This window comes from Cygnus atratus, chromosome 8 (genome assembly GCF_013377495.2).
Source record: "Cygnus atratus isolate AKBS03 ecotype Queensland, Australia chromosome 8, CAtr_DNAZoo_HiC_assembly, whole genome shotgun sequence".
NCBI classification, from domain to species: Eukaryota; Metazoa; Chordata; class Aves; order Anseriformes; family Anatidae; genus Cygnus; species Cygnus atratus.
The window spans coordinates 27,531,783-27,673,017 of NC_066369.1; the positions used below are offsets into that span (position 1 = coordinate 27,531,783).

Consider the following 141,235-nt stretch of genomic DNA (forward strand, 5'->3'; position numbering starts at 1 on the left):
ATGGGCAAACGCGGTGTAGATGCTGAGGCAAGCACTGCTCGCCTGTGGGGTGCGGGTATTTCTCTCTTAGCAGGATGGCTTTAAATAAAGGCTGTGCCAGCCCATCCCGATGGATGGGTCTCGGCTGCTCCTTGCCCTGCTTTTAGCTCCGTGCTGGCAGCACAGGGTCTGCTTTGGGTCTGTCAGCAGCAGGTGTGCGGGGTGGTGGGAGCAGCTAGGGGGAAACCAGAGCATTGCTGGACCCTCGGGAGGGACAGAACCAGCTTTCCTGAGGCAGAGAAACGAGCAGGCTTCACCTTTTGCAGCTGCTTTGCAATGGTTATCAGTCCTGAGATAACACTGTTAGGATCTGCAAAGCTCCTCACAAGGCAAGACAATATTCACGTGAGAGCTGCCCTTCCTCTGGCTTACGGCAGAGCTTAAAGAAAAAACACAAACAACCGAATAAGCAAGTCAATAGCAAGATAGGAAACAGCTAATTCTTTGGCTGGATACTTTGGGTAAGCATCAGACTGCTGCACAGATTGCTGTGAAGGCTCCAGCACATGTGATGACAGCTAATTACGTCTCTTAAACACACACACAGACCTCCCATGTGCACATCAGCTGTGCAGCCGAGCATCCTCTTAGCACAGACAAGCAACAGCCCTGATGGCTGAGCTGGGACTGCAAGCACAGGCTGGTTTAGAGCAGGAGGGGAACTGCATGAGCCTACCAGCAGGAATAAGCCATTTTGTACAGAGAAAACGCATCCAAGACAGTTTCTTGACTCTCGAGCAGGCGCAAGCAGGGCCCCTGTGTGCACAGCCCCTCTGGAACTTGGCTGAGTCAGGTGCAATTTGCTGGAATTTCCCTGGTGTCAGTAAGAGCCCCCCAGCTTCCCCCCACTCCCCTGTCCAGCACAGCAGATGGTGATTTGCCAGGAAAAGAGCCAAAGCTTGCACCCCTCTGAATCACAACAGCTTTTGCTGAGTTGATAACTTTACCTCAACAAGTAAGGCCATTGCTGTGACCTTACGCTGCTTGTGCGCCTGCGTGTAACTGCAGTATAAGGCAGGTCTTGAGGGCAATGGTAGACCACACTGATGGGACAGGCCCTACACTGCACCACAGGGTTACTATGCATGCTGCGCTCGTGCAGAGGCTTTCAGCAGCTGGTTTGTCTCCCACGAAGATGGCAGACAGAGCTGATCCTGCCTCAAATGGGGGGAAGGGTTAGACGATCTCCTCAATTCTGGGAGCACAAGGAGAGCAGCGGCTCTACCCTGAAGTCCTACATGGCAGTGGCCCTGTTGTTGCTTGTGATCTCTAGATGCAGCAGATCCAGAAGCTGCAGCATGGGGCATGGCAATTCTCTCCAAAGATCTCCCTGTCCAGGGCTGGATGGCAAAGTCACGTAAGGGTTCATGGGGAGATGACAGCAGGGTCACAGGGATGGGTGCATGCTCAGCATTTAGCACCATCAAACGCTTGCAGGAACAAGGCTGGGAAGGATCTCTCTGTGCAAACACATAAATTAATTTACACATAAAATTATGTGCAAATTAAACTCCACATTCACAGAACTTGGGTGTCTCCAAAGAGAACAGACAAGCCAGGGAAAGGCGCTTTCCTTTCTCACCCTCTGAAAACACTTCATTTAAAGAATTCAGTACCTGAAAAGGGTGAAGGAAAGGCTTCCTGACTCCCCCTGTTGCAGCCTCTGCTGGGGCTTGCGTGGGCTGTAGCCAGAGGGAGGAACGTTGTTCGAACAAAAGCAAAGCCCATGAAACCACAGGGACAGCCCACAGGGGAATATGGCCTGACCCAACTCAACCCGTCTCCTAGCACTGCTGCAAGACGCCACGGGTGGCTCTGATGTGAACTGGATATGGCTCTGCTCACCCAGACCCATCGCTGACAGCCTGCAGCTCCTTAAAAAGGAACTGTTCAGGCCTACTCAGTGCAGCAAAAATGACATATTAGGAGACAGGGATTTTAAAGGACTTGCACTTTACTCAGTAACTCAATGACACCTTCCTTGGTGAGGTACAAAACCTCGCCAGAGTTTTGATCCCAAACCTCAAAGACTGGGGGGTCCTCACAAACCCTCTTCCCAGCTATGACCACATAGGGATACCCCAGCTTTTTGGCATCTTTCAGCCTTTTGCCGATTGTCATCTGTGTCCTGTCATCCAGCACCACATCACCCGCGAGGTGTGGATGGGCCTCAACAAAGTCGTCATAGATGTGCTCCAGCAGCGCAGCTCCCAGCTCCTCCTTGCTGCCTTTCTTGGGGGGAATGAAGCACACCTGGTAGGGCGCGATGAGGCTCGGCCAACGGATGCTGTCCTCCGTTGACAGCACCTCTATGGACGCTGCCAGGATGCGAGTGACACCCAGCCCGTAACAACCCATTTCTGCCAGGTGGGGCTTGCTGTCGGGGGAGTAGTAGATGGCATTGTAGACAGCGGAGTACTTGGTACCCAGATAAAACGTGTGCCCCACTTCGATCCCTCTAGTCTGGGTGAGTTTTTCTCCACACGTGGGGCATGTAGTTTGCTCCCCGTTGAGCATCTCCACGTTGGCCGCAAAGTGTCCGTCGGGGCACAGCACCAGCCTGTCCTCGCCGATGTCTGCCGGCAGCTGGAACTCGTGGGACGTGGTGCCCCCGATGTTGCCCGTGGCCGCCCGCACCTGAACGCAGCGGAGCCCCAGGCGCTCGAAGAGGCCGCGGTAGGCGCCGCACACCAGCTCGTAGGTCTGCCGAGCCGCCTCCTCGGAGGCGTCAAAAGTGTACATGTCCTTCATGTAGAACTCCCGGCTGCGCAGCAAGCCGAAGCGGGGCTTGGGCTCATCCCGAAACTTCCTCGTCACCTGGTAGAGGCGCAGCGGCAGCTGCTTGTAGGACAGGTTGCTCTGAGCGGCCACCAGCTCCGTGACCGCCTCTTCGTGTGTAGGACCCAGGCAATAGTCCTTGCCGTGCCGGTCAGCCAGGCGGAACAGCTCCGGCCCCATATTCTCCCAGCGCCCGCTGGCACGCCACAGCTCTGCCGAGCTCAGGCTGGGCATGTTCACCTTCTGCCCGCCGACGGCCTCCATCTCCCCGTCGATGAGGCGGACGAGCTTCTCCATGGCGCGGACGGCGGGCGGCAGGTAGCAGTAGCAGCCGGTGCTGCCGGGGTGGATGAGCCCCCCCTGCACCATCAGCCTGTGGCTGCGGCTCCCCGCCTCCCACCCCGCCTCGCCTCCCTCGCCCTGCAGGTTTAGGGGCTGGAAGAGCTGAGAGAGCAGCAGCCGCCGCCGCCGCCTCGCTCCGTGCGGGGCCCCGGAGGCTTGCAGCAGCGGGCCGGCCGCCGCTCGCCACCCGCGGAGCCCTCCCGACATGGCGGCGGCCGGCCCCGAGGGGAGCGGCGCGGGCAGGGGCTGGGGGCGCAGCCCACAAAATGGCGGCGGCGGGCGGAAGCGGGAATGGCCGCCGGGGGGAGGCTCCGTCATGGCGGCGGCGGGGAGGGACGGGAAGGGAAAGGGATGGAGGGCGCCGTCTGCCGTGCGGAGGCCGCGAGGCGCTGAGGGGAGGCCGTGGTGGCTGAGGGAACAGAGGCGGCATCCCGAGGGGTGCGAGGTGCCGCGGTTTGGCCCCGCGGGCAAACCTCGAGGCCCCTCGGAGGCTGTTTTGTGCTGGCAGGCAGCGAGCCCTGACCCGTCTCAGCGCACTCCAGGCACTGTGGATATGCCTTCACAAGGCACATTTCGCGCCTGGCTGTAGTGTGGTGACAGAGACATTAAAACACCACACCTCAGGCCAGCTCCTGGCCCAGGGCAGCGCCCCGTGACGGGAGTGTGATGGCTGACACCCACGGTTAGCAGCGCTAGGGAAGCTGTGCAGGCCCCAGGGACATCATCCTGTTGGCCTTGGGTGTAATTTTGGTTCCTGGCGATCCCTGAAAGCAGCTGGTCCAGAGGGATGTTGTGCTGTCATGTGCCTGCAATGTCCTCTGTGCTCATCTGCTCCCCTTCCCCGCTGAGGGCCAGGGACGAGGGGAGAGCATCCTCAGAGGTTGGGCTGCTTGGCCATCCATGGGAGTGTGCCTGAATAAAAGATGGGAGAACAAAAGCCTGTGTCCTGTGTCATTCCAGATTCCTCAAGTCAAACTGAACGGGTGGACATCCCCCCGTGCCCAGTGACCGCCTCCTTGCTGCACTTCTCAGCCTCCTGCCTGGAGCTGGAGCTCAGTGGAAATTAAAAATCTCTGAAGAGCAGTTGTAAGCACATATAAAAGTACTCCACTAGGGGAGGAGATTTCACTTCACTGACCCTCATTTTACGAGGAATTGAATTATCATTTTAAAATATAAGGAAGTAAGAGTGAACCCTTATTTTATTCAGAAAAGGGATTTGAGGAAATCTTTATGATTATTTTATAACAGGGAATAAACACTGAGGTGCACTCCCATTTATAAAGGTGTGGAAATGGGAAAATCAAGGGATTAAAGGGGCTATTTTTAATGCTCCTGAGTGATTTAGGAGCACTGAAGCCACTAAATACTTGAGACGGCCCTGCAAGAGGACTCAGCATCCTGTAAAGCACTGCCCAGAGGGACAGGTCTCTCAGCAGCTCAGTACCCAAGCCAGGATCTGGCTGTGGTTTCCTGGCTCCCAAATAATGACTTCACTCCCAAACTGCCTCCACTGGTTTTGCTAGGTAATTACTTCTTCCTACGTGTTTCTCACCGCAATTAAGCGAGCAATGGAAACGCTGTTGGGAAGACATGCAGCAGTTGAGCTGCAGGTCCTGCAGGATGCTTGGTACCACGGTGGATATCCCCATGGCCATCTCCTGCTTGCTCAGCAAGTGGAAGGTTTTCACCAGGCGGTTCAGGGCCAGAGAGTTGTCCTTCACTGTTTCTATCGCTTGTTCCAGCCGCAGAAGTGAAACACTTTTCCTCCTTCCGTCAGTGACTTACTGCCTGCTGTGCTGATCAAAGAGACAAAACCATCTTGGATTGATTTGCTGGGGCGGTGTTTTAACTGTGAGGGTTTGAGGCTATAAAGGAGACATGGTCTGCAGGGAAAGCTGATATCTCTTATTAAACCAGCAGGCAGCACTGGATGAGGAGCTAAGCCTGGGGCTTTGTGCCTGAAAGCCTGTCTGTGCTCTATTTTTTCCTGCTGTGCTGGGTGGGGGGCAAATAAAGGTGTCAGCCCTGGCCCAGCCACACTGGCTACAGGACCTTGCCAAAGCAGGGCAGGAGGTTGGTATTGGAGAAGCCAGAGTCCTGGATCCTTACTGGGTGGTGGAAAATATTTCTTTCCTTGCCAGGAGGGCAGGTGAGAGGTGAAGTCATTCAGCAGCCAAACCTCTCTCCGTTCTGTGGAGGATTTGCAGTTTGAGCCTGGGGTTCAGCATCCTGGCTGACCCTGGGCATGGTCTTACACAGTTTGGAGGGTCCGCGAGCCCAAAGTGCTGCCTCACATACCTCATCAGCTAAATTTCCTGAGAGCTTCCATTCCCTCCAGTGATGTTACTGTAATCGCACAGCTCTAGGATGATGTTTTTATGCGCAGTAAGGCAGTAATCTCAGGGCTTGTCCTAGAGCCAGCCCTCGGGAAGTTCCTGGGGGATATAACAGCACCACACATCCCCTGCCCCCTGGCAGCTACCCAAGGTGCAGGCTCTGCTGAGCAACCCCTGGGAGCTTTCAGACAGCTCCTCCTGAGCAGATGACACTTTGAAAATAAACCACACTGGTACAAACACAGTAATTAATCAAACAGAAGAATGCATATCATAATCCGGGGCTCAGGGCTGCCTACGATTTAGGTGCATACAGCATCTGCCAGTGTTGGGTGCCCTACATCATGGGTCACACCTTTGTAGGGAGCAGGGATGGGTTTTACACAGATGGTACCCCACTAGGGGACACCGGGTGGTGACACCATCCCCTGCATCCTCGCGGCACTTGGGCTGAACCCGTTTGTGTGACACAGGGGAATGCAGGTGCTGGGACAGCAATACTGGGTCCCTGGTGGGAGCCAGGCGTGGGCTGTGCACTTCTGCAGCCAAACTGCCCTCAGGCGCCCGCTCAGAGCCATCCCAGAGGGCTCAAGGGACCTGCTACGGGCAGGGTGGCGAGGCTCCGGGCTGCCAGGCTGGAGCCCCCGTTCCAGCCAGGATCCTCAGCTTGGCCCCACAGAACGTGGGTACCATGGCGAGGGCTGCCACGGCGTGGGCTGCCGCCACAGAGCCACCTGCGTGAGACATGGGCAGCCAGGTGAGGCCGTGTGTACATGGGGGCAGAGCCAGAATTACCAGTGCAGCTCCCAAATCAGCTGTGACCGTTTTGCACACAACAGCTGGGGACACCTAGCTCGGGATTGGGAGCACGCTGGGGTGTTGGCGTGGATGCAAGCTGCTCACACCCCGGGCTCGGGAGCATGCAGCTCAGCAGAGCAGCTGCTCCTGTGGTCTGCGGGCAGTGAGGACCCAAAGCAAAGCCCAGCTTTCCCTCAGAGCTGCCTTCCAGGCCACATGCAGGCTGTGTCTGTGAAGTCCAGCCACCCAAGAGCAAACCCCTGTCTTGGTGCCTTACATCGCGATGAGCGACAGAGCCGGGACGAGCAGCGGGACGTGAGGCAGCGGTGTATGCACAGCAGTGCTCCGGCTCTGCCTTGCAGGGGAGAGCGCCAGCCTCCGGCTGGGCCGGAGCAGAGACAGGCTCACGGCAGATCCAGCTGCCCCATTTCCACTTCAAGGTGATGAAGAAGAAACGCAAACGCCAGGTAAGAGCTGGGGTCGATCCACCCTCCATGCACATTTCCTGGGGGCCAAGTGACACAGGCAGCGCTGCCAGCAGCGCCCGGCTCATCCTCACGCTCTCCTCTCTCCTCCAGGAGGAGAGGCTGGGCCCGGGGACGTACAACATCAGGGGCTTCCTGCAGGAGACGCGGCCCTCCAGCCTCCGGGGCATCTGCGACACACGGGAGCTGAGGTTCAGGGGTGACCGGCGGGTACGTCTCAGCCTGACTCGGGAGCTGCTGGCATCACTGTGGGCATCGTTCCCTCTTCTAGGGCTGGTCGGGGGCTGCCCACACCGTCCCGTCTCTCCCCCAGGACTGCTTCCCCGGCCCCGGCACCTATGGCCCCCGGGGGAACCCCTACACCCTGCTGGAGGAGAGGGACAAGCGCTCCGCCAGCACGCGAGGGCTGATGGACAGCAGGACGGAGAAGTGTGCCCTACCATCAGCCATGGCACGTCCTGCCCCTCGCCCCGGGGACACATCCATGGGGTGGCCCTGTCCCCCTGCTGAGCACGGCCCCATTGCCTTCTCCCCTGTGCCTGCAGGGCAGCGGCCTGGGGCCCGGCACCTACTCCCTGCCCAGCAGCATCGAGGAGGGGCTGCGGCGGGCAGGCGGCTGCATCCCCTGCCAGGTCTCGGGGGACAAGGCGAAGCCCAGCGGTGGCCGGCGGCACGACTGGGAGGTGCGTAGCCCTGGGACCACGCGCCTGGATGGGGTTTCTCAGCAAGCTGTGGCACTGCCCCCACAAAACGGGGCAGAGTATGGTGGAGAGCTGCTTTATGCCAGACCCCGTTTGAGTTTTGCTCTTTGGCTTCCTTGGGATCTGAGCGGCCGGGTGAAACAGGCTGAGCACAGGGGAGCAGGATTGTGCCCACGAGCAGTGGCAAGGCTCAGCTCTTGAGAGACGGATGGGGTGGCTGCAGGGACCACCAGCAGCCGAGCCCCTCACGCCGCTCCCTTGCCCCAGCAGAGGAAAGGCGCCGAGCTGAGCACTGGCACTGCCAAGGGTTTCCTGGATGAGCTGATGTCGAAGGAAAACAAGAAGAAAGGATGCTTCAGCACCCTGCCGAGGAACCCGGGCTGCCCCTCGGAGAGGATCTTCTGGGCCACGCTCAGCCAGTGCCCGAGGGATGCGGTCAGTGGGAGCGGGGTGTCCCCACCCCGTCCCCGTGGGACCTGCCTGTCCTGCTGGAGCCACCGAGCCCACCTGGGGGTGCCGGGACCCTGGGGCAGCCGTGCAGCTTTCCGCACGCAGGCTGAAGTGTAAGAGGTTTCCTTTCACACAGTATGCGGTGGGGCCCGGCTCGTACGATCCCAAGCCCGTTGAGGGATCAGCAGACTTCAACCAGCCCCCGTTCTGGTCATCTGCCAAGAGGTTTGACAGAAAGTCCGACCGCCTCTTCAATGGGAATGAGGTGAGTGAGCAGGGAACAAGGTGAGCGAGCAGGGAACACAGCAGGACAGGGACACGGGAGGTGTCAGGCTGGAAGCTCCCTCCATCGCCGTCCCTGATCCCTTGAGGGCACGCCGTGAGGGTGAGAGGACAGGCCTCACCAGCTGGAGGTCAGGTGTGTCTCTGAAGGAAGGGCAGGCTGACCTCAGCAGGAACATTTTTCTCCCCCCTGACTATCAAGGAAACCTGGGTGACGTGGCCAGATGCCCGTCCTCCACACGGGAGGCGAGCCCCTCTCCGGGTGCCATTCTTGCCCAGCACGTGTTGCTAAAGAATGAATGGTGAATAAAAGCACGTGGCCCAAAATCCTGCCAGGTCAACAGAAACTTGTGCTCCTGCACCAGCTGTGGGCACCCTTGGCAGAGGTTGTGCTGCCCTCGGGCAGTGCAGCCCGGCTGACAGCAGGGCAGGAGCCCAGCAGCAACCACGGCCCCCCCTGCCCATCCTCAGGCCTCTGCCCTTCCCTGTGGACGCTCAGACGCCCCCTTCCCATTAGGTTTGCTCTGCATCATTTGCAGGCAAGGGAAGTGTTTCATGGATGAAAGCAGCTGGATTGCCTGCTGCTCTGAGTCCTTTTAGGTGCCAAGAGCTCCTTGTATCCTCCCAGAAAGTCATATTCTGCTGCTTAAAAGCCAGCTTTCCCTCTAGCAGCATCAGCAGCACGTTGAAGAGCCAATGCAGCTACGAGCCCTTCCCTTAGTACCTGTTCCCAGAGCTGTATTCAGCTGTGCAGCTTCCCCACGGAGAGCCAGAACAAAGCCTGAAGGGCTCAAAGCAGGCAAGGAAAGCTTTGGTTTCAAACAGCCCACCTTGGCTAGGGACGAGGAGCAGACTTCCACACGGCTCTCTCTCTCCTTTGTGCAGCTGCGTGGGGAGCAGGCAACTTGCAAGAGGTCAAGACATCTTCGTAATTGCTGGGGAACCTGGCAGATTACTTTTCAGTGGCAAGGCTGCGATAAAGCAGCCTGTGGCTATCGCTAGCAGTAGGCAACCGGTGAGCACGCTTGAGCCAGCCGAGCTAAACAGGCCCAGCTACTCTGAGGGTCAGTGAGACGAGAGGAACTGCTTGTGAAGGGGCCTGGCTGGGCTAACACCAATCAGCATGTCTCCTCCTCCCTCCCCTGCAATATAGACCTTCTTGGTTAAGATATTCCACATATTGTTGGATTTTTGCAATTGAAGGCCTAGCTACAGAAAGCCACTGCCTGGTTTTGCCCTTGCAACGATGGGAAACCACGGGTGACCTTCTGCTTCCAGAATCCTGTAGGCGTTGGCCGCTACGATGTCACCAAGTGTGAAAACTACCCTCAGAAGCTCAGGTACCAGTCCCTGTACCTGCACAACGCTCAGCGGTACCTGAGCAACCTGAAGCAGGACGCCTACCTGCTGTAAGTCTGACGTACGATGGGGAATGTAGGTGGTTTCACACTGGCCTGCAGGAAAACCATTTGGCTAGAGCAGCTGCTGAGGCCAAGGACACGTTGCTGATGCTTTACAACCGATGTGAGAGGCTAAATAGCAGAAGGGACGGCTGTGGAGTTAAAGGGCTGCCGTGAGACTAAGGAACACTTGCTGGCCCCACTGCAGGTTTGCTCTGTGAATGAGCACGTTAATGTCTGTGAAAAAGCGAGGAGACCTCAGAGCTTCCCTGCCGTGCAAGGGCAGCGGGAGGTTAGAGAAGTACTGGCTACCCAGGCACTTCCAGGATACTACAGTGGTTGTTCTTCCACCTCGTGGAATGCAACTTGTGTGCCATGGAGGTACGGATAAAGTTTCCCTCTCAGTTAGAGGAGGCAGCCTGGGAAGGAACAGGACAGGGGATGGGTGACCAGGCTTCCTCGATCCATTCCCAGCACCGGTTGATCAATGGCCTTGAACAAAAATCGCGTTCTAAGCCTGTGCCTTGGTTTACCCATTTGAAGAAGGAAGATAACAAGGCTCAGCTCCATCACAAAGGGCTTTGAAATCGCCAGGGTGAGAAGCCCGTGAAGCAGTTAGGAACTGTGCTAATGAGGGACCTCAGGACAGCCCTCCGCTTTCACCTGTGCTTGTGGCCAAGATTAGCAAACTGCTGCGGTGGCACTACGGGCTGCAGCTCTGCAAAGGCTGTCTTGATCTCCAGAGAGTAGTTAGAAACGTGCCTTAACTGAATATAACTTGACAGCTTTCAGTGGGGCAGCTCCGTTAGCTATCCTGTGATGAAGGAGGCACAATGAAATCGAGCTTTCAGTATCGCCCAGCTTTGTTAAGTGTGCAGTTCCATTAGGAATAAAAAAAATGAAGAATCTGAACAGTGAGCAGGATGTTCAAATGCACCGAATTGCTCAATGATCAAACAGCCCTAGCTCCAAAATCACTTTTCAAGCTACAGCTGTACCTTCAAGGGAATAGGCAGGCTTTTACGAGCTCTGTTCACCTCCACGCTCATTAAGACTAATGAGATTAATCCGGCCAATAATTTGAGTCCACTGAATCACATCCTCTTTTCACAGTGAGCGGCTCAGGCCTGTTGCGAAAAACAATTGGAGAGATCTGATTTCTGCTCCACGCTGCCCAGACATTTGTGAAGAAATCACTCCTGCTTTCCACATGTAAGGTGGTGCTGGGAAGCTCGGATCGGTAAATAAATCACAGACACGCCAGTAAATGGGACGGTGTAGATGAGAATACTCGCAACAGGAGGTATGAAACAACTCAAGTCTAGTGCTGCGGTAATAAAACACTCTTTAGACAATCATCACTCTAACTCGTCTGTTGAGTAATTATTATTATTATTTTTAATTTTCAACTTGACACAGTTGAGAAGAGGATGTCAGGTAGTGTAAGTCAATGAAAGGAAGGTTTGCTAGCACACACAGGTCGTTCAATATGTAGCATTTCCTTCCCCCTCAGGCTGCACTGCTCAAAGAAGTGGTACCTACGTGTTATGTCCATGCAGCAGTTATCACAGCACGCAGATGAACACCCCAAGGTCTACTGCTGCAACTCAGAGGAGAACTGGGTCTGAGATAACAACGCCACGGCAGCTGGGAGGGGTCAAGCTTTCTCCTACTGTTTGCATACCTGTCCCGTGCTACCTCTGAAGTAGTTAGGTGCGAGCAGCTTCACTACAAGATGTAACACACAGCTCCACTTCAATTAACAACTCAACTGCTTATAAGAAGCTGGAGGGCATTAGGGGGAATTCGGTGTAATCACTCCAACTTTTGTAGGGTATTAAGACCTGGAGGCAATGAACAAAGTGAAATGAACAGAAAGTTGTGTCGGTTGTAACAAAGGACGGCCATAAAGGTATACCATGAGTACGCTGGTTCACTTAGAGTTAACCTTTACGAAGTCTCATACCAGTGTTTAGACCGGACTGGAATAACTAAATTTAGGTGCAATTACATGTTAGTTGTGGCTGATTAAGTATGCTAATTGCAGATTAATTACCCTTTGGTGGGAGAGAGAATTGCACACAGGTAAAACTATAGTAATTTAAAGAAATAGTGATTATTGTAAGAGAAAGGCAAGCAAAGGAAAAAGGAGGCCTCTGAAGGGAAATGCCTGAGCAGTGATGTGGGTGAGTACAGGCTACACAAATCCTGCTGGGGTAGAAAAACAGAGGATTGCGAAACACAGCGTAAGTCAGGGCTAAACATTTATTTGGTTAAAGGAACATGGGACTTTAGCACCTAGATTGACGTTTCAGGGGACTTTAGGCATTTGGCAGCCTGGATTTTCAGGAGAAAGCACAGGAACTTCTGCCTGGAAGGAGCACAGGAAGAAGATGTGAAAGCTGTGAGCAAGGTGTACCAGCAGAGGAATAGCTCCATCCACGCTTACAGAGTTGCTGTAAAGGCGTTTTTCAAAGAAACAGAAGATGTGGATATAAGCTCCTCAGGCTGAAGAGGGCACTGTGTCTTCATCCTCACCTCTGCGGCTGGTCCTTCAAACCAGGGATCAGTTTTAACAGTGAGAAGAATGAGATAGGTGCTACAGCTAAATCCAAAATGTAGTTTTGTTCTCCTGTGCCACGAAGTCACAGGCAAAGGGTGAGGCAAGGGGGAAAAAAACACTCAGCATCATGAGGATCTTAGAAACATTTAAAGTTAATGTGACATAATCAAAGGGTTAAGGCTCAGCTATAAGGCGTTGTCTTGGGGCAGAGATAAGGGGTCTTCAACGACATTCCTCCAAAGCTGTTTGCAGCGTTAGGCTGCTCACCTAACAGCCTCACAACACCTCTGCTTTCTGACCAAGACAGCAGCTTTTCTCTGTAATTGCTGAGCACTTGTAACAATACAATAAGCAAAAGAAAGAATAAACAAAGCTGTTAAAAAGTTATAATCCATTAGAAGACACCACTTTGGACAGTACACGGGCTACATTTTTATTTTAAACAGTTTTTACAGCCAAAAATCAAGACCAGCAGCAATTATGCATGTGCGGGACTGGTACGGTTGCAGTACCGAATCACACCATACCAAGTTTGCCAATAAATAAAGGAATGAAAAAACAAGTACAGTGCATACCTAAAGGTGATCAGTACATAAGTGAGAGAAACACAGCTTAAGTAAAAGTATTTGCATATTCTCTAGCTGCTTTAACGTTGCCCTTTAAAAACTAACCAAACCAACTCTTGCTCTGCACAGATCATCTCACAAGCACTGGGCTAAATCATAGCTTTGCACAGGAACAAAGAAGTTGCTCTTGTGCCATTCCCTCGCAGGGATGGGAAGAGAAGATCACAAGTCTGAGGATCAGCGTTTGCCTTCCCAGGTACCCCGAAGCCTGGAGCGGTGTAGCGGACACTCCTGGATCACTGACACAGCTCTGCCTCCTGCCTGGCCAGCTCCGTGGTGTGGGCAGCACCGCAGGCACTGCGCTGGCTGTGTCTCCCCTTGGCAGGCCGCTCCTGCTACCAGCCCCCCGGCAGGGCTTTCAGGGGTACCTTATTCGCACGGAATTTGCCCGGCATGCATCACTGAGTAACAGGCCGAGCTTAATCTCGTTACTGCTTTATCATTGGTTTCATCTGGACCATAAACATCCATCTATCAATAAATAAAATCATTGGTTTAGCACTCAAATAAGAATTACAAAGTTTCCCACTGCAAACCATTTAAAGAGGTCTTCACGTTACCCTCTGTGCCACCCTCAAAAAAAAATTACTCCCTCAAGCTCAGCAGGGTTTAGGATAACAGATTTACGTACTGCTTGGACAAGACACGGGCTTGGTTTGGCACCACGTTTCCAGCTATGGAGTCAAAGCACTTCCACGCCCCTGCACCTGACTGCACGAAGTGCACATCTATGCTGTTTTCACCAGCATGCATCAAAAGGGGAAATCCAACAGTGCTTACTATTGATTTCCTCCCCAGGTGACGGAAACACTCGTTTTACAAAGCCTATCAATCTAATCTAGCTAAAATTCAAAGCAAAAACATTCTTCGAGTCAGAACCAATGCCTGTGTATACCGAGCTTCCACAGCAAGATTTCTTCTTACCCACAGCCACTTGCTCTAACAAACCTTGTAAAAATAAAGCCTTAAATTGTGAGGACACACTTCCTTTTCCTGCTGGACAGGACAGAATGGTCTCAAATGACCCATGTCCTCCTCCAACTGAGTATTTATAAGGCACTAAAATTAAGCAAAAGCAAAAAAAAACCATACAAAACCAAACCAAAAAACAACCAACAAAAGGCAAAACCAAAAAAATCCAAATAAACTGACCCACAACAAGTAAAAAACTGAAATTAATACTTTCCTATATGAAATAGCAGCATTTTTTTCAGCTGTACAAAGCCAGAACAATGACAGTTTGAGGCAAAAAACCAATATACTATTAACCATTAAAGAAGGAACCCTATATCCACCTACATTTTATAATCAAAATCAGCACAAATCTGACAGGCACAAGTAAAAAGCATTTGCTTCACACCTCAGTGCTCAGTTTTGGAACCGAACCAACTGTTGGGGAGTTTAACTGAGACTGCAGCACGGGATAACCCAAGCAACCCAGTACCACGCAGCATCATGCGGCGCTGCACAGCCAGGTCGCGGTACTGTTACTAAGCTGTCCTACAGGTTACTGACTGGGGGCAAATGTTTCCAACGTCATGATTAATTTGACAATTAATTCAGCTTTGGCACCTATTTCTGTCACCTCCTTACCATTTTCAAAAGTAATTTTAAAAATAGCTGTGGTGTATAGCTGGTGTTGCTTCGGTGTCATCTTTTCCAGTTATTTTTCTCGTGTTTGGAACTGGGTGAATTCACCCATGTTACTAAATTAGATCCAAGATACAAAGGCTAGCACTTCAGATCTCTTAAAAACGATCACTTCGAGTTTGGAAAAATGGTTTTAAAGCATCCTAAGAAATACTAAATGTAAGTTTATAAAGCATGAATTCATATCTTTAAACGTCAACAAGAATTAGCTTATTTGGAGGCAATAAAGCTTTTCTTTAAAAAGGACATACTGACTAGCTAGCTATAGGTAAATTCATCTTTCCCTGATTGCTTAATTAGGTCATTCAGGCTCAGTGCCTGGCAGCTTTGCAGATTTTGTCATACACTTCTGGAAAGGCATCCTTGCAATTCATTTGCTCCCTCAGCTTGTGGTATAACGAGCCATCAAACATATCCCAGAACTCCTCACGGGTCATATAGCAATCTGCATACAGCATCTGGAAACTGAAATGAAAAAAAAAAGGAAGAAGGAGACAGATTCAGTATTAATTGTGCCGCAGGGTTTGAAACAGAATCAAAAAGAAAACAGGGCAAGCTATGAAGAGCAAACATTCAAAAAAAAAAAAAAAGGCTTTTTAAAACCAAGCAAATCTAATTGCTCACATGGATTGTGCTGGGACACTCAGCCAATTATATTTTGCAGATTTAATGTTATCATGATTTCTCTTCCAAGAGTAAATAACATTTGATGGCGTAAACAGCAGAATACTGATACAGTCATTTTGGTAAAGATGGGAAAAGAAAGCAACTGAAATTACTGCTGCTTTTAATATTTTGGTTCAGAAAATGTCTTCAGCCATCAGTGTACCGCCACTTTTATTAGTTTTGCTACTAAAAAGAGAAAAGGAGAGGAACTAAAAAATGTATATAAAACAGTGGTTCATGTTTAGACCTCCTAACTATCTGCAGCCAAATCTTCCAAAAACATGTATTCTCACAGCTTGTGCTCACAGAAACACAAGTCTGGAGAGAACTTCAGAAGTTGCCCCAAACCAGGAGTCTGGCCCCCATGACCAAAAACCACACATGACCTAAATGATCCCTAACAAATACTTTTCTGTCTGCTTTGGAAAGCCTGCATTCCTTTTTCTTCTGTTGAAAGCTTTTCAATTTCAATTTCAGCTTCAAAAAAAAGACGTTTTCTTTTTCCTGCATGCTTTCTTATGATCCATGGAGATACAGTCATGGCATCTCATACCAGCCAGCATTACAAAACGCATTCAAGACAGTGGTGTGTCCTTTTTGTTTTTAAGATTTCTTTGAACTCAACACCGAGACTAAAACTGTGAAGGAAGAAGCCTGCCAAATTAGACTAGGGCAAGACTATAAGTTTATAGGGTAGATGAGGCACGGTGTAACAGAAGTCCATTTACAAAAACAAACGGAATCATTATTTAGCTGTGGACTCTTTCTTACTCACTCACTCTTCTCTCCAAAATGCAGCTAGCATCAGAGTACAGCAGTAAAATACAGGTACATAAAAGCTCTGTTGTGGTTATAAACTGTGAGATCAAGCTTTTATACATTGTTTATTTTCCAGTGACAGGTACAGAAGACACTAATCTCGGTTAGTAAAGAGAATTGAATTAAAAGCTTAATTTCAAGTTAATTAAAAAAGCTTAAAATTAACTTTTGGTTGCTTTGTTCTCTGGCAGATGACTTATTATAGGTAAAAGTTATTTACATTCTCCAAATCACCTAGAAGCAGACTCGCCACTGTTACTCAGACACATGGGACAGAATCACTGTTAGACTGAGAAATAGGTCAAAACAGAAATGGAGTTAACTTATCCTGATGGCGTAAAAATATGACGTAGTTGGTTTTTTGTTCCTGAGAAACAAGTAACTGCTTCTCTGCTGACACTACTACAGCAAATTAGGCTGGCACGAGTCACTGACAGATGGTGGGTGCATATCTCACTGTGGTCCTGTGTAACGAGGAGTGGGGCAGGGAAAAGGAGGCTCTGAGAGTGCCACTTGTGAGAGGAAGGGCTCCCACCGCCGCCTAGGGATCAGGGTGAACAGTCAAGGCTCAGCTCCCTGCACGAGGACGCACCAGCCAAGGACAGGGCAGAGCTGCCACACGCGCTGCCAGGACCGCAGGGAGCAGGACAGTCCCAAGGGCAGGCCGGGAAGCTGTCCAAGCTTTAACAGCCTGCGGGATTCCTGAAGGGCCTGTGGCCAGCTGCGGTCAGAACAGCACTTGTGCTGCCCCTGCTCTGAGCCAGCCTCCAAACCAGTCAGCCTCAGTGTGCAAGCTCAGCGGCTGCCTTCCCAAGGACGGGGCTAGCTAGCCTTGCTGAGTGGTCGCCAACCCACGCTAACACCCGTTCAGCACGGCAACTGGTTTACAACTGGTTTACATACCCGTCAGTGCAGACCTGCTGAGGTCTTTCTGCTTGCATGGACATATTTTGTTGCAGCACATTTTACTCCCAAGTAGCCCAGAGCTGCAAGGATGCACGGGTGACACGTTTGGAAGCTATCTAGCTCCCAAACACACTGCCAAGAACTTCAGCCAGCGAGCCCGTTTATTAGCTTGGTTTTGCAATCAAATCACTGAAGTCGCAATTGTATTTAAAAATTGTAACATCAAACCTAGTAATTAAAGTTAGCTTTTCATTATTGTGGTTGTTTAATTATTGCGATATCAAAGTGCTGTACTGTGAAATAAATGCGATTAAACTCCACAGCTGTAAGTTATACGGCACTATTACCACGCTAACGAGTGGGAACCTTACCCATGCACGCTTCTTACAAACTTTTCCATTTGCCTCATTGAAGCCCTGGCTTCAAATTGTTTCCTTTTGGGCTCTCCATAAGCTCCGATATCCACGTAGAGCTCTGTTTCGTTCCCTTTTGGGTGGACCATACCAGGATTATTGGGCAATATGAAAGGGCATAACCAAAGAGGGTATACCTGCAGAGGTAAGAAAACATCCCGTCACTTAGCTTAAATGGCTGTTTTGTTGAAAATATCTCTTAATTAAGGTGACAAAATGAAGAAAGAATTAAGAGGACATTGTCCCAGTTTGGGATCAGATCTTACACAGCTCTTCCTTTCCCGTTCTCTAGCTGTGGTTTTTAGATCCACTTTCTAATGACTGTAACACAAACTAATTAAGATGCTCAGAATATCTGCAGTGTGCTCCAGGAATTACATCCGCCCCCTCGCCCCCCCAAATCCTCAAAGACCAGAATGTACCTTTAAAATAGAAATGACCCCCCCACCCCGATCCCAAAGCAAAAGCTGAATACATTCTGAATAAAAAGGGAACAAAGTGTTTTCTTTATCAGGTCAGTCAATTGAAATAGCCAAACTTGTACTTCTTATACGAACTAAAATAAATCCAGAAATAAAAACAAGAAAGGGAAAATAATTTCCACAATACGATTTTAGCATGACTGCCAGTGATTTACGTGAAAAAAAAAATCAATTCAAGTCTTACTAAGTGATGAAATCTTTTAGAAGTGCTGGCCTTCTACTAGAATTTGAATGTCATGTTTATATTCTTCAGAAAGCTATGTTCACTCCTTCTGCAGCCTTGTGTCATGGACTTGGAAAGAACAGTACCACCCTGATAAGATAACGACCTTTCCCACAAGCAGACTATTACGCTTTAAAACCAATAGTCACAGTCCTTGTGATGCGCAATTTGAAATTCACTGCAGTTTAAAAATGGGTGTTCTTACATTAAGGTCAACGTGGAAGGTTTGGATAGATTTTTCAAGGCTCTTCATCGGGACCAGCATGTCTTGTACAACGTGATGCTGCTCGTACAGCTTTCGGATCGCTTCTCCTTGGGTGAGTTTTAACAAAGAGATTTTTGGAGGAACCATCCAGCCAAACAGGTAGCGGAAAACGGGGTTATTGCCAAAAGGAATGATATCCTTTAAAGAGGAAAGAAGAAAAGTTTGACTTAGGAACGTGTAAGTGAAGCAAAAGACAATGCCTAAGAATCCTCAGAGCAATACTAAATGAGATTTTCAATAAATTTAACTGCTGATACTTTTGCTGAGCTATTATAATACAAACAGGAAATAAGAGAGGTCTGGACTGAATTTAGCTATACAGCCCATTCCTAAGCCTCTTCTGCTTATGATGAGTGATTTTCAGAGCCATACGAATCCCACTACACAGTCAGCCCCAAATACTTTCAGAAAATGAAGTTCCAAGAGAAGTAGGCTATTATCTTAAAAACGGGTGGAAGGAGCTCATAAGAAGCTAAACTTGCAAAACTCCTGTAAGAGCTGACACGTGCAAGATCAGGTCTTAAAAGAATGTTACAGCTGTAAAATGTGAAGTACTTTCTGCAGAGCAAACTCCTGCTTAACTTCTCCAGCAGCTGAAAGGATTTGGTATCTCACTCCGAAGATTCAAAATGTAGCAATAGTAATCTTCCAGCATGCCAAATAAAAGTTTTGCATAACTGCACATCACTACAAATGCGTTCATGTAATTAAAATTAATGATGCAACTAAATAATGAGCATTATGAGTTTAGGCAGAGCACATTTTCAGCCACAATTGACACATTCATGGTTTTTCCACCGTTTGTCTTTGGAAATCACTTAGTAGGTGTAAAATCTTAATGCTTAAGTATGTATTTACATTTTAAATTCAGAAGAGCACTAAAACCGAAATTAGGAAGTTATGATACAATGCCTTAAATATAAAGTAGTGACTTTGGATTTGTGTTGCCCAAATACAGGACTTTACATTTGCCACAGACTTCATTGGTTTTTTTTTCTGCCATTCAAGACAGAAGTGTTGCCAAGGGGAAGAAGGCACATTGTACCTACACGGGGAAAGAGCGGAGTAGCTTTCCATAGATGTTATTTTAATTTTGGAAGTGGTCTTACCTGGAGTTCCCAGAAGATGCTACGTGTATGTCTATGGTAATAATGTCTTGAGGGAATGTATTCAGTTCCAGTCCTGTCAGCTTTCAAATACTTCTCCACATGCTTGAAGAACCATGGCTTGTAGTAGTTGCCAATTCTGTTTATCTACGAGGAAACATACACTCATTAGCAAATCCCAACATAGAAAGACAATGACACCTTACCAGACAACATTAAGTACGTTCCCGAAATTCCTTTACCATGAAGGATCAATGTTATATCTTCTGTGACAGTTCAGATGAGATTGTCTCAAGAAATCTAGAAAACCTTCATTTCTCCTTCTTCCAGCCACATGCATGGCTCCCTCTTACCATTCTTCTCACGATGGAGAATTTAAACAAGGCTTGCATGTTATGAGACGGTAATAAGAGACCATGAATGTGACAGAACCAGATTCCTAAGACACTGACCTCTCAACCCATCATTAACCCAAAGCCCCATTATGGCAGAGGAGAAACATCCAGGTTGAGTGATGCAGTGAGCAGACGGCACGTCCATTCTATAAACATGCCCGATCTGTCTTACTAGTAGTATTAACTGCATTAAGAGCATGCTGGGGAAAGAGTTACTCTGAATTACTGCAGGTTGAAACAGAGTGTATGTAAAAAGATACTTCTCTTCCTCCCTGGGTACTGCAAAGCAAAGGCAGATTAAATTATTTGCAGTAATAAAGGAAATCAATGGGTCGCTTCCCATCAATTGAAGAGATTTGGAGTACAGACTCCGTTGTAATAACAAAGAGCTGCAATTTAAAACATCCTGGCGGACAGATCTAAGTTTTCATCCCATATTAAGAGATTGTTCTAATCTTATAATGATTCTAGTTTTATAATGTCATATGGTAGCATAGCTCCAATTAAACCTTGGGGGCATTGTTTTCATTGTGAGTAACTTCCCTTTAGTTACCTTGCTTTGTTCAGCTTCATCAGTCAGGACTCCTGTCATGATGACTGCTTCGTCCAAGGAATATACAAGTCCTTCCACAAAATTATTCTCCTTTTTCTTAGACTCTTCGGTAAACTTTTCACAAATATTCTGCAGTCCTCTTACAGGCTTATAATGGATTTTGACGTATTTCTTGGCAGGAATCATTTTTATTTCTGCTGCAACCAGGAAACCCAGAGTACCACAAGACCAAGGCACTGCATAAAATAGGTCTGAATTTTCAGTCTGCAAAAAGTATGTCATACTAAATCATATATCCATACTGACAACGGTCAATGACATTGTAAATGATAGCAAAATAACATTTTGTCTTACTGGTGAACATCTCACAAGGCTTCCATCAGCAAGAACAAGTTCATAGGCCACACAGGTATGTTGAAAAAGTCCATAGATATGGGATGAAGACTCAATGCCGGTTCCCATGATCAAACCACCTTGTTGAGAGAGCACATAACAAACCAAATGAAACACACTTCAAAATGAACATGATTTACGAGAACAAAGCTTTGCTTTTAAGCTCTGGGTGTGGCTTTTAAGATTATTTGGAAAAAGGAAAAAATAAGTGCTTGTAACACAAATGCCTTAACAGAACACAGAGTTCAACAGAGTATTTCAGGAAACTTTTAAATAATGCAAGGTATTACTGCATAAAAGCAAATGAAAATGCAGCAAAATCAATCAGTTTCTTGTCAACACAACAACCCTTACCTACTGTAAGGTCATCGAGCTCTGGCACCACAGGAATAGTCCAGCCCATAGGATTCAGGTACGCAGTCAACTGGCCCATGGTGACCAAAGGTTCCACACGAACAACCTAAAAAGCCAAAAAAAACAATCCTCCCATCAGGCATAATCTAAGTGTTTGGCATTAATGATGACAAACCACAGCTAACTGGATTGTATACCCATCTGTTATCAGAATTCAGAGACTTACTTCCCCAAGAGCGCTACTAAAAATAGTTGAAACTGTTTAGTGATTCCTCCTCTGCCTCAACATCTTGTTGCTCAGTCCCCAAGCCCATAAATCAATCTGGGCTTTCAGACTTCAGCACATAAAACTAAGCAATGCCATATGCTTTTTTTTTGGACAGAGTGATCCAAGCGCACGTTGTAAAACCCGAATATTGGTGGGTCTACAAAACCTACCGCCACAAAAATCCTTTGTTCTTTATGGGATCCTGCTCTTGAGCTACAAACACAGTAGAAAACGCTGTAGGCTTCAGTTTTATGGAACCGTCGCGAGGAACGTTACCTGTCTTTCGCTGTCCACTTCCAGGACATCCATGAGGTTGATCATGATGTTCTTGTGGACCTTCTTATACTTCCCCACACGGAGCGACACGGTCAGCCAGCCGGGCCGGCCGGTGCACATGTACCTCTTGCTGCCTTCATTTTTCCACTCCCGAACCTGCAAGAAGCAACAACGCAGCAACGCTTTGAGAACTCAAACACCTCCAACAGCGTATTTTTCCTTCGGCGTGAAAAAATGTTTATAAATATTGCCATTCCCCAACGGGCGGGTGACCGACCCCGGCTGCCTCAAAGCGGTGAGGTCCCCCTGCAACCCTAGAAACTCATAAGCGAAATACCACCGGAGGGGGGCAGTTATGAAGGGGGAGCGTTTCTAAAGCCCTACAGCTTTGGGGTTTTCTCCCGGGGCCCCAAAATCGAGCCATAAACCCATTTAAGCTCCCCCCCAGGGCCCCCGGCACGGGGCGCACAGCCCGTTTCACGCCCCCCCCCCAAAGCCCCGCGGGTGCCGTGCCGGCCCTGTCAGCCCCGGGGCGCTGAGGGGCCCGGTGCCGCCCCCCGGCCCCACCTGCCCCTGGATGTGCCGGACCCGCTGGGCGTGCAGCCGCGGGGCGCTGTGCAGGCGCCGCACGGCCCAGGCGCGCAGCTGGTAGTACACGTCGAAGAGGATGGAGAGCGGCAGGAGGAAGAGGCAGACGAAGACCCAGCGGTGGTGCACCAGCACGGCCTCCAGCCCGCGGTGCCGCACCCACAGCAGCAGCAGCAGCAGCCCGGCGCACAGCGACCACAGCGCCGACATGGCGGCCGCCCGACCCCCGCCTCGCCACCGGCCGCGATCGCGAATCGCGCCCCCGGCCTCTCCGGTTCCCCGCTCCCCGGCGCTAGGACCCGGCGCCGGAGCCGCCCCCGCGCGCCGCGCGCGCCCCGCGCCGCCATTGGCCGCCGCCCTGAGGCGAGGGGAGGGGAGCGGCCAATGAGGGCGCTGCGGGGAGATCGGACCAGGCGCGGGAGGCGGTGATTGGCTGGGAGGGGGCGGGCCCCGCTCGGCACTCGGCGAGGCGGGACCGGGAACACCCCGGGGGGGGGGGGAGGGGAAGCGGGGAGGGGCGGGGCTGGGGGCGGGGTCTGGGCGAGGGGGCGGGGCTGGGGAGGGGGCCGGGGGGGCACACCCAGGGGAGGGGGCACAAGGGGGGGGGGGGCACTCCTTGGGGGGGGGGCACCGTGGGGGGGCAGGGATGGGGAGGGGGCGAGGTGGGGGCACCCCCAGGGGACGGGGATGGGGAGAGGGCCCCAAGTGGGGGCACCCTTGGGAGACCAGGAATGGGGAGGGGGCAAGGTGGGGGCGCCCTCAGGTGCCACCCTGTGCCACACACCTCAGGTACCACCCGAGGCAGGGGCACCCCCAGGGGGGCGAGGCTGGGGTGGGGGCTCCAGGTGGGGGCACCCATGGGGAGATGGGGATGGGGACGGGGCCTGAGGTCCTGGGACCCCCCCTGGGTCAGGGGCTGGTGCCATCGGGGGACAAGAGCCCAGGCCCATCAGGTTGCAAACAGCCCAGGTCCACCAGGTGACAGACGAGAGCCCAGGCCCATCAGCCTCCGTGCCAGGGAGCAGCCCCAGCGCCACAGGGACAACCCCGTCACAACGCTGCGGGGTCCAGAGCCCAGCCAAGGAGGTGCCCCGTGGCCCCCCCGCCACAGAAACACAGCACTGAGGTGTTGCATGAGGATGCCACCAGGGCTGAGAACGTTGTCACCCCACGACATGGCGTGCTGGCGTGTCGGGTGGTGCCTCTTCCCCTCTGACAGCAGGATCAGCGCATTTGGCTGCCGCAGGAGGTACCGAGGAGCACCAGACAGGGAGGGGTTGGTGCATCATGGTTCAAAGCCCCGCTGCAGCAGGCAGTCACACCTTGTCGTCTCCTTCGGAAAACTTGGAGCCGCTGTTCTCAGCCTTGCTTGTTCTTCTGTCCCCCTGATTTTATCAAAAAAAACTGATCTGCAACTTCACTGCTCCGACGTTTGGAAATGGCGTCCCGATTTCCAGCCTAACCTCATTCACAGACAAATTGCATTTATTGCATTTGTGGCCAGGCTGTACATTGGTGCTTTTCCTTCTTGTGTCTGAATTGATGTTATCTGCTTTTGTTTACCGATTTGCCTGCTGGCTGGAATTATGCATGACAAAGAAGTTTCCCGTGCTCTAGGAGAGGTTATTTTAACCTCTCTGAAGGAGCTAAATAATTGTGCTTGATCTGAGAGTGATCAAGTGCAGGGCTTATTGGGTAACAACATCATTTATTCATAAGGAGATATTTATACCTTTGGTGTAAATACTACTTTGAAATTGTTTTTTTATGAAGATCCATTAAAAGCGTTTATAACGTTTTCCATGCTCTGCTCTTGTTTTTGTAAGGCCCTAGGCAGCGGGAAGGGAGCAGGTGAGCTTAAAGACTGCAGTGCGAAAACATGCTTTGAAATAGAGAAATGAATCATTGTTAAGATCACAGTGAAATTGCCTGTGTACATACCGATGCCAAGCACAGAAGATACAGGAATCGGGAGGGGATGAGGGAAGGGGAGGGAGATTTTTTTAAGGCTGGTATTTTTCAGTTTTAGTTATTTTAGGCGTGAGCAAAACATCATCCAACAACCGATGCAGGCTTAGCAAAACATCATCTACAAATATGGTCTGAAAAGCTGAGATTCCCCTGGTATCTTCTGTAAGACTAAAACCCCAATTCTCTTCAATTACCATTTTATGTGTGCTTAAGCTGTTGCTGCTTCTTAAAAAAGCAGTCCTCTTCCCTTCCTCCCCGCCCTCCCTCGCCTGCCATCCCTTCCGCCCACTCATGCTGTTCTGGGCATGCTGTGCAGTACAAATGCTTCTGCTGTCACTCTGTACAACGGGTTGGAGAACCGATCCGACTGAAGAATTAAACTGGTTTTTAAATTAATCTTTTCCTGCCCGGATCAGCTCTCTGATGGAGTTCAGCCTGCGTACACACTTGTGAGGCTGGAGCGCAGGGAGCAGAGCAGGGGCTTCTCACTGCCTGCGTGGGGTCACCCACATCCTTGGTGAGAGCTCATCACAGATCGCTCTGGCAGGACTTTGTTCACTACAAAAGCAGGTCTTAGCAATAACTATGCAAAGGCTTTTGGACAAAGAATTAAAAGATGCAGCTATTTTTCGAAGGAGACAGCTAAAGGGACATGATAATAGTGTACAGAGCATTGGAGCTGCAGAAAAAAGTAGGCTGATAACTTCTGTCTCTAAGAAAAGTATCAAGAGGCATTCAGTGGTAGCAGAGAAAGGCATTGAAAACAGTGAGAAAGCCCTTTTTTCATGCGATCTCACTTAGCCCTGGTACTGGCTGCCACGGAGCTGCTGTTGGGTGGCACCAGGACATCGAAAGGATGGGCATTTTAATAGCAATTACCATGAAAACCGAACGAGAATTTTGGAAAGGCTGCAAGCCTTCTTAATTCAATAAGTAAACTAGCCCATGGGTACTAGGGGCTAGGAGTACATTTCCCTAATCACCTACCACCACATTTCATGCATGTTTGTTTGTTTGGCACGGGGTTGGTACAGTCAGAAATGGGACGTGGTTTCAGAGGGTTCGACCACTGCGGCGCTCAAACTGGTATGTGAGAAGCTCCCTCTACTGAGAAAACCAAAGTATTTTCAGTCGCCTTGAATAAAAAGTCTGTCGGAGGCCGTAGCTGCAGTGGGGCTTTCTGTGTGACACCAGCAGGCTGACACGTGCTGTTTGGGCTATGGGCTGAATGAATCCTGAGCAGCTTTCTTTCATCCTGCAAATGAAGAAAAATGTAAAATTTCAGCCTCAGGGCTTTAAGGAAAAAAATACAGGGGAAAATTATCAGCTGTTTTATAGACTGACGATATCAGAACAAATGCCAGAATATTCCAGAGGGATGACTCGCAGTGCTGCATGACTTCTGAAAGAACAAAATCACTTTATGGCACTTTTTTAAAGCAAAATTCAAAGCCAGCCTGGTCTGGGGAGTGCTGTGTGCGGGGAATGTGTCTTTCTCAGGGCTGTCCGGGCAGGGAGGCGTGAACCCCACCTTACACCTGACAGCCACATGCAGGGCTGGGGGCACTTTCTAGGGCAAAGAGCACTAAACCCTTTAGACAGAGTAGGTGTAAATGGAAAACAGCCGGTGTGAGGGGCCAGCCTGTCTAAAGAGCAGGGACTTAGGAACTGGAGTGGCTCCGTGTGAACCTCCTACACCTGGATGCACATTTGGGAGGCCCAGTAGGGCACAGGAGATTTCAAAATATAAGGAGACATAAGGACCCATTTTCTATTGATGTTTGATTCATCAAACCTACATGCTGCACCTTAGAAAACCTTCTCTTTAGAGAATCTATGTGAAGAATGTGGTTTATCTTACGTTTCACTCATACTTCAGGTGAGGGAGAAGAGATGCCCGATGACTTGAGGAGGAGGAGGACAGCAACTGTGGTGGCTGTTGGAAAGCCCATCAAAAAGGGACAATGGGATTGTAGTTGCTTTAAAAACTGCTGAGTACATCTCAGGGAAAGTGAAATCTCATGTGAAGGCTTAGACAAGGACCTTTGGGGTGATTAGGCTATTTGAGGTGTCAGTGGGTTGAATGTAACATGGAAGATCTTGTCTGACACCTGTGATGGCAATGGAAGAATTGGGATAGGGTCTTCAGGTGGCTGTAGCCCGGCCTGCTCTGTACACCTAGACCTCAGGTTGACGTTGCTCCTTCTTCTTTGTGTTCCCCTTGTCCTGTGAGGGCTGCACTCACCCTGTTTGCACCGGGAAGGGCTTCACCAAAAGAAGGAATATCGCTGGTGCTGCAAGGCAGGACAAGGAACCAGAGATGCCCGGGCTGTACCATGTGTGCTTATGTATTGGCTGTGCTCCTCCAGCAACGAGTTACCGGGGATGGCTGGTGGGATCCCGGCAGTCGTCCTGGGAGGAATCAGACGTAGGATGAGAAGTCTGGGACATAAGCAATGGGGCCCAGCCTTTGGTGGCCGTGCACTGTGGTAGGAAACAAGGTCAGCTACTGGCCAGCGCGTTCACGGAGCTGCTGAAAAAATGTGCCACAGAACTTGCGAGAGCTCTTTTGTATTGTCTCTGACATGCATTAAATCCGGCTTCATAACTGCCTGTGAAAAGATACTCTGCCTGGGATTTATAAAAAGAATCACTTAGCAAAACACAGAGCTGGGCTGGGAAAGGAATTCAGCCCTGCCTTCATTGTCACTGGGGCCGGTGTCCTCAGCCACAAAACCGAAACAGCTGTGACAAGGTGGCTGCGTGGTGGTGGTGGTTGGTGAAGGAGCTGGGGATCCGGCTCTGGAATTGCAAGCTGGGGTGGGCCACCACGCTCCTTGGGTGTGAGTGGTGGAGGAGAGGTAACTCTCAGGCAGTGCTGGTGAACCTCGAGCTGGCTTTGTGGCCCACTGGGCACGCGGGTGCCTGAGGGTGAGCAGGGGCAGCGGCTGGAGAAGCTCATGATATAGCGGACACGTGTGCCCATGGCCTCCAAGATGCCCAAGGTGAACTTTCTGTGAAGGCAGTTGTGGACCACAGCTGGTGGGCAGCAGGTTTGGGGGAGCCTCTTCCACCGCTGGCCTCCAGCCTCCTCCTGCCTGCAGGGGCAAGCGCTGTGGGAACACACAGAAAGCATTCAGGGCTAATGTGATGACAAAGGCTTCCAGAGGAAAACACTGCAAGATATTTTACTGCTAAGGCCAAATTTTTCTCCTGTTCTCAGCTCCTAGCACGTGTGTTTAGCCTCCTAGTGCTGGATGTACTTGTGGGCCCTTTTCCTCCAAATAAAGCTACGACTTTTGCTGCCTTGGCTGTTGCTGTTCTCCCCGTCCGGTGCTGTCACTCAGTCACCTGTCTGCTTTCATTTATTTCAACATTTTAAACATTTTATGGGCCCACTCCCAGATGATGTAAAGTGCTAAAACTCCAGGCCACGCTCCAAAAACATCAAACTGCAACTCAGTGTAGGATCTAGACCTTTGGGTTTACTTACCTAGGCGAAAGAAAAATGGAAATGTTTTATGGAAAGCAAAAAATGGAAAAGAAAGCTGAAACCAACAGTTGAAAATGTTGGCTATATAAGGATTGCATAACTATTATAGTTACCTCGCATATCCTTCTTATAAGTGAAGCCATCACAGCCAGATAAGTTAATAATTAAGGGTGACAAAAATATACCATTGTTCCAATGATAAGGAACTGTATCAGTCTTATCAAGGATAAATGGAGGCATATTTAGTACGGTTCAGCGTTGTGCTGATGGACCACAAATGCCCTTTTTTCACTAGAGAGCTCAGGATAGAACCAGGCCAGAAGCTGATTACTGGTATCTGTTAAGTCATTTCACTTCCCTCTCAGTTGCTCATCTTCTTTCGATTGCAGATGTGCTTTTGTCACAGCCCACGTTGTGAAGCAGCTCCCAGGGCTGTGAAGCTGAGCAGGAGGAAGCAGGAGGCTTTGGGAAGAGGGTTATGCCCCTTTCTATCAAGTGATGGGACACTCTCCTGTGTGCACATCATCTCACAGAGATCCAGAACTCAGACTGAAGACTGGATAAACAGGCCAGTCCTCACCCTTGCAAATAAATGATTGGCAAAGGTCTGTGCGTGGGAAGGTGATGAGAGTGTGGCTGATCGGTCTCTTAATACAAGAGCTTCCTGTAAAATTCTTGGTTATAGCACTACCTGCTAAAGCAAGACAGCAATTCCAGTACCTCCCAACATGATCCAAAACAATATTTTCATACCTTTATCAAGTGCACAAATGTGATGGCCACAAAATAGTGCCTTTTCTATACCCACACTCAAATTTTGTGACTCTCAAAACAGCTCTGAGGATGGGTGAGCACATGGATCCTGTCTCCAGCCCGTGTTAAAGCCTGGGCTCACTTCTCAAGTCTTGCGTACTGAGCTGCAGACTCACACAGCCGTTTTCTGTCTCTTTCTGCCCTCTCCATCCACAGCGAGGCCCATTTATTTTTACAAAACACTTAAGAAAAGCCAATCAGCCTCTAATACCAACCAAGAGCCTGTAGTAAGCTCTGAACTTCATTGTATTCAGGTGTCCGACCGCATCCACATGAATGCTGATGGCAGGGCTGGCTCGAGGCATGTTGTGCTGGGGGTGGCACAGTGAATCACCGGAGGAGGAGAGCCTTCTGTCCAGAGAGAGCTGACAGTTTCCTGGCACAGCGGTATTTACACCTCCGGGGAAGTGAAACTACACCACGCTACACAACAAGATGAACAGCCAGACTAGCTCCTAGCTAAGGAAAGGACAGGGTATGTTTTGGGGAGGGATGTTAACTCTCAGAGTCCTGGAAGGCTTCATATGGAGATGGAGCAGGGAAGCCCCTGAGCTCCATCAGGAATGGCACATCTCCGGCTCAGGGATGCCACTTTCTGGTGGGACTTTCCCTCGCTCAGTCTGGCTCTGACGCATTTAATGCCATTATGGAGAAGTTTCAGCTCTTTATTTCCCAAGCTATCGTTTTTGCAGGATTTAAAACTTGTTTGCAGTTACCTAGAAATACGGTTATGAAGATGTAAATGCTCCAGGTAAAAAGCGAGGCAAGGTGTGCAGGGCGAAATTACAGCTTTTAGTAGGCCAAGAGACAAGGCTGCGGGCAGGCTTTGAAGGCAGCAGACAAGCTCCTGGTCACAGCAGTACAGCTGGAGCAGCTTCACTGCTGCTGGATGGAAGAGGGTGATCTTTGCTGTTTGCAACAGAGACCACGCAATGTGAAGAAAAGAGAGCCAAATGAAGCATCGACTGCCTACACTTGTGGAAGAAACAGCACCTTTCCCAAAGGTCTCGCCCCCTGTAGCCTGCAAACTACCAGGTGCTGACCAAAAAACTCCGACCTGCAGAAGGGCTTCCCTGTCTGAAAGTGTGTTTGTTTTTTTTTCCAGCCATATATTCCTCACACCGATAAAAGGTGCTCCCTCTCCTTTCAGCCATACTTTGCTTATCTCCTCAGGCCACCACGGCTAAAACACAAGTTTTTCAGCATTCACTGGTGGTGTGATATCCCTCTGCAACCACACAGCTCATCACACCAGAGCCAGCAGTGCTTATAGGCAGCCCGACACGAGGCCAGAAGGTGAGGTAGTGCAGGAGACACTGGGCAAGGAAAGCAGCTGTGGAGCATCTGGGACTGGTTTTACTGGGTGCTGAGGTCTTCACACACTGTGGCAACCAGAAGAGCTAGATGGCTGCTTTATAGATTTTCTAAAAATTGTAATTAATGCTGCTTTTAAGCTTCTCTTTTGCATTTCTGTGCTAAAAAAAAAGAAAAGAAAAGAAAAGAAAAGAAAAGAAAAGAAAAGAAAAGAAAAGAAAAGAAAAGAAAAGAAAAAAGAAAAAAGCCTATTACTGGCTCCCTGGAGTCTGCTGTAATGGTTGAGTGCTGGGAGACATTCAGACCTCACGGGGCTCTTGGGAATGTCCGTGTAGCTGGAGCTCATCCCTTGTGTAGTGCTGCATTTGCTGGAGCTCCGCTGAAAGCAAAGTTAGCCAGTTTTGTCTTTGGTTGTATGTGTTTGCTGCTATGTTGAACATTAGGATTTTAATCAAGGAAGCAGAGAAGCTTCAGCCTCATTTATTCACCATGTGACACAAAGCTAACAGTTGCCATGATTTAGCAGCCAGCGCAGACCTTTGATGCCTTCTCTGCTCAGGTGGCATAGCTGTGCTCACGGCCAGCCTCGGGCATGGCTGTGGGGTTTCCAGTGCTGCAAATTAGTGTTTTTTTTCACCACGAGCCCAATATCAGCTGATACTCCATCAGAGCTGCAACATCTGCAGCATGTAAAACACTCTGGGTGGTGGGGCGCATGTGTGTTAGCCCAACTGCTGTGCCTCTTCCCAGAAAAAGGAGCTCAGACCTGAAATGTGCAGAGTGTGTGGGGCCTCCCTATGGGAAAAACTTCCAGCAGCTGAAGAAAAGCTTTGCCTGACTAAGAATTGAGCAGGGACATGATTCCTCTCTTCCCTACCCCTTCTTAAGGCAAATTTAAAATCCTTTCTAGGTTTGTAGATTTTTCCACCATTTCTTGGTGGAAAGAAATGCTCCTAGGAAGCTCTTACCGTCTTACCATGTTTGCAAAATGGAAATTTCCCTTACAGGAATCCCACAGCTTTGACATGCCCGCTTACCTACCACAGCACCAGCAGAGGGCTGCACACAGGCCTGGTGCTGCTGTGCTAATTCAAGTCCTGAATGAAGAGCGGAAGGAATTTCAGGCCATTGCTCATCCATAAATCCTTCTGTGGATGAAATTATCAGTACTTCTCCTTTTCTAGGACTTCCCACCACAGCCATGTTCCTCAGTGTGGTGCAGCTTTACAAACCTCTGGTTAGGACCACTGCAGTCCTGTTAGTGCATTACAGGCTTCAAAACAGACAGGTTTTGGGGCCAGAGTCTTGCTAGATGATGGGCATTGCTAGTGCAGAAACCACTTCAGAAACTGAACTTTAACAAGTGATGGAGCTGAAAATATCATAGGATGTTTATACACGTCTTGTTCTTCTATTGTAATTCAAATCCAGTAAAAGCCATTGGAACTGAAAAATAAGATGTGTTATGTAAAAAATGGGCTTTTGGAGTGAGTAAAGTCCCAAGGAAAAAAAAAAAAAAAAAGCTCTCCACAGAAAGAATACTTGTTGGTGAAACTGGAAATGCCCACAACAATCAAACACCATTTTGTAGCTGTAGGATTGATCCCCTTTCACAGCCAAATGCTAGGCTTTTCCTACTGGAGAGCGAGGGTGCATGGTCCCAAACCCTCTGGTTTCCAATACAGCAGAACCACCAAAGTGAGAGCTTGCAAGTTCAACCCCAAATAAACCTAAGGTCACAGGTGAAAATTTCATGATTTGAAGAAGTAGGACAAATATTTTCCGTGCTAAGATTTACTTACTGGATTAAGTGGGAGTGCCTGAGCCAGTATATCAACAAACACATCTAATGAGGCATTTTAAGAAGATGCAAATTAAGGCAGAGATAAACAGCAGGAGGCTTCTCCTTTGCTGTACGCGTGCTGGGTGTAGGAACGCCTTTCCTTCTGCGCACTGTAGGGTGCAGCGGCTCGACAGGCTGCACCCCGCTCTGCTGGGCCACCTATGGGCACCTCACGCGTCCCCTGAGGCCTCGCCAGCGGCTTTTAGTGGCCCCTCTACGGGAAGGCAGTGTCCTGTTGAGCAATTCTTGCATGTAGAGAGCCCAGACCTCCCTCCCTGTACAGGCACTGGGCGTGTGGGTGCATGGCACGGGTGCCATATCGCTGGTGGAGGCCTGCGGCCTGGCCCGCGCTGTGGACACTCCTGGCCTGGTACAAGGGCCTGGCAGCCTCACCCCAGCCCACAGGGCTGACAATTGAAATGTATTGAAAATTCTGGCTTATTTAGCCTGACTGTACAGCAAAATACACTGTTTTACATTCGATTTGCTGCAGCAGCAAAATGCGGTGAATAGAGAATCAAGCAGCAGCACTTTCCCCAAGCAGCGGGAGGGAGAGCTGCACTGCTGAAGTAGCACGAGGATCGGGCTCAGCAGCCTTACCTGGGGGAGGCAATTACGGGAACAATCTCGCTTTCTCTGTTCCTCTTTGTTCCTGTTCTTGCAGGGGCTGAAGCTGTCTTTTATATCTTCTTGTTTCCTCCACCGTGTTCTCACCGTGCGCGGGATGTTTTGCATATATTGCCCAGAGATTCTGCCTTTATCACGGAGAATCCCTTTGTGCCCTTACCCCAGCTGTGCTGCAGCACCTCATGCACCAGCAGGAAGGAGAGGAAAGATGTCAAGGGGCCAAGGCCATCCAAGAGTTGCCAGCTCTCTGCCACTTGTGTCACTGGCACACTCAGCACTTACAGCCTCTAACCTCTTGCAAAGTGTGTGCTTTGGGTTTGTGTTTGCCTGTAGGGCAGCTCTCAGGGAACGAGGGAAGATCCCAGCTGGTTGGGGGGCTGGAGGAGCAGTGTTTTGGCATGGAGGGGCCTCTCTTACCATGTCTCCCTGCAGTCCCGTGCATGCAGAGCCCTGCGCAACAGCTGCCTGGGAGTGCTTCAGAAACCTGTTAACCAAATCTCAGTTAAAAATACTACCGAGCAGGTGACAAGCAGAAGAACATGTGTCATTGTCCTTTGATAGGGGAGCTGGTGATTCACAGTGCCCGCGTTGCTCACCGACAGCAGGCGCTGATACAGGTGCCTGCGGCAGAGGAATCCAGGTGTCCTCTGAGGCTGAGCTATGTCCTGTCAGGGAGTGAGGACCACAGTGTGTGGAGAAGGACTGGGGTCTGCTACTGGGGGGACTGGGCCTCGGGGTTCGAGGCTCTTGCTGCATCCCAGCCTGGGGGGTGAGGCTGTGTTGGGGCACGGCTTTGGGGCCCACCTAGTCCCTCTGTTTCTCTGGCACCACTTGGACAACTCCTCTGTGTCTGCAAGCAAATAGGTTCATGTACCCACACGTGTTCAGCCAGCCAGAGTGGCTACCAAAAGATGTGAATTACGTGATGGGGCTTTGCAACAGCCCCTACAGCCCGTGCAGATAAACCCAGAGCTGCTTTTGAACCAGCAAGATGAGGAGCTGCAGGCAGTGCAGGAACAGCAGCCCGGTGCAGATGTATCCATAGAAATGTCTTCATCTGCCAGTGAGGTGCAGCTGTAGCTCGAGAGCAGCACAATGGATCTGTGAGGGCGCACGGCAATAGCACGGAGCGGCGTGACAGCTGTTAATGAAATCTACCTCCACCTGGGTGATTAGGAAGCGTGCACAAACCCAGCTGCCAGTCATACAGCTCATCCTGAACCTTAGATCAGAGCACACTTGGCTTGTTTAAAATCCAGATATACCCATGATTGCTGCAGGGCAAAAAGATCCAGCTGGAACAGGGGAGAGGGGAAGTATTGGCATCTGACAGGGAGATGAGAACTGAAGAGGTCACAAAGTGGTGGGGATCTCCCTGTGCCACAACGTGGGTGTCCCACTGTACTGGTTTCAGCTGGGACAAAGTTGATTTTCTTCATAGGTACTGGTATGTGCTGTGTTTTGGATATAGGAGAAAAGTAATACTGATAAGTATTATTATATAAGTAATATATAATACTCCTCTCTGCAGCCTGATGCTGTCTTTCCAGGTTCCCCGACTCCTGCGCCCCAGGGACCACTGGGTTCTGTGTGCTCACTGCGCTGTCTCTTAGACGCACATGTAGCACTGTGCAAACCCACCCAAAACCCACAGAGGAGAGCACACTCACAGCCCCAGCCTTACTGGCCCTCAACTCCTGGCACCCCCCAGCAGACCATGACATTGGCCCCCCAGGTGTCTGCCATAAAAACCACAATACTCTGCATTTGAACAGATGTTTCCTTTTTTTTCCCTTTCTTTTTTTCCTTTTCCTTTTTTCATTTACCTTTTTTTCTCTTTTCCTTTTCCTTTTCCTTTTTTCCTTTTTTCTTTTTTCTTTCCCTTTTTCTTTTTTCTCCCTTTTCCCTTTTTATCTTTTGCTTTTCCTTCTTTTTTTTTTCTTTTTTCTTTTTTCTTTTTTTTCCTTTTTCTTTTTTTTTTCTTTTTTCCTTCCTTTTCCTTTTACTTTTTTCCTTTTTTTCTTTTCATTTGTTCCTCTTTCTTTTTTCTTTGCTTTTGCTTTTCCTTTTTTTCCTTTTTTTCCTTTTCCTTTGTTCCTCTTTCTTTTGTGCTTTTGCTTTTCCTTTTTTCCTTCTTTTTCTTTTCCTTTTTTCATCTTTCATTTTTTTTGCTTTTGCTTTTGTTTCCTTTGTTTTTTCTTTTCCTTTTCCTTTTTTTTTGCTTTTGCTTTTCCTTTTTTCTTTTTCTTCTACTTTTTCCCTCTTTTTTGCTTTTCCTTTCCCTTTTCCTCTTTTTCTTTTCTTTCCTTTTATTTATTTTTATTTGTTTTTACTTTTTCGGGGGGGGGTGCCTTTCCTTTTTTCCTTCTTTCCTTTTTCTTTCCTTTTTTTCCCCTTTTCCCTTCCTTTTCCCCTTTTTCCTTTCCCTTTCCCTCTTTCCCTTTCTTTCCCACGCGTTCCTCCTCTCCTAACCCGGCAGCGGAGCAGCCCCGGGGGGGTCCCGGCAGCGCCCCGCCCGCCGCCCCCCGCCCCGCCCGGCCGCCGCCCCGCCCGCCCTGGGGCCGTGCTCCGCGGGAGCCGCCGGGCGGCCGGAGCGGGGCTGGCGGCGGCGGGGTGAGTACGGGGGGACCGGGGGGGCAGGCGGGGGGCGGCAGCGGGGTGCCCGCAGTCCCCGTGCTGCGGGGCGGGGTGGCCTCGGGAAGCCGGGAGATGGAGGCGTGCGGTGCTCCGGGGGGCTGCGGGTAGGGACAGGGCGTCCCGTCCCGTCCCGTCCCATCCCGTCCCGTCCCATCCCCATCCCCATCCCCATCCCCATCCCCATCCCCATCCCCATCCCATCCCAACCCATCCCATCCCCATCCCCAACCCATCCCATCCCCATCCCCAACCCATCCCATCCCCATCCCCATCCCATCCCCATCCCATCCCCATCCCATCCCATCCCCATCCCATCCTCATCCTCAGCCCCATCCCCATCCCCATCCCATCCCCATCCCCATCCCCATCCCCATCCCCACCCCATCCCACCTGCACTGCCTGTGGGATAACATCAGGGCCGTGCAGATGCTCTTAAAAACTTATTTAGCACAACGTTTTGGGGCATTCCAACCCCTAACTAATGCCAGCGGCAGCACAGCAAAGTCCGAGAGAGGCAGAAAGAAGTCTTAATTACACGCCCGTGCCTCGGTGTGTCTCCGTGGTGTTCCTCCTGGCACGTCCGCGTGTGGCTGCAGGTCTGCAGGTGTAAAGGTGGCTGGGAGCGCCGTGGAGGTGGATTTCTGCCTGCGGGCGCTGGGAGAGATTCAAAACTCTTCTCATTTCTTGTGTCTCCGGAGAAGAGTGTTTTTCTGAGTAATGCTTAGTAGCCCCTATGAATCACCGTCTGCATAACTTTATATGGGGGCTGCTATTCTCAGCATCTCCCTGGAACTATGCAAACTATTAACCTTCCTATCTGCCTGGAAGCTAAATGTGCAGACCTTTTTTTCCCAGGAAAGCCTGCTGCGGAGCGGGTCAAGGAGATGGGGCAGAGCAAAACGCAGCTTGGCAGGTGGGGATGTGGGCTTGGAAGGAGACACTCGCTGTTTTCGGAGGGGCAGCCCCCCCTGGAAGCCTGGGCAGGAGATGTGCAGCAGGAGACCCGATGTGCCGGGTGCTGCCTCCTGCCCCGGCGCACCCCTCGCACCCACCCACGCTCCTCTGGCCTCTTCCTGCAGAAGAAAAAACCTCACGCCTTCGAAGGGCTTTGGAAGATGCCCGGGAGAGCCGTGCCAGCCCCACAGGGGCCAGGAAGGGTTTTGGCAAGGGGACATTGGCGATGGCAGCACGGAGGAGCCACCCCTGCACGGGCACTGCGGGAGCACGTGCCGGGTGGGCTGGGGGAGCTCTCAGCGCTGCTCCCCGTGCTGCGCTGCTTGTGTCAGGAGAGAAGGGTTTATTCTCCAGCTGTCACTCTGCCATCTTCCAGAGGCTCTCCCTCCGCCTTCCTCTGCCTCCCCCTCGCTCCCAGATGTGTGCAGTGCGGGGGCCAGAAAATTCCCCGCACCCGGGTGGGGAGCTGCAGCATTCCCCAAAGCTCCCCACACTGACCCCAAGCACGGGGAGGGTGCTGACTGCAGGAGCATTTCAGCACTTGGTGATGCTCCAGTCCAGGCTTCTGGCTCGGAGGGACCTGTAATTTCCACGCAGTTGGATCAGGAGCTTCACTGGGGGGGTTCTGGGGCTTTTTATTCTTATTTTTTTCCAAATGACATTGGGTGAAAAATTTCCAGGAAAATGCAGTGTTCTCAAAGGCACTCACAGGTCAGGAGCGTCCTTGTGCCCCCAGTCCTGTGCAGTCCTGCGAATTTCCAAGCTCCCCCTTCTCCTTGGATTTCTTCATTAGAGGTAGATCGGATCAGACGGGGTTTCTTTCACTACCAAGTAATTCAGCTTTCCATGGAGCGAGCCCATCTGATAAACGGGGTCAGCCAGAGCTTCGTTTTCTCAGTGCTTTGTGGCCTCGGCCCCGCTGCCTGGCATAGCAGAAGCACCCACGTCAGCGGCAGGTCGTGCCCTCTGCGAGGGCTGAGCTCGTGTCCAGCAGATTCCTGGCTTTTAACGCAGATGGGGACTGATTCCTGCTCCCATCCCTGCCCCGTGCTGGGCGGCAGAGGGGAGCAGCTCCTGGGGGCTCCCACGGGACAGCTCCTTGGGGTCCCCGCTCACGTGGTGCCTCGGGACCAGACCTCCGTGAGCTCGCCTGGTTTGCCAGGGCTCTTTGGCTTCCAGGGGTGTCCCTTGGCCACCTTCCCTGAGGACCCTGAGGATGCAGGAGGCAGCACAGCCCCTGGTCTCCGGGACTGGGGGCTTTTGAGCAGCGATGCCGGGTACCTCCTGGCACCGCAGGGCTGGTTTGTGTCCAGCCTGAGATGAGAAAACATGCGCTGATAATTCTGGAGTGGTGACATCTGAAATTTACGTCCCTCCCCTAACCCCTCTCGTAAGCCTTGCTTTGATCAGAGACCCAGCTGGCGTTTTTCCGAGTCTGTGAGGAAGGCTGGAAGAAAACCCAAAGACAAGAGCTATGCACGTCCCTGGGGCTGCCTCCTGAGCTCCCCCGGCTGGGATTTTCGTCTGCCGGGATGGGAGCGCTGGGTCATTCCTTAAAAACATTTTTATGGGGAAGGTTTTTTGGTCCAAGGGGGCGGCTGTCTTCGCTCTGCACGAGGGCTTCCCATCGGGGACGGTGGAAAAGCTCCTTCTGGTGGTCGGTGGTGAGCAGCTGAGGAGGACGCACCGCCTTGCCCCTCTCCAACCCTTCCCTGTGTTGCAGGACGCGGCGTCTCATGCGCTGCCTCGCTCTTCTCCCCTCCCTGCCTTGCTGAAACCCGAAGGATGGCAGCCGCCTCGCTGCGCTACGGCGTGACCATCACCGGGGCCGTGCTGCTGGTGACGGGGACGCTGTGCTTCGCCTGGTGGAGTGACGGCGAGGTGGGCTCCTCGGCCGGGGCTCGCCTCCTGCCTCCCCGCGAGGCCCAGGCGGTGCCCAGCTCCTCCAACGCGCTGCTGCGCTCCGTCAGCTTCTTCTGCTGTGGCATCGGCGGCATCCTCCTCCTCTTCGGGCTGCTCTGGTCCGTCAAGGCCAACGCCAGGGTGGTGTCCCGGCGCTACCAGTACCACTTCCCCCGGGACCTGCAGTACTTCACCGCGGAGCCCCTGGAGAAGTGGCACTGCAGGTGGGTGCCGCGGGTCCCCCCGTGGCTGTGGGATAAATCAGAAAAAAAAAAAAAGACTAAAAGAAACTAAAAACATAAAGCCACAAATGTTCTGTCGGGGCGGGAGGCAGCATTCCTGCTTCTCCGGGGCTTTTGGTGTCCATCTGACCCCAGGGGTGAGATGGGGAGCTGCTCTGGGTGCTCCGTCAGGCTTCGCACCAGTTTGTTCCCAGTTTGATTCCTGTGCTGGTGGGGTGGCATCGCCCTGGCACTGCTGGTGCTGTGAGAGCTGGAGCCAGCAGAAAACACTGCAGTGAATGCCTTGGCATCCTGCACGGGGAGAATCAGCCCCCTCCAAACTGCCGGTGCTGCGCAGGGCAAAGGTTGAGCGGAGGTTTTCCCTGTACACACGCCGTGTTTGCTCAGCACAGAGCGGCTGGAAGCGGCAGCAGCGGGGCTGGTGCGCGGAGGGCTCGGGAGGGCACGGGGTGGGGTGGGACTGCACCGAACCAGCACGCCTGGCCCTCGCCCCGCCGCTCGTGGCAACGTGCTGCCCGGCTCCCGGCAGCCTCTGTGCTTTTTGGGGGTGGTTTTGGGGCTGCAGGTGGGGTTAGGCAGGTGGTGGGGATGCTCTTCTGCCCGTGGGTGTGGAATGGGGGCTGAAAGCCAGCCCCTCCGCTGCCTCACAGCCAGCCTCACGTGTAGTCATAGCCCTTGTGCCAGAGGTGGCAGCTTGCCTGGCTGCCTTTCCTCTTCTTGGGTGAGAGCTCAGTGGGAACGGGGTGACACTGCCTCGTTGCAAGGTCTCATCGATGGCTCCTCCTGCGTGGCTCCCACTGCGTGGCTCCCTGCCCTCCTGGTGCCAGGCAGCACCTGGCACGGTCTCCGCTTGTCTCCAAGCGTGCAGAACCTGCCCGTGTGCCACCACCAGCACACACATCCCCATGCTCAGGGCTTGTCTGTCAGGGCAGGAGGATGCTCCAGGTGACGGGGAGCTGGGATGCTCCAGCTGGTGGGCACTGGGATGCTCCAGTTGGCGGGATGCACTGCCGGGTGTCTTCTCCTTCCCTCCCAGCTCCTGGGACTCCAGCGCCATCCCCACCTACGAAGAAGCCCTGACCTGCAGACCTGCCCACGGCGCCCCAGCCTTGGTGCAGCCGGCGGCGAGGAAGGAGGAGCGGACGCCGCCGCTGTACCACTACCTGCAGGAGGACGAGCGCTGGCAGGGCGGCCGCCGCCGCAGCTCCTCCGACAGCGCCCTGTTCCGCCCCAGCCCCTCCTGGCTGGAGGCCCAGCGCCCCGGGGAGCCGCGGGCAACGCCACCACCCAGCTACGAGAACATCAGCGGCCGCGGCGTCTGAGAGGGCGGCGGCGCGGGGCCGGACTCTGGGTGGAGGCGCGGGGGCTGTCCTGATTTCCGAGCGATCGGCCTGGGGCTGCGGGTTCTGCGGGTGATGCGTTTGGGTAGCGGCATGCTGGGAAGCCTTTGTATTTTTAATAAAACCCCTGGGGAGCTCTTATCGGTTTTTGGCGGCGCGTGTTTGTGACACCAAAGGGCGATGGTGGCTCCAAGCCTGTGCCAGTCGCTGTGCCACGCGTCGCTTGGGCACCCACCAGCACCGATCCACTCTGGGGGCTGCCCTCTCAAAGCAAGAGCTGTGCAATAAAAACTGCAGCAAAGAACAAGGGGGCTGCCTGGAGAAAATGCAGCCAGCAGCTGGGACCGAAGGCAGGCCAGGACCCGAGGTCTGGGCTGTTCCAGGGAGACCAGGGGCAGAGAGATGTGGAGCGTGCAGTGCCTGCTGCCTCCCCTCTGCTTCTTTCCCCTCCTCGTTTTGCTTTGCATGTCCCCATCAGCCAGCCACGTCCCCGTGGGGCGATGCTGCTGGGGAAGAAGCACACATCCCGTGCCCACGCTGCCCTGCTCCGAGCCCCCTCAGCCTTCTCAGTGCCCTTCCACCCATATCTCTGTCTCTTCCACCTCGCTTTCCCTGCGCATTGACATCCCATGCCTCGCTTCATCCTGCTTAGAGATGCTCAGTGGCTCGTGCGTGCGCTCAGGGCATCCGTGTGCATTTGCTCTTTCAGCCAGCGCCCTATAAAAAAAGACATCCAGGGCTGCTCAGCCCCCCTGCCCTCAACGAGCAGCTTTGCATCTGTGCCCAGCACCAATATCTGCACACACACACACACATATAATGTAATACAGCCCTTTGAGGCTGAGGACACCCCAGTGCTGAGTCCGCAGGGGCTGAGCCCGTTGAGCAGCCCCGTTGTTTACCCTGGGCTGTGCAAGTGCTCACGGTGGTTGAGCCCCCACGCTGCCAGCAGCGCCGGGTCCCCTCCCCATGGCCCCAGGGAAGGTTAGCCGGGCACGTGCCGGGCAGCGTCGCTGGAGTGTGACCGGCGGGCCGGTGTTTGCATTCATCACAAACCCATTAAAAACTGGCTGGCTCAGCCCTGGGCAGGACCAGCCCCAAGTGCGGCGGCTCCTCAGCCCCTGGCAGCCTCTGGAGGAGGAAGAAACCACTCCTCGCCCTGCCCCAGAGCCGTGCTCAGCGCGGCCGGGGGGAACAAGGGCTTCCCGGCCCCCCGCCCCACCGCCGCCCATGGCCGAGGAGAAGACGTTTCGCTACGGGTTCATCATGCTGGGCTTCTTCCTGGTGATGACGGGCATGTTCATCATGAGCGTGGAGAAGCCCCAGATCTACATCACCTTCTGCGCCGTGGGCGTGCTGCTCGTCGCCGTGGGCATCACCTGGAGCATGTGCCAGTGCTACCCGAGGGTAGGGCGCGAGGGCCGGGGAGGCTGCGGGCTGCTAGGTGCTGAGCTTGGCCGCAGGGAGGGGAAAAGCTCAGGGGGCTCTGGGTGCTTTGGGGAAGCTTTTCAGAAGCCCCAGCACTTGGGGTGGGGGGCATTGGGGTTTGGTAGCCTGGGAAAAGCTGCCCCCCCCGACCTACGGAGTCTCCTTGGCAGAGGGCACGGCCAGCACGGCGGGGCAGCCACGCGTCCCTCCCCGGGGACACAGGCCTGGCACAAAAGGCTTTTTTTCCAAGCGCTGTTGCTGCTCTGGGAGGTGCAGAGCTGTTCTACATCAGGGCTGCAGTGAGGGGCTGGGGGGCTCCCAGGACCCCAGCGGGGATCCCTGGCACCAGGGTGCTGCTGGCCCCATCCCCGCAGAGCCCCCGCGCCCCGCGCAGCCCCCCGGGCTCTGTCTCTCTCCCCCCCCCAGGTAACGTTCGTCCCCGTGCACCCCGAGGCCGAGTGGTTCCTGGCTGACAAACCCACTCTGCTGCCGCAGAGGGACAGCCCGGGGAAGCTCTGGTACGTCCCGGCGTTGCTTTTGGTGAGGGTTTCCAGCTGTGCTCAGGGCTGTCTGCCTGCCACCGGTGGCAAAGGCAGGGGCTGAGCATACCGACACAGGGGACAAGCACATGTTTTGGGGCACAAACCAAAAAACCAGCAGGGGAAGTGGTGAGGGGGGGGCAGGGCCCCCACTTAATGCCGGGCAGGACCTTCCCATGGCCACTGGTGCAACGCTTCCAGCTGGATCCCCACGGGCATCCCGCCCCGGGGATGCTCTAGCCGGGTGTTGGCCACAGCACTGGGGGCAGACCCATCGTGCCGCAGCTCCGTGGGGCCGGATCCTGCCCTACACCCTCTCCTCCTTCACCCCCAGCCCGCAGGCTCCCTACAGCAGTGCCTACGAGAAGAGCCTGCCCTCCTACGAGCAGGTCCAGAGGCAGGCGTTGGAGCAGCCCCGGCCCCGCAGCTGCTCCCAGCCGGCCGTGCAAGCAAAAGCAGAGGTGCACCGGGAGCTGGGGGGCGGCCAGGATCCCCCCCAGGAGCCACAACCTTGTCTGGAGACCAGCAGCTGGTACGTGACGGTGGCGGGCTTGGGGTGGGATGCGCGGTGCCCACACGCACCAGTAAAACCAGTGTGGGGGGGTGAAGACGTGCTGGGAGGGGGGACCTCAACGCCAAATTATTCACCACGGTGAAATCAGGAGGAAAAGGGGCTGGCTGAGTGATGCTGAGACCAACACCGTGGGGCCCGCCTGGGGTGGGGGAACCCAAAAATTAGCGTAACCCCCCCCCACCAGCCTTCAGCCTGCTCTGTCCCCACAGCCCCCCCCGGCCACCCCCGGGGACTGCGCCGCTGGCGTCCCTCCTGGAGGACATGGACACAGCGTCGCTGGAGGGCTCTGTGCCCGGCAGCCCCGTGCCGCGGGGCCGGACCCCTGGCTCCCCCCGAAAATCCACCGGGCAGGAGGACGACCTCTACTACGGGCTGAGGGAAGGGCCGGACGCTCTGCCTGAGGACGGCGATCGCCTTTTTGAGCCCGAGAACTGATGTCCTGGTGGGGGGGGACGGCCGCTTGGCATGGATCCATTGCGTGGAGGGAACGCAGCGCTGAGGAGAGGGGCTGGGGCTGACCCCAAAAATGCAGCTCCAGTGGTGTGGGGGAGCCCCAGCACCCACCCAGCTGCTCGGGGGGGGCTGCGGGGTGGGCGCGGGGAGGTGTGAATGCCAGCCTGGGCAGGATCTGGGCTGAGGAACATGCTTAGGAAGGGGAAAGGAACCTGGCTTCGCTGCTTGAAGCAGGCGCAGCGGTTAGGTGGGCAGCGGCGCATTCACCCCAGGTGGGCTTTGCGAGGCAGGGATGTCAGCAGAGCCTTTTCCCCACTTACCAAACCCTCCCCCCAAAATTAAAGCCAGATTCTGAGACTCCGACAGCCGGCAGCGTTCCTGTTTGTGCCCTGGAAATGCTCTCCTGGTCGTGTGGGAGCCAGAGGAGGGCAATGGGGCATCCCCGTCCCTCCTGCACGGGGCCAGCAGGAGGGCTGGCAGACCCCAAACCCCACCCTGGTGTGTTGCTGCCCTTTGCCACTCTGACGCCAGGCAGCAGCAAGGTGAAAAAGGGCAGGCATGTGTGGGGTGGGAGTGGAGAAGCTGCTGTTTGCTAAATATTGCCAGCAGGAGTGTGAGCAGCCCTCCAAGAGGACGTGTTTGTTGCCCAGGTGTTTATACATGATCCGCTCCTGCCCGTCCCTCCTGGCTCTGTGGGGTGGCTCACATTCAGTTTAGGGCTCTTCCCCATCTCATGTCGCAGGGCTCACCACCGCCTTCACCTTTGAAAACTTCACCTTTGAAAGCCCCTGCCCCAAAGCGGGGGGGGGGCGGATCTGGGTCCCTGCACCCACCAGCAAAGAACCCCGCGAGGGAACACTGTGGGTGGCTGGAGCCGAAGGCTGCACCCTCAGAGCCTGGCTGCGGTTAAACATTGCGAGACGCGGGACATTCCTGCATAGCATTATGAGCTCCGGGACCTGCACGGTTGCGGCTGGGGAGCCCGGCATGGTGGGGACGTGGGGAGGGCACAGAGGGCACAGAGGGGACGGGGACACCCCAGCTTGGTGGCAGCACTGCTCAGCGGGGTTTGCTCCCTGAGCCCCGCACCGACTGTGGCCGCATGGCACATGCCTCAGTTTCCCCATACGCATCCCCTGCCTGCACGCGGACTGCACTGCACGCAGTTAACCCAGTCCGTCGCAGCACAGACGTCTTTCCCCTATGACACAGACCTTTTTATCCCCTGGTGCTGTGGCTGTGCACCTTGTGGCAGGCTCAGTCCTACACCACACAGCACCAGTGGTGTAGTGGTATCATGCAAGATTCCCATTCTTGCGACCCGGGTTCGATTCCCGGCTGGTGCACGGGATTCCTGCAGCTCCTCCGAGCCTGTCCACGGGGAGAGGGGCTCCGGGCTGCTTTTTGCATCCTGGGAACCAAGATCAGACCCCTGCAACTTTTTTTTTTTTTTTTTTGGCTTTTTCTAAGTGATTTATTTTTTTTTAAACAAAAACCCATCTTTCAGAAACTGATGACGCAGAGGTGGGGAAGGGCTGTGCTGAAGGACACACACTGCACACACACATATATCAATATTACACACATGCATATACATTACATATATCACACACTTATATATTACATACACACATAAATATATATATATATATATATGCGTGCTGCTGTGACAGCTCTATAAAAAATGCCTAAACAGGATTAGCAGCTTTCTCAGAAATCCACCTCCGACCTCCGCCAGCGAGAGGCACATAAAAGCTGCCAGCCCCTTCCCCGCACAGCCCTCCAGCCTCAGCGCTCGGCTTGCTGCAGCGGGGGGATCTGGGGGGGGGGGGGGGGGGGGGGGGGGGGATGGGATTTCTCTGCTAAAAAGGGCTGAGCCTGACGGATTTACCGGCTCAGCGCCTCTCCCCAGCGCCGCCGTGTCGCTGCCCTCCGCGGGCTGTGGCCCCGTTACTGGTTAACTCGCCCCGGTGGCCCGATGGGGCTGGCGGTGGCGTGATCCTCACCGCGCCCGCCCCGTCGCACCGGCAGCGACCGCGCACCCAGCGGGAGGCACCGGCTCCGAGGGGCTTCGGGCTGCCCAGTGCTGAGGTTCCCGGCTGGGTCGGAGCCATCGGGGCCGTCGAGGCCATGGTGCTGGTGCTGCCGCTGGTGCTGCTGCTGCTGGCGGCGAAGGCGGTGGCGGTGGAGGAGCTGGCGGAGGAGCTGGTGCTGGCCCTCGGGGCCGCCGATGAGGTGGTGGCGGCCGTCGGGGCTGCCCCGTCGGGGCACGCTGCCTTCCATCGTGCTGCCAAGGTGAGGAGCGGGGTGGTCGGGGTGGTGGTCGTGTGCGTCCTCTGTCCCCTTCACCCTCCCGACGCCGAGTGCTCGTGTCCCCGCAGGCATCGTGGAGGCTACCCGGGCGCTACGTGGTGGTGCTGCGGGAGGGCAGCGGCGAGGCCGAGGTGCGGGGCACGGCGCGGAGGCTGCAGGCCCGGGCGGCACGGCACGGCTACCTCACCGAGCTGCTGCATGTCTTCCACCTCCTGCCCGCCTTCCTGGTGAAGATGAGCAGCGACGTCCTGGACATGGTACGCAGCAGCACCCATCTGCTGGGTGTGTGGGTGCTGGGGTGATGGGCACCCACCTCCACCCCCAGCCCTGGAGCTTTTCTGAAAGGACCCGGCTTTGCCCGGGCTTTTGCCACCTTCATGAAGCCTTCAAGGCGTAAGCTGGGTGGTGAGGGAGGGTCCTGTGCCTCCCTGCAGGCCCTGAAGCTTCCACACGTGGAGTACGTGGAGGAGGACGCGTACGTCTTTGCGCAGAGCATCCCCTGGAACCTGGGCAGGATCGTGCCACCGCAGCCCAGCTCGGGTGCCTACAGCCCTCCCAGTAAGTGTTGGGGCACGGGCAGGGCCGTGGGGCTCTGGGGAAGGATTCTGAGCTGTCTGCTCCCATCCCGATTTTGGGAGCATCCCAGAAGGCCCGGGCTGACCGTGCTGGTTGTTGCCTTTTCCCCCGACCCCATCCGTGGCAGATAAAGGTGACCAGGTGGAGATTTACCTGCTGGACACCAGCGTGCAGAGCACCCACCGGGAGATCGAGGGCAGGGTGCTTGTGACCGACTTTGAGAACGTCCCCGAGGAAGATGGCACCCGCTTCCACAGGCAGGTGAGCCTGCGGGTGCTGCGTGCTGCAGCCTTGTGAGGTCCCCGGGCACCCACTGGGCTGGGGCACTGCAGTGTCAAGCTGTCATTGCCATGGGGAAAAAGCAAAGCACAAGGGGAGGGCTGGGGAGGGCACTGGGGTGTTACAAACCCGCTCTGAGGCTATGGGTTGGAGCGTAAAAACCTTGCCTGCACCAGGCCAGCAAGTGTGACAGCCATGGGACCCACACGGCTGGGGTGCTGAGCGGGCGCGACGCCGGCGTGGCCACAGGTGCCAACATCCGCAGCCTGCGCGTGCTGAACTGCCAGGGGAAGGGCACCGTCAGCGGGACCCTCATCGGTGAGTGCCCCGGATGGGACAGGACAGCGCTACCTGAAGGCCTGTCCTGTCATTGTTCCATCCCTCATCCCGTCCCCCAGGCCTGGAGTTCATCAAGACGACGCTGGAGGCTCAGCCCTACGCGCCGCTGGTGGTGCTGCTGCCCTTCGCCGGTGCCTACAGCCGCGCGCTGAACGCCGGCTGCCGCCGGCTGGTGCAGATGGGGGTGGTGATGGTTGCGGCCGCCGGTAACTACAAGGATGATGCCTGCCTTTACTCGCCAGCGTCTGAGCCAGAGGTAGGGGCTGGGTGGGTTCCCCGAGGCGTGGGGACACGTGGGGATGTGCTGCCAGCCTGCATCCCCCTCTGTCACCCCCTCCGGCAGGTCATCGCGGTCGGGGCGACCAACAGCGAGGACCAGCCCGCCTCCATCGGCACCCTGGGCACCAACTTCGGCCGCTGCGTGGACCTGTTCGCCCCAGGGGACGACATCATCAGTGCCTCCAGCGACTGCAGCACGTGCTTCACGGCGCAGAGCGGCACGTCGCAGGCGGCCGCACATGTGGCAGGCGAGTGGGGCGCTGGGGGGGTGGGCCAGTTGGGTTGGGGGCATTTATTTGCCAGCCAAGGTTTTGGCATATTTGGCTCGTTTGGGTGCTGGGGCCCACATGGACCTCTGATGCCCCATATGTGCAGATGGTGGGCTGCAGCAAGTTCTTCTCGCATATCACCTCCTGTGGTCCTGTAGTCCCCTCTCTGGGTCCCAGCTGGGCGCCCATCAAGTCCCTGGGGGCCCCAGCCCTGACCCCTGTTGGTCAGCAGCGCCGTGCTGATGCCCACGCTCCTACCACCCCGGCATGCCAGCATCTCTCTGCAGTCACACTGCATGTCCCCCCGGTTCTCACCGCGGCCCCTCGGCTCCCTGCAGGCATCGCAGCCATGCTGCTCAGCGCCGAGCCCAGCCTGAGCCTCGCCGAGCTCCGGCAGCGCCTCCTGCACTTCGCCACCAAGAACGCCATCAACGCGGCGTGGTTCCCCGAGGAGCAGCGGCTCCAGACACCCAACAGCGTGGCGGGGCTCCCCAGCCGGCTGGGTGCAGGTAAAGACCCCGAGGTGTCCCAGGGCCTGAGCATGGCTCCAGGTGCCACTAAGGGCTGACACCGCCTGCCCTGTTGCAGATGAGCAGCTGTACTGCCGCTCAGTGTGGTCGGCACGCTCGGGGCTCACCCGGCACGCCACGGCCGTGGCTCGCTGTGCCGGTGACGAGGAGATGCTCAGCTGCTCCAGCTTCTCCCACAGTGGCCGGCGGCTTGGCGAGCATATGGAGGTGAGGTGTGGTGCGTGGCACCCCAAAAACGCTGCCCGTGGGGGGCACCCCGGTGATGCTATGTGCTCTCTCGGCCGCAGGACAAGGAGGGGAGGAAGCAGTGCGTGGCCCACAATGCTTTCTGGGGCCAAGGCGTCTATGCCATCGCCAGGTGCTGCACGTGGCCCAAGGCTGAGTGCCGGATCAACGCCAGCTCGCAGGCGGCCGAGGGGGCTGGCTGCTCCCCGCAGGACCACGTGTTGACTGGTAAGGCCTGAAAACACGGCTCACAGACCCTTGGGGCTGTGGGCATGGGTCTCAGCAGGGACATCCCCTCTGACATCCCCTCTGCCCTTGGCAGGCTGCAGCTTCCACTCCCCCTCTGCCACCCTGGGTGATGGCAGCAGACCCGTGCCGGGGCCAGGGACTGGGCCTGGCCGCTGTGCCGGGGGAACGGAGGTGATGGCACACGCGTCCTGCTGCCCTGCTGCCGTGCTGGAGTGCCGGGTGAAGGAGCACACGCCTCAGGGCTCTGCCGAGAAGGTAGGGAGGGCGTCACGCCGGCCACCTCACCCCGAGCCCCAGAGACCATTGGGGACGGGCAGACACCCCCACTTTGGTGACCCGTGGAGGGTGACATCCTTCCCCGGCTAGGTGACGGTGTCCTGTGACGACGGCTGGACGCTGACGGGCTGCAACGCCTACTCCCAGGGCCCCGGCACCTTGGGGTCCTACGCTGTGGACGACACCTGCGTGGCAGTGAGTGCCGCCGGCAGCTGGGCAGCCGCGGCCGTCGCCATTTGCTGCCGGAGCCGGCAGTAGGGACAGGCCGAGCTGCCACCAGGGCGGCTGTGCCATGCTGCGAGACGTGGCTGCTCACGGGTGCCAGCCTGTCACTTGTTTGGTGACAGGACGGGCTCCTGCTAGTGCAGGGCATGGAGGAAGGAAACACCACAGGAGCACAACTGTGTGGCGGTGGAGGCCCAGCCAAGCCTCCCGGTACAAGCCATGGGGCAGCTCTCCAAGCAGCCACCATGCATCCAAAGCCCTGCCGCCCTTTCCCTGCCGCATTTCTACACATTCCTATACCTATACCGACTGTATAAGCTGTCTTGAGGCTATTTGTGTTGTCACACAGCGTATGACAAAATCCCCACCTTTATATATATATATAAAAAAGTGAGGATTGCTCCTTTCTCTCCTGGCTGGTTGCTCCTTAGGCTTCAGCTAACACAGCTTTGCACCCTGTGAATCATCATCCAGCCATTTAGGGTGGTTTTAAAATTGTGTACTCAGGTATTTGGGAGACCTCTTTACTTTTTAGCCAAGTGTAAGGGTTCTAGTTTAAAAAGTCTGTTTAATTAGATTTTAATCTGCATTGCTACAGAATCAGCTACTGCTTTGTTAGTGTGGCTTTTTGTTGATGTTGAAGTCAGAGTTGATGACCTGCTGGTGCTATGTGTTGCTTTAGTGGTTTCCCTTTCAGGGCTTCCTAAGTCATACAGAACTGGCTGCAAATTTTTTTTTTTTAAAGAAAAATGAAAGAAGAAAATCCTTCACAGTACTTCAGTTTTTACCTTTGTACCTTATATATTTATTCAGAGTTTTATAAATAAACATTTATAAAGTGTCTTCTAAAAATAAAACTCAGAGACCAGTGCTTAGTAGATACAGTCCATGGTCTGCCTTCACGTACATCCCCACGGGGCAGCGGGACACGGGGCTGCTCACCTGGACGGGGGAGCTGGCACCCATCCCGTGGGACATGGGTGCCTGGACACCTGCATTGCTCCCCCAGACAAGCTCTGCTTTGTTAGTGAGACAGCATCTGGGGCTTGATCATCCCCGGACATCCACTAAAGGATGGCCAGCATCCTCCGAGGCCAGTGCAGACAGCGCGGGCACTCTCGCCTTGCCCCTGGCTAGCCCGAGCTGCAGCAACCAGGGGCCGGTTGGTGTTGCCCTGTGCAGATGCAGGAACTGCACAAGTTTGTTTTCAAAACAGGGGTGGAACAAGAGGCTCCAGTTATGGAAATAAAGTGTCGCCCAGCTTCGGGGAATGTGTCCTTGAGCTTTCTTTCTGCTGCCGGTATAAACACTGGGCCTCCCTGGGTGAGGCCTGAAGCCCCGGTGGGAAGGTGAAGGGTAGCTGCTTGGAAAGGGACAGCAGTGGGCAGAAGTGCCAGGAGCCACCAAAGCAGCGTCACGCTGTTTGGGGTGATTAGCAGCCTCCTGTTACCTCAATACCTAATTTGTGTGGTGTTACCTGAGGAAAGATGAAAAAATAGAGCTCGCCAGCACAAGCCTGAGGTTAACCTGTCAAGCTTTGGGTGTGTTTTCCCCCGTTAAGAGGTCCCTTACAGAGAGGAGCCGTTACTCCAGCTTTAATTGGCCATAGCAGGCAGAGGCCCGGCAGGAAGCACCACTTTGAAAGGCTTGAACACCTTCTAACTCTTTACCTGAAGATGGCAAAGATACCTCATGTAAACATGCAATTACATAACACGTGTATATAATTACAACCCGTAATTTTATCAGCTTTAACCTCACTTTCACGCAGGGGGACAAAATGAGAGGGCTGTTAGCCTAAGAGGAGCTCTGACAGAGCCAACACTGCTCGGATGAGAGGTACGAGCTACTTAAAAACACACACAGCTTCTTCACCACTGCTGGCTTCCCCAGGAGGGCAGGTCCTGCTCCCCACAGGGGTGAGGATGCTCACACAGCTGTACGCCAGATGCAGCTTTCACGGCTCAGGTCAAGTCTGCTCACGTAAACCCAGTGAAGAGAAGCAATATTGAACAAGACTAGCTCTTGCTTAGGACCCCGTGTGACCCCGTGTGTGGATAAGCAGAAAGATTGTTCTTATTTGTTCTGGAGATCAAGCATTAAAAAAGCAAAGTAAAGCTGAAGGATCCTGAGCTCCTGCGGTGGGATAACCAGGCAGCCTTTCCCCTTCACTGCCCACACAAGGCCAGAGGCCTGAAAATGCTTTTTATGGAGGGGAAAGCAATGGACCACAAAGGAAGGTGCTAGGCCATAGCCTGTGGCCATGACTTACCCCCAAAATTTGTGCTGCCTGCTGTCCTGATGCTCTCCCAGCGACAGCTCTCAGGTCCTGGCCTACCTCTCATGACCAGCACAAAACATTCATGTACTGGGGTTGGAGGACCTTGTGCGGGCTGTGCCTCCCAGTGCCCCTTCCTCAGCCCCCATAACAGCCCGTGCTGTGGTTAGCAGCTGGTAGCATGCAAAGGCCACCTTCTGCTCCAGGACAGAGCTCTCTGTTAAAACATACCAGCACTTTTCTCCATCTCCTGTCATGCACGAGAAAGCAACATCAATCCCCAGCAAGCTGTGGGCAGTCCTGCCAGCAGGAGCAGGAGCACATGTTGCTTGCAAGCCCCAGCCCCTGCTCCCAGGACAGGCACTGCCAGGGAAGATTACAAGCTGGGTGATGCTTCAAATGCAAGCCCTTGTGCTTAGACTGGAGGACAAAGCTGCCAGGAGGGCACAGCTGGGGCTGCAGCCTCTAGTTCTGCTCACAAAGGGAGGGAGAAAGGTGACCAAGGGATACCAGCACAGCAGCTCTGCCAACAGACAAGGTAGTACTAGTGCGAGCCCAGCTCTCCTGCTAATCTTGCTATCTGACACACAAAAGCCAGTATAATCCCTGACTGCAAGCGCAGCCAGGGTAAATCTTTCTGCTAAGAATGTCAGGAGAAGAAATCACACATGGTACAAATCTGACGGCGCATCAGAACATGCCGTAGCATAAGGGTGTGCAGCAGCGCAGCACTGGAGACCACGCAGCTGTTTTGCTTTCCTCTGGGCAGGCGCCGAAACAGTAAGCAGGGTAACCCCTCAGAGCTCCTTATCAGGAGGAGCAGCTTCAGAAGTTCCGAGATAAGAGGATCAACAAGACAGTGGTGTAGTGTACGTGCGGTCTAAAGATTACACTAGTTTTCTGTGAAAGGAATAACTTTATTCCATTGACCAGGAATCCCAAGACTGTTCATCAAGACTGCCTAATTTTTCCAGTGCCAAATGTCTATGTATTAATCAGACAGTATCTCCCCGACTGCTCACAGGCAGGCTGCGGCTGCTCCTCACTGAACATTGTGTAAGCTGTATAAAAACATTTTCATCCAAAAAGATTGGCAGTAAAAATTACAACATAGAAATGCATCACAATTTACACAAAAACTAGTTTCGTTGAACTCTATTTTCCAAAAAATAATCTTCAGCAGGTTCAAATGACAGCAGCTGGAAACCAAAAGAATTGACCAAGTATCATCTTATTGCAAATTATAACCATCGACTTTGTACAAGCATGAGCAGAACCATGAAAAAGTTTGTATTGGTTTCAAGTATACAGTGGTGATGAGCCATCCTGATGTTGTTCTCCTAGCAATGCTTCTCTGGGCCTGCAGTAATCGAGGATGTCGTTTCCATAGGAAATAACAGGAACCTGAAGTGACAAGTGGTGCCAACCCATAGGAACGGTACCAGCTTCTTCCATCACCATCACCGCTGTGTACTGACTACTCGTGATGTTTTATGACCCATTACAAAGTATTAGGGGTGGGGGAAGGAAGAAGGGGTATCTGTAAGAAATGATTCATTCAAAATTAATTTAAAACATCACATTTAAAATGTCCCAGCACATTATCAGAAACATTTATAAAATGCTAACTCTGCCATGTGTCTATGAAGACATTGTTTGGAAAAGAAAGCGAGAGATTCACTACAATGCCACCCTTGCTTCTTTGCAATTTATGACAACAGTTCTCTTAACCCGCAATAAGTTATAAAGCTGTACAGCTGAAATCATATCAGATGTTTACTTCCAACAGTGAAATGACTGGTTAATTTCAATATTAGTGCACAACAGTGAAAAGCTGGCTGCTGCCTCTTGGTTCAGCAGCAGCATGTAGAAAGAAAAAAGGCACTTTTTGGCTGGTTGTGCCTTTAACTTGGCAAATTTGTCTATTCTGGAGGTACCCAGGCACTCCTTAAGATGCCCCCCATTTCTGTGCATGTTTGTTTACATAATTTTTAAAGTAAGGCAGAATCTATAAATAAAGGCAAAAAGCAGTGCAGAAAATGTGACAAACGTAAAATGTACAAAATATGAAGTTAGTTGGCACAAAAGAAGCTAGCATCCAGAACCAGAAGTCACTGAACTAAATTTGACATGGAAAACAAAGCTGTGCTCAAGTTATCCCAACTGGTTTCCAGTTGTTTACGAGCAAATCAAAAGAGCCGTGATATTTTAAATGTTGCCTGGTCAAGTGAAAATACAAACAAAGCCAAATCATTCTTTCCCCGTGTTAAAATTGCTATAAAATCTGCACAACAGTGTCCCCACCTCACGCAAGGAATTATCATATACAACCAATACCAACTTTCTCAGTAATTTCAAAGCATAAGCAAGTGATTGCAGATCACATGATTGAGACTACATTTGATTCAATGTGTCTCCAAAAGGTAAAAAATGTAATGAGTAAAACTGCAACAGAATTCCATTTTAAAGTGCTTTTCTTTTAAAACTACTCATTAACTTTTTTTTGTTAAATCCACCAATATCCTTTAATAAACACTTGCATACCTAGAGAACAAAGCTTTTCTGTTATTGCCCTTCCCATTTGTCTGTGGTTTTAGGAAAGGTACCAAAGAGACAACCCATTCCAGAGCTCATTGACCAAACCTTTCTGTAAGGAGTCACTCTCCTCGCAGAGCAATCTTACTGATCCTTCTAATAAAGAGCTTTATAAATGAGCAAGGAGACATATTAAATACAGAAGTCCTTATGTAAACCGATTCTTTAACTAATATTTTACAATGAAATGTAAGTCATCACACATCTTTACAGAAATTTGAATATTCCTATTCAACATTATCAGAAAGATTAAAAATTTGCCCTCCATACATAAGGGCAGTCTGGTTTTCCTCTGTATAAAAACCAAAAGATTTTTTTTTTGCAGCATCACAGAAAAGCAACAGTTTTACATTCACTCATTTAATGTTCACATAAAAATTCAACCACTAGCGTTTGTGTATTTGATAAAATCTTCTTGACAAACTGTTTTCGGTGTCTGGACTGTCATAAGCTACTGCAGATGAAGATGCAGTTTTCTAGAGCGTTTATCAATCTGAAGCCTTCGTGGCTAAAAATGCTTTTAGCTTTCAGGGAAACAGCCTCCTCCTCCAGCGTTGCCACCGATCCTGTAAAGCCATTTCTCTTCCAGACTTTTCTAATGGCTTAAGCAATGGGACTCCAGTTTCAATAGGTACCAGGCATTAAATGTTTGAGTTGATCTGCTCTTGTGTTCATTGGTATCCTTTACGGGTCAACATCATCAAGGTCACTTTTAGACTCACCAATCATCATAGGAGACTCTGAGCCCTTCCAATACAAAGAAGGGGTGGGGGAGAAAGATACAGTACATTATTTTTTGTACGGCACACAATTATTGTGTCTACATTCAGCGATGGTCTTGACCCAAACCCCAGGCACAAGTTGTCTAACAGAAGGCACCAGAAGATAAACATGCCCTTATTTTATAGTTACCTGCTGTAGATGTCTGTCTCCGTTCTCGTTAGCTGGACTACTTTCTGACCCGTTACTGCTTCCAGACTGATCCTTCTCATTCAGCAAGGCTGTGGCATAGGCCAGCGTGTCCTGATTTGGAAACAGTTCAGCATTCAGTGTCAGAAGCCCTGCTGATACCTTTATTTCACAATCACTTTTTTTTCCAAGCTTATTCTAAAACAATATAGCTGCTGTAGTGAGATAACTGATTCACCACAGGTAATTGTATGGTATTGACTAATAGCCTTTAAAGGTTAGTTTTTACAGAGAAAAACACAGGATCTAGGCTTATCAGGGAAGAATGGCCTTAAGTGCACTGGAATATAGTAAAGTTGCCACAAACAAAGCCACTAACTGAAAAGTGAGAGAAGAAAATACCCACAAGTTTAACACCATCTCCCAGGACTGACACACTTACCTGTGCTGAAATAGTGCGCTGGAAGGTTTTTGCAGTTGATGTTTCATTGGATACGTTACTCTGTGGAGCCCAGTAATGTTCAGACATCTGCATAAAAAGCCAAGAAAGCCACAAAAACGTAGCATGAGTTTTACATGTGTAAAACCTCATCCACTTTTGCTGGTAGGCAAACTACAAGTCTTGAACAAGCCTCCTGAATCATTTGGCAAACAGTTAGAGATCTGGGGCATTGACAGGCAGGCACTTCGGGATGTAGTTTCAGAAACTACTGCCCTTCAGCTGAAACCTAGTAACCAGCTCCCTTTTTGGCACCTGTACACGTGTGCAAGTTACTGGATGCCAGCTGAAGAGTGGTAGATTCAATTTTTCAACAAGGGTTTATATGAGCTAGTACAAAGTAAAAACAGGTACAGCAGGGCTATCCACACCTGTCAGCTTACTGTATTTCAAGAGAATAGCAACAAGTGCCAGCTGCACTGCAAGAATCCCAATAATGCTGCTTCCAGTATTCAATACAGTGCTAGTTTATGCATCTGGTATCTTATTGCCTGGCAGCAGCTGTCAGGACAGAAAGACAGCCTAGATCTGAGATTTCTCAGACTAGCATAGAGAGAACAAGCATGGCCCTGCTTGTCAGCAGACCTGGGCCGCTTTTGCTGAACTTTAGGTTTTATAAGTGTTCTTGGATATTTATTAAGGGATGTATTGGCCAGCCTAAGTTAAGTTTAGAGGGAAGAACCAAAAAATGTATGTGGGAAGAAAAAGCTGTGTCAACAGCTGTGTTTTGTGCAAAGCTGTGAAGATTCCATAAGAAATTCACCTTGCAAGGTGTTCCCTTGCATCAACACATAAGCAAAAAGAAGTGTAACCTTCTAACATGAATACAGTGACACTGAAAGTTTCCCATATGCAAAGGAAAGGTAATCATAACTATTCACATTTGGTTATATTTACTGAAACACTTGGTGGCTTAAAGTTCTTGAATGCACCAGATTAAACTTCATTCAAACTGTCCTTGTTAAAAATAAAGTAGCTTGTATTTTTGTCTTAAGCCTCCTCTCAAAGAGCAGTAGAGAGAATGGAGGTTTCATAATTCTCATTGTGACTAAGGTGTCAGTTTTTCTGTGAAGTTACAGACAAACTACCTTTTTCTGTAGCCACTGCACAGCCCAGCTCCAGTGGTGGGAATTCTCCTTGAAATAATCTTTTGCGGTAGGGCACCTAGGACGTTGAAATTATATTCATTATTACTGGACAAAGTATTCTGGCAAAGTTAAAAAAAGAATAATCTAAAGGCTTCGCTTTCTTTATGCTGCTGTCTTCTGCATGCACTGTTATCATTGCAAATGCTGACTTAAACTAAATAGCTCTGTTATTAACCAGACTAGCAAGAACAATAATGTTTAGTAAAGTTTACTCAAAGTAGTCTACTATACAGATACACTTATTGCAGAACTATGCTTTAGCAGGACATGTGCCAAGTTCCAACCAAACAGAATTTAACAGTCACAGTATTTCAAAAAAGCTGGGACAGTTTTCTTATATTTATCTTGGTCTTAGTACTAGGCATCTACTCCATGGAACGTAGCTGACCACTGCCTTTAAAAACAGCAATTATTGGTTTTATATAAGAAATCCATTTCAGATACTACTTGGTACAGATTTCACACTGAGGCACACAATATCAAGACCTCTGAGCACCACTTTCATCACAACAACAGAAGCTAAAGCTGATCAAAAGTGGAAAAAGCAGCAGCCTAAATAGTAACAAAGGGCTCTAAGGTAGGGATAGAAGTTAAACTCTGAAAACCTTAGTACTCACTTCTGAGCCAAAGTAACGAGGAACTTGACACACTGGTAACACCGACTGCTGTCCACATGGTTGCTGTGGTGCATCAAGGCTGTAAGGAAAAACAAGTGGATTAAAAAAAAAATCAGATTTCTGTGTACCAACCAGGCTGAAAACATAATGAAGATGAAGCTAACGTTTTAGCTTAGGTGGGGAAAGTTATTTCTACAGATGTTAGCATGAGTATGTGTTAAACACACTACTGTATTGCTGGCAGTTTTGACTATTTCCGGAACTCTATTGGATTAAAAATAGATCAAAGTGAAAACGCAGTAATTCTTTCAAACATGGTACCTGAATTTTAAATAACCCTCTCCTAATGCAGTTTTCCTCTCCTATAATCCATTCTATGTTAGATAATTGCTATGGTTACATGTATCTGAAGTTGAAAAAAACAAAAACCGTTCAAAACCACTATAAACAGATCAGACCACCAGCTTCTCCTAGATCAAAACTTGCTAAGCTAGAAGAATGTTTGGAGCTTCTTCACACAAACAAGCATAGCAAAATTCAGTCATAAGACTCTTCTATGGGAGATCCAGGCAAAACAACAATGTTCCTAGTCAGGAATTTTTCTATACAATGAATTCCCATGTAACAAAATTCTTTGGCTGAGAAGCAAATTTCCATGGAGCTGCCACAACCAGATTTCCCACTCAGAACTCAGAAGTTGCTCTGTCCATTTCACTCCACATCAAGGGATACTGCAGTGAAACCTCTAAAGAAGGCAAACAATTGCCAGGGACCTGCAAATTGCTATGTTTTACCCTCAAAGCACAGCGGATAATTAACATCTCAGTACTGGCATACTGCAAGTTAAGCACAAACACCCGCGAGGGCCACAGAAAACTATTTGCTGGTTTCTTTCCTTGGAGTAAGACCAGTCAATGTGACTGATAGATCTTGGGCCACGTGCAGTGAAACTGGAAGCTGTTCAGTGCTGTTGCTAGGAGACAGCAAGGTAAAACTACAACATTCACTCCCAAAACTCACAGCAGTTCTTGTAAAATATGTATGATTTAATACCAAAACACAATAAGCCTTCAACATAATCTAATTGAATAATTGCATCTCTCCTCTGTAGAGGAAGAACAAAAGGTCACATATTGCCCAAATTACAGAATAGGATCAGTTCAAATGGGACCACTTAGAAAAAAAAAAGATAACCACTTAATCCCTGACACTACTTCATGTTACCTTCTCTTCTATCAGTCATACATGGAAATGAGTAAACAGAAGAGCACTGAGGCATAAGAGAAAAAAGCTAGGTATCGTTTCTCACTAAACCAGAATCCAAAATAAATTCAGGTAAAAGCCACAGTCTGAAGCAGCTCCTCATCCAGACAGCTATGAAAGAGATACCCAAGCTGCACTCGTTGATTACATGTGCTCTTTGAGCTCTATATGGCTAATCTACATTTGTTACACACAAAGCCTCTTCTGATTCACATGAAATAAGCTCTCATCATTCTGGGCCTTCTTTTATCAATTTTAAATGCTTTGGTAACTTTGCTTCAGTAAGGTCAAATGGAGATGCAACGCTTTTAATGAGAAGTAACAAATCAGTATGAATTATCAACATACAGGTCAGTAGGAGAGACAGTAACATTCACACACTGGCTTACTTGCCTATTAATCCATTTTCCGTTTCAAAAGCAAATTTGATGCGTTCTACTTGTAAGGGGTCTTCAATAACCTGGCATGAAAGAGAAAGGTCAATAGAAGTTATGCTTGATACCTGAGAATCTATACTATGAAATGCTTTTAATCACCTCAACATGAAAAACAGGAGACTTACGAAGTTTCATATAACACCAGATTATCAAGAGAGCAATTTAAAAAGTAATAAAAACCTCAAACTGAAGGATCAAAGATACCTGGATGTTAAAATTACCAATGCAGTCCTGTTTTTTTTCCATCATACAGCGATAAAAATTTGCTCCTGTACTTAAGTGTACAAGTCTTTACCATTCACCTACCAGTATCTCATGGAGTAACTGGAATATATTTTTCAATTCATGAGGTGGAGCAGTTTCCAGCTGAGTCTGCAAGTAAGAAATATAGAATTACTTAGATAGTAAAACGTGTGGATGACAGAATTACCAGACTTTCTGAAAATTAGTTACTTTAAACAGCAGAAGTTAAACAACCACAAAAAAACACCTCAAATCCAGTGATTTGTACTGTTCTTCTGCAGACCCTAGCACCATTTTAACACCTAAGACACAGTATGACGAAAGCCTAGAAGAAACAATCTTGATCATCTCTACCTTGATGAAGTGTAGCACAGTAAAGGAGAAGTGCTCATTACAAAAGCAGCAGTACACCACCATCTCAATGACAACTGACAGGGATCCAGTTAGCTCTCGTAACGCATACATCACCTAACAAAAAGATAAACAATTTCAGACACAGCCATATAATTATTTTCAAGAGATGGATCATGTTTATAATAGAATGTTAGGTTTTTCCAGAAATGGTTGCTTTTTCTTTTCTTCCCAGCACCTGCATGGCCCAGTGAGCTGAACCTCTTCATGCACAGCACTCCACTCAGCTCCTGCTGCCCGCCTCTAAGGGTCTGAGTCAAGCATGACCCATTAAGTCACAGCGATCCAAGTTAGCACCTCCAACTAACATATGGTAACTGACTGCATGGACACTTGTAAAATACGTTCTTTGCTAACTTTGTAAACACTCATACTAGACCTTAAAGCTTAGGGATTTACTAGAGTAAGGTGTCAAGAAGAAACAAACCAAAGGTGCTTTCTTCTTTAGGCTCAAAATAAAACCCACATACTCCCAGCTGGCTGCTTTTTAACATTTAGTGCTTTTCACATAAAGATACTTCAAAGAACTAATGGCAGACAAGCCTTTAGGTTCAAGCAGGGTAGAATTTAGAACAGATACCTCCATTAAGTAAGGTTTTCCTTCAGACAGGAATAACAAGGCTTCCACTTCTCCATGGAGCGTCAAAAGTGGACCTGAAGTAGTTATGCTTAGAGGTGGACGCTGCTTAAAGAGACCAGGAGCTGTAACAGCAAATAGAAAAACAATCCAGCAATAAATCAGACTGTTCTATACACCTTGAAGACACTGCTGCTCATCTGGCATCCTGTTATGTCTAATGACGGTCACCTCAACTAGCCTGTATGGTACCACTCCAAATAAATTTTTTTTTTTTTTTACACTAACGTGCCATTTACATTATTGACAACACTGGGAGATGAACCACTAAAAAAGCAAACCAGGATGTTCATATTTACTATCAGGACTTTGAGTCTTAATTTCACTCCCACTGTTGCACATTCCAAACATTTATTATTCTTCTGTTACTTTACAGTTTTTGACTGCCCCCAACTCCAGAAACTTTAAACCTTTGAAAAAAACATCAAATGATTCTTTCAAAAAGAAAACTTCAAATGCTTCCTTCAGAGCACTGAAGATCTGAACTCATTTCTTTATTATGAGTATTTAGATATCTGTCTCTTGTAAAAAATATCCAGGAGAGCATTCTATTGCTTATTATTCAGTAGCTTGGTCCAAATATTCCCCTTAAGACTAGCAAAAGACATAACAAATGCAGGCAAAGTACAGCCTGGCAGGCTGCAAGTCTTTCCCAGACAAGTTGATTCATCCACATGAAGACAGACCTTTTAGGCAAATGCGGCTGTGTGTGTTGGAGGGAAGGGCATAATAATGTTCATCTCAAGATTTTTTTTCCCCACCCAATGCCTGTAAATGCTGTTTGCTACAGCCTCTCAGTACTTGTACAGAAAAATAAAGAGTAATCAAAGGTACCTGCAAACCAGTGCCTTAAATCTGAAGTGATTTTATTTCTCCTCGCTGATGCCTAAGTTACTCCCATTTAAAGTAACCAAAATGAAATGTCACAGAAGGCAAAAATCCAATTCTTACCAACATTTCTTTGTGAGGAGACGTCAGAGTGCAAAACAAGTAGTGCCACAGTATTGTGAAGATATCCAAACTCACGTGCTTGTGCTGAACTCCATCTGCGGTTCTGTTTGAGCCAAAGGAGAGATTTAATTAAGTTTCAATTAATTGATTTAGTCAACTCCTGTTAAGTCAAAAGAAAGCAACGTCCTTAACAGCCCACCTCTATGTTTCAAGACTTTGAATGCATTGAAAATTTTATCATCCCAAGAATGACACTCACTTCTGTCCATACAGACATTTCTCCACATTAACTACTATGTTTTCTATGTTAAACTACTATGCACACACGCAATCTTTAAGACCTGCATGAAGTTTGCAGAATAATCCATGGAAGAGTCTATTTTATCACATGAAAAGTATTTGCCCATAATGCAAGCATCTTAAACCCTGAATGACTACATAAGCTTTACCTGATTACTCTGACGATTAGGACCAAGGAGAAAGTTGATCATGTGCCTCAAAGCAGAGTGTCTGAGAAGAAGACTGCTAGCCCTTATGCCCTGCTGTTTAGACAATAATAAAAAGTTACATTCCTATCCAGGCGAAGAACTAGTGCTGTAAGGCACAAAAGAAAAACAGTGCTAAACACTGCACCTTCCCTTAAAAAGGTGTCTCGTTATATACAGCACATTAGATAAACTAGACCAGAACTGCCACATGCAAAATAACTGTCATATAAAAGAAAAAAGAATAGGGGGATAGAGAGAACTCATACTGGGGTAAACAGCACAGTTCAGTCGTTCATTCTGCTTCCTATACGACAAAAACTATCCCAGACCATTAATATGTTTTAGAGGAGACAAAGACCAAACAACCAAAAAATCACCAAGAAACAACACCCCAACATTCAGAATCCGGACATCTTCAATAAGCATACACTGCTTGTATATTTTTGGATGATTTTATCCTAAATCAGTGCTCAAAGCCACTTATTAAAAAGAAAAAAGCAACCCTGAAACAAAAATCAAATACTCTTCTAGAGGAATTCCACTGTGCTGTTGAAACCTTCTACTAAGATGGATGACTAGCTGTTTTACTACAGTTCGTTAAAATTAAAGTAACATGAAAAAATATAAATGGTTGCTTACCTTCTGCACAAAATTGTTGAATAGCAAAAAGTACTGAGCACAGTTTTTGCAGTTTTCAGGAACATCTTTATCCAGTAGAGCAAGTAGCACCTCCAGTAACTGATGTAGACTTTTTAACTGTGAAAACAATTAACTTGAATTTAAATGTTTGTCTCCTGCTTAAAATACAAGAATTCCTACGTTTTAAATTTTGGGTTTGATTAACAAAACCGTATGTATCATCAAATATGCTTGCTGTGATTAATATTAATAGTTAACATAGGACTGCAACCTTACCATTTTTAACTCTGAGTTAATGTACATACATTAAACAGGAAAGTAAGGAAAGCATTAGCATGCAGGTTAACTTGCTTAAAGAAGCGGGACTCAGTGGTTACGTAAGTGTGCAATATTCTTAAAGCGATTCAAATTACTCATCAGTCAAGTGGTAACTGATGTTTAAATGTTCCTGTCATTATAGTAATATAAAATAAACCGGATTAGAAGTAAATCATAACTCAGTATCTCAGGCTAACATAGCACCACATTCACATATGCAGAAAGCAATTTTAGTGTTTACTTTACATCAAAGCACATGAAAGGCATTAGGATATTATTACATCTTAGTTAACAGATAGCAACTAACAGCCAAGAGGAAGTAACCAAAAGCTCTCAAGCTATACTGTAAGTGTTCATCTCCCTACTATCCTACTCAACTTGGAGGACTTTATAGCAATCTTTCCTTAAAGCTCTAAATAAGAAAAACTTTATCACAGCCTATACAACAGCGGTGCCTAAAATCTGATGCAAGAAAATTACTTCAGACTAAACAAGACTTGGACACTCAAAAGTCCCCACTGAGAGCTCAGTCAGTAATGTTTTCTGTCGTCTACTATATTTCTTTGCATTCTTCATACAAATGGTCAGGTCTCCCAAGGGCAACAGATGAATCTCAAGCTTTTTTTTTTTTTTTTTTTTAACAAGTGACCCCTTTTCACATGTTTCCTGCTGGGTTTTCCTACAATGCTAAAATGAGCCAAATAGAACAATGCTACACTTCCCAAACTTACTTGCCAAGATTTTCTAATAGAAAATTAAACCTTTGAATAATAACCATAGTTCTAATCTCTCCTTGGAACAAGGTGCCCAGTTACTACTGCTATGGGCTTCTGACTGAGTGAGGAAGGAGAAGTTAAAAATTAAAGCTGATTTCTAGGATCTCTGAGTTACAGAAAAAGAATAAATTTCATGAAAACAGTTTCCAAACTTTCAAACAGAATGTGAAGTCGGTTTATAAAACAAGCTGAAGTGAGGCAGAATTGTTTACACCTTCAGACTTAAATTCTAAGAATTACAGCAGCATATTACCTTACAGGGTAGGGACAAACAAGAATTAACTTATTCAAGAAAGAGCTACAAGCCTGTCAAGTGTGTGAGCCTTCCACCTTGTCATTTACAAAGTCATATAGCATTGCCTTCAAGTGGAAGCAAGAGCTGAGGTAGAGACAATCAACAGCATCACTGGTGGGGAGGTGTCACTAACCTTCTCTTGATAAAGCAAGGCACTGTCGAGAGTTTTTTCGAGAACAGTGGCTACAGCAACTCGCACCTCTCTCACACTGCATTCCAGGAGGAAAGTTCTGGAAAATAAAAGGTGAAGATGCAAAGGGAACTGAAATCAACGTGTACATACAATTGCTATGGTTAAGCATGGTATTTATCATTTAAAAAGGATAACAGTTCAAATACTCCTGGATCATACTTCTGTGGATAAGCTTTAACTTATTTTCCTACACTCCCGTTTGTCACAACTAAAACCTATAATACTACTATATAATTACTTTCAAAGAACAAAAAATCTAAAACCAAGAGGTACCATATCTAAGAGGTACCATATGATCCTGTCTTTCAGTGAAACTTCAGAGATACTTTTCTTTAGATTGACACATCCCTCTCTTTTATCAGTTTTCCAAGAGTTTGACATAGGAGTTTTGAAAACACCTATTAGCTGGTCTTGATGGTGAGAAAAACGTTGTAGTTTGTGATATGTCAGATATGTATTTAACTTATCTTACCCCAATTCACCACATTCTCCTCTCCCTCTATTTGCAGGAGTGACTAGACACACACACTCCACGGCACTCCTCTGAATTAAACACCTGCATCCTTCACATGCACTGCACCATTTTATTAGATTTTCAGAATCACTGAAAAAGCTGGACAGAGGAAAATACTAGACATAAAAACCTAAGCGATAATTTAGAGTGCCTGTTTAAAGAATGCACACAGTCAACTCCTTGGCAATGCACCAGTGTAGGCCAGATCATGTTATTATGAAGCTTCATCCATAAGCAAGACACAAAACACCACACAAGTCTGAATTACCAGTACTTACTTTACAAGCTCCCGTCCCTCTGTCCCAACGAAATATTCAACTAACCACTGACATGCATCAATGCTTTTGGAGAGCAGTGCATCTATGGTTGCAATCCACTCTTCCGTATCAGCCCTTTAAAAAAAAAAGGGGGGGGAACAAAACCAGGGGTAGTAATGAAAATCACCTCCAAAACCTAAGCAATGTTTCATATTATGTATTCCCTTTTGGTAAACCAGAAGAGGCTTTCCCACAGTCAGCTCTTACCTGAGTTTCTTCTTGGTTCGGAGATAGGTTTGGAAGAGGAATTGGACTGCCAGCTGTAAGCTCACCTTTGCCATGCATGGATAATAAGGATGTTTTACCTTAGTCTGAAAGAAACATTAAATTTACTCCAGAGCATAACAATGCCTGCAGCACTTATGCCGTCTCCTATATATATATGAACATGTTCTATTCAAGTAATTGGCTTCATTTGGAAAACAAAGCAAACCATATTCTTCTGTGCTAAAACCAGTCTCCAGTGCTGACTATGCTAATCTGACAAATATGCTAAAACAGGAACAAACTTACTGTAAGGCCCACTAAGTCTGTAGATTTCATAAATTTAATAAATGACGGTTTGTTTATTAATCAGTAACTATATTCAGAAAAACTTTAGTAGACTGTGTTGAAACAAGTGAAGGTCTATCAACTTCGAGGTGACTAACACTGGTTTTTGGATATTCGATACAGAGGGGAATTTCTGTCCCTCTAGAGCTTAGTTTGCATCAATTTAAAAAAGTATTATTTCATAAATTTTACTATGCATTTACACAATGGCATTTTCCCACTTCTGTAACAACAGGCTGGAGTCAGCTTTGAGACAGATGCTATCAAAGTGAAGAATTATAGGTGTCAAGGAATTTCTCATCTGGAAAAGCAAAGTCACATAAAATATTTCTCTTGTTTTCTTCTTGTCATGGCTCTTCTGTGGCCCTGTCTACCCAATATTTTCCCAAGTACTCCAAGATTAAAATCTAGTTACTTACAGCATTCAGTGAAGCTAATGATAGAACAAAACTGAAGTAGTCACTACTGTATACATCTCTATTCTTCATAAATTTCAGGTTTTCGTCTCTCACCATCTGTAGAATTTTTTTTTTGAAGTAAAAGAATGCAAAAAAACCAAATTAAAACAATGCCAAAGAACATTTCTCTAATGCTTCATCTTACCCATAAGATATGTGTGGTGTTTAAAAACCAGTATCAGACCTATTCTGTTAATACTACTGTTCTGTTATCACTGCTTCGGTGGAGGGCAAAACCACATGGGAAGCTTAGATTCATATAAACCAGTGATTTTCTTCAAAGGACATTGCAAAACACAGGATAACTGACAGACTTAATCACTGGACCAGGAAAAGGAAGAAGCTGCTGCTAAATTCCATTTTTTGCTTGCTTTTAACAAAATACCCCCCAAAAAATCCTTCAAATCTGAAAGCCTTGCTTAGCAAATTTACACGTACCATGGTATGCCAGTGATGTACTAACATGCCAAGACCCCCATCAAACAAGATCAACAAAAATCAAACAAGATTTTGCTGAAAGACTCTCAATAAATTTGAGCCAAGTTATGTTTATTGTAGTAACACAACCCCAGATACCGGAATGCCTAAAGTGAGTACCAGTGCCCTGGTACAGGTGGAGGGCCGTATATAGCCGGCACAGTTTACTCGGTGTAACATTGGCATTCCTGCACCCAGATCAGCAGGGTGGTCTGTGCTCAGAAGGCCAAATACATGCAAGATTGCACCCCCACCACACCTGCAGGCCTGCAGACACAGACCTTCCTCCTCTCACTGCTCTGTTAGTGCCATCACACCTCCGTTATCAGCTCTGACTTATAGTGCTGTCTTCAATATCTTTGTTCTCCCATTGGAGAACACAGAGAGGATTACGTAAGCTAACAGACAGAATTAGCTGGCTGTGGTTTCTCTTAGTTTTCCTCCCTTTTACATTGCTGTGAAACTTGAGAACTAGAGGATAACTAATTTGTGAATTCTCCATTCTTCTTCAAACATACTTTAAATGAAGCATCTTCTCTGCTCTCATCTCTCCCTGTCTGCATGCTAACTGCTGCTGCATCTCATGTTTGACTACTTTGGCCTGCAGTTTTTTCAAAGCAAGGAATGATTGGTCAATATTGTGAAAAGGGACAGCAAAATGTACAGCAACGTATCACTGAACAGCTTGTTAAGAATTTCATATTAGAATCTAGAGTTACTTTCTAGCTTTGTTTTCAATAACTGAATTACTTCAAGGCCACCTTCAAAATTGTCATCTTCTTCCTATGAGCTTAAATTTTGTATGAATAGCATTTATTTGCAACTTGCAGAGTTCTCTACCTGATATATCCGTACAGGCATTTTCTCTACAAAAAGCCCCTTTTTTTCTCCTTTCCGAACCAGCTTGGTTAAGATGGATAGGCGATCACTGTTGGGCCTGTGAGGTCGAGGTGATGACTGGGGTGAAATTTCTGGTGAAGATGGAGCAGATCTAAAATATATAGAAGCTCAAGGTCAATAATGAAATTCTATGACAAATCTGCAGTTCAAGTTTTAAAATAACAATAGAGCCAGTATCATCTTAAAGCAAATTCAGATGACAGTCTAAGTAATTTATGAGGCTGTCAGTCAGCCTGAATTTCTTATTCCAATGGTGACAGGAGTATGGAAGAGGAACTTATAAAACCAATAAAAGAATATTCAATTAAGCAGCTTAAAGAAAACCAGAAGGATTGGTACATTCCTGTGTTGAACAAGAATTATTCAATTCCTTAGCTCTAGAGATAGGGTCTAGACATCAATATAGGATAAGTCTTTACAGACACAAGAGAAACTTACAAGGAGAGGTCCTCAGCTTCCTGACGCACAACACTCACTCGACTTTTCTTTGGTAAGACTGGAGAGTTCTGATCAGACACTCTCTGGTAAAACAGCATATAGGCATTCCAGTACCGCCGACGTACATCAGGGTAAGGATTAGCTGATGAGAGAAAAGGCATTCAACAGAAGCCTTTGAAGGTTTAGCACCCTCTTCACTCCTACAGGGGAATGAAACTGGGTGTGCAAGCAATACAGACTGTGCCGTACGAAGTTATTTCTCAGATCAAAGCATCAGTCTATGTTAGTGAATAATAAACAGTGCACACACAAAGAGCATATGTATTTTAAAAAGATAACTATTAGAATTACAAAGTAAGTGAATAATGGTGGAAATACGTTTGGAATTAATTCCTTAAAGCACTGCAAAGTTCAACTATACAATCCCACACCATGTTCTACACGCATTTTGACTAGCCTAAAATAAGGCCTGTTTTGTGTTTTCTTTAAACCATTTTTAATAACATGCCATTTACTTCTGAATCTCCTCTGCTATTCAGTTCACAAAGAGCTGAACAACAGTGAATATGGTTCAATATTTTAGGCCATAGCAGAACATATTAGGACATAACAACTGATGTCCTTCAGTAAATCAGAAAAAAAGTTTGGGAAGGATTATTAGATCATGTCACTCTAAGTAGATATAATCAACTTAGCTCTATTGAGAACTAATATGAAACAAAGCTACTGTAAATTCATCTTCACTTCTGCTTACATTGATCATAGACTTTAGGTCTGTACTCTCCACCAAAACATTCATATTCCAAGGTTTCATCAGTTAACTCAAATTCTTCAACAACGGTGTCATTGAATTTATACCACTTTCCTTTTCCACATCCTCTGTAATAAAAAAAGAACAGAAACAGAACGGAAGCAATATTATTTGATTGTCTAGCAAAAAAACAAACCACCCCAAATACCCTAGCAATGAGAACCTTGAACTCACATTTGTTTTGAAATAGAAATAGAAAGCTTAACTCAATGACAAAATTGAATTCCAAAAACCAATTGATTAAAAAACAACAGAAGCACATCACCCACAAGTAAGTGTCACAGGAAGTCCTCATTGCAATACAAGGCACATAACAATTCCTGATATTTTGATAATGTGGACAACTCTGCTAGGTGTTAAGAAAGACCAGTGCTTCCAAAAGAGCTCTGAATGGCTCACTATAGCTTCCCAAAACAAGTAGTCTTTAGACTGCTCTCAAAGCCATTATGCGAGTCTTCTTGGACATTACCTCCTATCCTTTATAAAAGAGTAGTAATGCCCTGCATGTGCCTGGCCACTGTGAACAATCACACCAACAAGCTCATAGTTTTCTGTAGGTGCAACTTTCTTCCTTGGGGAGCCTCCGCTTCCTTGATCCGCATTTCTACCATTGTCCCCCACTTCCGAAGACGAATCCTGACGAGCCATCCCTGACACAGTGTAAGGCTCCATGTTCAGCATCCAGGGAAACTGTGAAGAGATATTTTAGATTAAACAGAGATTTTGACATGCACTTGCTTAATGTAATTTTTTTTTTAAGAGTTGTATTAATACTCCCATATTGGAAGTGCTAAGGGAAAGCATGGTAGTACAACTTTTAATCCTTATGACACAGAAGTTAAGATGTCTTTGCAGAGGCTTTTGCTTTCTGAAAGTACTCTGAGAACGCTGCAGGCAAAGTTTGTAGAAGTACTTATTTTCTGTACCGTGATCATATTGTAAGCGTTCTACATATTCAAGAGTCCAGCATTGAAATGTGGAGGAAAGAAGGGAATATGAATAGGAAGGGTGAGTGCACCCCACTCCACTGAGTGGAAGGGATGGTGGGAATGGGGAGCATAACCAATAGTTTTCTTACCCTTATTTGTTCATCATATTTAATAGAACGACCGCTCTCCCAGTCAAAGCCAAATCTCATCAGGTGAATCACCAAAAGGCTCGGTAAGACCTTAATGCATGTGCGCTTCACTGTAGTTCTCTTAAAGAGACAAAAGAATATCACCTCTACCTATACAGCTCAAGCAAGCTCTAACATTTTTCTATAGAAGCCTGATTCCAACCATCTTGAACTGATGCACAATACAGCTACTGAAGGTAGGATGACCATAGGATGACTTAACACCTACAGACAGGGTACTGTGGCAGTTATGTTTGTGCAGTGGTCTGGTACATTACAAAACATTGTACTATCCTGCCATCCCTCTAAATGTTTAGTCCACAGTATGAGTTACAAGAAACGAAGAAAGCTATTTACATGGAATTTGGATTTAACTTTTTAATTAAAAAGAGTAAGTTGTATTTAAATACGGCTTCATGTGACCATGCAATGCTTAAGAAAACATCAAGCTACAGCTGAATACTGTTACATACATTAAAAACAATACCTTTTCTTTGCATTTTTCACAGTAGTATGCATTACTTCCTTCCAAAACTTCTCCTCTAACAAATTGATCCAACGATATTTCTAAACTTTGACATGAAGTCACACCTAAGTTGAGAGCCATGAAGGCTTCCTCACGCTCATACCTAAAGTAAAGAAGAAAAATGGTAAAGACATTGACAGAGAAGAGCCTATGTGAAGCGCATTAACAAGACATGCGTAGGAAATACTGTGTTTGCCCAGTAGCTATCAACAGCAATGATGCTTACAGTCAAAGGCATATTACTTTTTGTGCTATTTTGACCTACATACTGTAATAGTTATGGCAGCACACAACACGTTACCTAATGCACTAAAATTAACATTACCTGTGAGGACAGTCCTTGCAGATCTTCTGATCAGAAAAGATACCTTGAAAAGTATTCTTAAATATTTGGTCTCTTCCTATTTTCTGTTGAAGATAAAAATTAGACATCAGTTATATATATCTATTCAGAATAAAAGACCAAGTATACAGCATGAAATCTAAGCCTCTGAATATTACTTAGATCACAAAATAGTCAAGTGGTTCTCTGCCTTCTTTTCCAAAGAAAAAAAGAATGACTGACAGAAATGAATAGACTTGACTACCAAGAGAAACATGTAAACAAGGAAAGAAACCTGAGGTTTTTACCTTGAGGTACTCATCCATTTGATCTATAAGACTGGTAAAGAACTCGTAAGCATCCTGTTGCTCTCGAACATAAAGTTCCTTATTCCACATCTTGAAGATCTATATCAAGTATAAAGAGGTAGCAGTTCCATATAAATATTAAAAAAAACTTCACCGATAAGCGTTATTTCTACATATTGACTTTTTGAGGTAGAACTTTATCCCTAGAAATTCTGCAATGAGAAAAGGGTAAAAAAAAGTTTAAGTAGGAAAGTATATATTCTAAACAAAAATAATACCTTCCAGAAGTTCTCAGGTACATAATACTGTAGCTTGCTTTCCATCAAGTGACCAAAAAGAGACTGAACTTGATAGAACACATTGTCATCTGGATTGTCTGTATCATCATCAATGGAAAGCAGGGCCTGGGAAGAAACAAATAACTTTACTAACTTTGCCAAGAACTAATACTTCTAATATTCTACTCCTGCTCGTACTAATATTCTACTAATAATACCAATACTAGGTTTTCATGACACAGCATGACAAGTTAAAAGTGATCATTTGTGTGAGTGTATATGTGCTATGTATATGCACTATATATATTTATACATAGACACTATGTATATACACACTTTTTTCTTTAAGGAAAAACAAGAATTCATGTTACAAATAGGGTGAAATGAACTTGCAGCTCAGTTGACGGTTAATTTTGAAAAAAGGACTTTACAGGACACTGAACCAATTACCTCTGGGAGACCAGGTTGCATATATAGCTGCTGGAAGACGGCATTCATGTAACAAGTAGCACCACCATTCTTTAGTCCCACAAATCCTGAAATGGAGCGACTATCCACTGGGGGAAGATACTAGAATGAGAAACATTTTTTGTCTTAGTTATAGGACACGTGAGACTCCAACATTATCTCTTTTATAATCACCTTTATAAAATACTGTTGTGCTATTTTATGGAAAACCAGGAAAATTCTGAAATATCACAAGAGCTGTATTTGCTCATTTATACAGTTAATATTCAGCATAAAACTGAAAAAGCAGCCTAAAACATATCTAAGTGAAATTGGTGATAGTTAGGCAACACTTCTTTCTTATACAGATAATTGACAAAGACTCACAAGAGTATTTGCTTCTCAGAAAGATCAACTGGGTCTTCATTTACTCGTCTGCTTTTTTGTAATTTTAAATTGAAGACCACGTTCAGTAGATCATACAGTACTAATGCTATCACGCTAATGCAAATTAAAAAAAGGCTTCTTGCTTACGTCAAACTCCTTGGTAAGTGCAGGGTCACACTGGTGATGCATAGAAAGCAGCTCTTTTGTAATAAGCTGAAGATTGGAAGGTGAGCTATCAGCCAGCATTACCAACACTTCATAGGCAGCTAATCGGCTATCTGCTGTACTGCACCTAAAAAGCAAACCACAGTTGAGATCTATTTTTAAAGATTACTCAATTATTTCTAATTCTAGAAAGCCATATTACTCAGAACAAGTGACAATTGTTCAAAAGGACTAGTTTAAATGCTAAAAAAAACTCCTGAGAGACTGCAGAGTGTTTTTTTTCCTTCTTCTTTCTTGGGGAGGCAGAGGGGAAGGAAAGCAATCAGAGGATGAGCAGCCCCAGAAACACTCCTTTAAATAAGCCTTTCTTACTGACATGAAGATGTCTGTGCTTAACATGCAGTAGCAAGGAAGCAAGGTGCCCAAAAAAGAAGACAGTTTGTTCCACCTCTGAGGACTAACAATCAGATTCTCTCTATTACTGTAACACTGGTGGAGACAAAATGACTCACGTACACTGAGATGAGCTTTGGAAGAGCTAGACCAGACAGCTTCCTTGCTTGGAAGTGGCGACCTTAGACCTACAGTGTGCCAAGCCAGTAGAAAACACTTTTACTTAACTCTTCAATGGATCAAGCACACTAGCCCTTTCTTCTGAAGGCCAAAGAAAAGGCTTTATTTAAGCAAACAAGAGAATGCTTGAGATGAACAGCAATGGAACAATACATTAAGGTATAGTTAATAAAATGTAGTTATAGTTAATAAAAATGCCAGTTACTTACAAGAAACTTTAAAAACCTATTAAAGATACCAAGAACATGCAACTTACAAAAAACACTATTTGGACACTTATGTAGGAAATGTATAAATTGGGAAGGTATGCTCTGGAGAAAGCTCCGACATTGGTATGAACTCCGTGTATCTATAGCCCCAGTGTGACATTTACATTCATGAGTACTTGGACAAAACCCATGGCAAACAAAAAAAGCAATTTTTACTTTGGATGAAAGTCTTGTTGACTGATTGCAGCACTGCCTGCCGGGGAATGGCTGTTCAGAATAATCCTGGACGCTCTGAAGAGGAAGTCATCCAACAACGGCTTAATCAAAGATGAACCTGTAACACAGTAATCCACATCTACTGTTGAACACATTACATACTGAACTGCCAATGCTATTCCTTTCAGCTCTGTCACTTCTAATGATATATTATTATATCTTCTACTTATATCTTCAACACATTTCCTACGTAATTTTTAACACTGTGCAGAATTCATGCTGGTCTAGCCACTTTAGAATGAAAAAGGAATACTTACCAACCATTTCCTTCTCTGCTCCACAAAGTGAAAGGAGAGTCTTGATGAGCCTTAAGTGTCCTGCTAACAAGATGTTATCAGCTTCACTGGTCTCACACTCAGCTGTGCGATTGGGTTCAAAGTTGTCTAGCCAGGTGATCTCATCTTCTAACATGGCAGCTGGGCTTATCTTTAGCTGCTCCATTTCTGATGCTACAAGATAAAAAGGGACACCCCCACAAAAAAAATCAGCAGTTCTATGTATGTATAAGTGTAGAATTTAAATACAAAGGTCTCAAACAAGAGTAGACAGCTTTTGAACTGGACTTCTACTCATGTGCTATTATGTTACTGACTAGGAAAAAAATCAATGAGAGAATTTCCCAGGAAAGGGAATAGATTCTTGGAAAGGTTTCTTGAATTAGGTCAAACTGAATTCTGAGAGGGTACAGGCAGTGTGGAGCGGTAACATGTTTATATATATATTCTCCTTATGGGGAAGGTGCTGCAGAGATTTACTCTGCAAGCTGAGTATACAGGTAGGTATTTCATAGCTCCTCATGGGGGAAACTGACAAATATACTACTTAACTTAAGGCTCTTGATTATCTTACTATAATTTTTCATCTCTGAACTTCCATCTGAAAGCCTAACAGATGGTCTAATTTCCCCTCACAATATGTAAAAAGTGCACCTTCTGCAAAGGAACTCATTTCACTTTCCAAGAGGAGTAATTGCCTTGCAGTTACCGAACACCGAGAATGGCCCACGTCAGGCATTAACAACACAGAATGGCCAGCACACTGGCGAGTCACAACGAAGTTAATCCTCAAAGTCTACATTCTGCATCTTGTCAACAGAAGGAAGACATGTCTAGAAGTTGCAATCTGAATAGCATGTTTGTCTGGGCAGTAACCTAAATGTACTTACATGTCAGGTCATCCAATAACTGACATCTCAGGTCAAAGTATTCTGTACACTGGGACAAAAGTCTAGAAAAGATACAAATAAAAGAATATTTTAGAAAAAAGTTTCTAATTTTAGTTTAAGCAGTTACCTTTAAGGCCCACATGCTCTGTCCATCTAATCCAAGCATTGTAGCTGTCTCAGTAGTGCTTCTTTATGCATGTGCTGCAGCTTTAAAACAATTGCTTCTGATGTATTTATTTTTGGAGTAACATTTAACATTGCTTTCTTTCTTCCCTCACCTCATAACAGTTAGATATCAAATGGTAACACCAACATATTTTAGCTTCACAGTTACTCCTCTACTCAGATTCTTCTAGAAATTCTTCTAGACAGGTATATTCAGTAGTCTTTGGCCAGTCAGGGACATGTCAACAGGACTTGAGTCTTTGCAGGTGTAATGGTTAACAAACAAGAAAACAGGTGAGGTTGGTTGTTCAGACATTATTGAAAAAGCTGGGCCCTTCTGCATCAATTTCTGTTCTGGATCTATACAACGCTATCAAAAAAACTCCACGTTACTGTCATACATCCCATCACCTCTTCACCTCATTCAGGACTCTGGCCTCATTTTGACTACCACAAGAAAATCCTAGAAAGAGAATGCCTATTTAGCAACTACAGCCTCCGGGAAGTTAAAGAGAAACAAACTGTATGAGTTCACAGAGGAAGAGCTGTACATTAAAATTCCAGCTTTACTTCCCTCCAATTTACATACTTCCTGAACTTTCTGGGGTATGACAGGCATGTCTACTTTTCAGAGAATTGCAAAAACAAAGTCCTATTCACTTACACCTCAGAGCTTCCAAAGCACTACTGATTTAAAAAAGCAATAGGTTTCCTTCCTCAGTAAACACACATCTGCCTTACCTCTGGTTAATTCCTCTCATGATGCTGGTTGGTGACCAAAGAGGCAGCTGGGCACTGAGAATCACACTCAGGAGAAACTGGTTTGGCTTCTGTACATCTGGGTGAGTTGACGTGTCAGTCTGACTAAGGGTGTACAACTGGTCACAGGCAACACGACGAATCTGAAAAAGTATCATTGTCAAGCACTAGACCTTACTCAAAGGCTGCCAAAAATACACTTGTTTGGTTAGAAATCTGACAAAACCCAGACACCAAAAATCTTGTGGAAACTAGAGCATGAGCTCCACACCCACCAACCAGGGCTTCTCTATTTATAGGGATGCAGCAAACCACTTTCATCCCTCTGCTAACAGCTCTGATGCTTTATTAAACACAGACTATCAATTCAGATAAAGGGTGAAAAGATGCAACAACTTCATACAAAATAGGTGGGATGCAATGAAATGAAATAAGTGTGGCTTGAAAAAAATCTCTGAATTTTTGAATATCCAGAATAATCTCAAATCAGAAAAAATAAATTTTAATAGGGTTCTGACATTTGGAAGATTTTTTCAAAAAAGTCCAGAAGAGTCCATTAGATCTTACCCAAATCTTTTGAGACAATATTCCCTCGCGACTTCCCCTTGTTGAGAAGGTGAAGGTACTAGTATTATAGCATCTGTCTTACCAAAATGAAAGTTTTTTCAGACTATTCAAATCACAGCTGTGTGCCTCATTGATTATACAAGCCTAAAGACTGCAATACTTCAGCATTTGTTATCAATACAACACTAAGTACTGGAATCGCTAGTCATCACACGAAGTAAAATTATGCAAACAATATTGGAATACTTGTAATGAACAATTTTATCTTCAGACCACATGAAATGGACAAAGTGTACACATTTCACTGAAACATTTAAGAAGTTTTCAGACAAAGACCCTTACCTCAGCACTTGGTGATCCAAGCAGTATGTCAATGATAAAATCAGCTACACAAGGCAAATTGTAAAAAGATCCTAGAACAGAAGAATACGAGGTTATCTTTTCTAGAATAATCATTTAAAATCACTCAGTCTTACATTAAAATACCATATAGCACTTATACGGAATACCCTCCTATCAATACCAAAAAGCAGGAACGGGTATTTGCATGTTTCTCTATCTCCTGCTGTCAGAGATGGGCACTACCTCATAACAGCATTTTCCTTCTCCTTCCACCACCGTTTACATTTCTTGTACACAAAGGTTCAAGTACTAAACATTAGCTGTGCAAACAGCAGCATGTGCAGAATTATGTCCTTCAGAGCCAGTACAAATATTTATATACGGGCCGTAAGTTAGTTTTCCCACTGCATTTCACTAAGGCACAGCACCACATGCCTTGTTTCATGCCACCTACTGTTCAGTCCTGGGTATAAAAAAATTGCATTTTTTAAATGAAATTGTGTTTCTCACTTGAGCTGAGAAGGTAACTTATAAATTTAGGAGTTTCTATGTTTGTTTTTTAAACCATCTTCAAAAGCCTTTTCCCCCCCCCTACTTATACTCCAAATACCAAGCAATCCAATTCTATTTCATACCTAGCTGTTGACTGCGTAGCTGAAGGCAGGTTACTAACAGAGACAGGGCTTCTCCAGCAATCAAAGCATCTTTGGTAGATACAGACTGCTGTCTCACACAGATACCAGCATGCAGGGCTGTTGGCTCGCCTTCACTTCCTGAACTGCAATTACTTCCTGTATTAAGAAACGAACAAGTGCTATAATCCATTACATTTTTCAGTTATCTTCAGCCTCTGGTCAGTTACCTGCAACTTAAGTCTTCTCTAAAACAGACATGAGCATACAACATTTTTCTCAGATTTACGTAATTCAGCTTCACACTTCACAGGTGTTAAATTAAGAATAAGCCAAGTACTTTCATCCCTAAAGATGGCTTCCAAATGCTTTCTTCAATAAAGATGTTTCAATAAAGATGTTTTAAAAGATGTTAGGCACAGTAACCTACCTGAGCTGCTAAGTCTGTTTCGAATCCCTGCAGGAAATAAAGTGTTACTTTCTTTTATTGGCTGACTACTTCCTACGAGGTCCAGTCGTCCTGCAGCAGCTGCCCACGAAAGTCGCATGAAGCAAGCCACTGTGGAAGTGAAATCATTCACATCCATAGTCTGAAGGAACAAGAAACAGTGTTAATTCTGTGATGGTCGACAGCCTTTGTTAATCATAGGGATAAGAGGAATGTATCTTCTGGATCATGTCAAATTCACATTTGGATTTGTTCTTCTCTCTTCTCTAACCAGGCTTAAGGATGCCTTAAGTTAGATGTTAAAATCCAGATAAAGGTAGGGAAGACAGACTGATAACATGGATTTTCAGAGGCTTTTAAGTAGAGCCCAGGCAAGAACTAGTATAGAAGGTGGACTTTTGACTGAAAATCCAGGAGTTATACAGCTGCCACCAGAGATCACACTGCTACATTACCATAAATTATCAAACGCTTCCTTACTTGTATGGCAACTCTTGCTGCTGGTATGATTTCTTCTACCCTAATGGAGGATCTATCAGACACAGAGAGCTGTCGGTAGGATGACTTCTCAGGTGTTCCACAAATGGACATCTGCCTACTTCCTTGCCGGCTGACATTACGGAAGGGACGTGAGGACAATGCTTCTACCCCATCTTTAATGAAATCCTCATCCAGTAAGGTAGGCATTGTCTGGCCAACAAGCAAGAACCTACATTCACAGAGCAGAAATGTCAAGCTTATTTTTGAATGTTCACAGCAAGTGAATAACTGATACTTTGAGTTCTATTTCAAACTTAAATATTACAAGGGACACTCCAAAAGCCAAGAAAGTAGCACTCAATCTGATGAGAAGCAATTACTTACCTTGCAAGTTGCAGGCAGATGGAATAGACTCCCTGTCTGGTTTCATAGTCTACTTCTGATGGGATGGAATCTCTCTGCATCACATTCACCACCAAACTTAAAAACAAATCAATAATACAGGCTCTGTTTCAAAGTATTTTACTTAGGAAAGAGGTGCAATTAATTTATCTCCATCCTTCCCTCCTCTTACTCACTCAATTGAATGCCAATTAAAACTGCCAAACTGGCAGCTTTGGAGACTAACATCCCTATTTTCCCCTCCTGCATTTACAGATTGGAGATTTCTGTTCCTGCTAGTAAATGCTTCAGGATCTATGGGGTACAGAAATTTAAGAGCAACACATACTTGACAATTTTGACACAATTATAAGCAGTGTTGCCAGGTCTTCCAAATGCCTGTACCTTACCTGAAGGGTCTGGATTTTGGAGATGGTCAAATTTAATTTGGTTCCCAATACACAATCTACGCTTTTGACTGCTAAAAACTGTCTGCTGGTGTATATGCAGGACATAGTATGTGTAATGTAGCCACTTACAAATTTGAACTGAAATAACGGATATTTCAATAGTTAACATGTAACTACCTCTGTGTAAGCTACACTTCATAGGCTTATCTGTGCTTATCTTCATTTTGGTGTTAACATGATATACCCAGTTACATTACTATGGTAGCTATGGTATCTTTCCAGACACTCGCAAATGAAAGGACAGCTTTGGATGGACTTTTCCTCTAAAAAAAAGCAGCTCAAAACCATAGAAGTGTGCTACAGCATGGAAAGCAGAACCACAGAGAACAGCTAACTAAATGAAGTGTTACAAATAGAGTCAAGATTTTGAAATCTAACCTCAAACCTCCTGCTCTGAGGAAATTTTCACAGAAAGACTTGGCACAGTTTCTTGCCATTTCGTCATCTGCAGTTGGCATCAGCTTGGAGCTCAGTACCTAAAATAAAGTATCCACACATAAATCTTAGTATTCCTTTACTGCTGAAGGTCAAAACTATAGCAGAAAAAATCCACTACTAATGGAATTAACAATACAGCTCTATGAAGCTCTAGTTTGTAAAGAAATCATACTAAAAATATCCAGGACAGCAAAGACTACTACAGATATTTATCCTGTATCAAAGGGCATTTTTATCTTCACTGCTGTTTATTTACTAAGAGGATAAAGTACATACTCTAGCCTGTGAAATGTGTCTTCAGGCTCAGAAGGAACTCCTTAAGAGCACAAATCCTTCTCCTTTCTAGACTTTCAGTTGACAGCAGGCCATAAGTAAGCCATTTCTAGGGTATTTTATTAACTCATGTCTTCTGAAACACAATTGTATTATTATTTACTTTTTTTTTTTTTAGAGATTGTCCAGATAATTCTACAGCCCTTGTAAACTTCACGTCTGCATCATCCCTCTTGTTTTAAGTCAGCACTGAACTTCACAGAATCCACTTACACTCGGAAATATGGACGTAGAATTCTGCAGTCTCTGTTGGTACGTTTATAATCAATTTCACTTTTTTTAAAACCAAAATAAATAGAAAAAAATAGAGGAGTTATTTGGTTTCTTGAAAAGTCCCTTCAGCATGTACAGCCAAAAATGCTGCATATGGAAAAACAAAATATACCATTTCCATGCTCACATAACAGAAGCATGGCTTACAGAGTTCCAGGTATGAAATCTTATTACAACACTGCATGATATAACATTGAACCTCTGAAACAGATAATTTTCATCTTTCACATGCTCTAAAGTTTGCTGTGCACATTCTTCAGAAAGCAGTTACCCCAATGTTCCAGACTGGTTTCCTAGTGTTTGAACAGGTTACCAACTGGGGGAATAAAACACCATGACATCTTTTTCTGACAATACGCATCTTCCAACTGGCTTGACTGGATTTGAAGAGCAAGTCCACTCAAAATCTACGCATCTAATCCAATTTACTACTACTTATTCCTTGCCAGAAAAAACAAACAATTTATTGCTTGCTTTCATTATTTTCTCTGGCATAGAAGTAGATAGCCATCTTGTCACGCTGTAAGATAACCTGCCAGTTCAAGAAAATATCCTTGCTGTGATAAGTTAAGCCATTTGCTTTCAGTTGTAGAACTTAACACATTTTAGACACAAATATATTTCATTCCAGCTTGACAGAAAAAGGAGGAACCCTACCACTGCAATGGGATGTCAGAGCGTAGGATGATCAAGAGTGAATGTTAAGACTGCAGAAGTCCAAAGGAAGGTAACTATAACAAAATTCCTACAGCAATCTTGGCACACGCTGAGAAGGACAGAACAGTACTTTGTCCACTGTTTTTGAAGCTGCTAGCAATGGTCCTGCAACTTCACATTGTTCAGACTGCATTTGTAACGTGTCCTTATTAACAGTGGGATCTGTGAGCAGAACTAGACACTGCCCAGTTTCCTAGAGTGTGCAGATTAATGTGACGTAAGAACACCACCAACTGAACCCTCTCATTCTCTTTAAAATCCATGCACTGAGCACTTGGAAAGAACCTTTTTACAGTGTCCAACCCAGTCTTTCAGACTTCTGGATAAAGAACTTACGGAGGAGAATACTTAGGGTTAAAAAAATTGTATGCATTCCACTCACTTTGCATGCACAGTTAAAACAGGCCAGAAGCTCCTGGGTAAAAGCCCTGCGCATTTGGATAGTGAAAATTCTTCACAGCTGAATGCTTCAAGAAATATTCCTCCTTAGCCTCTACAGACAGAATATGGTAGACTTATGTAGAAGGAAAATTAGCATTCTTTTTGCCAGCTCCCTCTGAATCTCTAGTATTATTCTCCCTTAAAATAATCAACCTTTCAAAAGGATTTGAGTAGAAACAATTAAACTAGACAACTACTCCCTTTCATTTTTAAAAGGACCAACATTTTTATATGACAAAAAATTCATTAAGTATCTAGAGATTCAGGCAGGAATTGTACCTAAACGGTAAGGATTTCAACATTTCTCTGCTTCTCTCCACATAAATTAAAATACTCCTTCCACCTTACAATCAGAAGAGAGGCATGGCTTCACAGTAAAGTCTCCAAAATGGAGCTTTTTTACCCCTTCTGTTATGGGGAATTTATTGTATACAGAAAAACAGGCTACAACTCGACATGTGCATTTTCCATAACGTCATGGTGAACTTGAGGCCTCCTGCCCAAGAAAGTTTGATCTACTTAAACCTTAGCACTCAGAAACAAGTATGAAAGAAGAAAATTTGTTTTCTTACCTCTAAATTGTAGAGTACTCTAAAGGTGGACATGCCTGGAGCAAAAGATCTGAAAAGACTTTCTAGTATTGAACTAGCACTGGGCTGATGTTGGTGTTTTGAAGACAAGGAGGGGGATTTTGAAGACTGAGAACTTGATTCTGAGAGCAGTGTTTTCTAGGAGGAATAAGTCACAAAAAAAATATTTTTAGACTACTGCAGTTTGTTATAATTGGCAGCGTTATATTATCTCATATAATCCCTATAACAACCCTTTCATCTCCACATGCTCAGAAACATGTCATTAATCCTTAAGATGAGCATTGTTTTGCAGTAGCTTCAAACCCAAAGATTGTCATTTTACATATAACTTAAGAAATTTGCTAGTAAAACCCTTTTTGTTAAGCTCACCAGCATTTGGTATTGTTTAATCCATACCTTCCTTCCCAGGGAATCAAGCTGATCAAGTGCCTCTTGAATAGCTGGGTCAGTAGGAATTAAAAGCAGAAGTTTTCTCACTCGCAGCGTTATTCTGAAAAATTATCAGAAATTACTTAGGCAAAAGAGGGCTCAGCCACCCTGTGGCCAGGTGAATACTTACACACTATAAAATAAGCAACTATTTGAGCTTTGCAACGTGAGCATTTCTTCAATATTTGATAACCACTCTGCTTGCTTACCTTGGCTCCTCTAGATTGGCAAGCTGGTAAAGCATATCAAACACATTACACACGAGAGCCATGACTACTCCAGGGAGGGATTTCTCCTGAGAATTAAGCAAAAATACAAAGGTGTTATTTTTGTCCTCCCCACTCTGTTGTAAGTAATTTAATAGAGCTCTTCATTGAAGCAACTGACCCAGACGTCAACCTGGCTCTGTGAAATCCATCTACCTTCCAGACTGAGACTATCTGAATTTTGCTATTACCCCATTTCCCCTTTAATAAGCAAATTTCGACATCAACTATTATTTAACGTCCACATACAAAGCAGACTAGGAGTGCTCTGAATATGCTAGTTGATACTTTCTAGTTTATTTTCATACTGCAGCTTTATTAATGGTGAAGGTCTGGAAATCTCTGCTCCAGTCAAGTATCTAACCTCAAAATTAAGTCAAGAGTCGCTTGTTCCAGGATTTAACAAAAAAGACTCTGTAGAGATTAGTGTAGCCTGCTTGGTACCTAAGTGATGAAATAGTTTTTAAAAGTCAAATCCAAATGTGTAAGACAATTGTGCATTTAAAAGCTTTGTTTCAATTGCTGTTGGAAAGGAAACCTAGGCTAAGGACTGGATACTGAAGCTGATGTAAAAAGCTTCTGTTCCAACTTCCTGTATCTGTTCCACCACCCAAGCTGTGTACTGCCCTACTACCCCCTTGCTACCTCATCCCCTTCAAATCCAAGGGCAGTTTTCAGACTACTACACTGTACCTGTTCCATTGCATAGGATGAACTAAATACACCACTGCTGTTGCTGGAAGTGGTTGAGGAATCTGCTGAGCTCCCTGACGGCGTCCCGCTTCCTGATGTTTTTACTGTAAGGACTTGTTCATCAGAGAAGCCCAATTGGTGGAGTAGTTTCTGATCTTTATTTACTGTTAGCTGCAAGAAAATATCTATCATTTAGTTCTGAAAGATTCGATTTTTATACATAGTGAGAATTCTAGTTAACGTACCAGGCTGTCATTGGCAAATATCTGTATATTATCCACAGGAGAATTCAACATCTTTGCTATCTTCCACCTGACGCTCCCTACAGTTTCATTGCTATGAGCCTGTAAAATTAAATGGCATTTATTTAGTATGCCTACTCAAGAACTCAATCCTGAAAGCAAAAAAGAAACCTTTCAAATAAGTTCTCCTGCTTCCCTGCATAGGATGGTAAAGGTATTAAGGCATAAAAGAGACTACTGGGGTAGGACAGTACTAGAAATGCTCTATCATTAACAGCAAGGAAACAACTTTTCCTCCTTACAGCGACGACCAAAACCATTTATGCTACAGACACTTCCACTACTGTAAGCTTATACACACATTTAGCATTTTTAGATAGATTTTGCAAGCTGAGTCCTTAAAAACAGCTGCCTCTATTAAGACCAAGTAGCTACAAGATCAACATGGCATGAAACACACAACCTGTACATACATACCTCTATGGTGAAGGTATCTTTGGTAGATTCATATGTAACATTAAGAGTTAAAATATGTCCATGAAAAGAGGCACCATGAGGTAGAATAGTTCGGGGAACAGAGTAAAGGTCCTGCCGGAAGAGAAGGACAATGGTAAATACCATCCTCGAGAACAAAGACATTTTTATGATGACATGTAACAAATTTACTACAGTTACATAGGTTTAAATTACTTTCACTGTTTTTAATAATATTGGAAGTTGCATTCTTGCCTAGGAAGAAATTTTTATCTTACCTCTATTGTTATCACATAACGCTCTGCCAATAGCAGCAGTCTCTCAATTATTACAAGTTTAGTTGACCTAGGGATAAACATCCAAAATAAGTTACTTGTCTCGGAGACTAATTTTCAATGCCCACGTATAGCAATCATGAATTAACTGGTTTCAAATGCAGCTCCTTAACATTAGGAATAAATCAGTTGTAACAAACTAGGAAAATAGGTCAAAAATCTTGCATTACGCTGCTTGAGACATACTGAACTTGAGAAGAAGCTTCATGTTTCCAGAGATCACCTCTGTGCTCATATATTTAAGCTATAGACATTTAAGCAAGCATAAATTAAGGGGAAGGATGAAAAAACCTCCTTTTCTCTCCCAAATAAAAAAACACATTGCCCCAGAAACAAGACCAGTAGGACGGCAATTTTGAGAACTTCAGCACTCAGGCTTTCAGTCTTTTTATTTGTATGTTATTTTTTAAATACTATTTTTTTAAAACAGGTTTTGTTAAAATCTTTTTGAACTCCAATTACATTGTGACAGAATACACAACTACCAGTAATGAGAAATGAACGCTGAACAAAATATTGCTGGCCAACAATAACTCAGCAATTTTGATTATCACTCAAAATCAGTCAGGAAGTTGCTGGGAGCAAACATATGGCCATATTTGCCTTTTTGAAAACAAGCTTACCTGTAAGGAGATTGAACTGATGTTGCTACTGTAGGCATAGCAGTTGCTGTAAGCATTTTTGTAGCTCTTGTAACGGCGTGTGTTAATGTTGGACCACCGAGTGCTGAACTGGCAGCCTAGAATACAAAGTGAAATATAAGTGGTTGTTTAAATGGACCATTAGTATGTGCCAGAGAGCTACAAGGACAAGAAATACCTGTGGAATTATTTTTTTCTTTAAGTAGAATTACCATAGTCAATTATTCTAATCCTAAGATCAAAAAATGGAAGAGGACATAGGTACAAGAACAATTGAAATTTGTCTTTTACCTCCAATCGTGTGTAGCAATCAGCAATGAATTTCTTGTGCAGTGAGACTGAATCCTGCAGATACAACAGGCAAATGATTTACAACTTAATACAAAAACATAGGAATTACTTATAAACTGAAAGAACCCAACAAACTATACATTTTAACATGCAGAGTGTCAAATTGCTCTGAATGTCAAAGCATTTTCATATACAAATATGCTTACCTTTTTCAATCTAGGAGTTAGGTTAATATAGCTGTAATTTATTATCAATTGAATAGCTTCATTTGCTATTTCTTCATCAGGTGATTCCATTGCAATCTTCCAAATGAAATCCATTCCTATTAATTCCAGTTTTTCTACACTCTATGCAAAAAAGAACAACAGTAAAACATGACTGATTTCTTAAGTAAAAGTGAGTTCAAACAGGGGAATGAAATAATTTTTCATCTGCTGGGAAAGTACCTTTCGATTAAATCTTAACAATTTTCTTTCCCAACATGTTGCCAAGTTTTGCCACATTGCAAAGTGACATCAATAGCTGCAACCTTACATATTTATACTAGAAACAAAACATTTGTTTACAGGTGAAGTTCCAAAGAGCACTTCCAGTCAAGCCATGTGAAGAATTTTACAGTACAAAACCACTGAGAAATGTAATTGGGAATGGAATTTGTTTCATAGAGGTCAATGTGGTAACTAACCACATAATAAAACATCATAAAACCTACTAAAATACTTGGCAAAAAAAATCTGCATTTGAAGTAAATTAACTCTGTGATAGAGATCTAGAATGCCTACGGAAAACTACTTAACATAAAACCATTAGTTTAACAAAGCCAGTCAAGGATCACAAAGTTAAAAAAGAGCTGTAGGCTAGAACTTGACTATGATAAGCCTAAGTCCCTTGTAAAGAATTAAAAAAAAACATTTTCCTGCCAAGGAGAAGCAAGAGAAATTCACACTAAAATTCATGATTGTTACTAGACCTGTGCAGAATTTTAGAAGCTACATACCAGCTTCTTGTTATCAATGGCTGAATTTCTCATATAGTTATTTCAGTGTTTTAGCTTCAGAATTTAACAACATTAATGCTAGAAGGACAATCTGAATACTAACACAAACACGACCATATCAAACTGCTGATACAGAAGCCTTGTCTAACCTCCTCCCTTCGTCAAGATGCCACAAGTAGTACACAAGAATGAACTTGACAGAACACTCACCAGCTGAGTCCCTTGCCTCTTTAGTCGATGGTCACACAGATTCACATTTTCAAAGAAAGTCTTAAATAAACTAAAACCTGAAAGTGAAAAGTGATGCAAGCTTTTTATTCAGGTCAGGACAAGTTTCTATCCTTTTTTAAAAGGGATATCAAATGCAAGAGATGACCTTTTTTTCTGTAACTATTAAAACTCAGAATGATAGAAAAAGACCCCTTTATTTATAGAGGCGCTTGATATTTAATTTGAAGACTTAGAAAGCAAAGTGCTGGGATTTATTTAAAAAACAGTTCCGTTGACCAACATAGTTTTCATACCATTCATAGTAATTTCATACGACTCCAGTTTAAGAATTTTCTCTTTGAAGAGCTGTTGCTGTACATCACTCTCTAGATCATGTTGTCCTTTGGTAAACCACTCAAAGCACATCTGTGAACGAAAAGCAGATATATTTTTACCCCATTGTCATTGCAAGTATTTTAGATTGTCATTGCTGTATAAAACTACGTCAGATATTATAGTAACTTATCACACAAAAGTTTGATCTGCAGCAAGAAGTTCAAAATCTCACAGTAACTTTATTATACCAGAAGTACTGCAGCATTGGGGTACTTAATCTTCACAGTCATCTCGGACCCAAATATCACTGAACATCTCTTTTATGACTCTGCAAGCTTTCAGGCAGTAATTTTCTAGCTAGCATCCATAAACCTGCAACTAATCTCACCAGCATTTCTCTTCCAGTCAAGTTTAATGTTCAAAGAGCATCCTAGTCACAAGCAAACATGTAACATAACAGTGGTTTCATTAGCTTATACAGCAAGCATGTAATGCCTTATTACTTAACATTTACTACTTAAGTTCCATGTATCTCCACAAATAAAGGTTCATGAATAGCATATGTAAGATTCACTCTGCAACCACAGACAACAACTTTTTGAGTATTTCTTACCTCTCGATCTAACTCACAAACATCCTGGCCAGTTACAAGGCATTCCCAGATCTCCCTGGCACGATTCCAGCCCAAATAAAGAGTGGCTTCTTGCAGAAAAAATGCCAAAAATTTTAGATGCGCTTCCAAATACTGAAAAAGGAAACAAACGCAGTTTTAAGATTTTTCTTCCCATAACAAGAACTCTGAACATTCTTTTTAGTTTTGACAAACTTAGTGATTGAATACGAGTACACTTTGCAAAGCCCGAGGACTAGAAACTCTCTGAAATGAGCTTTGTTTCTATTTCACACAGTTGTTAAAATTACTGCTTTTTAATTATCTTTCTAAAAAGGCTTCAAACTGAAGCTTGCATAGAAGCTAAAAGCTGCACAAGCTTGGAGACAGGAGCTCCTGGAATAAGGAGATCATATTCTCAACACATTAGAGACTCTGCAAAGAAACTTGTAGAGTGTGATGTTCCATCACCCTTGCTACATAATATAACAAGGCTGTAATAATTCCCAACAGATGAGTGTCAGAATTATGAATAAAAACTAGTGCAATTATTCTCCAGACAGAACATATTCCAGTGAATTCCCAAAATGAAAAATCAACTAATTTTATGAGACTTGGTCAGTGATACACTACATCATGTTTTCTGTCCCCTAAGGTAGTAAGAAATGCAGGGTTCAATACCTCCCGGTATGTGTATCGGCCATCCACCAATGTTCCTCCAACAAGCCCTCCAGGACCTGCCACAGACGCAGCCAAACGGTGGCATGATATTAAGCTTCCTGTCACCAGCTTCACTATTTCAAAATTCTTCTTTAGATCTTGAATAATGCTCTTTGGAAAAAAAACAAAGATCAGTAAAAGAGGTTTTTAAAGAAAATATATAAACAGACACATGCATTCAGCAGTCTGGTCTTTTACAGAGAAGTGTTTTTTATGGAAAGGATAATGATCCCCTCTCACTAAAGTCAGCTGTACCCATTCCAAATATCCAAAGCCCTCTGGCAATACCATTTTCAGCATGTGCTGAAATATGCGTGCTGCAGATTGCAAACAAAGTCCCACACCTCCACTTAGCCACAGAATAGCACATGAGTTGCTGGTATTTCAGTCTGTTCTCCAACTGTCAGTGTCAATACAATTACAAATTAGCTGCTCTAAACATTAGCCATGGTAACTTCTTAACAGAGACATACTTGTTAATTATTTTACAAAAAGCTGAGAATAAAATAAACTAGTCCTGACACAGCCAACAGATTTTATTTATACACATACGCGCACACACACAAATGGACAGCACACAACACAGCCTCTCTACTTGTACATTTACTTTATGCTACATCTCTAAGCTGTACTTATCAGTGTTTTTTTTTCTCCTCTTTTCTAAACTCTAGAGAAGCAGAGCCATACAGACATAACAAGGGTGTCAAAACAATCTCAGCACATATTCTTACCTTGTCTTGTTTTTGGTAAGTTTGCTTAATAAATGAACGCGTGATTTCATGAAGCTGACGTAATGCTGGCACCACCCACACAAACTGAGGATTGTTGTGCTGGGATGACTAGTAGTAAGAAAGGTAAAAAAGAATTATGCATGTGTACATGCTCAGCAATGTATTAACTCTCCTCTTAGACTCCTAAAGAGTAATGATTTCCATTAATACCCCTGTTTCAAAACAACGGTTACAAGCTCAGAAGGGTTCAGTGACTTGTTCCTGGTTCCCTTCCAAACACCGAAGGCACCCCTTTATCTTCAAGATGTCCTTTGAAACATTTTGCTATGATTATTAAGCCCAAAGTACCACCTCCTTGCTAGAGAACATGCAAATTTAGTACACAAAAACTCAGTTGCACCAGAGGGATAATAACCACCACCTTCCTCAATTACAGGAGACAAAGCAGGCCAGTTAGGGCTTTAAAGGGCAAATACAGTCAAATGAGGTTACTTATTGTTAAGGTGAGAATAACAGAAGAAAGAAATCTGAAGTACTACTGAGGGTTAAAAGATAAGAAATTTCTGATTTGGTGCTGCAAGGAGCCCTCTGATAGGAAGCAAAGGCTATTTAAGCTGCATTTTGAAAGAGATCCTACAAAGGATCCTACCTCATTGTTAGAACTGCTCATCACTTTTCTGGGAGGCTTCATGTTCTGTAAAGTTTGATCACACAAACCAGTACTGAAGTGTTTCATTCAGATAAGTGATGTCTGGTTTAAATATCGACAACAACCAATACCACCTGCTCACTTAGAGACATTAAAGTAACCTGCCCTTAATAGCGCTCTACTGAAGACTCCCTCATGTAGCTGAGAATGCTGTCTTAATATTACATTCCCTCCCAATTTGTCTCCATCTTCCCCTAACACAGGGAAATAAGCAAATGATGTATTGTATTTTTAAAAGTGTATTGTATGTTTGCCCCATTTTTTTCCAGCCTATAGTTACAGCTTTCCGTTAGCGTTCCCCACTGCAGCACCTTTGTTAAGGCCCTCGGCAGAATGCAATTAAAAAGAATGCAAGAACAGGAAAGCATAAGATCAGAGAAGACTGCAATTTTGCAGACATTAAGAACCCAGACTTCGAAATCTGTATTCACAAACACAGGCAAAAAAGAAAAGTGATCAATATCAAGAAACAACATACTATGCTTCCTAAAGAACTAACATCCTCTACAGATGCTGCATGACAGACAAAACCTAATTTACCATGAAAGAAGTATATGAAAAAAGTATAAACCTTTAGTATTATGGGCATATTTCCAGTTTAAAAAAAACAAAATATATAACAGAAGATAGAATTCTTGCAAATCTCAGAAAATTGCCTGCTATATGAACAGTGAAGGATAGAGTAGGTACAGTCTATTAAGCCATACATGTGTCTGCTGCTGCCAGACCCATCTCAGCACAGGCATGCCCAAGAATGGCTTCTTCCATGTTTGATGAAAAGCTATTTTTAAAATTGAAATACAAAATTCCTATGATTTAAATATTGATTTGTATTTTGAGACTTAGGGGACGTGCCAGAAACACATGCTTAACTCAAAGAAAACTAATTCAAGCTTTCACATGAACGAGACAGTTAAAATACTGACATACCTTTTTAGTGGTTCCATTTGCAAATTCTAACCTTGGGCCCATCCTGGTAGTTTCCCATAAACTGATCATTCCTTGTGCTGAAAATTTGTTTAAAACAAAGGCAAGAGACTTACTACAAGTCTCAGGGTCAAACTGGCTCACACAAAGCCTACCCCTCTCATGGACTCCCCAAGGTAAGAACTTACAGATGGGACACAATTTGCACATCCTGAAAGAAGAGGGCAACATCAAGGCTAAATAATGTTTCATTTTGGAAGAGACAAAATAATAAACCAACCCTTTTAATATCCTCTATGCATTTAATGATGTAACTTCTTTTGATCGCCTCTTTCACTGCATAGGCATCACTGAGGATAGTCAGGTGTTCCTCCAAGGCCTGCTGTATAAGACTACATGGTAATGTTGGAAGATGAGCCAGCTCCCAAAGGACCTCCAGAACCTACAGGAACAAATCCAGAATCGATCAGGACCTGGAAAGCGCAAAGACTACAAACCCTATGTTTAATAAAGGAAAAAAAAAAAGAAAAGTCACATCCACGTGCCTTTCCAGTGGTTGTCTCCACCCGCGCTTCTCGACCAATGCGCCCTATCAGGCTCAAGAGCTTCTGTCGCACTCTATCACTCTCCGTTTCCCAGCTCTGCACAGCAAAGAGATAATGTTTACTATTACAGCAGCAAAAACTGTCAGTCTGTTAAGTCTCAAGTGGATGCAAAAATATAGTTTACAATTGTTTTGTGTTTTGATTGTCCTGCAGTAAAACAAGTATGTTTCTACCACGTGTATTTCCTCATTTTTGTTACTGGCAATTACAGTACTATTTTGCCCTATTGTTTTTTCAAATACAAGCTGTAAGAGATCAGATATAATAAAATCTCATTTTTTTTTTTTTTTTTAAGTGTTTTTGCACTGAATATATAACATAATTGAAATCTAAGTCAATTAGTAATATAATAGTAACCATGTTTTTGGGTTAAAAAAATCAGTATTATAAGTGTTGTTCTACAGCCAACTTTTTTTTTTTTAAATATACACAAATATTTTACGTTACATTTATATCTAAGATATAAATGTATGCAAGGCACTTGCCTTTTGGTAGGCTGGATGTAGAAGCATTTTTAAGTACTTCTACTAAGGAACGTAAATTTATGTTAGAACTTACCTTTTGAATTAGAACAAATAAATGATTAAGCTGGTCAGAGCTAAACTTCACAGCAGCTGCAGCAATAATGGTATGTATGTTTTCAATCACAGTGGAGGATTGTCCTGACTGGAAAGAAGAAGGAAAACACAAGAAGGTAGGCTTTAATCCCAAGTGAGGTAGTGAAAAGTCTTCAATGTAAGCATTATTCTACTATTTCTATTAATGAGAAAGGATAACAGCTTTGCATGTGTTAGAAACAAGCCAGGAATAACTGACTCTGCTCCTTGTTCCGATGGCACAGAGGTCATTCATCAGAAGCAACTCAAAAGCAGGAAAGAACAATGGTCCAAACTGGTCCACCATGGCCCCGCAGCAGGAGCAAAAAAATAGCTTCCTTGCAAAAAGGGAGGAAGGTCAAGCCTGTAAGACTTAGAGTAGACAGCCCAAGGCTTGAAAACATTAAGTCTTGTTTCACTGATTCTTTAATATACAGATTTATACTAACGTTCAAGCACGTTGACCACCTCTTATGTCTCCCATGGAAGGAGCCAAGCAAATATAAAGCACAAAGACAAATGAACAGCTAACATTCCACCAGCTAAAGAACTTGGTAATAAAACGTACTTATTTTTCCAAGGCAGCCTAAAAGCATTGGCCTAATCTTGATTGCTTACCTGTATTCTCCAAATTTTAGTAAGCTCATCTAAAGATAATTTACTGCCCAGCAGTTCAATAATTCCCTTTATACGGTCACAGTATTGCGCTTGGTCTATATTACCTATGAAATAAAGAATGGCAATTGAATTATTTTAAATCATTAGACACATTAAATGCATTAGAATAAACACATTACATTAAAGGGGACAAGAATAAAGTTATCTTTATTCTAAAATTCTCAATCTACCGCTACAGAAAAATCCAGTCTAAAGAAGGAAAAAGAACAAGCTTCCTTCTATTCTTGTTTTACTTCATACATCTGATAGCAATCTACTCCTACATGGCCTTACTGTTCGGAAAAAAACTTTTCTCGCTCTTCTACAGGTTTAAAAATATAGGTAAGCTGAGAGTAAAAACCTCAGGTACAACAGAAGACGTTTGCACAAATGTCAAAGAGAAATCTAGATGATAGTAGCAGAAATCTGCTGGGTTTCCTCACCCTGTTTTGACAGTGACAAAATCCTTGAACTCCTTTGATAGTAATGCTTCACTAAAATGTATTAAAAAGGACGGACCAAATTTTTAAGTTTAAGACATTCAAAGCACATGCCAAAGATCTCTGTGAAAGCACTTACCTTCTAGAGCAATCGACAGGACAGAATTTTCTACTAGCCAGTTTAGTAAGCGGTCTGTATCTATTGCATTCTTCACCGACTTGGACACAGTGCTGTCTTCTATTAATTTGGTTACCTAGAAATTGCAAAATGTGAGATTCTAATGATGTACATGCATCATAAGTGCTTATAATGAAATCTATTCAAAAAGCTTTCTATGAAGCTTAAGTGTGAATCCTGAAATATTTTGAGAACAGTAGAATTTTTCTTTCAATTATTTTTTAAGTAAACTGTTTAAAGGTAAATTCCTAACCCACCTCCTAGGAATCGGTCTGATGCAGCAGATTCTTGTTCCCAATCTGACACAGAAAAGCTTGCCTGTGCTGCATATTGCTACAGATATACCAGAAGTGGGTTATCTCAGGCTTCTGCCTATGATACTCAAATTAGTGTCCTATTTTTAATCAAACACAGAACCAATACAGGCTCATCGCTCTAGGGAAAAGGTGGAAAAAGTACATTTATGCTAGAGCCTTCAAAAGCTGTGCTTTTATAACTTCACCAAGGATACACAGTGCTTAAGATTAAGAACCACAGAGCAGTGAGGCTTAGTATCTCAATTTTCCCTTAAGTAGAGATGCAAAAAGCCCAGAAGAGGGAATCTAAAACACCTTAGAATGTCTGCATACTAAAAAAGGTCTTTTTTGAGACACTGAAGTAGAACAATTTCTGGAAGGAAGAAGTGAATGAACAACTCTATACTTAAACCACAGGTTCCAGGAAAAATAAGATGTTTTCTCCTACTTTTATCTAGGAGCCTAGCAGAAAGAGCCCTGCTCCATAAACTCCAGCTCCTAGACACTACTACAATGCCCATACACAACCATAATAAAAAATACAACTACATAGTATAATGATCTGATACATCTGGCCTGAGAACAGCAATCTAGGATTAAGTTGCCTCTCCCTGCCCTTTTTTCCTCCCTTTTCCTCACAATGGGAAAAAGAGAAAAGCAATACCTCAGAATTATGAGCATGATCTCAGAGTACTGAAGGAATTGTATACACTGTTGCTTATAAACGAATTTTAAATTGTCATTCTTAGAAAAGGTTCAAATTATGTGTAGTTTTCTAACTAGGAGACCACAGTCCTTTCAGTAGCTACTAATATTACCAGCAATTCCTGTCACATGAATTTGTTTTGGTATTTATGAGCTTTTGCTAAGGCAACATAATTTGTAAAATGTTGCACCCTCTTTTTAAGGTTGTGGCTTCAGCAACTTACTAACAACCCATCCCACCCACGCACATGCATGTGTGCACACAAACACACCCACATGTAGCAAACCTACTTCTTTGAGGGAATTCATTTTTGCACTGAAGTGAGGAGATTTTAGCATGCGCAACAGAATGTCCAGCCGTAAGTCATCCACTGCAGTTACTAAATCGGGTTGGAAGCGCATACACAGCAGTTTGATGCCAGACAAGAGCTCAGGGATACTGACTAGTCTCTGTTGAAAATGAAACAAACAACAAAAAAGGACGAATAAAGGCAGTGCTGCTTTTAGTATTCTGTTTCAGACTTCAGTGATACACAAAGAGTAGGTTTAGTGATCCAGCACAGACTGTTTAAGCTAGGTATCTGGAAGTATTACTTATACATCGGGAATTCTAAGACAACAAAACCTTTCGTTCAGTGACCTCTCCTGCTACAGTTTGGTGCACTGAATTGCTCCGCTGTTACGCACAATTTCCAGTATGTAATTAACAAAAGTAAGTCTAAGTAAAAAGTCAGTACTCAAATTTATTACAGCCAGATGCCAAATTCAGTGCAATATGAGGCAGTCACAAGTTACATGGATATTTTCAGAGAATTATATGGTTTTGGTTGAAAAGGACCTTAAAGATCATGTAGTTCCAACCCCCCTGCTGTGGGCAGGGACACCATTTTAAACAACAATTACCAGATTTTTAGAAGCAAACAGATAACACAACAGTTGTATGCACAGAAGTTATAAGAATTTAACAGAATGCATCTTCAAGCAAATTAGAAAAGTGAGCAATCAGTACACTGCAGAAGGGGACCAACAAAGATGTATTTGATAGTAACATTGGGAAGATATTTTTTAAAGGGTGAAAACATTAAGTATCTAATTAAAAGGGATTTATGAAAAATTGGTTAAATGCAGGCTAGCTACTTTTCAATGTTTTGAGCTAAGTCACTCATAATTCAGAACAGGCTGTATTTTTGTAAGTGAGAATAAGATTATGTTCTAGTCTACACAGACACCATTTCCACAACATACGGGAAGTTCTTAAGTATTTAATTTATAAATCATTACCTTGTCTTTCAAGTCCTTCTCTTCTACATTCTGTACATATTTAATCATTTTATGAATGACTGGGTCAAGCATGGGCTAAAAAGAATGAGAGAAGAAGGCATGATGATCATTTTATGTTTCCTGAAAACAATTACATTACTCAGCATATCTGGCTGCAGCAAAATGAAATACTTAGCTGAAAGTCCAGTTATCTTAGACATAAAGCAACACATGCAACATATACAGAACTATCCTGCTAGGTAAGTCCAGAAAAAGAAGCAACTAGACTAAGAAGCTACTTGAGACCACAACAGGTTTACAGATGACCCCAGCCTGCCCCAAACCCATTTCAAAGTGCATCAATTATTAGATGCATATGCCCCTTTGACCCTCATTAACTCCTAAAATATATCCTTTTCAAATAAAGGCTTTGTCATTTATTAAACCAGTACTTTTTGTTAGTGAATGCAGATGTGAAACCTAGAGCACATTTGCAAGTTTACAGAGATCATGGTGGTTTTTTTCTTGTACCACACTTTTTCCAGTCTAAACTCTCATAACCATGAGCTCCTTCTCTGCCGGAAAAAGAAATTAAAAACAAAAATCTATCCATCATGTTATATTCTTTCCCTGCATGCTTTACACTGATGAAGCTTACTAAGAGCAGTCCCAAAATTTCTCACCATTGCAAATGTTGATAGACAAAGATCACTGTGCTTGGAACAAGAATTTGAATGTTGTCTGAGCCCTCTATTCATCGCCTTCAGGATTCTTAAAATAGTTCTTGTACTTTACTCAGTGAATTTGGGAGGCTTTTTAGAATTGGTCACCAGTTTCACAACAGTCAAACTAATTTTCAGTCCTCTTATTTTTCAAATTGCTATGATGAAAAAACAGATTCTCACATACTTGCATTTCTGACACTATACTGCCTAGGATTTCTGTGTTAAAATAGATCTAAATCTGAGCAAATGACCAGTCACATTTTTCAAGGCTTTTATGTTTGCTGAAAAAGAATTTGTAACACACATTTTACCTGTACTACAGAAGAGTTAAGATATTCTGCACAAACTCCAAATGGTTGAACTAATGCAGAGATTGCCTGAAGAAAAAAACAACAGTACATATAAACTGATTTTAGCGTGCAACTCCTTTACAACAATACATGGTTCAGGAAATAGACATTACTGTATGCTGTAGAATATAATACATATTTCCTCCTGAAATTAAAAACACCTTCCCATTTTTCATTAGTATCAGTCCTCTCATCATTCTGTCCAGTCTTCTCTGTCTAATCCTGCTTCCACCAGAGAAATAATCGGACATGAAAAGGACACATCACATTTTGGTTGCTTAACAGCAATGAGAAAAGTGTGAAGACAAGATTTAAGTTTAAAGCCATATGGTGAATTTCATTTCCAAAGAAAGAAGTGGCAGAAAGCTTTTGCAAATGTGTCATATACATGTCAAGCTCCTTTCAACCCAAAGTTTTCAACTGATATCCATCATCAGGAAATTAAATATGTAAAGACATTTGCCAATGACAAATATCAAAACTAGCTTCTTCTAAGAGTGGGTCAAAAATTATGAATGAAATTGAATATGCCCTACTGCAATCAAAGGCCTAAGTTTAGTGATGCTGAACGAGACTCCCTAAACAAGCAGTTATTACTCATTAAACAAAGTCAAAGTTTCTATTGGAGTATTAGGATTTAAATTGAATTTTCTTACTCTTCTTCCACGCTTATATAAGAACTTATCTTTTCTTAGAGTATTAATACTTGCTGCTTTATGAAAAGAAATTCAATTCTCCCAATATGACAGTTCATTGAAAACAGACTAATTTTATACTTGGAGACAAGATTCTAGATTACATTGTTTTCCCTTGGCCTCCTTGTTCTTCACAGCTTAAAAAAAGATACAAAGTCAAGTTAGGAAGCTGAAAACAAGTAAGTTAGGCTTTGCCAACAACAAAAAAAAATAGTTTAGAACTGTTAAGACTGGTTTTAAACACAGCTCTTGGAAAGTTGCTTAAGATTAGACAGTATCTGTCTTCCTAAGGATTTTTTCTTAAAAATGATTTCTATAATACACAACAGAAGTTAATTCACTTCCAGCTAAATGCAGATAAAGCTGAAGTAAACAGAAAACCAGCGACCTACCGGTGAATATACAGTGAAACTAGACTGATCGATGTCTAACTGGAAGGCTGAACATTAGAAAAGCATGCTAACCCTTCCCTCTTTCCTCTGAAGTCTCAAAAGGTCTCTTTAGTCAGGGCTCTTACACACAGCCTCATGTGACCTCCAGTGTGACAGCATTTCTCCAGGGCTATGTGGGAGTATTGCTCTCGTACCAAAGTAAAGGTAAGAGCACTGCCAAAAGTGATGTTACTGGTTCTATATGAAGTGAGTAATGGAAAGAGAGAAGCCTAGTGACAAACAATGAACTTACCCCAAGCTCAATATCTTCTGAATTGAGTTTGGACTGAATTGCTGAAAATCCACCCAACTCCGCAAACTGAAATAAAATAATCAATATTATATTAGCAAACTACAGTATTTTATCTTTCAAATATGCTATTATAGAAAATACTCCACTAAAAGTTCCTGGGGTGACAAAGAGTATCCTTCACCATATAACATCACATGCAACATAAGCTTTACATTTTCATGAGAATTCAGGGACACACTGGGAATGCAATGTAATTCTATGTGGTCCCGGCTTAAACATCAAGCTAGTAAGTGTCCTGGGTAAGAACAGATATAGTGACGAAAGCTAGACCTTATAAAGCAATAGTAGATTGGCCTGGCACATTTGACCGAGAAACATCACTGAAGCCTAAGCTGAACTCTTAATTTCTTTTAGTGATAGCTATCATGTTATGGTAAAGGTGCTCAAGGAGAAGGCAGCAACACAAGATCTATTTAGCAAGGTCCTTTCCCTAGATGCAGACAGCATTAAAATTTTAAACCATTTATTGTGGTTGTCACTCTGAGGAAAGAAGGGAAAAAACAAGGGTAGGGAGAGGAGGAAATTACTTGGAGAGCAATGAATTCAAGTGACAAGTAACATTTCTGCTTGGTTTGCATTTACGTACCCTGTTTACCAGATCCACCAGCCACCCATGAGGTTCCTTGAAAAATTAAAACATGAAAAAATTAGTAGCTGCAACAAACATTTGTCTTCTGGAACAGATGTGGACAGACACATTCAGTGCATTAACCCACACTCTAAAAGCACGCACTGTTATTTCACAGAACACAGCAGTGTGTTTACAACAGCTCCTTTGCTAAGTGTGTAGCTGGAGCTCTGGGAGGTTCTCATTAGCAGTATCCGTTTTTGGATTCTACCTGACATCACTGACCATGTGCTGTGGTAACAATACACACTGTGGCTGCTGACTCACAAGCAACTGTATTTATAGCACATTAGCAGTGTGGAACATCACTAAAGGACCTTTTCCAAAGCAGCAGATGGAGAATTTTCTTTCTACAGCCACAAACATGTTTCCTTCAGGAAACAATCAACAACATCGAGGCTCTTTTTTAGACCCACCTGTCTGGAGCAACCACAAGACAATGCAAACCTCAAAAACTGGCTTCTCACCAGTGTTTGATGAAGATATCCCAAACTTGGGTGACAGAAAAGCATGAATTCTCTGCTGGAACTATACACCTTGAGTTATCCCAGTCATTTCATACTCAACAGACGTCAGTCCTTAGATACAACAGATCTACCCATCTGATTGTTGTGTTACTTCAGACAGGATAGCACAGCAATTTCTAAATCCAGTTTCCAACAGAGAACTGGGACAATCTGACAGGAAAAAGGGAATTCATTTCTACAGACCAACATAGACTGAAGATCTGTTTGTTGTAATTCTTGATCACACTTCTAAGCTTTCTTGTGTTACAAGTACCTACTAACCAATCTTTTCTGAAACAAAAGCATCTACCCTAAAAATAAGCATAGGGCATGGCCATGCTCACCTTCTGAAACGTGGATATGGGTGAGACAGCATGCATGTTGCCCTCCCCGAAGACTTCTGCCCAGTTTCTCTGGCACACCTTCATTCGATTTTTGAAATGATATTCATTGTCGGGGTTAAATGCCTTGAACGAAAAACACCGTGGAAATTAACAGCACAGCTTACACCACAGTCTCAGAACTTACCCTGATAATATTTGACTTTTTCAGTTGAACATTCTTCTAGTTGGCAATTAAAGATCTAGCAAAAACTAAAGTTCAACAAATGACCCCTACCTCCTGCCCCTCAGTTCTTACTGTACAAAGGATTCTGAAGTTTCAATTCTATGTAGACAATATCCAATATCCATGTGAGCCAGCTATCCATATAAAGGGATGGATGAACTCAATGTACCAGTTTTCAAAAAATAAACAGACTTGACAGCAGTTGTGAAGTATTTTTGACAATATACAATTTAAATAGGATAAAAAGAAGCAGCAGCTTAAAAATGAAATACCCTAATATTGCACACAAAACACAGGACAATTTATGACAGTTATTAGTGGAGACTTCTACATTTTGAGGATATTCACCAATGGACTAGTATACCCTCATTCACCATATTACTTAAACAGATCCCAAAGTTCAAAACACCATAGTTATTAAAAACTGCATCAGGGACAAATACCATCGTAAGCACACCAAGCAGGCCCACGGGAATAGGATCTTGTTTTACTCTTTCTGCAACCAGGTCTACTAGCAGCATAAGCATGTTGTATATTCCTTCATGGATTTCAGTTCCCCATTTGTGAACAGCACTGGATGTCAACAGCTACCAAAAAAAAGAAGAAATTTCTTGAAGTTTGAGCAAAGTCATGTAAAACGGGAGAAATTTATCCACCCCCCAGACTGTTTTCAGAGCAAATGTTTCCTTAGAGGGTAATAATCAATGGGTGGTGTGCTATTTTGTATCTTCTTTCCGCATTAATGGCTTAAGAGTTAATTAAATTTGTAATTTAATTGAAGAATGAATGCCTTACGCCTTACATCAGTTTGTGACAGAAACTAGTATGTATCAAAGCAAACCAATTTCCATCTCCACTCACTGGTAAGATTATAACCTTTGTAAAGAACAGCCAATATGCAACTGTTTGCAGCATGAACATATGACTATTAAATCTTCAAGTACATGTTCTGCAGAGCTGCACTGATTCATCTGTAATAACCATTTACCGACTCACACTTTTTGAGCAGTTTCTGTTGGAAAACAAAGAACATGTACCATGAAGAGAGAGTTGTTATTGCTGCCTTCCCACCCACTGAAACACGCTCTTTAAATCTGGTCTAACCTAGCTGGTTAAAGAGGACCTGAAGCTTCCATCTGCAAGCATTATTTAATTTCTGCTAGCTCTGAGCATTAGCTGTCTTTACAGTTAAAGAGCTTGATATTTTAAATACCATTACTTTTTGTACCATTTTAAGAAACAATCGAAGCAGGCTCAATTACTGACTTGCAAAAAATTCAGCAAATTGTAACTTAGCACATTCTGAACTTAGATTTTTACAGATTCTAGACTGTAGACTACATTTTTATTTAAAGTGCAGAAAGTGTTGAGTGAAATGAATGATATGCAAGGTTATTACTCTAATAGCCACATGGAAAAAAGATTTTTTCGCTTAAATCTTCATTTTCTTTAAATATACTTATTCCTCAGTATTTTAAGATTAGGACTAATTTTTTTTAAGAGGTGTATGCATGTTTTTGTACATGATGTAGTCTAAAAACTGGGCAGTGTCCAAAATGGACAGAATAGTGGGAAGAAAACTGGTTTGGGGAGCTCTGTAGAGAAGATGCACAATAACCCAGAGAAGAACAGCCAGAGAGGCACGTTAGGCATTAAGCACTGAGGTGAAAAGTAGTGAAAAAAGAAAAAATACATATAAGAGTTGCAGAACTGCAACTTCAGAGTATGATTTTAATTTAGCAACACACTCACTGGTTACTGCAGTTTCTAAAGTATGTATCAGTCTGGATTACAAGACACTATTTCCACCATGAACAACTCAAAGACAAGCAGTGAATTAGCGTACTGTACCTACTTACCTTTTTGAATGCTTCAGGCATGCATCTGTCCATAAACCTCTTGCAATTCTCATCAGAATCAGAAAGACCTTTACAGAAAGGAAGAAGTAAGTTTTAAGATTACCTCAGAAAATTCAGCGCAAGTTTTTGGGTACGCCAACCAAAACCAGCAGCAAAATAGCTACGATTAATTGATTATTAAGCATTATGCTATTCTGAGTCACAAAAGAATGTGAACCAAAAGAACTTGCCTTTTAGAAATAAGAAGTTTCGAAATGTTTAATCTTTTACAACTTCTTCAACTGTGATTAGTACCACACACATTTCTCTCTTCAAAATTTAATACTAAGTGGAGATCATTCCTGATGCTTCATATCCCTCCCCCCCCCCAAAAAAAAACCCTACGAATCTACACATAGCCTTTTAACACACGTTAAAAATCAACAAAGCAAACCAGAATCACTAACCACTTTAATTCTTCCTCCATATTATAACCTCCCTTTCGTCTGCTGTCAGGCATGTTGGAAAAACTGCCCCATACTCTCATTACACCATGAGTTGGGCATGTCATCTCCATAACACTTAACCCCAGCCAAAGTACTGAATACAGAACAGTCAAATTCAGGTCTAATGCACTATAAGCACTTCACTAGGGAAAAACAACCAGTTACACAAGCTTGGTACAGCATGAATTTAGATGACAGCTTGTTTTTTACAAATGGAAAATTACCAGCACAATGAAAAATGAGTCGGTAATTCAGCTCTGAAAAAACAGTAATTCCTACAATCATTAGAACATAAAGAAACATGTGCTCCATTTTTTTCCCCTCCAAAAAAGCTTAAGTAAACAAATTACTTTAGAAAAAGAGATCAACACTCCTTTTACAGCATTAGATAGAATAATTCATTGGTAACCACTTTCACAGAGATGTGATCACTCTGCTGGGTGCTAACGACTGCAAAATTAATACAAAAGGCATAACTGTGCACCATATGTCTATGAAATCCGAGCAGATTATCTTTAGGTGTGTAGAAATAGAACTTACCTAGTCTTGCTAGATAGGTGGATGCAATTAGGCACTTGCCTAGAGATTCTTCCCGCTTGTAGGGTATGGACCAGTGATCTGTTAGAACTCTGCTCTCCAGCTCATACAAGTTGGTGGTTGGAAACTCAATGCCTTCTCCAGAGCAATTCCCGTTTTCATCATTTTTCTGTGAATAAAAAGTTCAAGTGAAGCAATTTTTTAATCCATCCTTGACACTTTAAAGGATTTACTAGCTTCAGAAGAGATGGCTGTGCTTATAAGCAGCATGTCAAATTCTCAGCAACCCTTAGGCTGCTTCTGTTTTTCAAAGTAGAATTTAATATTTCTATTTGAATTGATTACATACCTTTATTATCTCGTGTAGGTGATAACTGCTATGTTTACATGACTAATTGCTAATCATCTCTAAGTGGCAAGTTTTCTTCCTTAGCATATCAGATCCTAGAGCCAAGTGCTAAGTGCTTCTAGTCCCTGAGAGACTTTAGAGTACAAGCCCTGATCTTCACAGAAGTGCGCATATTAATCTTCTGTTCAACAACTGCTGAAGATTATGAAATAGTTTATTTTAAGGGAGGTCAATTTTACCCCTTCACCCAATCACATTGAAAATAAACTGGACTAATCCAGTTGATCAGGATTTTTTTAGTAGCTAATCATGTAAAGAAAATATCAAGTCTCAGATATAGTTGCCCAGCAAGGAAGCTGCTATTGTCCTTCTCCTGAAGTCAAAATAAGTTACTGGAAAGCCTTCTGGAAGGCGAGCGGGGAAGAAGCAAGTACAAGCCTGCAGCTCAGCTTTTCAGGTTTGTTGCCCATGTCACTAACAGCAGCTATTTCTGTGCACAGGCAGCACTCAGAATTAGCCCCGTTCTTCGTTAAGCGCCAGATGAGGTAACTGCCTCAGGAGCGCCAAACGGAATGCTACACAAGTTATTTATGTCTTTTTTTTTTTTTTTTTTAACTTCACGTTGATGCTGGCTATCCCACGTGTCAAAGACATCCCATGGGCTCTCTGTGGCTTCCAGAAGGCCGTGAATCCAGGTGGGAGGAAGGAGCACGCCTGGAGCAGGCCTGGCAGCGGCTGCCAGAGGCCGAGGAAAACACGAGTGTGTGGTGGTAACAGGAGAGCGGCCAGGGACACGCCGGGAGAAAGGACAAGCAGGAAACACATCTGAGAGTAAAATATAGCATCAGGAAAGCGAACGGAGCGAATAGAAAGGAAAAAGTCCAAAGAAACAACTGAGCTCGGGAGGATGTGGTGCACAAGGAATGAGATTTATATAGAGAAGTGTGCGTCCAGCTCTTCCTGCACTTGCTATTGCAGGATTAGACCTGTTAATTAAGACATAAATGCATCATACTCACTTTCATAATGACTCAAGAACGTGACACCAAGGGAACAGCAGTTGTACAGAGCGCACCCCATACAGTTCATTAGCTCAGGTGACAACAGCACACAGGCTGTACCTAATAACAGGTTCTGGAGAGCAGCAGTAACATTTACAGGAGTAACACCAAATCGTACTCAGGCAAGAAAACACAGCTGGGAAACAAGGTGCCACCTTCCCCTACTGAACATTCAGCCCCAAGTTTGCCACTACAGGGTGCCATACTTCCTTTGAGAGAGCTGGATATCCAGCTTCGTTGCTTGATCTAGCAGATCACCCCTTGTTTAAATACGTGAACGTTTGGAGAAGAGATGTCCAAAGGACCAAATGAACTGACCAAGGGTATTTAAAAGCAAAAGTTCTCCAAGAAATATCCCGTTGTAGTGATTAAACAAACACTTAAGTCTACAGCTTTTGTAGAGGGTACCCAACCAGAACATGAATCAATTTCTGTAGAAAATGAATGCGCAGTTATAAAGAAAGCCCTTATGGCATCAGTACAGAACACAACAATTAGTTTAATAAAGGAAGACTGACTGGAGTGCGCACATCCAGTCACTAGGTAACAGATGGCATTTCAGCCTAGACTTGTGGCACAGCGAAGAAGCATCTCAACAAATGGTGACATTAATGTAGCTATGGTTTCTCCAACCCTTAGAGGAAGGTAACTGTGTTAAATAAAAATATCTGTTATTTACGTTAGTGTTGGAGAGGTGCAGCCTAACAGCAGCGCAGACCTTCTACTGTTGCTGAAAAACTCCACGTGTTGTTGTTCTGCTTCCCCACCTGCATCTCAAGGGAGCTCCTCGTTATTTCTCTCCCCACAGGCCATGGCCAGTGCCTGCAGTACTACGGAAATTCGCAAGGAGTGAAGTAATAACTCTTCTTCACTGTGCACTCACATATACGGACATTACCAAAACAGCTGGGCTAACAACACAACTGGCCTATCGCTGTATTGAGTCTACCAGCTACATAGCTAAAAGATCTTTTACACAAGCAATAACAGTGGGTGCAGTACTGGAAATATTGCCCTAATAACAAAGGGAACCGTCTGCACTGAAGGAGCACGTCTTTGGCACGTTCTGTTAATTACAGATGACAAGGCATTCTTACACATCAGTTTTCTGCTACTAAAATCCTTCCCAGAAAGCGTCAAGATTAATTACGGATTAATTTTAGAATGTAACACATTAAAGCAGCTTCACAGCTAGCATGAAACCCGCAGTGTGCTCAAATCCATGCCCAGGTAGTCTAAAAGTCAAACTCAAACTCCACTTCAGACCATTAATAAAGCTAATGCCCCTGGAGATTATCTCCATGTTCAGTTCATATTTCTGCGCACTGCATCTCGTTTCTTACAACATACCTAGTCTGAGTAAGTCTCTCTAAAAACATATTGCTGCTCTTTCATAATTAGTGTCTTTCTGCACAAAAATCAAGCAGCTCCCCATCCAACTTTTAAATCAATTTGTGCACCGCTCTTTAAAGTGAAGGATTTATTAAGGTTGCAAGGTGCAACATAAGCTTTTCCACAACTTTATACTGGCTCACTAACCAACACCCACTTTTCTTCAGAGAAACTGGCACCTGACAAGTTCAGGATTGGTAGGGATCCTTTCCAACAGCAGAACAGTACAAAAGCAGTGAGACTAGTCCTGGCAGTTAACTGGTCATCCAAAGACTGATTGTTCAAAAATTTTCAGGAACCATCTGTTTTCTGAGATAAAAAATCACGTTGCACATCACACGCTCTGCAATAATTCTCCCTTCTGCAGCTCAAGTCCCGAGACCAAAAAGCATTTACTGACAAACCTTTAACATCATCTTCCATGCCTGTATCTCTTCCTACACAAGAGCCCTGAAGATTCCTCCATTTTAGCAGGGTCACACGGCTATTTTTGGCTTATTTTCAAGGTGTCCAAATGCAGTTATACCCACACATGCACACAGACTCCCAGGAAAAATATTCTCACTTAAACAGTTTCAAATGCCGATTCACGACTGTCACTCTGGGGGCCTGGCACCTCCCCAAGTTGTTTGCAAGTCTGAATAAAGATTGTTAAATACCTGATGAACAATGTGTTGCCCAAGTTTGAGCATAAACCCTTCCAAGGCAAACTAACACAGAACAAAGACTAACCCTCACGTAAGAGGTGAAATATAAATTAACTTCAATTGCCAAAAGGTCATAGTTCAAAGCTTCAAGATGTATTCCCGTAGCATTCAGCTAATTAACTCATCAAACAGCGTTTAACTAAAGCCACTGATGCTTACCATGCCGGTCACTTTACATAAAATAACAAGGAGTTCAAGAGAGTATTTTGATGTTAATTGGCACTCTTAGCAATGAAATTACAGTCAAGTTACAAATTAAATTTGTTAATTTGATTTTGATAGAAGGCTACCAGCGCAATCTAGTGTCACTAGAGCCAAGTTCCATTAGGTGCTCTTGAATCTAGTATAATTTCTGAAATGGAACCAGAAAGCCGTGTTTCTTTCAATAAGAAATAGGACCAGGGTTTGTAAGATACCAGCAGATCTGTCTCCTTCCCTCGTGCTTCTCCAGTAAGTGATTTTCACGTGATTTCAGCATTTTACAGCCAAGAAAACAGGATTTTGATGTTTCACTGTATTGCTAAAAAAAACTTGTATATTATTATTATTATTATATACCAACAAACAGAATCAAGTTTAATTGCTCTGAAAAGCAGCAATGAAAAACAAAATCCTTAGAGCCAGAATTAGAAGACAAAAAATCCTAGATCCGCCTTTCACTTTTATCACAGATATACTAACCAATAATGAGGAAATCAATTTGTGAGTGCTTCAGCTTCCCCAGCAGCAGAGTGGCAGTAACGACACTTCCCTCTGCCACAGCAGGTTGATGCACGATTCACTGGTGTTTTGCAAAGTACCACAAAATGCTCAGGTGGAGGCAATACAGAAGCAATACATCAAATATCCATAAAAACAGAAAGAGCAGCTCTCTACTCCCTGATCTATTATGTCCATCAACTTCTGGGAGAAGCTATGAATCCTGAAGTCATGACTTGACAGTCCTGTCTGCCAGACTGCTGATTAAAGCAGCTTTTACTTTTGTACCTGGATGGCATTTTTTCCCCTTCATTTTAATTAACTGTTAGGAGGAGGATATTCTGTTGCCTAGAATTGATTCACTGGAGTACGAACAAAAAGGTTTTCAAATAAATCAAAGCCACTGCTTCGCACTTAAGCTGGAAAACACCAGCATGAGGTAGACAGTGATTTTTAAACTTATATTTTCTTATTTGAACAGAAGTGTTTTTTATAAACTGGTACTCCCAGAGCTTCAGGAACTTCTTTAAACTCCAGTTAAGTGGCAGATCTGGAAAATATCCCTACATATTTTATTGAGGAACAGCTATTTATTTTCAAAGCACAGTAATAATCTTTAACTGTTTTATACCTTAAGCAGTTATAGTATCTTGCCCTTATTTTTTTTCCTGCAGATAAAAATGTATGCGTATGCAAAGTTTTTGAGTAAAATGACAGAAAGGAATGTTATTTGTTATTTATGTTCTGCTAAGAGAAAGTAACCTTGTTGGTTAGATATATCACAGTTTTTTTTTCCACATAGAAATTAAGTCATTTAGCTCGTATTTCTGCTATGCACTACATTACACGAAGTGTTAATATTAGTAAATAGTACTTAATCATGTTAATAGGAAGTAATGATCCTAGTCTACCACTAAAGGAAAATAAATCCTGTGTTATGCACCCCATCTAATCAGAGCTGATTCAGATTCTCACCTCACTGTAAATCCCTTCCAAAAAAATTTGGATTTATTTAGTGACTGTTTTCACACAATGTTTTGGAACCTGATCTCAACTGAGAGCAATATGAGTGCATTGTCGGGAATGCCTGGTTGGACTAAGCCCTCCTTAGTACGCGTGAAGGATTATAACAAATCATCTAAAACAAACACAGCTTCCTCCCCACCTCTCAAACCCCAAGAACTATAGAAAATTGGGAAGAAGAACACGTGAACTGGATGTTGGGAGGGGGAAAATCAGCAAAGCTAGAAACTAACTAGGATTTTCTAAAAACAGTGCTTGAACTGTACCCCTGCTTTCCAGAGTGATGCAATGTTACCATGCAATATTCCCCAATGTACTTGCCTAGTTGTTCGGAGATGAACTCAGCGCTAAGCGTTACAGCAACAAGAATTAAGGCTCTGTAAAAATCCTGTTTAAATTAGAAGATCCATTTAACTTAAAACAAACCAGAAACCTTTTGTATTACAACTACCCCAGCATTCAGTGGAATCAGAGAGGTTTGTTACGAGCACTTTCAGCAGCACATTTCCAAGCTCAATAACAAGCTGTAGGCCAGGGAAAGGTCACGGAAAGCTCTGTTAAGAAAGCCACTCGTAAGAAATCAAGGAAAAACACACGCTTATCTTACACGTGTTTTCAGTATTGTCTGAAATATTTAAATAATTTATTCCCTTGGCGTAAGTACAAACATCCAGGCACTGAGTTGATACCATTATTCCTCCCAGCCCTCGAGTTTTCATAAGCACAAAAACACTGCTGATTTCCAAATACCTCAAAATAACTTTGCGTGGTATCAGATAAACATTGTGCTTTAATACAATAAAACAGTGAATCACAACTGTTTGGCATTTCAGTGCCTAAAATTAAGTCATTCCTTCTATTCCCCTTTGCCAGAACACCAGGCATTAACAGAGCAGTGCTGCAGAAGCACGAGATAAAGGATTTAGCACAACACTTTTGTGACCAGTGTTCAAGATCTGGAAGGGAGAGCTCGTTCCCTGACACTGCGTACAAGGAGGTGTGGTGAGACACACACTAGTACCACAAAAGCAGCTGGCAATGAGCTTGAGCGCAAGTTCCGCAGCGTACCATTCGTTGCAAAGTTGTGGTTAACAGCTAGGACCAAAACCTTTAAGCATCTCCCAAGACCACTCCGCCGGGCATCGGAACAAAAGAAGTGAGAACTGCTGCACAGTAGCGAGCAGGAAGGGCAAGCAGCGAGAAGCACTGAGCACACCGGGGCTTTAATTTGGCCCACGAAGCATAACTGAAACGTACATACCAAAGGCTACTCCTATGGCAGCAGAAACGCGTGGTTTTTTCGAGTTGAGAGTTTACAAAAGAAACAGGCACTTCCTTTCCATCTTTGCCCTCTTCATACAAAGAGCTACTGTGCCTTAACCCAAAAGCAAGCCAAATGATTTGCTGGAATTAACTTCTAACACTGGCTAATTTGTTTTTATTCTCGTTCTTCCTCAGCATTTCACTTCCTTATTAAACAGCTGCCACAGAACAGCACTTTACACTGGGAAGATGACCAGCAAATGCCTCCAGAGAACATCTTATCAGAAGCTTCCCGCCCAGCTGAGGAGCCGGCTGCAGAGCTGCCCGCTACCTCCGTGGGCACCACCAATGCTCCAGTAACCGCAATGTGCTGGTCTCAATCTAAAAATTCCTCCAACAGCCATATTACATGGTAAGGGGCTCATAAAGCATTCAAAACAAAGCTTGCTCTTAAAGTTGATGAGCCATCCCTCTCAGTATTACCCCCATTCTCGCCACCTTGTAGCATCTCTGTTACTATCGTGCCGGATAAAACACTGACAAAGCAGGGATTTTTCTTTCGAAACCCAAGAAAGCACTGATGTAGAAGCAGCACCTCCTTTCAGGTTCTCGCTACCCCAGGACCACGGGTGTCATTTTTGAGAGCAGAGATGCTGAAACCCAGGAGTGCTAAAGTACTAATTCCACTTGACGTTGTGGTGGCAGCCCGCCAGGACCCAGCGCCAGAACGCAGCACAGAGCTTTATTTGATTGCTTAATTGCTTTACAAGGCCAATTCCTAGACAAGCCACACTGTAAAACTTCCACACGAGAATGCCAGCAGCAGTCACTTTTGCGAAGCTCAACTCTACTTACAGGACAGGAGACTGACTTTACATTTATAAAGCTGCACTGTAAAGTCCATCGCGTTTCCTAAATAGCTTATTTTTGCCTTGAAATAAACACAGCTCCTTCCATCCAAGGACCAGAGACTGTCACAAGCCCAGTGTCTGCAGTATTCCCACACGGCACGGACCATTATCCTCATTTTACACCCTAGAAGCTCAGAGAGGTTCAGAAGGAGGCAGAGGGTTCGCACACCGAAGTCCTGCAGTGTGAGCAGTGAGTGAGAAGCTGCTGCCGGTGCCAGTACTCGCCGCTGCTGCTGGCACGCTCCTTCCACACAGCCCCTTCTCCTGAAATCAAACATAACTTCTAAGAGCGATTTCAGACAAGTTTCATGTTAAACATTATCTAGTAAAATCTGGTGTATGTGAGCTTTTGATCCCGTTCAACTAAAATAAAAAAAAAAAAACACATCTAAAGAGCACATGCTAAAGGAGACAGGAATAGCTGGAAGGTAACACAACCCGCTAATCACAATTTACCCAAAAGGTCAGAGTAATGACTCGCAGGAGCTGTTTAAAAACAAGTCAAGATTTCTTCTCAGGAAGGGTTATACAAAGAGCGTAAGTGGGTTCCCACCCTTAACACAATTTTAGGCTCTCTGCTCTTATTTGCCTGGCCTGCCCCTCTCCATCCTATTCCTGCCCAGCTTGTGAATGTCAGCACTTAGTGCCCTCGGGACAGTTTGTGGACACTGACAAACATTGTCATCACGTTCATTTTTAGTTTCATCATAAATTTTAAGGACTTAGCAGCAGTTCACAGAAGAGCTTATCTGTCAGTCACATGAAAGATGAGTATAACCTTCCATCCCACTCCAGAGATCACAGTGTAAAAATCTGTACATTGCCTAAGGAATAAACACAAGAGAATCCCAGATTCTTGCCAAAACGTACTTATCAGATTCACTTCAGCCAACAGACAGAAACATAAAAGTTGTGTCAAACAGGCAAAGTAACCTCCTGGAAAAGCAGCCTGTCAAAGTGGTTTGGCACCGCAGAGGGCAAAAACATCAAGCCAGTTGGAAACCTAAAGCTGAACTTCCTGAGATTTCAGGAAGAAATGTGAAGCCCCCTTCCTACTTGCAAATTAATTAAGCACGGTCACACCAGCAGCACCAACTCCACAGACCATGGTATTAACTCAGAACTGAATCAGTTGTGTGCTCCGTGGAAGACATGAGCCTGCTGAAACTCAAGTTTCAGCCCTTGTGAAAATGAGTTTATGTATGTCCTTCTCTCAGGTCTCATAAAGTACAGAGCGCATGCTGGGCCAGTTCACAGCTGCTGTCTTCCAAATTCAGCCTCCTATAACACCTCCAGAAGCCCCTGAAGCAGCCTGGACCACCGAAACAGGATTTGTGATGGCTTTACTATCCTATCCAAAGGGAAGATGATTTTATTAGTAAGATACATACCGGGTTGCTGTGATACGCTCAGAGAACACCAGCAGACAAACCCTTCTTTGATCACCGTGCTTACTGGACGGAACAGGCTAACATTATGTAACAGAACCAAGCATATGCAAACGTAACGGTTCATTACTGATTAGAGAAAATGTAAAGTGTCTGATCATTCATAAAGCTACCCTTCTTTGCACAGTAAATTGCACTCAGCCAAAAAAAAAACAAAACACGTACAGAGTATAGAGCTGTTACACACACATCTTGGAGCACGGCTGAAGTTGTCCTGTTATTTTTAAATTAATAAATCTAACCCTAACTTTTGTTCATTTAATGATGAAAAAAGATTACTAGACCAGAAAAAGTTATTTAGGGGAAAAGTAGGGCTGTGCTCTATTTCATTTATATGTTTGTGCACATTATTGACATATACAATCTAAAAATCAAACCAAGAAACATCCCCACCTCCCCATTAAGCAAGCATTAAAACTGGCATTACGATGACAGGGAGGAACGCGTGCTCTCAGAGCATGGGAGAGGATACTGACAGGAAGATAAACAGAAATAACATCCGAATTGTGTTGCCACAAGATAGTACGGGTGTACTACTCGCAAGGTTTCAACATGATGTGTGTGACTACAACAAGTAATAGGGGCGTCTGTGCAACGGGCTCTCTGTAGGGCTTCACAGGCCACGAGCTCGTTCTGAATGGAAAACTTCTTACTAATTAACTACCTAAATAATCATGCAGTTTATTAAATACAGTTCCACGTTACATTTGGAGAATAAAAAGAACAAGAACTGATCATATATGATTTCTCTTTTCCCCTTTTTATGAAGTATGTCAAAAGCTGCTAGGTTGCACTGCAATATTAGGCAAATAAACAGAGGAAATAATCCCAAGTCTTAAGACTTTTACATGGATAACTCTTGCATGACAAAAATGTAATGCATACACGTGCAGGAGTTCACAGATGTTCATATGCAAATGGATCCAATTACTAAACTGAGGCCTGAATTCATATAAAGGTTCACGCAGTAAGATACTTCAATCCTTCTATGCTTATTTTGTGGACTTGCAGTCATTTGCATATATTCAAATATTTTGGTTTCCCTCCTGGGGGTTAACAAGAGCACAAATCAAAGCAAACAAGAACACGGGTGGCAAACGAAACTCAAGTATAAGTAAGTTTGACCAGACATACAAACTGAAATAACAGAAAAAACCTCTTATAGTTGTCAGTGTCACTTGTAATAGGAACAGAAGGGGAAAAAATGCAGTTGTCTGAAGCTTACACTGACAGCTCCTCTTTAAATGTCACACTGACAGCCCAGATAGTCCCATCCGGAACCACGAGATACCTGACATGGAAATCCACCCTCTTCACAGCTAACAAGCTCTGAACACCAACCAGCAGAACTCTCATTCACTCACAACCCTCCAAAGCAAAAGCCAGAAACTCATTCCCTATTACTTCAGTCAGGGAATTTAAAGCAACTCCTCTTCTGCACAGCACACGTGCAGCCCTACAGATCAGCTTACTCCACAAGCATACATCGCTATCGTACACCAGCAAAGGATCTAAACCAGTTAATTCAGCGAACAGGATCGCGTATCGCTGCTCTGCAAGAAGGGACTTCAGGTAACAAACCAAGACTGGATGTGGATGATCCGTGCAAGTGTAGCTACGTACAAGTAGATACGTGCATGTATTCTTCATACATGTTTTTGTAGGTAAATGCACAGAAAGATATCCCTTCTGGCTCAGTATCCCCAGGATACTGTTTGAGGCGCATGAGTCTGTTGTTATTCACGTACTTAGGCATCTGCTACGGGCCACTGAAACAGACCGTGCAAGGTGGCCCTCTGGTACCACACAGCAGGGCTGCTCTGTTCTTCTGCTCTCACCCCCCTGGGCTCCTGAGTTGGGCTTAGCTCTTTTCATAGGCACCTGGGAAATTCTGGAGAACAGACCTGGAGGCGGAGAAGGCTTTACAGGTAAGTGCTGCAAGCGCGTTCCAGGCAGCGCAGCAAGAGCCATCAGCGAATTTGCTGGCCAAGGAGCTCCGAGTTCTGGAAAAGCGTGGAAGAGGAGGGAAAAAAGCAGAACAGGGAGGAAGGGGAAGAAGCGTGAGAGGCTGACATTTGCCAGCCCTCCTGCTTCAGGCGTCTTTTTAAAACACAGCTATAATTAACGAGTTAAAGCCTTTGTTTTAAAAACACTTGAACTGGTTGTATTTCCATGGGCGAACTCGTGGCCTACCCAAACAAAACCCAGGATTTGCACCTTCCTTTGCGTCGAGCAAACGGCGTTTAAAAAAAAATACGCTCTGCAGTCAACTATGGGGTTATGCAAGAAGGCACGGGGCTGGGGGGGGGGGGGGGGGGGGGGGGGGGAGGATTGTGGGGCAGCGATGCATTCCTTGAATGCCAAGAAAAATAACGAGATACCGGGTGCTCTTCACCTTGCAAAAACACACAGAGAGAGACAGAGGGACACGGACAGACGGAAGGACACGGACAGAGGGAAACGGACAGAGGCCGGGGCACCCCGAGGGGCTGCCGGGGGGCTCCCCGCACGCCCCCCAGCCCTTCACCCTCCGCCGGGAGGGCTCGGGGGCAGCCCGGAGCCGCCGTCCCGGGGCTCACCTCGGTGTCCACCACTTCGTGGTAGGCGGGCGGCGGGTCGAAGCCCCCGCTGCCGCCACCCCCACCGCCTCCGCCACCGCCGGTGCCGCCGCCTCCGTCCCCGTCGCGGGGTCCCGGCCCTCCTGCGGGGGAGCCGTGGCCGCCGGCCGGGCCGTGCCCGCTCTCCATGGGCTCGTAGCCGCCGTAGTGGAGGCCGGGCCGCTCGTTGGTGAGCAGCGCCACCGCCTCGTTGATGTCGTTCTTGGCCAGGCGCAGCGCCTTGCGGATGGCGGAGGCGTCCGAGAAGCCCATGCAGAGCAGCGTGGTCATGTGCTGCTCCTCCTCGCTCTCCATGGCCGCGGTCCGGGGGCCGAGGCGGGCGCCGGGCTCCGGGCGCTGCCGGGCTCCGGCCTCAGGCGCTGCCCGCCCCGCGCGCCGCCATCTTGACGGCAGCGCCTCGCCCCCCTCCCCGCCCCGCCCCTCCCCTCCTCGGCCCGGAAAGGGGGGGGGGGGGGGGAGCGCGGCGGTGCCCGCGTCACGTGACGGGGGAGGCTCGGCTCAGGGGATGAATGGAGTGTGCGGGGCGTTGTCATGGCGACGGGAGTGGCCGCGCTGGTCACGTGGCGGGAGCGGCGTTGCCATGGGGACGGCAGCGGCGGGGATGGGGTCGGGGCTGGTCGCGGCCTGGTCGCGGCCTGGTCGCGGGGTTGGGGGGGGGGGCTCGGCCCGGTGCCGGCTGCCCTGCGGGTGGCTCCTCCGGCAGGGAATAAACCCCGTAAATAAGTGCAAAAAATAATAATAAAATTGCAGCTGCCCAAAGCAGAAATGAATTGAATTTGTGTATGATTCTTAAACGTACTTGCCCAAACTCTGGCACCGTATGGAAGAGAGTAGATCTGAATCTCTTAGACTATCTAGGCAACATTTACCACTCCATTTTAACAAACGCTTTAATGGCCACAGAAAAGGAGGTAGCTGATAAAAGATTTGTGAAGATCGGTGCTGGTATCTTGTGTTAGCAGTGGCTGGCATCAATAAGAGCACCGGGGTTAGGAAACTACAAATAATTGCCTGAAATCTGAGACACAGATTTACATTCAGCGTAAGGGAAGCTTTCTAGGGAACACCAACAATATTTGAACTTTCAGACCTCAGCGTCCATCGCTGCTCCTGATGGCGTTTGTAGAAAGAAGCGGACTGACGGATCTGCCTGTTTGACTGGTAAGGTTTTTGATTAATTTTTAGATGGTAGTATGCCAACAGTGGTCCCACGTTCTTTGTATGCTGACCCAAAAGGTAATCACGACTCTTTCATCTTGCTTATTCATATCCTGATTTTTATTTATTTATTTTCCGTAGGCGACATTCAGTGGAACGTAGGTAACGCGCCCGACTCAACTTCAGCGTCTGGATTGAAGGAGGGTTCTTCAGTCACGCTGATCTCCAGCTATAAAAGGAACTGTTATGGCTCAGTCTTGCCAGGCTCAAGAAAAGAAAATCTATCACTTCGAGTGCATTCAGTTAATACGCTGAATATTGACTCACTGCTTACTCATGTGCTCAACGTTTAAATTACACTTTCTCATTTTTGAAACATAAGTAATGATTTAATCCTCACAGGCTGATGAAGTCAGTTGGCATCATTTTCCTTTACTAGCGGAAGACAAGAGTGTACGAAAAAGTACTATCTTTTATTAGATGTCATTATTGATTTCAGATTGATTTCAAGGAAGGGGTGCTGTAAATTCGCACTGAGCTAATTAATGAAAACATACCAAAAGTAATGGAGGAACTGATTGTAATCCCAGATGACTGAGCACAGAAGAGAATGCTTTACAGTTAAGTTACCAATGCTTTGCTGTCCTGAAAGAAGTTTGAAGGGAATTTGAATTTACCAACATGGGATGGTAGCACTTGGACACAGGAGCTGAACATAACCTTGGCAGTGAGGTATACCGATCCTAAGGTTTTCACAGAGTTCCCTGACAGCATTTCTCTTGAGACTGCATAAAGGACAAGACTGCATATTCCAGTTTATTGAAAGAAGGGGTGCATCTTTTTCAAAGTTATTCAGCCTGAAAGTCCCAGCTGCAAATATTGTTCATGCATTGTTATTTGAAGAAAAGTTTCAGCGAGACGCACAGCAAACTTTTCTAACTGAGAACAAGAAATGTAGAGTGAGTCTTTCCTGATGGGGCATCACAAGGTGCAAGGAGACAAGGGAAGGAAAGAAGCTGAAGGACGGAGCAATACCCTCAAGATCTGCTTTTGGATAACTTGGAGTTTACAACTGTGTAGTTGCCAGTTTGATAAGACACGTTTACTATGACTGTGTTACTTTACAGAAGGTAGTGACTTTCTACAAAATTCATCATTTATGTATCCTAAAGTACCTCTGGACATGAATAACCCCTGTATTACAACAGAGACATTCTGGAACAGAAACTACTTTTTTGGTAAGTGACTTTCAGTAAGTTCAATGCTGTGACATCAGACACAATTTTTGGGTTGACTCTGGAGTTTCCAGGCAGCCTGAAAATAGGGTTTGATGGAACATTGCAATGATTTCTGTGGAGATGTTACAGTAGGAGTGCTTGGTTAATTTGTGTTTAACTGAATATACTTTTATGATTTTCTTCATAAAACTGTTTTAAAGCCAGTCCTGTGTTTTACAGCTCACTGTTTAAACAGTGAACACAGTGTTTTCACTCAAAGAGAAACATCTGTATTGTTCTGGTGGAACATACACGTGCAGCCAAACCAAGAGTTAACTCTGGCTTGTTGGAGATTTCTCATGTTCGCAGCTGTTGGGGAATTCTGACCAAAATCTCTGAACTATTTGGAAAACATCCCTTGCCACCCTGATTCTGTTTCCCTCTTTGTTGCATCTTCTCAGCCACAATTATTACATACATACTTAGAGACTCTGCTAGAAGGGAATGGGAAGTTTGTTATATTAGCACCAGGTCTTAAATTTGACGCGTGTTTTACTCAAGATGAAAGAGCATCTTTCTCGTCATTTGTTAAGACATTTCAAAGCAGTATGTTACTAAGGGAAGCTTTGTACGAGCTAAAACTTACTGTTCATAAATCTTTTATGACTAAATGTGTGAAATCAGGACAAAATTTAATCACAGTGCCACACCAGTAGATGGTGCATAAGCACAGAAGGAGCACTATGAAAATGGGAGTTGCAGTAGCTAGAAGAAACTCGTTTGCAGTCGTTGCATGAGTTGGTGTGTGTCTATATGAAACACAGCTCATTTGTTTGAAAGGGAAGAACCCTGCTTCTCTCACTGATGTTAATGGCTTAGGATTAGGCAACTAGTATAGTTGGATCTCATGATGATAAGAAGAGGCTTCTGTGCTGTCTGCCAAGCGAACAGAAACACTCTCCACAGGCTGCAGGGTAAATATTTTTTGTGGACTTGAATTACAGTACCAGAAAAGGCAGCAAATCAAATGGCATCGCCTTGCAGGAGATCTCACCACCCAGTGAGTGATGAGAAAGTAACTTTCTGGTGAGAAATATCCTGACTCTGTACCTCTAAACATACCAAGCACTAACACGAGGAACATATTTATGAAGGTTTCCCCCATCTTATGTTTTTGGTGGACGAGATGCTTCTTGCTTTTAGTATAGCTGGCAGTTATGGCACAGGAAGTCTTCACTGCTTAAAGAAAGAGTGAGTATGTGAGATGTTGCAAAATCCAGCTTTATGTATAGCGTTGTGCAGAACTAATTTAACTTTTCTGAAATGTTTTTTTCCTTCCTTCCGTCTTTCCTTCCTTCCTTGTCCCACCCAGTCTCTTCCAGTTTCCCGCTTCTACTTTATTTATAGCTAAATGTAATAGGTGGGATTTGAGGAAGGGCCTCAGCAATCAGTTAGTGCAAATTCACCTGAATTAATGAAAATCATAATTATGTTATCATACAGATAACAGAGCAGATGCGTAAATGTACTCGACTCTGCAGAGAGAGTGCAGCATCCCAGAAAACAATTTTAGCAAACACATGTGAGTCCATTCACAACCACCAGCTGACAGATTCATGTAATATACTTTTAGACTTTGCCTGCACTGGGGATTTTTGCTGCCTTCACGGCTTTTGGCCAGCTAGAAAGGAGATCTGTACTGGGATAACCTCCAAGGCAAAGCCTGCTGTCAGCAGCAGTTTGCAAAGGGGCGGCTTACCTTGGTTTCACGCCGACATTACTCGTGTATGCTACTAATCATAATGACAATATTTAACTCTATTACTGTGCTTTTAAGATGGGTATCTAACACACCTCATAGGGGGATGGGGTGGTATCCTTGGCTCCTCAGCGTATAGTTGTTTTTGCACTGCTACTAACTGTAGTGGGACTAACAGGGCAAACAGGAAGGTGAGCAGATCTCGTGGTGTTGACGTGCCTCCTCCAGTAATCCCTGTTGTTATTCCGGTGTCCAAAGGGAACAGGAGCTGAGCCACGACTGTTTTTCCTTCAGCAGCTGACTACCTGCTGGTCTCCCACATACAAAACTGAAGTTTCATACTGTTTCTCTTGCATGGAAGCAGCATGACGTGAGTGTGAAAAGAGTGGAGCAGCATGGTAAGGGCAACACAACCAAAAGGAGAGAACAGCTGACTCCAGGGTCGGATCAGATTTGTCCCCTCTGCTTCACTGCATGGGTTTGTTTTCAGCTCTTCAACTCAGACCGTCCCGTGGGTCTTACAATGCATCTCCACAGCTCTGGGCTGAGAAAAGGAACCAATTGCAAGGGGCTTGTTCATTCTTCCTAAAACAGGCTTCACAAGCTATGGGAAATGAAGGCTGAGGCTGAACTTTAAAACAAGCTGAAAGCACTAAGATGCAGAAATGCAGAGTGAAACCATTCTGTAGAGTAAAATTTGGAACAGAGCCCTGGAAAAATCTATAATTATGACTAATCCATTTTTTATGTGTGTGGTTCCAGGTAAATTACTTTTAAAGATAATTTCTCTACCTATATTAGTTACAATTCTTTACTGTCATTTTAGATAAATGGCACGCTGACGTGTGAGCGCAGTATCAGATGAACTGCAGTGACAGAACTATTTCTGATGCCGAGTGGCCCGAGCTGAGCTGCTGGTGGTGCAGAGAAACAATACAAACAGGATATTCAGAGTCAAGCCGCAGCGGCACCCTGAGGGACCCACCCAGGCAGGCACTTGAATGCAGACTCTATCCTTCAGCCAAGTTAGCTGAGGAAACTTGACATAATGGCAGGCTGTAAGCTCAGCTTGTGCAGGGGCAAACACACTCAGTCACATTTTGGAAGTGGAAACAATCTGGAATGGAAACTTCAGGTATTCCTGAAGCACTGAACAAGGCTGGGAGCTACCGCAGAGTTTTAAACGATAGCCTTTGGGTGCTTTTATTTTGTCAAATTGTCCCAGCCTTGCTTGTCGGTCCCTCCTCATGATCCCTCCCATCCTGTGATAGAGGAACACTGAAGTTAACACACTGCTGGAGGGAGGGGAGCGGTGGTAAATAACACTCCTTGTGTGTGAGGTGGTAAATAACACTCCTTGTGTGCGAGGGCCATGGCTGTTGTGATACAAATCCAATCCTTTACAGGCTTTGCAGTCCTTACCATTAGTAGAGCTGTAAATAGGAAGGAGCATGAATTCAGTGCAAACCAGGAACAGACCATGGAAGGGAACAGCGTGGAGATTGCTTAGGCAGGTAGGAAACAAAGCAGTGGATCCAACACCATGGGATATGTTCAGTTTACAGGGTATAGCAGCCTAGCTAAGGGCAGGGCAGCGTGGCAGCAGAGCTTGTAGGAACACGCAGTGCTGAGGGTGAAGGCTGTTTTCGGTGGTGTGTGTGTATCTGAGAGCCAGTCGGCATCTCCCTGGTGTAGGCTGTGATGTGGTGCGGTGCGATAGAGCAACAGGGAACTCCTTGCTGGCTCTCTGCCCGGTGCAGATTCCTTTTGAATTATGCCTTGACCTTTAAAGCAGGACCTGCTTCTTTAGTTTCTCATTGTCTAAGCTCTGCGCTGAAGCTTGAGAAACAAGGCTGTAAACACAGCAGGTAGGAAGGAGTCTGCCGAGGGAGAGCCACCAAATGGACCTGAGAGGTGAGGGAGTGCTTCACAGCAACACAGGCCTGGTGGTGCCAGGCTTAAATCAGCACAAAAGACTGGTTTATATTAACTACTGGTCCACAAATCCTCTCCTGCTCTTAAGAGCAAGCTCTGCCTCCTGACGGGAACACTACCTGGTCTGTCCTCAGTGATGTGGAAAACCTGGGGTATGGATGTAGAGGGTCTGGGGTGGGACAACCTCTCTCCCATCCAGAACTTCTTTAACGTTGCCATTGCTTCAGTTGTGTTTGCACAGGATTTCTCATTTGGGCAGTCTGTCACGTGCAGATTATTAAATGAAGACTGACGGGCAACTGGAGCACAAACTGGGCTCTGGCCTGGGAGGCAGCAGCCACTGTGTGCCGGACGAAGGCCTTGCTGCTGCTTTTAGGGATACGCAGAAGTGTACGCACGTGGTTAAGGTTCAAACACATGGCTTAAGTTCTGAAATATCAAGAGGTTCTTCAAGGCTGTGAGAGCCTAAAGCCTTGGATTTCTCCTGCCTCATCTGCCTGCTGGCACTCGCAGCCGTGTTGTCCCTTTAACGATGCACTTGATCTGTCGGTGACTCATTTGAAGCCTCTCTTATCTCCACCAGGGAGGTGCTTCAGGGCTGAGTCTCACCCACGTATCAACTTGGTTACTGTACGGTGTTATTAGCTGCTCTTTTCACTCCTCGGGTGCTCCCAGCCTTTGATCTGTTACCATATTGCAGCAGAAACTCCCTCCCCTCCACAAGATTTTTTTTTAATGCTGCATTACGTTGTGCAAGGCCATCGGCACTGCAGGAATGCCGCAGTCTCTACTGCCTGTTCGCTGTTCTCACAAACAGATCCATATGTTCATGTGTGAAATCAGCTCTGGTCGATTTCCTCAATATCCTCAAATATATTAATAATATTCCTCAATATCCAACAATCCTCAGATAATCACAGTGGAAGTCACTCTCCGTTCTCCTCCTGCAGCATTTTACTACAAGATGGCAATTTCCACCAGACACCCAAGTAGCCTACAAGTAACGTGGAGTTATAATGATGTGGTTAGCTCTTCCCTTCCTTCTCCCTGATGCATTTCTCTGGCTGTTTGTTGCTTTTACAAAACCGTGGGGCAGGAGCTGTTTGCTCCGTCCGTACAGCAGCTGGTGTCGTGGGCCCTGACTAGTCTGTAAATCCCGATGTTACTGGGCAGTGATGAATCCTGCCCAGCAGCAGAAAGTCTCCTCTTGCTGGTCAGGCTGGATCTTGTTTAATTTGAGGTTGGTTCCGTCAGAGCTAGGGACCTCAATGGGAAGAGCGGTGCTGTCTGTGCAGCAGGACTGATGAAACTTTGTTTTGCCTGTTGTACAGTGGTTTTCTTGTTAAGCTGACCGTCCTGCCTGATGCTGGAGACGTTAGAGAGGCCAGACAGGAGAGACTCCCTTCCTGAGAACAGGGGGCTCTGCTGCCCAACACAGCACAAGCGTCCAGCAGAGCTCTTCTGGTAGCTGACTCGTTCGGACATGTGGCTTCCTTCCACACAGGTTTTCTGGTGCCCAGTAGCTGAGCTCACATTGCAGCCTCAGTTGCAGCCTCACTGCGTCTTTGAGGCTACCTCAACAAAATATATTGGGTAGCTTATTTTCATTATATCCATCAGTGCTCGGTAGCTCTAAGACCTCTATTCGTGTGTCAAATTTGGCTGCAGCTGGCAAATGGATTAAGAAGTTATTGGGGCATGGGGCAGTAAGTGACAAAAACAGAGGCAGCACACTAGTTCAAAACATAATCGCTTGAAATCAGCTAAAACCCAAATAGCGTTGTAAGGAAGACCAGTGGCAGCATCTGAGCCATTTCTGCTGGGTCAGATGACCTAGCAAAGCCTTCCTGACCTGTAGGATTTGGGGCAGAAACTGGCACAAGAAACACACGCCACCCCACAGCCTGTGGAGCAGTCAGTCCCTGCTGTTGTGCTGCGGCTCAGTGATTCAGCTCGTTTCATCTGTATGTTCAAGGATGGGCCTTGCTGGGCCATGTGGTGGAGGATATCCCTGCTGCACCTTGATCATGCAATACAGGGAGGGCTGTGGCTGTAGTATTTATCTCCTATGGGGTCTGCCAAGTGGCACAGCCCTAGCGCTGCAGGGTCTGACCACAGGTGGCTGATCTTAATCTGGTTTAATAATGACAAATCACTTTCCTTCCACTGGCCAGGTTGGATGCATTTTATTTATGTCTTAAAACCCCTCCTCTCTCCCACGTTGTGATCTGTGCAAAGCTGTTTGGTAAGTTAAAAGCTCTGTCTGGTGTGTGGGCAGGAGAAAGGCTACAGCATGGTGCTGCAAACGCACGAGATGTGGTCCAGGCTCACGGGGGAGAATGAGGCAGGGATTAGAGGTGCTAGTCTTGTGCTGTGTTCATGAGACTTGCCTGGCCTGTTTCACAGATTCATAGCTACTGATCCTTCACTGTGTTCCAGGCCCGGCCTACAGGCACTGACTGTCCGTGTCCTGGGGCTTGCGCCAGACTTTAATTGTCTCTATTAGCGTGATGGATGCTGGAAGGGAGGGCAGCCTGCAGAGGGGTGGCGTTTCACTGCTGCTGCTGTTGCTGGGAATTCCTTTATTGGAAGTTACTCGCATTTGCCCTCTTGTGAAACGTGTAGGTGAGCTATTTATAAATGCACAGAGATCCCACATCTCTAGCTCGTACTCACATTTAAGGATAATCCCCGCAGGGAGGGGAGAATTTGTCCAGGACTGCAAAGCAGTTTAGTGACAGAGTTGAAAATAATTCACTTCTTCTGAGCCTCAGCATCTTCTTTACGTTGGGGTGGATTTATGGTGGTGGGAGCGGGAGTGGAGAAGAGGCATTTTGTTCCCCTGTTAGCACTGCCTGTTGCAGCATGATCACCCAGCTTCTGGCTGTGGAGAGGGACTTGTCCTGCTGCACGGCCCCCTCTTCCATCTTCCCCTTCCTCTGCACAGCAGAGGCACACTCTGTGCTGCGTTCAACCTCAGCCTTCGCTTGCTCGGAGCAATGTGTCCTCTCCTGGAGCAATCCAGCCCAGACACATGGGTATCAGCCTCTGTACTTCTTGAATATTCTTCTACAAGTAGATACAGCTACTTGCATTCATCACTTTTCTCCTGCAAAGTGCAATTTTCCTCGCTCTTTAAAGCATGCGGTTTCTTGTACTGAAAGATTAACGCAGCTGGGTTTCCAGCATCTCTGATTGTCACCTTTCACACGTGGATTTGCTGATGACCAATAACAGGCAAGCTTCTAAGCCTGTCCTCAGTGGGAACACGATTCTTCTGCCTGACTTCCAGTTTTCGTGAAGCCGAGGGCATTTAGCTACCTTTGAGGCCTGCACCCCAGTGTTGGATTGACCAAAGGACCCAAGCAGGATGAGGCAGACATGGATGCTCCCCAAAGGAGAAGCATGAGCCTAATTGCTGTAGAAACAAGGCTAATGCCTTGTGGCTGCAGTGAGGAAGAGATTTTTTCCTCTTTCACAGAGTATCTGACAGCTCCTGGCGTGCTGGCTGTATCTGTAGGACACACTGCCCTCTTTTGGCCCTATGTGGGCTGTGGATCTGAGCTGAGAAACTCGCTCTTCGCATGTCCTTCCTGGAGCTTTGTGGGGGAATCTGATTTATGATGGGATTTACAAAGTCAGGCAGCATTACAGACTCTGCAGGCAATCCAAGGACCTCTTGAGGGGGTTTATGTGGAATTTCAGCATGAAATCAATTGTGAGAAAAATAACCTGCTACTGGTTTTATTATCTGCAATACAAGCAATGTAAGCATCTGCAGAAACCTGCTGTCTGGGTTCTTGAACACATGGTGGAAGACTTTCCTCTAGTTTCTCTTGTAGATGAGAGTTTGATGTAAATGTTGGAAAATCATCATTATGATATAAAAGTTTCAGGGAATTTACGTTTCCAGATGTCATGGAGTTGTAGGAGAAATCTAGGAACAGAGACTTGCTTGAAAGAGACATTTCTGCCTTGATCTCAGCGGTGCCCTTTGGGGTTATGCGAGCTCAGAACCTGTCCCTGGCTGCTGAATGAGTGATTTAGTGTGAAGCTCAGCTTTGTTTGAACTGTGCAATACTGGTATTTTAATACACGGGATATGGTATTTTAATACATGGGATGTAATGGTTTCACATCTGTACTTTCTTGCTACTTGTGCTTGTGTGGATTATTTCATTCTGGCAGTGTCTGACATTGTTCGCCCTTCTTAATGTCCTGGAGAACCTCATTAATCTGATCTGTTTCTTTTCTGGATTAGTGAAAATCCTTCTTACAGCAAGATGGGGGGACAAGGAAAATTTAGTTGTTTTTCAGAGAGATTGTGTCTTTTTGTTTTGTCTTTTATCAAATGATTGTTGTCAGCAAGAAAACCCAGCGTGACTTGGAAGTGTACGTTCCCACTGCACGTGCTCTTGAAGGAGCAACAGATGGAAATCGTGCTGGGTCAGAGCGTCCCAGAACAGTGAGAGTCCTGGGGCTGCACAAGTCGATGGATATCTCCTTGTTTGTGGAAATGCACGTGGAGCCACAAAGCTAGGTCAAAAAATCAAAACAAAACAAAAAGATGCTGTGATCCTAAACATCTCACCTATCTCGTGCCTTACTTGAGGGCTCTGCTCTCAGCCAGGCTTTTGCTAAGCTTCTAGGGAAGTGTGTCAGTTTTAGGAGCACACTGTCCTGGGGTGCAGGACACCCGCTGAGTGCTCTGGCAGGTGTTCCTCCTTTTAAATGGAAAAAAAATCAGCTCTGCTCCACAGTGCCCCAGTCTGACAACTCACATCTGGCACGTGGGATCAGTGAGCAGGAGAGAAGCCCCGTGCCTGTCTCAAAATCTTGCCTTTTTATCTCAGGCCATAGGCTACCCCTGGCATTTTCAGCCTGTGGACCACCACAAGTCAGATTACGGTGGGAGGGCAGGTGACAGGAAGGGGAACCTTCCCACGAAAATAAATCAGCACAGGTTTGCCACTATGGGAAGAGATGGCTCTTCTCTGACTGCATCTCCCTGCCTCTGGTCCTCCATCCCTCCTTTTGGGGGATGTAGATGCCACCACCGTGGTTTCTGGCATCTTTTTGGGGAGTACAGTGAATGCTCACACGTATCAGTGGTCTGCTTACTGTGTTGTGGTTTTCCTCTCCTGTCCAGGTGAGAAACCAAACCAGCCATCTGAAAGTGGAAAGGTTCTGACTCAGTGCCCAGACTCACCCCTTCTTTCCGTGGCCCTGTAACCTCGCTGCTGGCAGTAAGCTGCTCTGGGCTGGTGCTGTCTTGCTGGGTTAACTCGAGGGAAAGGCGTTCATCAGTATTTTTATAGTGATTTACACCTTTCTGAGGTTAGGCCTTTGAACCAGAATTTTCCTTAGAACCGAAATAAAAAGGAAAAGCTGGCAAAACAGCCAAAGGGTTTTATTTTTTATTTTTCCAATGCAAGAAGCTGGTTTTTGAAGACATCCTTGGCTCACCGTCAGCCAGCTGCACGAAATGCTTTGACCCGTAGCAGCTGGCCATGGGCTTGTGCGGGGCTGGCTGGTGGGGAGCAGCCTGGGCAAGCCCACGGGTACCCCCGGGAAGTCGGGAGCAGGAGTGTGAGTGGGCACGGCAAATATTTGCTCACGCTTCGGCTTGACCGAAAACATACCCTGACCCTATAGCTGCAGGCAAGGTGAAAATGACTTCGCAACTGTTGTTTATCCACTTAGATTAGTCACTCCTAATTAGAAGATGGGGAGACATGCAGCTTGTGTTGGTCTGCGCTGACTGAGAGGGAAGGCTGTCCGCCACGGCAGGCTGGGGCTGCTGCCACCAGGGGACACTGTAGGATCGCCTATAAACCTCTTGCCCTGGGCTGGCCTTCCCCTTCTTGGTTTGGCTCAGCCTCCCTCCATCACCAGCCTCTGTTGACCCTCTTGTCCTTGGCACTCCTTGCTCTGGCACTTGGTTACTTGGTTTCTCCTTGTTCCCTGCAACGTCGGCGAGGCGTTTTCCTCACGTAATTTTATCGTGCAAGGTCACCGCAGTATCTCGGGTTTCTTTCTGTCTCTCCTTCCCTGAGGCAGGTAGCCGGTACGGCAGCTTCCTGGGAGCGTGCAAGGACCCGCAGGGACCTGCAGCGCTTGGCACGCTTGGGACAAGAGGCATAAGCCAGGCACAGCCTGTCCTGAAGTTCGGGAGTGCTCGGAATGGAGATTTGGGTTTGGAAGATTAAGTTCAGTCTAGACTCAGACCACCCCAGTTCCCCAGGGTAAAAAAAAGTCCTCTCTCTTATTTTCCATAATAAGAGTGAAGTGTAAGGTTCATGGATTTTGAAGTTAGTGCCCTGATACTTTGTGCAATAAGACAACATCATTACTTGCTTGAACGTAAAAAAAAAATAAAAATGTTGTCAGGTTGCTTTTTCAGACGGAAAGAAAAAATCCTTAAGGAACCTGAATAGGTGGGCGTATGAGTGGTGTGGGTTCCTGCAGGTTTCCTTCTGAGGAAGGCAAGCCACACAACTCGGGCCTAAAGAAGGCCTCCCCTCGGGGCTGGCCACTGAGTTGGGGCTGAGGCAAGGCCTGGAGGCCATGTCCCTGCCTGCCTGTGAGACTTTCCTCCCTGGTCCGGGCTCGGACAAAATCAATCTTGATTGATTCCCCGTGGTTAAACCCACAGTTCACACCTTCCCTGGGGCCTGCTTGGGTACCGGCTGTCCCTGGCCTCAGTTTCTGTGGGCTCTTGGAGTCACTTGGCAAAGTGGTGGAGAGTTTGCCCCTGCCCCAGACAGCGCAGAGACGTTTTGCAGGGTCTTCTACTGAATGGGAGGCTGCTTCGTCTCTGAGAGGTTATGGGATGACTGGCCTTCTGGAGGGGAAGCTCTCCTGTGTTTTAGGATCCTCCATGGTACAAGGTATGTTCTGATCCGCAGCATTGCCTGAGGATCGAGGCGGGGGTGTTGTTATCATCTACCAACATGTCCTTCAATGCTAACTCACCTATTAAGAAGAAACATGGAGCTGTATCTCTGCTCATGTCATTTTGCATAGCTGCCTTGCATTCAAAAAGTTTAGTGCAGCTGAGAGTCTGGTCTGTCTTGCACACACAGGGCTTTCTTTTGTGCACCGCTATTTCAGGAAACAACTTCACCAAGTGCTAATACCGCACCGGACAGAAAGCTCACACTTGTGCTTTGGTGGGGACTAGCGTGTGGGAGAGCTCCGTGCATCATGGAGCATAACAAACACCTCTGTGACAGGAGGCAGTTTCCTTTCTGTTCAGGAGAAAAGGTGCCCGTAACAGTTACTGGGGGGGAATTCTGGTCAGCTCACGAGCACGTTTATATTTGAAGTGTTTAAAAAAGGTGATGGCGATTTTCGAAGTGAAGAGTAAAAATGGTCTGGCAGTCAAGCGATGTTTAAGGATGGATGTAGTGCAGGCAGCGCTCCCTTGTAATACGTCAGGAGGCGGGAGGCAGCAGTCTGTGTTAATTACGCTTACAGTTAGCAGCAAATGCCTGCATTTCAGCCAGGCCATACTGTGCTGATTATGATGGATTGGAATTCCAGAGAAGACTCAAATTCAGTGTGACTCCTCAAAGGGGGGTCACAAAGGGGGATAAGTATGCTGAGATGATAACAATAATTCATTAATGTTTTATATTCTTTATGGTGCCTTGTCCCCTGTGATAGCAGAAGCATTTCTGTAATCTAGAGTGTGTTGGAGTGTTCTTGGAACCCTTCTTTCCTGAGGAGTATTCTCTTTGGGAGACTGCTTCAGCTCACTGCGAATGACACTTTGCTGCAGAGCCCCAGATTTCATGTTTGTATGTAGCCTGGGAACTGATGGAGAGAGAAAGAAGGTGCAGAAACTCCTAAGAGAAAAATCCTTGCTTCCTCCCATCCCACATTGCTTCCTGAAGTGGCCAAGGAGCTAGGCAGGGCTTCCTGGTTCCCATGGAAGCATGGAAGGGTCTTCATGTCACCCGGGTTTAGGCCAAGTTTTGGAAAAAACAGGTTCTTCCTACAGTTGAAGGAGAAAAGTATCCTGACATGAGAACGGGGGCCAGCATTTCACTGCCATCTCATACCCGGAGAGTAAACATGTGGCAAGAGTGGACATGCTTGCATTTTTGGTGAATTACCCAGAGCCTCATCGTCTTGCAGGGAGATGCAGGGAGACAGCAAGGTCCTGATCTAACACAGAGCCTGCCAAAACAAAAGGTAAACCTGTGAGCTTTTTTACTGCAGAGTGAATTTCTGTTGGATCTTCACTTTTATATCACTGGGCTCTGTCTTTTTTGACCCGATAGTAGGCGTCCTAAAGCTGGGTTTACTGTTTCAAAGAACCATGGCTTGAACTACTCACGTTTGGAATTATTTTCTACAGAGTGTTTTTACTCTCACTAGCTCCTTGGTTGACTGGATTCCTAAGCTGAGCATGAAAATTAGGAGTCAGAAGTGGTCTGAATGCACTCTTCTGCCCCTGCATCCTCTCTGGTATAGCAGGGTAAGCCAGGAGCAAGGGTGGGTTTTTGCCAGTGGAAGGCTGAGATCTGAATCTAGTTCTAGTTGTGGGTCCACTGATTTCAGTGGATTTCCTCATGCACTGAATCAGTCCTTGATCCTGGCAGGATCATACACCTGCTAATAGGGCTGGCCTGGAGATAAACCTCTGGAGCACTGGCTTGGGGTTAGCAACATGTTGTGGAGCAAGCCCCTACCCCCCTTTTTTAAGTAATGCTTTTTGTCTGAGTTTACCTCTTGTAAGCATGCTCAATGTAGATGGAAGGTGAGACCAGGGCCTTGTGGCTGGGGTCTGGTGCCGAGGAGCAGGAGGACACCAGCGGTCTGCTTTCATGGAGCGAGCACATGTGAGTGCAGGCTCTCGTGCCTCAGTTTCCCCCTTTGCAAACCGGGTGACAACTGCCTTGCAGGATGCCTCCTGCAGGGTGGCAGTGGAGTCTCTCTGTCCCGCTGGGCCCCAGCAGATCAGCTCTTGCAGTAAGATGTGATTTAAATGATTTAGGGTGTTGTCATGTGATCAGAACTGATTGAGTTCCTGTGGCTTAACAAGTTGCCATCTGTTATCAGCCCCATTATGAATTATGCATTAACTTAAATCAAAGCTGAAGCCAAAACAGTTCAAGCAAAGTCCTCATCCCAGTGATACCGTAAATCTGTCCGTAGAGCTGTTAGTACTGGATCCAAAGCACTGCAGCCGTGTGACAGAGCATGCTGGTCCAGCACAAGCTCTCTGCTGGTTCAAACCATCCTGGCAGACCCACGTGGCAGGGTTTATGCCGGGCCAGGTGTGGACTGCCGTCGTCATGTAGGCTCATCAAGCTGGTGAGAAATCCACGGCTTGTGTCCTGGCTCAGTTGGCAGAAACAAGGCCGTGGGCCCACACCACAGAGGCCCAAAGGCCTTGAGGTCGTTTGGCCATGGAAGTGCTGCTGAAGAAGGCACAGTGACCGCACTGCTGGCTGACTCTGCATGAGGCTGCGTGAAGCTGTTGGCCCTGGAAGTGCCGTGAGCCCTACAGCCTGCAGTACACGTGCAGGCAGAGGTGTCAGAGTGGCTGTTTGTGGTGGGATGCTCCCAGCCCACCTCAGACATTCACCCCAGTCCTCAGGCCTGGGAGCACTGTGGCATCAGGGCACAATCCCCTCATGTCCCATCATCTCCCAAGCCAATCACACAGGCCAGGCTCTCTCGGCCTGCAATCTACCAAGGCAAGGTGCCCAGGGGCAGGCCTGGCTGTTACTGCACTTCTGGAGCTGGCTGAATTCCCGTGTGCTTGCCGAGCAGCACACTGGGTCAGCACCTTGGTTCTGATGCAGAGGCAGGCTGTTTGGTAGCAGCTGTTTGAGATCATAGCCTGTAAAATAAACATTTCTCTCTGGGAACAGGCAGTGGAGATTACTGTGGCTAAATCAAGACTTCATTGGTGAGTGTGCTTAGTAGGGAAGGCAGAAAATCCGTGGCATCCGCTGAAGCCAAGTGCTCTCGCATGGGTTGCATGGCAGTCTTGAGGAGGATCCGTGAGCCAAACAGGATGGGTTGGCAGGGAATGAACACCTCCTGGCATCAGCAGTGGTTGCAGTGATAACTCCTGTTTGGATGTGGGGCCATAAATCTTGCTGTGGCTGCAGGAATGCTTCCAGTGGCTCCAGCTTTATCCCCGTGTTCAGAGGGGTTTATTTACAGCTGGAGGGTGGTTGTTCCATCAGCTTTGGCTGGCACAAAGGCTGACTCTGACTCCTGGTTTCTGCTCTTGGATATCTGAGGGCAAAATCCTTTGGATTCAGTGGGAATTACTCACACAGTGTCCCTGCTAGAAATAGAACTATGTCCCTCCTCTTTAAAATAAGGCCAGATTCTCTGTCTTCAGCGCGATGTGCTAAGCTCTTCCTGTGGGAGAGAGCCAGCCTGTTTTCTCACCCAAATTCACAAGAGTCTTTATCCCGTGCTGTTTTACAGAGGGCTGAATAGTCTCTTCAACTGAGACAGGAACTGAGAGAGTCTTTCTTAAGTTCCTTTGCAAAGAGGAAGGTGGGTAGCAAAGCTCCCAGCAGAAAAATAGTGCTACCATTATGATTTCTGTAAAGCGAGGTGGTCAGATTGCAGGTCTTTGCTCACATTTTGTCCCAATGGCTTTGCAGTCTGAAGATGAAGAAAAAGAATGGTAAAGCTCTGGATGCTGGGCAACAGCAAATTAAGAAGGAAGGACTAACAAAACAAAAGAGGATTTAGGATTTAGTGTGGACCACCAGGATGGGAGAAAAGTGAGACAATTTCTTGGACAAAGTCTCAAATTGCCCCAATCCGCAGGGTGTTGTGCTTGGGAGGCTGGGAGGGAGTAGTTAGGCAACTTCATCCTTGACCATGCAAAGGCAAAATTGTTGGACAAAAGGATTTTATTAGATATATTGTAGTAGGAGCCTCGTAAAGCATTTGATACAGGGTATTACAAGCTCTTGCCCTCAGTCCAAAATTGTTTGGCTTGTCTTGGATAGCAGCTCAGTCATGTGGGTTAGTAGAAATGGCAAGTGGTACATGGCTCTGATCACACAGATTTTGGACCGGTGTGACTGATGAAAGTTGTTGGTGCATCCGCTTCGCTGAGGGCTCCTTCTGTGCATTAGCAGAGCAGCAAAGAGCATTTTAATGACGTTTTTAGATGTGATCGTTTTCACAAGCTTTACCCAGTACCTTGCACATGAAGTGCAGAAAGAAAGGAAGTTTGGTAACTTCAGAGAGGTGAAAATAATGAAAGCTACTGAAAGTTAGAGGTAACTGAAGTGACAGTATTGGGCCAGACTCTAAGCTGGGGTGAGCAGCATAGCTCCAATGAAATCTATCGAGGTCTGACAGCTTATTCATGCTGAGGTTACAGCTGGGGTAGAATTCACTGCTGAGAATTTACTAATCAACTGGGTTGAAATCAGAGCTGAAAGAGGGATGAGTTAAATGATTTTACTTCTCCCCACGTATTAAAGAAGGAAGTCTGCTCACCCCAGGCCAGAGGAGAAGGAGGGAGGTTGTAGAGGAGCCTGCCAAAACTGCAGAGGTATGGGAGGATTACTGGGCTGTATGGGAGGACTTGGCACACTTGATAGGAAATGGGGTATGGCACTAAAGCCCATTGCTCGGGAGCAAGACTGCTGCTGGGGAGGCAGCCTTGATGGCCAAATCCATCTTTCTGCCTCTGTATAATTGGACTCTGTGGATTCTGGCTAAAATTTCACTACAGGCAGGTCGTGAGATTTTGCCCAATAGTCCCACAGAAGAAGGAATTACTCCACCTTGTAATAGACGTGAATACTGCATAGCCCAACCAATTGTGGCTCAATATGAGATTTTCTTTCAGAGCTGACCACTTGTGATCCGAGCAGTCCAGTTCTGATGACTTTACCATTAATGCATAGTCCATACTAAGCTCCTATTCTTGGAGACACGCGCCCATGCAGGTCATTTACGTACTGCAGACAGTTCAGGAAGGACCGTGCATGCCTCACCAGTGTATTTCTCTGTCCAAACGTCATCCGGTAGAGCTCAGACCACCTGGCTGGAGAATAGGAGTGCTTTGTTCATCGTTCCCCCCAACTCTGGGTGAGTCTCCACCTGCAGCACTGTCAGTGCTGGAGAACAGTCAGCATTGTGAGAATGGACGGGCTAAACCTGAAACAATCCTGCAGCCGTCAGCTTGGCTTGCTGCTTCTGGGACTGGAGAAGGATGAAGGGTTTCCTCGTCTGATTTCCACACAGTTTGCATCAAATGCTGCCTGTGCCCTTCTCAGCAGCCACCAGTGAGGAAATTGCAACTTACTGCTACTCTTCGGTGCGTTTTGCTCAAGGTATGGCTTTTTATATTGTTTCATGTGGCATCTGACAGTCTGGTCTTCTGGAGCATCTGCTGATAGTGGTGTGAATCAATGACTTAGGGATTAGAGCATTTAAAATGAAGGCTAGTCAAAGAATGTACAAAGCTGGTCAGACTATAACCTTTGCTTTAGCGTCAGTAATGCTAACTGGAGATTCTTTTGGTGTGAAAACCTTTCAGTTGAAATCTTTTGATCCAAGTAGTTGGTTCATAGCATGATCTTATCCTGCAACATCAAACTTGTGTACCCATGGCATTGCCTACCAGGTGCTGAGCTTTAGCTACACCTAGTTGTCCTTTGACCTGTCTTGTGTGCACTGCAGAGGCTGAGTTCATGTGGTGGAAAGCAGAGCTCTGTTCTTCCTCTCTGCAGTCTCTGTGCAGCTCTACTACTTGTAGTGACGTTATTCCTAGGTTACACCAGACTTGGGCTTGCTGTTTTTTTGATTTGATAGTAAATCAGGGTGAAGAGGAGTGACGGATCACTCTCCAGTCCATTTCAGGAGAGAATTGGATGGACAAAAGGTTACTTTAAAAAAATGCTTGGTCTTCTGTCTGCGTGTGATTCCATCTGTATATCTCTGTAATTGTTAAAGGCTATTCTTCTGGATAGTAGCATACAGTAGAAAAGGCAATGTGCTTTAAGCAAGGAGTAAGCAGCTAGGTTTCAATCACTCACTAAATTTGATCCTTCAGGCAACTCGTTAAGAGTTTTGCATGAACAGAAAATGAGAAAGTGGAAGGGAGAGTTTATACTGAAGTCTTCATTTAGTTCCAAAGGCCTAGAGCAAAGCATCAAAACATGAGTGCCTCATACAAGCCAAGACAGAGAGTAGAATTTCCACTTTATTCCAGATGAGAAGTAGGTCTTGTTATAAAGGGCTTGGGTGACAAAGCTAAATGTACTCTGAATTTCTACTCCCATCTATTTTTAATTATTCATGTGTAGATTCTTTTGTAGGGTTAACAAGGAATTTGCCAGAAGCTGGCCCGCAGAGGCTTGAGATGCAGTTTTCCAGCAGACATCCCGAAAAAAACACTGTCACAGGCAATCAGCATCCTTGGGGAGGTGGCCTGTTAGCAGGGTGTTTACTAATTGGGATCATTCTGCAGTGGATAATTGTTTGTGACACCCACACTGATTGGACTCACAATATCTTCCCATCCTGCAAATGGTCCATGACAGTTTTGATGAATATGAAGCTTGGACTCTGAATAAATCCACGTAAGGAAAAAACTGCTTCCACTGGAAAATATATGTAGAAGGGCAGAGCCCTGCCCTGGGTCAGCCTCCAAGAATAGAGCCACAGGAGCACGCAGAAAAGGAGGCCACTCGGTGGGTCTGGTCAGACTTTCTATTTTTTCCTCTTGCATTTAATTACAAGACTGGGGGAAGGCCAGCCATGCCAAAATAAAATTGGGAGAGATGGTTTAGTCCTCACAGGACAAGGGATGTCCTAACAAAGGACTTCTGGGCTTACTGGGAAACTGCAGATTTATTGAAATATCTCTGGAATGAGTTCAGATGCAGGTCAGGCCTTCTCACTGGTAGACAATAGCAAAAGTGATGCAGATGTCCCCAGCAAACAGGCATTGCTCTGGTCGTGGGAGCAGAATGTGATGGTTGCAAGCATCATTTTGCAGAAGAACTTTGGAGTTTTTGTTGTTGTTGTTGTTGTTTCTGGAGCAGTGGGCCAAAATGTGTTTTACATTTTTGCTGCGTTTGACTGCTACTTTGATATGGGGTAGAATTAAGAATTCCTCAGAAAGCTGCTTTGTTAGGCTATGATTTGGAGCACCTTGTACCAGATCAGTGCTGTCATAGCCAAACAGAGAAAAGCACTGAACAGGTCCCAGATTACACTCTTTTCTCAACTGGGTCAACATTTCAGCATTTTTTTTCTGTCTGGATGAATAACTTCATTCTGGCAGATTGCATGTGTAATAAGCCAATTATGTGTCTGCAGCACTTTAGGTTACAACCAGATCTCGGATCACAGAATTGTAGGATCATTCTAGCCCAGTCCTCTGCTTGAAGCTCATTTTTCCTCCCGGCCCAAGCATAAATTTTATAGCCAGGCTAAGCTCCATCTTGTGTGTTTCCACTTATTTGATAGAAATGCATTTGTCATGCTTTGTCTGGATTGCGTCTGTACTGCACCAAGGTGAGCTGGAGATGCAGCGGGTTTAGTCTTTGCAGTTGAGAGATCAGAGCTTCAGCTGGATTCCTTCAGGGCTGTATGAATGCACAGCACTTGCCAGATTTCAGGGTGAGGTTGAAGTTGCAGAGCTGATATCAGGCCATGCATGAATCAGTGATATGATCTGGGCTTCCCTGTCCCTAAAAGGTCCAACTGGTCAGTATTTTTTCTGTACGTATTTCAAGACTCTAGCAAAAATGGTACTGGACATATATCAGGTCTAAGAATTGCTGTTACAGTTCCCATATCCACTCTCTAGATGTTTTGGTTGAGAAGCAAAGAATTAAAGAAACATTCCTCTCTAATAAGCTTTGACAAACCAAAAGAGTCATTAATGCTGGTGGGATCGAACCATATGTCTGTCCTGAAATCACAGGGCTAGTAATGGCTAAAACATAGGAGACACCGATGCAAAAGTGTCCCAGTGTGACAGAGTTCATATTCCTGTTCAGAACAAAGGTCAAGTCATCCTCCTGAGCCAGAAACTATTTCTGGAGACAGAGCTCTCCTTCTGCAATAGCCCTGCTCAATTCCGCAAGCAAATGAAGTTCCAGATGGAAATTGTTGTGGAAAACTGTGAGAAGCCATCTAGGTCTGAGCTTTGGAAAAAGAGAAATCTTTGTATCATCTCTCATCTCTTCCAGATCCTCGCTGTTCAGCCTAGTGAGAGACATCCCATGAAAGGCCAGCTCAGTCTGGACATTTTGATGGTGGAAATTAATTGATTGTAGAATTGATTAATTTATTGTAGAATTAACCATAACAAGTCAGGTGGTGGTACATGATACAACTGCAAATCTGTCTTTCCAGTGGTCTAGTCAAAATGCAAACAGTTCTCTGAAGACCTTTACTGAAGACCGACCTCAACACCTTTGTTGATCTTGTGTTATGCTGTGGTAAAGTCAGAAGACAAGTCAAAACCATAAAGAGGATAAGAAAGTCCTGACTGGAAGTGTCTAAGTGTACTTTAAATTTGTCCCTCGTACGTAACGAATGTGGTTAATTAACCATTTCTAAAATTATGTTGAACGTTTCCCCAGTAGTAAAATGCAGGATACTCTCCTGGTCATGCAGCATCCCCCTGAAGCCAGGAAGATCACACAGGAGTGATGTGGTCCAGCTTTCTGGCTCCTATCAAGGATTATGACTGAAACGGGATCAAGGAGTCAGTCTTTGAGGCAGAGCACTGGTTACAAGAGATGATCATTTTTATGACTCTTACCAGGGGCAACCCATCTCCTCAAACCCAGCATCCTGCACATTAGCTTAACTCTGATAATCTTCTGGAGCTTTAGCAGATTCACAGGAAAGGGTGAACCTGGAAGGGTTCCTAGAGGCTGTCAAATAAGTATCCAGCATTTCCATTGCAATGAGCTCCAGTGAATCTTCTCTAAATCTGTTTCAAGTTGTTTTTTCGGGGTCAGTGGAACACAGTATAAATCCCAGCTCGCTCAAGTCCTTCAGGCAGAGAATGTGGGAAATACATATGGAAATACTTTTGCCTGGTGTTGTCTGTTCTGTACCCCTCCCAAACGGAACATACATTTGTGCTGCAGTATAAAAGGGGAAAATCTCCAAGCCTGGAGTAATGTATACAATTCAATAATACACGAAATTCAAAGCTGCACATTAATCACATTCATGTTTAACTTTCAGGATTAAAACCCTGCAGGTTGGCTGGCCTTTGTTCTGCTAAGTGGAAGGGGGCATTCCAGCCTCTCCGTGCAGAGTTCAAAAGCTGCCTCGGGGAACAAGTGCAATTGGCTTTATGGGCCTCATTGTATTCTCCCTCCGGGGCATGGTGAGAAGCTACTGCACAGGTTGGCCCCTTATCAGGCTGTTCAAAGGGAGAAAAGTTTGGATAGCAAAGGTTTGGCAGGTCACTGTGAGGGGCTGCTTGCAGGTTCAGGAGGCCAAGACCGGAAAAGCGATGATGCTGCAAGTCTGAATCCAGCTGCATCGGCAGGTCTGGGCAGGGGGAGCAAGTTATACAACGGCCTCTCCTTTCCTTCCGCCACCATCCAGGTTCCAAGGCCCTTGCTTTCATTAGCGTTAGATTGTCTGCAGCTTTTTGTGAACCACGTTTCGTTTTGGAGTGCTTGTCTCTGATGTGTCCCTGTGTGATGGATTATTTACTGTTCTCAGTGTTACCTTTGTCCAGGATTCGCTCACTCATCCAAGTGCTGCAGCTTCCTTGCCTGTGGCTGTTCAGACCCCATTCTCTTTCAGTCTGTTCAAAATGCTGTGATGATACACTTTTATCTTGCCCTTCTCCCAGCCAGCCTGGCTTTCCAGGGCCCCACACAGGAAAACTGAGCCACAGGGGGCACAGACTTTTCTGCTGCCCTTTGGCAGCCTGCTGCCATAGGAACCTGCCGACTTGTTAATATCTACTCTGGCCTCAGGGGGCTGTGGCTAACTAGAGAATAAATTTCCTTGCAGTATCTGATTTGCATCAGGGTGTTAGTCTTGGGTGATCCAACCGCAGCAAGTTGTGGCAGTAATGACGGCTGTGAGATGGAAGCAGCTGCAGGTGGATCAGCCTGGGGGCTGATAGCAGTCCAGCTGTGGCATTGTGGAGGTTAAGAAGGTAGCAAAATCCACACTAGAAACCTGGCAAATAGCATTAATCTACAGCATGTTGGCCATTGGGTAATTTAAACTGCATCTGCAGAGCTGTAATGACATGTGCTTCAGTTTCCAAATTCCAGTGTATCCTCTCAGGTGAGACCTGAACTTAAGATGTTCTGTCCGAATGGGGGAAATGCTATGAGCATCCCAAGAGTGCTTACAAACATCACAGAAGACAGGATATGGGACAGACTTGTTAGAAGTAAACAAATTGGTTGACTCAGTGAGGCTACCCATTGCCAGCAAATGAGCCTGAACTTTGAAGTTAAATGGTCTAAATTCCAGGGAGCCCAAACACTTTACACAGTGGACTGAAATGCCAAATTCTGCAGGCATATCAGAGGTGTAGTCTTGGATTAAGATATGTATATACAGTGATGACTTGTTGCTGGAGGGTCATCCAAGAACATTTTCTATGCTAAACAGCTTCTGGTGGTGCAAATTATTAATAGTCATCAAAGCAATGGAAGAGTTTGGTCCTGTGGGGTCCTTTCTAAAATTTAAGCAGAAGAATAAAGATATCTTTTAACAGGAAGTGGAATTCAGATGCCTGTTAAGATCAGGTGGTAAATTCATCATTCGAACTTGCAAAATTGTAGGCTGACAAGCTGAGCCCACCACCCGACAGTGGAGCATGGCCTGAAAGACTTTCATGCAGAACACAAATACAGAGGTGCAGTGGAGGGCACAGTTTTCCATCTCTGTCGGTTGGAGAGAAAATATTTTATGCAACAACACAGAATTTAACTTGCAGTTGTAAAATATACGTTGTTCTTGTAGGGCCACACGGGGGTTTAAATGAAGGAAATGCAAAGCTCCCACTGACAGGGTTTGGCTCTCGGCAGCCTCAGTTGCGGAAGTCATTCTGATATATATTTCATGCAGAAAGAGAAAAGTTTCCAACCTATCCAGCTTCGATGCAAACAACTTTTCCTAGTTAGTAAGCAGCATGCAAACATTTCTGGAAGGATGGTTAATGGAGTAGTACCTTGGAGTTTTAGTGATAAATCACACAAGTGACTTCCCAAACTTATTTCCTGTGCCTCTGCGCTATCCAAGTATATGACAGAGTATGGAGCTGGCTTTTCGAATTAAGCCCCCAGCCCCCATTTACAGGCCGCATTAACTTGAATTCATTATAAAGCCAGGTGTCTAACTTAGACAATCCCCAGTGCTTCATAGTTAAGGGTTGCCATAAAGAGCAGTGTTCTTTAGGTCACAGCGAAAGCTCAGAGAGGCTCTGCTGACTTAAAAAGGCACGGGATCAGCTTAGCTTCTGATCTGAGGGGTCTGACACACAAGGCAGCATCTGTCAGCTGCCCCGTAATAACTTGCTGTTGGTAGATCCTGACCTTGTGACAATCCGCAATAAATGGAAAATAATTAGAGCTAGTGTTTTTCTCTTTAACTCCTGGGAAAGCTACCCTGTATTTAAAAAATGGTCCCCCAGGGATGTGAGTGTGCATGTGGGCTGAGAGGAGCTGGTGTGTGGTAGTTGCAATCACTCGTTTGTGTGTCACAGCTCTGTGATCCAGCAGCTTCTTGCTTTCTCTAACTTCTCTCGTCTTTTCTGCTACTTTCTTTAAACTGCTATTTTCCCTGACAGAAAAGTTTCTGTCACGGTATTCGTAGGTCTATACTGGAAGTGTGAGTTTGATGCCTATATGCCATTTCTTCGTTTTCCTGGCTGATGGAGATAAGCTGCGTCCCATTGCTCTAACGGAACAAGACACACGCGTGCTTGGCCTCTTGGTTACGAGTGGTCGCATTTAGTGGACTGTGAAGAGGAACTCAGTTCCCACCCCACAAGGGGCAAACTCAGAAAATAACATTTTTTCAGCCCAGAGGCTGGGAAAACGGAACTCCTCTGACATTGTGGAGAGGAGAGACCAGTGGCTCTTTGCTTTACAGCTGGGCAGGAGTTATAGAACCTTCTGGAAAGCTGTGCGGGGCCTAGCTTGGGTGAGGCTCGGGCCTGTGGCACCATGGCAGTGCTCTGGCAGAGCAGATGGGTTCTTACATGCTAAACGATTAAAACTAGAGCTAGGAATACTCTCTGAGAGAGCCTGAGGTCAATGTGAGGCAACAGGTTATATCTAAAAGGCCTTTTTTTCTTAGAAAGCAATGTCTGATGAAAGGCTTGCAGTCTCTCCTCAGTTCATATGGTGGCTACAATCTTTTAGCCACACTGGAAGCAGCCAGATAGTTCGTAAAAAGACTCAGTAACTTAACATGATCTTACTTGTATAGAACTCGCTGTTCTTTGATCCAACTAACTCAGTCCAGGAGGGCTGTAAAAGGAGAGAAATAAAGTGTTTCTAATTAAAAATATGAAAAAAAAAGTTTTCAAGAAAAGAAAAAAAAACACAACAGAAGAGTATCGATGTAGAATTATTTAATTTAAAAAGTTTCCTAATTCTCTCCGTGTTTTGACATGAAAGGTAGATCTGTGGCCAGACTGTTAAGCGGAGCCGCTTGGCTACTGGCCCACACACATGGACAGCAAGCCAACTTCTGCCCTACCTCCTGGCTGCGCTGCCGCGCTGCAGCGTGGCAGGAGGCAGCAGATGGACGTGAGCAGGAACCCTGCAGAACTGGCAGTCGGTGGTTGATTGGATGCCATTTTTACAGCAGCTGGATGTTTGAGTTTGGGAAAGCGCAGACAAGTTGTGACTGTATGTAGGACAAGGCTGATTCCAGACCTCTAGGGCCTTGGGAGGGGAGCGACCGGGGGTGACAGTCTCTGAGGTTTTGCAGGTTGTGTGCGTGCTTCTTCTTGTCAGCTTCTTAAGATGACAAATTAGGAGAAAGGTTTTTTTCTTGTTGTTAAATCTTTGGCGGGTAGGGGGGGGAGAATATATGCTATTTTGTAAGTAGGTTTAGGTAAAGGCAAAACTTACTTGATCTCAAGTTTCACTGCAATTTCGATCATTCTCTCTGGCATCTGGTGCCCATTTATAAGGTACAAAATAAGGAATCACTTAAAAGCATGCGCAAGCAAATGTGAAATTTGTGCTAAAACAATGCACTTGCGGATTTTAATACAATAATTGACCTCTTCCTTGTTTGTCTGTCTAATGCTCACTTTGTTCTCTCTAGATCTCACAAGATATTGAATTTACTGGCTAGAGAAGGGCTGCAGAGAAAACAGAAAAATTTGCTGAGAAAGCAGAAGACGTTAGTGGAAAAAATCTTGTTTTCTCTGGGCAAGTAGTACTTATTCTCCTTGTGATCAACACCAGATACTCTCCAGAAATCATTTTTTGTTTTTCACTCCACCCTGAAAGAGTTCTAACGAGTAATGTTGTGCTTTACTGGTTTTACAGATTTGATAAAAAAAAATTTGGAGAGGCATACAATCCATTTCAGATAACAGCAGTTCAGTACTGAAAACCTTTCACCTCACAAATTCCCAGTTACCAAAGAGATTTACAGACAGTGGTGACAGCCCTAAGCTCTCCTGCTCTTGTACCGCATGCTTGTCATGCTGGAGGCTTTTTATTTCTTACAGGTAGATCTTAAATTTGTAATGTAAACAAAAGCTGGTGAGTGTTTTGTGGCTGGCAGGCTGGGAGGGAGAAACAACATGCATCTGACTTCTGGACAAGTCATTCAGTACAATACAAATGGTCAGAACTGCAAAATCCCTGTGCTTCTCTGTGACATGGATGAGGTGAAACCTGCATACCACTACTAGAGTTTGAAGTGCTTGTTCTTTGGCCCAGAATACACAACTTTTCCTGGAAGCTAAGAATTCAGAGTGCTCTCTACGTGTTTGGTCCCATGCCTCAGCGCCAGGAGAGAGCTGCTGGTGTGCTTCCCTGAATTGATCTGAAAGTGGAAACAGGGGCAAGAGCCACAGTTTCAGTGGTGTCTTTTTGGTGGTGCCTCCTCGTCTGCATATGTTGCTCGTGTTCAGTCATCCCAGACCCATCTCTTCCAGCCAGATCTCCCTGTTCTGGATGAGACTACTTGAATCAATGAATGCAATGATTTCAGTATTTCTTATTTTAGTTCTTGGACTAATGCTTAGGCCTGCCTCTGCAAGACACAGGGCAGAGACTTTTACGGAGCCCTCCTGAAAGAACTTGTACCTAGTAGATCCTAAAGCTGTAGCATGAATCAAACCATTAATTTCGATAGACAGACATTCCCAAGATTTTGTCTGCATGACCTCTGCACCTAGCTTTTTTGGCTTCCAGATACACTGAAGCTAGAAACCAAAAAGTTTTTGCAGATTTGGTCCCTTGCAGTTGCCAAGCAGTTATCTGGATGCTGCTGTATCCGGGTTTTCCTTATGCTAGGAGAACATGTTACCAGCGTGGCCTCATTCCTATCAGAAAGCATGCTTTCTGCAGCTTCTTTGTTTCTCAGCCTGCTGGTTTTATCTGTCCCCAGGAGCAAGTGTTCAGCAGAGGAAGGATTGCACAGCCAGGCCCTGATGCAGGACATCCATTTGTCTTGCTTGGAAATCCTGAGTTTTGAGGTCTGATAATTAAGTGTTTCATTAAGCCTGACGCTGTGGTGGAGCCTGGAAAAGTACGTGCTGTGCGTTAGAGCACTCTCACATGCTGGAGCGCAGGCCTCTCCGTCAGAAACAGCCACTGAGGGAGAGCTGTGGCTGCTGCATAGGGGAAAATCTTTGTCTGAAAGGATCCAGCGGGTGTCCGAGCAAGGAAGAGGTGCAGCTGATGGCAGTGTGAGTCCCGGTGACAGGCCGAGCCGTGCACACACACTGCGCCACCTGCGGCCTCTTCCCCAGGAACCTCCTGGCAGGAGCAGAACAGGCAAGGAGAGAAAAACTGTTCTGGGAGAGGAGGAGGAAGCAGAGAGGGATGTTCAGGAGGGCCAGAAAGTCCCGGGGAGCTGGAAGAGTGTCAGAAGGGAAAGGCATGGCTGGAAGAATCCCAAAGACATTAAACGTGGGAGGAGATTTTCTCTGCATCTTTAGATGAACTGGAAGGCATCTGAGTGTGGCTGGTTCCCTGTCAGCTCCTTATCACCATGTTCAGGCACCTCTCCAGAGCTGTATCAGGGAAAATAGGTTTCTCAATGAATCACTTGCACTGAGCAGTTCTGCTGCACAGATTGTAAGTGCAAGGCACTCTGTGGTCCTGTGGTTCGATGCAGTTACACCGACCTACATGAGGCCTGCACTCAAAACCATTTTGTCCCGAGAGACACTGCCCATCATGATCAAACCAGTCTTATTTTTGAAAGAACAGAATGAGAATTGAATGGCAAACGCTTCCAATGAAGGGAGTTAAATCTTAGAAAAAGACTTCTTGTGCCCCCAGAGTGCCTCACTGCTGCCAGGCTGGGCAGTCAGTCAGGTCTGCTTTACTTTGCCAGCCTGATTTTCACAATTGCCAGCTGGGCCTATGGGTACCAGTGAAAGCAAGAAAAACTTTGTGTGACACTGAGAAGTCCCTGTTTAGGTGCCTGTGGATGGACAGAGATGTATACAGTCATACTTGGGTAAAGGATATTCTGTGGCTGGAAGAAAACGGTGTAGCATTTCTTTTACACCAGTGGGAATGACCTATGGTCTCTGCTTTTCTATTCAGCCTGTTGTTTATTGCTCACAAACTATGGAAATAGCTCGCATTTAAAGCGTTTGCTCATCTTAAAAACAAGACCCAATCAAAAAGAAACTCTTTGAAAGAAGTTTTCAGCAATAATTTACTTCACTATAATATGAACAAGCTTGAACTGAAACTTTTATGACCTATGACTTGTCAGATTTTTCTTCACAAACCTTACCCTTTAGCACATTTTTTCATGATAATACAAGCCAATCTGTTTATTATTTTCAATTCTAAAAAGTAAAAAAAAAATATTGCATCCTCATGAAAATTGCTTCACTGTTGGGCTGTTTGAGTGGTCAGTGTAATATATCATTGTTTGATCTGGCAGAACCATCTATTTATAAGCTAGTATGTGTCAAACTATTTTTTTGGCAAAACTGGGAAGACACCTGGTTTAGTTTAGATTCCTCGCTATGTAATTCCAAACATCGCTCAGTCCTCTTGGATTGAAAACTCAGGCTAGGGTCCAGACTTAAGAGTGCTGCTGTCATTCACAAGATGCTCAAGGGCCTCTGCTCTCAAGGTTCATGAGATCATAAATTCTTTTTTAATTTTTCTTTTTTCATCATTCAAGTCTAGGCAGGAACACAAAATAGGGTACATATTAAATGGAAGTGAGGTGCAGCGAGTTCCATTCATTGTTT

The 141,235-nt window shown here is 45.7% G+C and overlaps 7 protein-coding genes and 1 non-coding gene across 8 annotated transcripts; 5 read left to right on the plus strand and 3 right to left on the minus strand.

The window, feature by feature from the left end:
- Positions 1–1,975: 1,975 nt before the first annotated feature.
- Positions 1,976–3,492, minus strand: PARS2 (prolyl-tRNA synthetase 2, mitochondrial). The gene has a single exon (XM_035537310.2). It carries the CDS (start codon positions 3,475–3,477, stop codon positions 1,978–1,980), a length of 1,500 nt encoding a protein of 499 aa, XP_035393203.2. The 5' UTR covers positions 3,478–3,492; the 3' UTR covers positions 1,976–1,977.
- A 2,751-nt stretch (positions 3,493–6,243) lies between these two features.
- On the plus strand, positions 6,244–10,830 carry LEXM (lymphocyte expansion molecule). Its single transcript, XM_035538063.1, has 10 exons — positions 6,244–6,255; positions 6,659–6,763; positions 6,875–6,991; positions 7,095–7,232; positions 7,327–7,464; positions 7,750–7,917; positions 8,069–8,197; positions 8,884–8,934; positions 9,493–9,623; positions 10,728–10,830. Exons 1-10 carry the CDS (start codon positions 6,244–6,246, stop codon positions 10,828–10,830), a joined length of 1,092 nt encoding a protein of 363 aa, XP_035393956.1.
- Positions 10,831–12,585: 1,755 nt separating this feature from the next.
- DHCR24 (24-dehydrocholesterol reductase) lies at positions 12,586–22,482 on the minus strand. Its single transcript, XM_035537633.1, has 9 exons — positions 22,140–22,482; positions 21,573–21,728; positions 21,029–21,134; positions 20,636–20,754; positions 20,282–20,545; positions 19,337–19,480; positions 18,168–18,365; positions 17,216–17,394; positions 12,586–14,918 (listed from the first exon to the last, which is right to left on the minus strand). Exons 1-9 carry the CDS (start codon positions 22,368–22,370, stop codon positions 14,765–14,767), a joined length of 1,551 nt encoding a protein of 516 aa, XP_035393526.1. The 5' UTR covers positions 22,371–22,482; the 3' UTR covers positions 12,586–14,764.
- Positions 22,483–34,755: 12,273 nt separating this feature from the next.
- On the plus strand, positions 34,756–39,437 carry TMEM61 (transmembrane protein 61; the record flags this gene model as incomplete). The annotated part of the gene is made up of 3 exons (XM_035537768.2): positions 34,756–34,834; positions 37,536–37,938; positions 38,993–39,437. Coding segments are annotated over 3 exons (768 nt in total), but the record flags the coding sequence as incomplete, so codon positions are not given.
- A 1,089-nt stretch (positions 39,438–40,526) lies between these two features.
- On the plus strand, positions 40,527–42,272 carry BSND (barttin CLCNK type accessory subunit beta). Its single transcript, XM_050712356.1, has 4 exons — positions 40,527–40,703; positions 41,151–41,242; positions 41,598–41,795; positions 42,047–42,272. Exons 1-4 carry the CDS (start codon positions 40,527–40,529, stop codon positions 42,270–42,272), a joined length of 693 nt encoding a protein of 230 aa, XP_050568313.1.
- Positions 42,273–43,565: 1,293 nt separating this feature from the next.
- TRNAG-CCC (transfer RNA glycine (anticodon CCC)) lies at positions 43,566–43,636 on the plus strand. Its single transcript has one exon. It is a non-coding gene; the product is annotated as a tRNA-Gly (tRNA).
- A 669-nt stretch (positions 43,637–44,305) lies between these two features.
- Positions 44,306–49,133, plus strand: PCSK9 (proprotein convertase subtilisin/kexin type 9). Its single transcript, XM_035537640.1, has 12 exons — positions 44,306–44,585; positions 44,672–44,860; positions 45,038–45,161; positions 45,307–45,440; positions 45,635–45,776; positions 45,857–46,053; positions 46,141–46,324; positions 46,684–46,854; positions 46,934–47,082; positions 47,163–47,328; positions 47,423–47,604; positions 47,716–49,133. The coding sequence occupies exons 1-12, from the start codon at positions 44,421–44,423 to the stop codon at positions 47,881–47,883; spliced, it is 1,971 nt and encodes a 656-aa protein (XP_035393533.1). The 5' UTR covers positions 44,306–44,420; the 3' UTR covers positions 47,884–49,133.
- A 1,894-nt stretch (positions 49,134–51,027) lies between these two features.
- USP24 (ubiquitin specific peptidase 24) lies at positions 51,028–112,137 on the minus strand. Its single transcript, XM_035537638.2, has 67 exons — positions 111,703–112,137; positions 100,274–100,439; positions 99,249–99,316; positions 97,833–97,976; positions 97,167–97,289; positions 96,275–96,310; positions 95,629–95,694; positions 94,211–94,276; positions 93,196–93,270; positions 92,206–92,364; positions 90,875–90,989; positions 90,257–90,360; positions 89,601–89,708; positions 88,983–89,078; positions 88,718–88,879; positions 86,802–86,909; positions 86,032–86,181; positions 85,354–85,485; positions 84,719–84,830; positions 84,405–84,481; positions 83,404–83,544; positions 83,198–83,251; positions 82,889–83,004; positions 82,209–82,275; positions 81,934–82,044; positions 81,460–81,558; positions 81,215–81,385; positions 80,465–80,550; positions 80,223–80,316; positions 79,806–79,961; positions 77,410–77,507; positions 76,565–76,660; positions 76,181–76,409; positions 75,683–75,842; positions 75,256–75,411; positions 74,621–74,691; positions 73,694–73,854; positions 72,788–72,849; positions 71,880–72,071; positions 71,563–71,680; positions 70,547–70,691; positions 70,016–70,135; positions 69,566–69,691; positions 69,288–69,386; positions 68,983–69,065; positions 68,619–68,760; positions 68,093–68,212; positions 67,484–67,704; positions 66,958–67,082; positions 66,204–66,345; positions 65,706–65,856; positions 64,350–64,445; positions 63,586–63,689; positions 63,340–63,453; positions 62,488–62,584; positions 60,966–61,082; positions 60,288–60,380; positions 59,839–59,941; positions 58,831–58,952; positions 58,194–58,307; positions 57,903–57,968; positions 57,553–57,619; positions 55,897–55,975; positions 55,220–55,295; positions 54,075–54,161; positions 53,636–53,746; positions 51,028–53,470 (listed from the first exon to the last, which is right to left on the minus strand). The coding sequence occupies exons 1-67, from the start codon at positions 112,033–112,035 to the stop codon at positions 53,408–53,410; spliced, it is 7,821 nt and encodes a 2,606-aa protein (XP_035393531.1). The 5' UTR covers positions 112,036–112,137; the 3' UTR covers positions 51,028–53,407.
- Between the last annotated feature and the right edge of the window lie 29,098 nt (positions 112,138–141,235).

Bases quoted from the DNA above. Each gene is read 5' to 3' on its own strand.
- PARS2 (XM_035537310.2), bottom strand. From the start codon at position 3,477: ATGACGGAGCCTCCCCCCGGCGGCCATTCCCGCTTCCGCCCGCCGCCG.
- LEXM (XM_035538063.1), top strand. The intron at 6,992-7,094 runs GTACGTCTCAGC...TCTCTCCCCCAG, and splicing joins GGTTCAGGGGTGACCGGCGG to GACTGCTTCCCCGGCCCCGG. The intron at 7,918-8,068 runs GTCAGTGGGAGC...CCTTTCACACAG, and splicing joins GCCAGTGCCCGAGGGATGCG to TATGCGGTGGGGCCCGGCTC.
- DHCR24 (XM_035537633.1), bottom strand. From the start codon at position 22,370: ATGTCGGCGCTGTGGTCGCTGTGCGCCGGGCTGCTGCTGCTGCTGCTG. The intron at 20,755-21,028 runs GTAAGGGTTGTT...TCTCTCAACAAG, and splicing joins GCTCGATGACCTTACAGTAG to GTGGTTTGATCATGGGAACC. The intron at 17,395-18,167 runs GTAAGAACACCC...TTACCTCTGCAG, and splicing joins CCTTCCACGTTGACCTTAAT to GTATACCCTCTTTGGTTATG.
- BSND (XM_050712356.1), top strand. From the start codon at position 40,527: ATGGCCGAGGAGAAGACGTTTCGCTACGGGTTCATCATGCTGGGCTTC. The intron at 41,243-41,597 runs GTACGTCCCGGC...CTTCACCCCCAG, and splicing joins GACAGCCCGGGGAAGCTCTG to CCCGCAGGCTCCCTACAGCA. The intron at 41,796-42,046 runs GTACGTGACGGT...CTGTCCCCACAG, and splicing joins TGTCTGGAGACCAGCAGCTG to CCCCCCCCGGCCACCCCCGG.
- PCSK9 (XM_035537640.1), top strand. From the start codon at position 44,421: ATGGTGCTGGTGCTGCCGCTGGTGCTGCTGCTGCTGGCGGCGAAGGCG. The intron at 46,054-46,140 runs GTAGGGGCTGGG...CCCCTCCGGCAG, and splicing joins CGCCAGCGTCTGAGCCAGAG to GTCATCGCGGTCGGGGCGAC. The intron at 47,329-47,422 runs GTAAGGCCTGAA...TGCCCTTGGCAG, and splicing joins GCAGGACCACGTGTTGACTG to GCTGCAGCTTCCACTCCCCC.
- USP24 (XM_035537638.2), bottom strand. From the start codon at position 112,035: ATGGAGAGCGAGGAGGAGCAGCACATGACCACGCTGCTCTGCATGGGC. The intron at 100,440-111,702 runs GTGAGCCCCGGG...TTTTATTCACAG, and splicing joins ACGAAGTGGTGGACACCGAG to AAAAATGATGAAAACGGGAA. The intron at 88,880-88,982 runs GCACGTGGATGT...TTGTTCCTGTAG, and splicing joins TGGAGACAACCACTGGAAAG to GTTCTGGAGGTCCTTTGGGA.